General features: G+C 43.6%; 1 protein-coding gene across 2 annotated transcripts; it reads right to left on the minus strand.

Annotated features, from left to right (window-relative positions):
* Positions 1-1,405: 1,405 nt before the first annotated feature.
* On the minus strand, positions 1,406-107,618 carry LOC141166213 (stimulated by retinoic acid gene 6 protein-like). 2 transcript variants are annotated; one of them, XM_073652682.1, is made up of 19 exons: positions 107,466-107,584; positions 90,818-91,260; positions 74,556-74,652; positions 63,342-63,439; positions 63,100-63,239; positions 62,562-62,682; positions 59,224-59,272; positions 58,899-59,021; positions 58,696-58,769; positions 55,869-55,980; positions 54,905-55,025; positions 54,747-54,822; positions 54,431-54,500; positions 45,279-45,327; positions 45,034-45,151; positions 16,715-16,834; positions 13,837-14,000; positions 8,032-8,151; positions 1,406-4,652 (listed from the first exon to the last, which is right to left on the minus strand). In XM_073652682.1, the coding sequence occupies exons 3-19, from the start codon at positions 74,616-74,618 to the stop codon at positions 4,414-4,416; spliced, it is 1,857 nt and encodes a 618-aa protein (XP_073508783.1). In that variant the 5' UTR covers positions 74,619-74,652; positions 90,818-91,260; positions 107,466-107,584; the 3' UTR covers positions 1,406-4,413. The 2 variants fall into 2 exon arrangements, with proteins under 2 accessions (XP_073508783.1, XP_073508782.1); XM_073652681.1 differs by lacking the exon at positions 90,818-91,260 and having other exon boundaries at positions 107,466-107,618.
* Positions 107,619-144,179: the final 36,561 nt, after the last annotated feature.

Raw genomic sequence — 144,179 nt, forward strand, 5'->3', positions numbered from 1 at the left:
GGGGGTACAAAATAGCCTTAACATCCATAATCACCTGTTTCTAAAAATTTTCCAAAGAACCACCTGACTATATGGTGGGGGTGGAAGGGTGAGATTGGGGAGTAAATGTCGACCTCATCCCACCTGAAAAGGGGCTACAATTGCTATATTTACCACTATCATTCTCATTCACTAATTCACATAGTGCAATTAACACCTCTCTTTCTCGATTGTAGAAATTAGGATTGGGACTAAAGCCCAGGGGACCTATAACTGCTGGTATTTCCCCTTCACTGATATTTTATAACACATTTTTTGTCTGTTCACCCATGGAGAAACGTTTATACAGATTCATTTTACAGATCGCTTTATGTAGGTGAATAATTAAGTGTGAAAAGTCAAATTTTGCAGTCAAACAACAGTTGAGTCCCTTAGCCAATAGTTTAACGCATTGTTCGGGAATTAATGATGCGGTTAAATTGATCCTATTACTCTCTTTTAAGTCATTCCTATCATTTGGATCCACCAAGATACTTGTTTGTGCTTCCATCTCCAAGTTCCTCTTATTGTTTCCCTTTTTTCTTCTTCAAGTCTTTTGCATTTTGTAAATGGACACTACGAGGTTGCTGCGGTTGTTGGTTATTAATTTGATAATTTTTATTCAAAAATTGCTCTTCATAATGTTGACTAAAATCAGACCATGAAACATTTGTGCAGTAGTCCATTTTTTTCCCATATAATCTCTTAAAAAGTTTTTGAAAATATTTCTTTTTATTGTTAACTCTCTCTGATTTCCAAGAGAATATGTGGACGAATCAAAATCATTCTTATCTCACACAAATTTGTCTCTCTTGTGTCTTTTAGGCAGGTCCGATTATGCTAATCACACTCTGATTAGAGTCTGATCAGTGTTTGATCAGAGTGTGATTTGTTTTTCTTGGATATGGAGAATTATTTAAAAAAAAAACGTTTCTAAGTGCGGTCCAATTTTTTCCATGGACCCCTTGAGTCGAATGGTACCATCTGATTCTCAGAGGCAAATCGTGCATACTGCGATCTTTTTGTTTGACCAACTTGGTCCGAAGAAAAAATTGGAGATGTGCACAATTAGATAATATTTTCAGTATCTTCTTTTAATTACTTTAATAAAACCTACGGTAGAAATTCTGTTTAAAAAAAATAAATACATTTATATATATACATATTATAGAATAAAAAGACAATACATTTTTTTATATTGGTGAAGACATGGACATTTTTGATACAGGGGTCTCAAATTTATATACCGTATTTATTTATATTTATGAAACAATTTACAATTTATTAACCCATTCCCATGCCAAAACAGAACAGTAAGTACATCAAAGACCACAAGTAGTTAAGAGGAAAAAAAAGTAACTCATGTAAAATAATATAGTAAAACACATTTTTATGGAATGCATTTTTATTAAAAAAGAAGAACATAAACAATTTAACCTTCATTTATTTGCTGTCCTCATAAGTCACAACATGCATCATAAAAATATACACTTATTGTAGGGCAGCAATCAACAATTTAAACAAGAAAGGAAAAAAAACAACATGGCAAGAATAGTATTTTCTTTATAGAATCCCTCTCATGAAAATATGTATCCTCTTAATATATTGCTATCATCATATTATACAGCACTGTGTACTTACAATTGCTCATTTTGCCTTTCTACCCAGGTAATTCTTCTCTTTTCCATTAGGTCTATGACAACACGTGATTAAAAACTGACTAACTGAATCCTTGTAAGCTCTATGTAGAAACAAGAGGTCAGTTTTCCATGTATGAATCATCAGTCACTGCAAAAGTCTATGGCTTTGGGGAGGAGGAAGCAGCTGGGTCAGGAGTTGAAAAGGGGGATGATAAATGCAGGGAAAAGAGTCTGTTTCTACATAGAGCAGAGAAAAGAGAAGAATTAGCTGAGTAGAAAGACAAAATGAACAATTGTAAGCACATAGTGATATATAATATTATGACAATATAATAAGTGGATTAAAACTTTGATAGGAGTGCTTTTTTAACTTGTCCACCCAAAATTTGAATAATAAAAAAATAAATATGGACATACAATATATGTTTCCCCAAATAGTGGTTGCAAAAACTAAGACCCTACTTCGAAAAATAAGACCTAAGACCTAAGACCTCATGTTTCAAAACAGTTCATATTAACCAAAGTAAGTCAACAAATTTTTCTATGCACTGGACAAAGCCACAGGGGTGAAACCCTGGTTCTGGGAAGATACATGAGGTGTGCTGTTCTATATTGGACCTATATAGGACCTAATAATTCAAGCCTTACGGTTTCACATTTTGGTTGGATGCTTGTTTGTCCTATAGAAGTTGCACCAGAAGATTATTCCCCTGGATGTTGTGTATTGTGGAACGTCAATCTACGGTATGGTGGTTTAAATGGAGACATCTATCTTATGAGACGCTTTAACAGACTTTAAAAACACCTGGCTCGGGTCATGAGTGGATACCAAAATTTGTATTATCTTGTGTTATAGGCTGCTAATGACTGAGGTGAACCACCACTACTCTGAAGCAATGAATTTAAACTCTTTTCTCACAAAACTATATATCAATCTTCTCCGCTTCTCCTGCTCTATAATATGATCCAGCATTTACAATGTAACAGTTTCCCTTTATGTACCAACAAAGAGAAGGTTTAATTTTTATCATAATAGGGTATCTATTGACATTTGCCATTATGACATTTTCCTTTGCAGGGCCATTATTTACTGCGGCATGTAAAGGTTTGGACACCCCTGGTCAAAATAACTGTTATTGTGAACAGTTAAGCAAGTTGATGATAAAATGATCTCTAAAAGGCCTAAAGTTAAAGATTACATATTTCATTTGTATTTTAGGCAGAATATTATATATATATATATATATATATATATATATATATAGTCATTTGTTTCATTTTAAAAATTAGAAAAAGGGAATGGATCGGTGCAAAAGTTTGGACAGCTTTATAAAAACTCAGCCTCCTTTAACCCTGTGCTAAAATACAGCAGCCATGGGTTCTTCTAAACAGCTGCTTAGCACTCTGAAAATGAAAATGGTGGAGGCCCACAAATCAGGAAAAGGCTGTAAGAAGATATCAAAGCGTTTTCAAGCTGCCCTTTCCTCAGTTCGAAATGTAATTAAGAAATGGCAGTTAACAAGAACACTGGAAGTCAAGATAAGGTCTGGAAGACCAAGCTAAATTTTAGTGAGAGTTGCCCTTTCCTCAATTCGAAATGTAATTAGGAAATGGCAGTTAACAGGAACACTGGAAGTCAAGATAAGGTCTGGAAGACCAAGCTAAATTTTAGTGAGAGCTGCTCGTAGGATTGCTAGAGAGGCAAATCAGAACCCCCGCTTGACAGTAAAAGACCTTCAAAAAGATTTAGCAGACTCTGGAGTTGTGGTACATTGTTCTACAGTTCAGAGACACCTGCACAAATATGGCCTTCATGGAAGAGTCATCAGAAGAGAACCTCTCCTACGTCCGCAGCATAAAATTCAGTGTCGGAAGTATGCAAAAGAACATCTAAACAAGCATGATGCATTTTGGAAACAAGTCCTGTATACCAATGAGGTTAAAATAGAATTCTTTGGCCACAATGATCAAAGGTATGTGTGGAGAAAAAGGGCACAGAATTTCAGGTAAAGAATATCTCGTCAAGCATGGGGGTGGATCAATCATGCTTTGGGGTTGTGTTGCAGCCAATGGCGTGGTGAGCATTTCACGGGTAGAGGGAAGAATGGATGCTATGAAATTTCAACAAATTCTTGATGCAAACATAACACAATCTGTAAAAAAGCTGAAGTTGAAAAGAGGATGGCTTCTACAAATAGATAATGATCCTAAACACACATCAAAATCCACAATAAACTACCTCAAAAGGCGCAAGCTGAAGGTTTTACAATGGCCCTCACAGTCGCCTGATCTGAACATCATTGAAAATCTGTAGCTAGACCTAAAAATAGCAGTGCATGCAAGATGACCAAGGAATCTCACAGAACTGGAAGAATTTTCCATGGAAGAATAGATAAAAATCCCTCAAGAATTGAAAACTCTTTGCTGGCTACAAAAAGTGTTTACAAGCTGTGATGCTTTCAAAAGGGGGTGCTACTAGGTACTAACCATGCAGGGTGCTTTTTCCATAGGCTCATTTTCCTTTTTGTAATTTTTAAAATGGAAATGTGTCATCTATACCTTTAGGCCTTTTTGAGATCATTTCTTCTTCAACTTGCTTAACAGTTCACAATAACACAGGGGTGCCCAAACTTTTACATGCCACTGTAACAATGTGTATCCTTTTATTTTTTTGGAGTGTGTTCCTGACTGTTAAAACTGTTCCTTTAGGAGTTCTTCTTACACCACTGTTACCATATACAATATGTAAAGGAGCTTAAAGCTGGGCACAGTCTATTGAGATTTCAATGCCATTTTCCATGACAATACAATTCTGATCTGTAGAAGGTAAAACATTTATCAGTAATTGGTGCAAAATATCCTTGTTTAGCAGGTAAGACCTTAAATGGCAGGCACTAGATTTCCTGTATAGTATCAGTGTGGGGTTCTTAATCAGAGTATACGCTAAATGCCATTTTGTCCTTCTTTGCTTGTTCCTGCAGTCCTGGAGCACATCTGAAAGATAAGTGATATGAAATACTTTACTGTTCTTATTAATTACCATGTTGAGAACAAAAGGCTTAAGTTCCTAATCTTAAGGGTGCTTTCCCAAATGCCATATCTGCTGCTAAATTTCTATACCCGAAAATCTGCCATGGTAAATACTGCATTTTTTTATTTACTTGTATTGCAAGGGTGGATTCTCATGCTTTGGATTTTGTCGCAGAAATTTCTGCAAATGAAAATTGGTTCCACTCATCTTATTGGAGTCGTTTCACACAAATTAAACGTTTGCAAAACTTTTCTGAAAATAATCTACATTGAATCCGCTATAGAAAAAACAAAAAAAAAATTGAGCTTGGTTTAAAATGGTATACATGCAGCACATAAATGCATGTTTCACAATGGCCATGAATCAGAAAAACCTACAAGAAGCAAAATGCAAATAAACCCTGCTGTAAATAAATAAAAAGCAAGTGCATTTAAATAAAATAGGGTTCTTAGTAACACTGTTTTTGATCAAAAATAGTATGAAAGTTATCCCACCAGCAACAAGGTGAACCCGTTCGGGATAGAACCTACTCTGTCTAATATTAAAAACCTTACCATGTGTCAAAGTTGACCTCTGTGAGAATAAGGGTTCTTGAAATCTCATTCACAATGCTGCTACTCTACTAGATAGTGGATTTCCACACAAAAATCTGCAGTGGAAAATGTGCTGCATATTTACAATATGGTGACATGCCCGAAAGGAACTATTTTCTGTTTCTGGAAATTACCATACAATGGTCGTGGTATTATGTGTACCTTTCACTTGCAGATTTCTTTAGAGAAATAATAATTCAGAGTAAGAGATTGTGTGTACAATATAGCTGGTATTATATAGGCACTATGAGTGGTATTATTTTATATGTACTACGAGGCCACCATGAAATATAATCCGAGACAGGTAATATGTATAATTGTACACACTTAGGTAGCTATTAAATATATACTGTGGCTGATATTAAATATGCACTGCCATTCATATGTATATGGTATTCTATATACAATACTGCTGATGGTGCTGTATATACACTATTGTTGATGCTATTATGTACAATGTATAAAACTGCTAATGGTGCCATATACTGTATACACTATTATTGGTGGTATTAAATATCATGCCATTTGGATATTACTTTTGACAGTATTATATATTCACTGCATACAATTATTATTAGAGTTGGTGTGAATTGATTCGCATGTCCGAGTCCATCGCACATGACAAAGATGGGTGGCATGATCAATGCGCAGTGTCCTCCTGTCTGACAGAATGGACTGGCCATGTAAAGGTATTGTAGGACTTGTCTTTGAAAGAGCTATATATAAATAGTTTGGGGTGTGAAGTCTTGCTGACAGATTAAATTTAAGCCCCCTGTGTAAGCAATCTAATAATCTATCTGCATCTTTCTGCCATCCCTGGAGTGGAGAACCATACAACCATAAAGGGCCACTACATTCTATTATATATTTAAATAAGTAGCATTTTTATGCTAATTTTCAGCTGCATTTTACAGTACCAGCAAAGTCTATGAGATTTCAGAAATCTCATGCACACATCTTGTTTTTTGTCCTCAGTATTTTGTGTGTTGGATGTTTTTTTTCACAATAGAGCATGTCACTTCTTTCAGTGTTTTTCACCCATTGAAAGCAATGGGTGGTGACAAAACGCTGAAAAAACGCCTAGTGTGAAGGTTTTGCTGTGTTTTTAGTGAAAAAAAAGAAGGTACAGTAGTATGTCAAACTCATTTATTTTTGTCATTTTCCCAAGTTTACCATACTGTCTTGGTCACCTGAGATGGCAGTTTGGATTAGTACAGTACCAGTAAATTAGTGATGCGTAAAAAGTAAACATTGGCTGACCAAAGTGTGAGATTGAACAATACCTGTGGCCAACCAAGGTGTGAAATGGCCGACCAAAGTGAGAAAGTAAACAGTGTCCTACAAACTCTATGCACTGCCAGTGTCTTAGGTAAACTATTCCAGACGAATTCATCTCCCCCCGCTTATATTTGTAATGTGTGATTTTTCATGAACATACTGTATGTCTTGCATTGGTGACCTGTGTTCATGCTTCTGCGGTAGAAGCAAAGCTAAACTTTTGGATTCTGAAAAACGCACCAAAAATCGCCACAAAAAACGAACCAGGCGTTTTTGACGTTGCTTCTTTCCTGCCAAGAGATCAGGTTTTGCTGCAGAAAAAAATGCTGAAAAACGCCTAGTGTGAATATAGCCTTATCAAGGTTTCCCACCCTATATGCAACATCAACCAAAAATAATAAAATCAATCCCTTTAAAGGTTATTTTAGCTTTTTGTGAGGCTCCTATATGTTGCCCAGTTAGTGGAAAGCTGTAAGGCTGTGTGCCCACGATGTGTTTTTTAAGCATTTCCGCAGCGGCAAAAACGCTGCAGAAACGCTTAAAAAACGCATGGTAGAAGGCCTGCCATGTTCCCCAATGATAATCCGCATGTGCTGTGCACATGCTGCGGATATTTCCGCTGCAGATTATCATTGCGGAAAAAAACGCAGCATTACCAATTATTTTGCGGAAGTGCTGCGTTTTCGCCGCCATTGACTTGCATTAGAAAGCGCCAATTCCGCAAGACTGCATCTGTACTTGCATAATTGGCGCGTTCTAATGAGCGGATGGTACCCGGGTGTGGAGGACAGGAGACTCTCCTCCGGACCCGGGTACCATGGAAAACTGTGAAAAAAAGAATAAAATATAAAATAAGGATTATATTCACATTCCGACGGCCCCCGGACTCCTTCCCTGTGCTTGCCGACATATCGCGCAGGACTGAAGGACCTGCGGTGACGTCACAGTCATGTGACGGCAGGTCCTTCAGTACAGAGTACCGCGATCTGCCGGCAGTCAGCACAGGAGCGCAGCAAGACTGCATGGGCCATCGAAGGGTAAGTATAGGTTTATTTTTTATTTTTTGACATTCTCTCGGTCACACTATATAAATCCATGACGGTTGCATGGATTTATATAGTGTGACTGAGTTGTCAAGCACTTTCCAAGTGATGCTAAAATCGCTTGGAAAGAGCTTGACACCCGCATGCGGAAATGCAAGTGAAGAACGCTTCATTTCCACATGTCCCTGGCAGAAAAACGCATGTACAATCCGCATGTTTTTTTTTCTGCCAGGGAGATGCAGAAACGCTCAGGAAAAAATCCTGAACATTTCTGCATCGTGGGCACATAGCCTAAATAACGTTCCCGAGAGGGCTTTTCTTTAGGCTTCTATAGTGAAGCACCTTTAATTACCCAACAGAAACAGTTCCCATGGGGTTTACACATAATGAATTAGTGACACCATTAACAGATTAAAAGGGTATACTACCTGGACCTGTGTGGTGCTTTCTTGATTTGGCATCCTGGGTGAGCATGTGACAGAAGGACAGAATGACGGGGTGAGTATGATACAGGTCTACTTGAAGCATACCAGTCCATGTGTTGTATCCTAGAAAGCAAAAGACAATATGACCACACACAACAAAAGTAAAAAGTATGTATACATACAGTTGTGCTCAAAAGTTTACATACCCTGGCAGAATTTTTGCTTTCTTGGCCTTGTTTCAGAGAATATGAATGATAACAAAAAAACTTTTTCTCCACTCATGGTTATTAGTTAGGTGAAGCCATTTATTGTCAAACTACTGTGCTTTCTGTTTTTAAATCGTAATGACAACCAAAAACATCCAAATGATCCTGATCAAAAGTTCACATACCCTGGTGATTTTTGCCTGATAACATGCTCAGAATTTAGCACAAATGAATTTGAATGGCTGCTAAAGGTAACATCCTCACCTGTGACCTGTTTGCTTGTATTCAGTGTGTGTGCATAAAAGCTGAGTGAGTTCCTGGGATCCAGACAGACTCTCGCATCTTTCTTCCAGCCACTGATGTTTCTGGATTGTGAGTCATGGGAAAAGCAAAAGAATTGTCAACAGATCTATGGGAAAAGGTAGTTGAACTGTATAACACAGGAAAGGGATACAGAAAGATATCCAAGGAATTGATAATGCCAGTCAGCAGCGTTCAAACTGTGATTAACAAATGGAAAATCAGGGGCTCTGTAAAAACCAAACCACACTCAGGTAGACTAACAAAAATTTCGGCCACAACTGCCAAGAAAATTGTTCAGGATGCAAAGAAAAACCCACAAATAACATCAGCTGAAATTCCGGATTCTCTGAAAACTAGCGGTGTGGCTGTTTCAAGATGCATAATCAGGAGGCATTTGAAGAAAAATGGGCTGCATGGTCGAGTCGCCAGAAGAAAGCCATTACTGCTCAAATGCCACAAAGTATCTCGCCTACAATACGCCAAACAGCACAGAGACAAGCCTCAAAACTTCTGGAACAAGGTCATTTGGAGTGTTGAGACGAAAATTTAACTTTTTGGCCACAACCATAAACATTACATTTGGAGAGAGGTCAACAATGATGAAAGGAACACCATTCCTACAGTAAAGCACGGAGGTGGATCGCTGATGTTTTTGGGATGTGTGAGCTACAAAGGCACAGGAAACTTGGTAAAAGTTGAAGGAAAGATGAATGCAGCACGTTATCAGCAAATACTGAAGGCAAATTTGCACTCACCAGCCCGGAAGCTGTGCATTAGATGTACTTGGATGTTCCAACATGATAACGATCCAAAACACAAGGTCAAGTCGACCTGTCATTGGCTACAGCAGAACAAAGTGAAGGTTCTGGAGTGGCCATCTCAGTCTCTTGACCTGAATATCATTGAGCCACTCTGGGGAGATCTCAAGCGCGCAGTTCATGCTAGACAGCCCAGGAATTTACAGGAATTAGAGGCTTTTTGCTAAGAAGAATGGGCAGCTTTACCATCTGAGAAATTAAAGAACCTCATCCACAACTACCACAAAAGACTTCAAGCTGTCATTGATGTTAGAGGGGGCAATACACGGTATTAATAACTGGGGTATGTGAACTTTTGATCAGGGTCATTTGGATGTTTTTGGTTGTCATTAAGATTTAAAAAGAGAAAACACTGTACTTTGACAATAAATGGCTTCACCGAACCAATAACCATGAGTGGAGAAAAAGTTTTTTTGCTATCATTCATATTCTCTGAAACAAGGCCAAGAAAGCAAAAAATTCTGCCGGGTTATGTAAACTTTTGAGCACAACTGTATATATGGTAAGTATCATGGTGAAGAGTACAAAGAAAGGAATTTGGGAAATTTTTTGAGTCATAAAAATGGTTAAGACTTACTCCAGAGGCCTGATTTCACAAGTCAGCATTTCTTGGTACAGTACATGTACCAACAGCAATTTCCAGACCAGCAGCGGGTCTCCTGACTTCAGCCTCTTATACTGTATGCTTATGAGGCTATTAGCTTGGGTCAGGGGACCTGCAGCCGGTCTGGATGTCAGGGAGGGATTTGGTCAACATCACTTTACGCCTCCCAAAACTCCTCGCTACTGTACCCCTGAGTGTGCATGTGCTTTTTGGGGACTTGTTGCTTACCCCTTTCTGGGCCAAAAGTGGGATTACGGAATGGGGACCTTTTACCTGTGCAACAATTCAGTAGAGCTAGAGTCAGTTGTAAAAACTTAAAAACATTTTTACTGTCAAACTTCACATATAGCAGCATTTCTTAGTAAAAAACCATGGTAAATCATGCACATTTCTTCTGCTTCAGGCATAGGCTCATGTTCAGTTACAGACACAAACAGCATATCTTGATGTTATAAGACGCTTCAGAGTAATAGAGTATTTCTTCTACACTTCAAAGATCCCACACTACAGTGCAGTACCTACCCCATGTTCCTCCTTGGCCAGAAAAAGATTCAACTTCGTAATCCAGGACCGGTAGTAGCCTACTCTGTAAAGTGTCCGAGAGCGGTATTCGCAACCGAGCTGCTGTCCGGTTGTGCTCTGGCACTTTACAGACAAGGGGTGTCCCAGTCCTAGTGTGCTGAAGGGTGTGGGATGCATCACATTCACTTGTAGGCCACAGGCCTCCGCAGCCTCCAGGCTTCTGTCCTCAGGAGCAGCCGCACACAATGTATGGGACACCATGTTCCTTCAAGCAGTCAAACTTTTACTATACAGTCCAAGTTCAGCAGGTGGGTACAGGTGGGTAGAGCATAGCAATTCACACTTCCTTTCTCCTTAGAACAGTTCCTCTTCTGTTCTGCCAACCGTTCATTCTGGACTACTCCCAAGCCCGCTGACTCCATCAATCTCAGGGATTCTTTGTTCACTCTGGCAGTGCACCTGGGACCGGCCACCTGTCCCCCATGTAACTCCATGTCCACTGACCTTGTTATGTCGGAAGATCAGGCCCGCCCCATGGTACCTGGCCCGAGCCTTCGGCTCTAGACGCTGTTGAAATGTCCATCAGGGATCTTCATTTGGCCTCCCACTAGCTTGAACATTTGGCCCATGATGCCCCTAACAACCACACCGCACCTGAACTCCCTCTAATCAGGAAGTGCCCCCATTTTATCAGCACTAGTGCCCACCCACTGGGCTAATCCTAACCTTAACCATTTCCTATCTTATACGCTAAACTATTATCCTTATTCTATATTCTATGTTGTCCTAAACTTATCTTTATGCTATATTCACATTATGAATTATGAACACCTTATATACTGTACATCACCATAATACATTACATTAGACACACATTACATTAATATATAAATCTGCACGACGGTATTCACATAGTGCATCTCTTGTCTTCAGGGGCAGGAACAGGGCAATGGCGTACCGCCAATGGCGGCAGGCCATGGCACTGCTATGGGGCCCGTGAGCCGGGGGGCCCACGAAGCAGTGGGGGAACAAGGAGGATAGGTGAGTATTGTATTTATGGGGGGAGGGGATGTTGCGGCGGCGGAGGAGCAGGCACACACAGTAGCGGCTGCTGCAGCTACCATGTGTGCCCGCTGCTAAAGGGAAATGAATATTCCCTCTTCTCCACTCTCATGGGTGTGGAGAAGAATGAATATTCATTCTCTTTAGCAGCGGGCACGGAGGAGCGCTGAGCCGTGGCTCCTGCTGACAGTGCCCACTACTGAACAGAATGCATATTCATTCTTCTCCACGCCCATAGTCCCGGCGTGGAGAGGAGTGAATATGCCGGCAGCTCACATAAGCGTCTGAAAGTGCGTGCTGCTCAGATGCTGACATGAGCTGCTGGCAGACAGGACACAGCGCTGGAGCAGAGGTAAGGCAGGAAGGTGAGTATAAGTGTTTATTTGTTTTATGTGTGCAGTGATTGGGCCATGCATACCAGGATTGGGGGATGAGAGGGTCACACATACCAGGATTGGGAGATGAGGAAGCGCCATGCATACCAGGATTGGGGATGAGGGGTGCCATGCATACCAGGATTGGGGGATGAGGAGGCCATGCATACCAGGATTGGGGGATAAGGGGTACCATGCATACCAGGATTGGGGGATGAGGGGTGCCATGCATACCAGGATTGGGGGATGAGGGGTGCCATGCATACCAGGATTGAGGATGAGGGGTACCATACATACCAGGACTGGGGGATGAGGAGGCCATGCATACCAGGATTGGGGGTGAGGGGTACCATGCATACCAGGATTGGGGGATGAGGGAGGCCACACATACCAGGATAGGGGGATGAGGAGGCCAAGCATACCAGGATTGGGGGATGAGGAGGCCAAGCATACCAGGATTGGGGGATGAGGAGGCCATATGTACCAGGATTGGGGGAATGAAAGGTGCCGTACATAGCAGGATTGGTGATGAGGGAGCCATGCGTACCAGGATGGGGAAATTTACCAGTAGCTTCTGCATTTCCCACCCTAGGCTTATACTTGAGTCAATCTGTTTTCCCAGTTTTTTGTAGTAAAATTAGGGGCCTCGGCTTATTTAAAATATACAGTATTTTAAAATCAGTGAGTACGTGGTGCCCATAATACTGCAGGACTGTGGGGTGCATTATACTATATGTGGGCTACATTTTACCCTATGGGGTGTGTAATATACTGTATGGAGGACTATGGGGAGTGCATTATATTCTATGGAGGACCATGGGAAGTTCATTATGCTATATGGAGGATTATGGGTGGCATATTATACTATATGGAAGGCTATGTGGGGGGCCATTATTCTGTATGAAAGCAATTATACGGTGTGAAGGTTTGTGTGGGGTCCATCATACTGTTTAGAGGGCTGTGTGGGGCCATTATACTGTATATAGGCCCATTATACTGTATGGAGTGCTGTGTGGAAGTTGGGGGGATCATACTGTGTTGGGGTCACCATGCTTTGCCTTGGGAGTTGAGGTGGGGCACAGTAGGGTCATTATACTGTGCATGTGGGGGCTAATGTGGAGGAATGCACCATGGGGGTATCATACAGTGTTTTTGGGGGGCACTTTTATTGACATCATACTTTATGGGGGCAATGAAAGAGGAATCTACGATTTCAGCAGGAAGAAAATTACTATGTAAAGGCTGGTAAATTGTGAGATCTGCTCTTCTGTGACACAGACAAATATTTATTTTTTGCGGGGTGGCCCAATTAGAGCTTCTGCTATGGAGCCCCATGATTTCTATGTACGCCCCTGGAACAGGGCAAGACAGTCCACATCCCTACAATTCCACAATAGCTGCCTACGGGAATCACACCTCCGCCACTGCATTTAATGCCACTGCAGGTACTCACAGTTAGTGAAGAATCCCCTCTATATAAGTCACACAGGTCAAAGTGTGTTGCTGTGATTCCTTTTCTTGTCTCTGTACTCCGGCTGTATAGATGGTAGTAAGCTTCTTCAACACTATTCTGGACTCTCAGTCGCTGCACACTCCCCACTTGTGCCCAACTATTCCACAGCACTTCTTATTTCTCTACAACTAACTAACTAAAACTAGCTTTCTGTACAAAATGCCCCAGTAACTCCTACCCCCCTGGACTGGCACTAGCTGTTTAATCCTGTCACAGCCTAACAACTGTTGCAGAGCATAGTACAGTACACCGAAAATCACATTACTATGTCCCATAACACTGCAGATCCATACAGTACACATTAGAGAAGTCTTCAGAGAGGGTGTTTGGACAACTTCTCCACCTTTACATGGACATCAAGGTCCATGAAATGCAGACGTGTGAAGCCGACCTTACTGTTACTCACCCATATCAGCACCTTCATGCCCTTTTGGGAACAGTGGTTTATCAATCCTTGCCAGCAACCAGCTCCCCAAGAGCACATTAAATAAGACTCTGAGCAAACATGCACCAAAGCCAAGGATAGCCGAGTAGAACATGAAAAAGTAGCTGAAATTCTGAAATCCTCTCCTACAAAGAAAACCAGGAATAGACAGATTATGGTTATTAAAAATAATTTTAACTCTTGTAAAGATTATGCAACAATAATAATGGAGCCTTCTTTGCCCATTAGAATAAAAACACGGTTCTAAACCCAAAGTTATTAAAGCGGTCTCATCTTCTGAACAGGAGTCCACTGCTCTTCTGACTCCCATCTTCCTGCTTACTGGGGTGGGCTCCTGGATGATTGACAGTTTGGAATAGTGGCACAGTCTCACGTTGGCCTCAGATCCTCCAAGCACAACCAGCTTTGCCTCAGTAGCATCGGAGGAGAGCAACTGCACTGAAGCCATCATATCAGTAGCCAACAGTGTGCTTCAGTGATCCGACCAGTGTTTATAAGTTGTATTGGAAAAAGCTTTTAAAGGGAACCTGTCACTTCGGAAAAACGTTTTTTACCTACAGCTATTGAGTTAATCTGCAGGTAAATAGTATCACAATCTTGCCCAGCCGCCTTACTGTAAGTGCGGCTACATGGGGAAAATGCACTTACGCAGCAGGGCAACATTGTAATGCTATTTATATGTAGATTAACCCTATATCTGCACGGAAATAGCATTATCTGAGTTGACTGGTTTCCTTCAAGCCCTGTGTATGTTTGGCCACAGCTGCTAGACTGCAGCAACAGCCACTTTGGAAATAAGCAATTAAAGAGAATCTGTCAGCCGGTTTTTGCTAATATAATCTGATAGTAGCAGGATATAGGGCAAGAAAGCCTGATTCCAGGGAGGTACCGATTACTGGGCTTGGTGTAGTTTTCATAGAATATCTGTTTTATCAGATTTAGCTGTAACATAACCAAAATGAGAATAGATGCCAGACAAAAATAGTATCCCTTATTGATAATGGTAATAAAAACCATTATAAAATATTACCATTATTATATTGTCAAACAAAGAACAATACTTAAAACAAAAGGCGATTAGTTACTGAGTTGAATTATGCCCTAAAGAATGGAAACATGGTGCACAACGTATCGTAATGAAGAGGCTATCATAAATTAAATAAATATATGGATATCAAAAAATACAAATAAAGCAGGCAAAATTCCAATCAATGCGTAGGGCAAAATATGATAGTAAATCACCCATGTAGGTAACAATAAAGGTAAATATGGGGAAAAGAGTAGAAACCCATATATTTAGACCATAGAGTGGTAGGTAATTCAGCAGCTAAAGAAGAAAGACTCTGTCATAGTGAGTGTCACAAAATTAAGCCATTTAAAATGTAATACATATACCCATCTGTGGGAAAGCACAACCGACGCGCGTTTCATCCGGATTCAGTGACTGAATAAAATTACAAATCTTCATATATCACACAGTCTATGTATTATATTCTGCAATAAAATAGCCATTTTAATCTGTTTTTGCATGTACATATGTTCTATGTTAGCTTCTGTATGTCCACGATCTCTTCTTCTTTTAAGTATTCTGCATTGTTTGGTTTTTATTAGCATTTTGATTAAAGGACATCTGTTATTCTTATTTTTGTCTGACTTCTATTCTTGTTTTGGTTATATTTAGTCATTTATACCTTTAGACATACTATCCAGCTGGTTATTGCCCTGTAGGATCACTGACATAGATGTAGCAGAGCTAAGACTCTTGAGCTGTGTATAACCTCGCTCACACCCCTGATTGACAGCTTCTTGTGTGCACTGTGCATTGCAAGCAAGCTGCTGCTCTCAGATTAAATAGCAAAAACCTGCTAATAGATTTCCTTCAACAGTAAAACTGAAAATTCCTCTGTTCTTCAGAATGGAAAGTAATTTTACCCACTAAAGATGATGAGACTTAGGCCATGGCTCCACTATCAGTATTTGGTCAGTATTCAGTCAGTATTTTTTCTCAGGAGTAGGAGACAAAACCAGGAGTGGGTGATAAATGCAAAATTGGTGCACTTGTTTCTATAATACCTTTTCTCTAATTGTTCCTCACCTGATTTTGTCTCCCACTCCTGAGAAAAAATACTGACCTAATACTGACCAAATACTGATAGTGGGGCTGTGGCCTAAGTCTATAATCAGTCTTCAACTGGAGTAAGATTTCTGATATAGGGAACACCACTGCTCATCATGAATTAGATGAGCTGTGGCATTACGCCCCTGTCGCGCCAGCGTCCCATCGCAGCCCATTTTAGTAGAGCTTGGAGAAACTGGCGTGAAAACTCCAAAAGTCACAAAATTTTGGTGCAACTCCGAATTGCGCCAATATTTTGTAACATTTCAAAGCAATTTACACTAGAATTTTGGCAAAATTGCTTTGAGGAATCGAGGGCATTAAGCCAATATATTAAGACTGGTGTTTTGCACACCATTCTTAACACCATTCTTAATGACGTGACCACTAGAATAATGTGCACCCAAATCATTAGGATGCACACACCACTTAGTAAATTAGGTGTACCTTAGAACTGGCGTGCACCTCTGCTAGAAAAAAGTGGAATTAATTTTGATAATTTAGAGGGGCTGACTTAGCAACTCCCTGTCCCACCCATGCTCCACCCATTTTTTCTGGACTGGTATAAAAATGGCAAAAGTTGCACAGTTTTTGCATAACTTTCAGTTGAGCAAAAATGTTGCGACATTTGAAGGTGTTTTACACCAAAAAAAACACCTTCATGAATCGGGGTCATTGAAAGATGTAATAGCATAAACCAAATACATGTAATAAAAAGAATACCTGTTATTAATAGCCAATGGCTTGTTCTTGTCGTTTGGTGAGATTTTATCTTGTAGGAAAAGGAATTGTACTGCCAAGATCTGAGCGACAATCACAGCAATCATGATAACTATTCCCAGCCTACAATATATAAAGTAGTCATAATCATCATTCAACATTAACACTATAATACACACATACACGCCTGAACAGTTACCTAGCAAACTGAATCAAACTAGATTTCTGTTTTTTGAGAAAAAATGGTTTGTATGCACAGTTTTTTTGGAGCAGGTCTATCAAAACACAACAGAAATAATCGCTTAAAAATGCCTGAAAGATTCTTCCTATTCAATCCTATTGTAAAATGACTTTGCTGTTCATATTTTCAGGGTTATAAGGAAACCTGTCTGCTGCCCTGCCTCCCTAAACCACCAACATTTATAGCAACTAGTGATGAGCGAGCATGCTCGCCACTGCTCGGTGCTCGCCCGAGCATCTCAGTACTCGAGATGCTCGGAGCTCGCCGAGTACTTGCGCGATGCTCGGGCGGGAGCTCGGGTCCCCGTCCTGCATGTTTGGCCCTATTTAGAGCACCAATCATGCAGGGATTGTCTGCCACTCACTGTAATGCCACAGCCATGGTGGTTGTGGCATTACAGTGATTGCCCAAATCGATGGGAACAGTGCTCACAGTGAAACATGAAAAGCCGGCAATTCATCAGCGGCATACATCAGTACCGGACAATTTAGAACAGAAAGAATAGAGCATCACACATAGATTAGATAGATAGAAACATGTCAGTTACATATATAATAAGTACAGTGACAGTGTTGGTTACTGTACTTGTCATTTAGTGTTAAAATAAAGGATTTATTTAAAAAAAAAATTGGCGTGGGGTTCCCCGTAATTTTAGTCTCTAGCGGAGGTTAAGCAGACGGCTGGGGCAGATGTTTGAAGCCTGGGAAGGAGGTAATACCCACGGAGCTTCCCAGGCTACTAATATCAGCCCCCAGCTGAATTCCTAGCCTTTACTAGCTATTAAAATGGGGGACCCAAAAAAAAGTGACGTGGGGTCCACCCTATTTTAATAGCTAGCAAAGGCTAGGCAGACAGCTGGGGGCTGATATTAATAGCCCAGGAAGGGTGCCATGAATATTGGCCCCCTCCCAGGCTAGAAACACCAGCCGTCAGTCACCCCAGAAATGGCGCATCCATAGGATGCGCCAATTATGGCACTTAGACTCGCTCTTCCCACTGCCCTGTAGCGGTGGCAGTGGGGTAATAGGGCTGGGGTTGATGTCAGCTTTTAATGCCAGCTGACATCAAGCCCAGGTTAGTAATGGAGAGGCGTCTATAAGACACCCCCATTACTAACCCCATAGTGAAAGTTAAAAAAAGCACCAACACCCAGAATAAAATCCTTTAATTGAAATAAAGACACAATACTTTAATGTTCTAAATTAAACTCTACTTACCGTATCGCCCATTCCAGCTTAAGCCAATGATCTCCTGCAATAAAAGTAAAATAATAAACCAACCTCATCCTTACCTTTCTAATTGCCTGCGCTCCGCAGTGTCTCTGAAGGATGGCATGCTGGATGGCAGCGTTCTGCTACCATCCAGCCTGCCATCTCAATGCCATCCCAGTGTGGGAGAATTCTCCTGCTCAAGCGGTGACGTCTTTTGCCGGCACCGCATGCGCAGGAGAATTCTCCCACGCTGTCAGTGACGTGCATGAGGTGTGTCACAGCCAGACACTGAGGAGCTTCACTGAGGAGCTTCTCAGTGTCTGTAGCATGGCAAGCTGGATGGCAGAGTTCTGCTGCGATCCAGCCTGTCATGTCAATGTAGCAGAGCTGAAGCCGTCCTGGGAACCATAGAAAGGTAAGGATGAGGTTGGTTTATTATTTTACTTCTATTGCAGGAGATCATTGGCTTAAGCTGGAATTGGCGATACGGTAAGTAGAGTTTAATTTAGAACATTAAAGTATTGTGTCTTTATTTCAATTAAAGGATTTTATTCTGGGTGTTGGTGTTTTTTTTAACTTTCACTATGGGGTTAGTAATGGGGGAGTCTTATAGATGCCTCTACATTACTAACCTGGGCTTGATGTCAGCTGGCATTATAAGCTGACATCAACCCCAGCCCTATTACCCCACTACCACCGCTACAGGGCGGTGGGAAGAGCGAGGCTAAGCCATTTCTGGGGCGGCTGACGGCTGGTGTTTCTAGCCTGGGAGGGGGCCAATATTCATGGCACCCTTCCTGGGCTATTAATATCAGCCCCCAGCTGTCTGCCTAGCCTTTGCTAGCTATTAAAATAGGGGGGAACCCATATAATTTTTTTTTGGGTCCCCCATTTTAATAGCTAGTAAAGGCTAGGAATTCAGCTGGGGGCTGATATTAGTAGCCTGGGAAGCTCCGTGGGTATTACCTCCTTCCCAGACTTCAAACATCTGCCCCAGCCGTCTGCTTAACCTCCGCTAGAGACTAAAATTACGGGGAACCCCACGCCAATTTTTTTTTTAATAAATCCTTTATTTTAACACTAAATGACAAGTACAGTAACCAACACTGTCACTGTACTTATTATATATGTGACTGACATGTTTCTATCTATCTAATCTATGTGTGATGCTCTATTCTTTCTGTTCTAAATTGTCAGGTACCGGTGTATGCCGCTGATGAATTGCCGGCTGGCTTTTTTAAAGAGACGGGTGCATGAAAATCGGAGGGCACTAGTGTGTTCTGAGTGCCCTGCTATGTTTTTCATGCACCCTCCTATATACCCTACCTGCCTGTCTGCCTATATATTCTGCCTGCCTGACGTTTAATTGAGCACTGTTCCCATCGATTTGGGCAATTTTTGACCCTCTGCAGACCGCCGGGGGGGACCGCCAGAAAAATGCTTGAGTTTCCCATAGACTTACTTTGGGCTCGTTGCTCAGGTCGAGCACCCAAGTATTCCAATGTGCTTGACCCGAGCTTCGAGCACCCGAGCATTTTAGTGCTTGCTCATCACTAATAGCAACTAGTGATGAGCGAGTTTGTTTTGTTAACCCTTTCGCCGAGTATACTCGGGCGAGCACCGAGTAGTTGCAGCTGCTCGGTGTTATGTTTGAATCACTCCCGTGTGCATGAGTTGTGACTTATTGACAGCTTTGATACATGTGAGGAATGTCTGCTTCTTACACATTCCTCACATGTATCAAAGCTGTCAAACAGTCGCAAATCATGCACACGGGAGTGATTCAAACATATCACCGAGCACGCTATAATTACTCGGTGCTCGCCCGAGTATACTTGGCGAAAGGGTTAACAAAACATACTCGCTCATCACTAGTGATGAGAAAGTATGTTTTGTTAACCCTTTCGCCGAGTATACTCCAGCGAGCACTGAGTATTTATAGCATGCTCGGGCTTTAAGTTTTCGTCACTCCGTGAACATGATTTGCAACTGTTTGACAGATTTAATACATGTGAGGAATGCCTGTTTTTCCGGAGCGATGAAAACTTAAAGCCCGAGCACGCTATAAATACTCGGTGCTCGGCCGAGTATACTCGGGGAAAGGGTTAACAAAACATACTCACTCATCACTAATAGCAACCTTTCCCTGCATTCTAACAAGCCCCTTTTTGTGGCTTAGTGATTGCTGAATTAATACAAAATTAGCTTTGAAGCTTTGCTCGCGATATGCAAATTGATGGTTGACTAGTCGGGGGGGGACCTTGATTTTCCCAAATTAATCCTGCCTCTAATCTTGTAAACTGTGGGTCTGAGAGACATTATTTGCAAGAGCGACATCATGTAGTTATATGGCTGTATAGATGCTTTTACCCCAATAAAATCTTCGACACTAGATTTCTCATGATAGCCACATCCCTACAAAAAAAGTATCATTTTTATTGGTGGACTAGTACATATCCATACTACTACTATTTCCATATGTAAAAAAGGTACTGTTGACAGGTTCCCTTTAACGCCTTCCCAACATAGGATGGCCTCCATCAGATCCCTATTAGTGTTGAGCGAGCACTAAAATGCTCGGGTGCTCGAAGCTCGGGCCGAGCTCACTGTGATACTCGGGTGCTCGACCCGAGCAACGAGCCCAATGTTAGTCTATGGGAGACCCAAACATTTTTGCGGCGGCTCCCCCGGCAGTCTGTAGAAAGCCTAAAAAGTGCCCAAAACGATAGTGACAGTGCTCAAATGAGATGGGGACAGCATGGGGATCGCCGCTGGAAGCATTTCTGACCCCCAGGTCACTGCTGTCAACAACGTGGTCAGAGGTATTAAGCCACTTTTACAGGCTCACAATAAAACGTTCAAAAACGAAAGTGAAAGTGCTTTCCTGTGAAATATGTTAACCCCTTAACGACCATGGGTCTTTCTGTTTTTGTGTTTTCCTTTTTTGCTCCCCTTCTTCCCAGAGCCAGGACTTTTTTAATTTTCGTTCAAAAGGGCCATGTGAGGGCTTATTTTTTGCGGGATGAGTTGTACTTTTAAACAACATCACTGGTTTTACCATATCGTGTGCTGGAAAATGGGAAAAAAATTCCAAGTGCAGTGAAACTGCAAAAAAATGCAATTCCACAGCTGTTTTTTGGGTCCTTTTTTTACCACGTTCACAGATTGCTAAAACTGACCTGCCATCATTATTTTCCAGGTCGTTACGAGTTCACAGACACCAAACATGTATAGGTTCTTTTTTATTTAAGTGGCGAAAAAAAAATCCAAAGCTTGCTTAAAAAAACAAAAAAAATGACGCCATTTTCCGAGACCCTTAGCTTCTCCATTTTTCGGGATCTGGGGCCAGGTGAGGGCTTATTTTTTGCGTGCCGGGCTGACGTTTTTATTGATACCATTTTGGGGTAGATCCGATGTTTTGATCGCCCGTTATTGCATTTTATTGCAAAGTTGTAACGACCAAAAAAACGTAATTCTGGCGTTTAAAATTTTTTTCTCGTTACGCCGTTTACTGATTGCATTAATTCTTCTTTTATATTGATAGATCGGGTGATTCTGAACGCGGCGATACCAAATATGTGTATGTGGTTTTTTTTTTTTATATATATATTTTATTTTGATTGGGGCGAAAGGGGGGTGACTTAAACTTTTATATATTTTTTATTTTTTTTATTTTTTTAAAAACTTTTTTTTTACACTTTCTGCTTGCTTCTATAGTCTCCAGAGGAGACTAGAAGCAGCAGTTGTCTGATTGCTTCTATTGCATACAAGCGATGAGCAGATCGCTTGTATGCAGGAGAAATGCTCACTTGCTATGAGCGCTGACCACTAGGTGGCGCTCATAGCAATTGAGACATGACAACCACAGGCGTCTGCTGCAGACCCTGAGTTGTCATGCCCACCCATTGGTGACCCGCGATCACGTGACGGGGTCACTGATAGGCGGGGCTTAGGACTCCCGGAAGCGCGAGTTAAATGCCACTGTCAGAGATTTAACATGTTAACAGCCGCGGGTGGATTGCGATTCCAATAATCAGCTGACATGTGCTCGCTTCAGTGCGGGCTCACCGCCGGAGCCCCCGCTGAACCGGCCTTCCCGACCTGGTGCGTACTATTACTGACCAGGTCGGAAAGAGGTTAAGGAACATCCTTTCCAGGGTAAAGACTTGTGTATAAGGTAAAATAAATAACCAAAAACAAAAATACTCCTCCACACCTTGGGCTATGTTCACAAGTAGCATTTTTTATGCGTTTTTGCACGTTTGTATTGCTTTCAACCGTGACAAATGCGTTCACCGGGAAATGTCATTTTAACATTTTACAACCTTATCTGGCCATGTGCTGTGTGACACATGCATACAGTGATAAAAAGACATGGGAACAGCATGGGGAAGACCCCTGGAAGCATCTCTGACACCCAGGTCACTGCCTAAAAGTGTGCCCATCAGAAGTGATCCTTGCCGCATCAGAAGATGCAGACTTGCAACTATCCCCGTGCAAGTCCTTGTCCCAGGGCAATGTTCAATTGTACCTCCCCCATTCCTTGCAATGCAAGCGAAAATATGCAGCCAACCACCCACCCACCCGCAGGCTGCAATACCATACTGCTAGCTTTCACTTGAAATGGGGCCTTTTAGTTTGGAGGAGGCCGAAGCTGGCCACTACCTCATGGCCGCTTTGGCAGCGAGTTATCCATACTCTGTCCCCAGCCGCCCGGCGGCCGGGTGTCCACGCTCGGTCCCCAGCCGCCAGGTGGCGGCCAGGTGTCCATACTCGGTCCCCAGCCGCCCTGATTTCTCCTGTCACCTTCCCCCACACTTTTCGTAGCCTGGCCTGCTTTAGGGCAGCATTGGATGAGCCCACCAGAGAACCAGACTCCTCCGGTGGGCCCTGGCTTCTCCATCAGGGGAGTTGAGAGTGCCTAGGTGAGGAGCATGATGATGATGATAGAAGTTAGCATCTGCTTTGTTTTCTTGGAATGCAAGCGCATGTATGTAGTAGCGGCTAGGCCTGAGGTGGTCCGCGTTTTGGCGCATATCCTACCTCCTCCGAGGATTGCTGGATGTTTTCCTGCTACTATCCCAGTTCTATGACTCCCGTTGAAACAAAGTTTCAGGTGATAAATGATGGATGAGGTGGTGGCAAAGGAGAAAGAGCAGGAGGAACAGGGACCATTCACATCAATATCAGGCCAGTCAACCAGATATGTCTTGTAGGATATGTTTCTGTAACAAAAGGAGCGGTTCGGCTACACAGTTATAGGGCATACAGTGAGTGCAATGCCTACCAAAAATTTCGAGCGACTCCAATGCCCCTTGGAAATGACATGGAGGTCAGAGGGCGTTAACTAAACCTTTTTTTCGATTTATAGCAACTGGGTCTCCCGTGCACTGTTGGCCTAAGCAGTGAATGGAAGGCTTTCCAAAAATTATGAGGAACTGCAATGCCCCTTACAAGAGCCATGTGTGGCACCCCAGGGGTCTGGTCACCACAGTAATAGAGATATTACGTCGGAGAGCAAGTGGGAGGTTTCCTGGTCAGGATCCCTTAAACATGCAACATCCTCCTGCCCCAGTCCTGGGAGGGGAGAATTCTGCCCTTATAAACTGGATCTGGGGCGGGGTTGAGTGAGTCAGAGAACAGTCAGAGTCAGAGTGAGAGCAAGGGAAAGTAACAGCAAGGAGCTCTGTAGGAGCTAGGAGCTAAAGACCAGGGGCTGGAAGCTGAGCAGAGCTCGCCCTGGCAGAAGACAATAGGAACCGGACACAGGAGTCCGAAGCTGTGAGGACTTATATATCCAGCAGCAGAAACCAGCCGGCAGGGGATTTCAGGTCCTCTAGCAATAGAAGCCCGGAGGCTCAGTCACAAGCAAGGGACCAGCACCGCCGTCGTGGAGCGGAGGCTAACAGAAGGCCCCAAGTCACCAGCCATACGGGTGAGCGCTACACGGTACACTCAGGGACGTGGGCTACTTCTACCCGCTTACAGCAAAGTAGCCAGGAAGAGTGCAGACAGACGGGGAGGCCTACAACTCCACCTGGCCAGGGGAACTCCTGCTTGCTCACAGACTGACCAGGCCTCTTATGCTAGCCAGTACTCCCGGGAGGGTCTACCTTATAATCATCAGTAAAGACCCTGAACTGCACTGCAAAGACTCTGAGTCGTTCCTGCTGCGCTCGTGCACCATCACCCCCATCATCCACACTCACTGCCCTGAGGCTATACTCCTCCCGAGGGGAGTTATCCCATTCTATGCTGCGCACACAACACCAGCCTCAGCGGTCTGCCTCGCAGCGGTGGTACTCCCTGACCGCAATCCACGGGTGGCGCAGTCGGACAATTAACCTCAAAACCTAAGAAAGACTGCCACTGGTTTGACCAGCCTGAGCCACGGGACCGGGTCACCGCCACGGAGACTACAGACCCCAGAGACCCGGCACCGGGTATCCCACACACGTGTACACACGGCCCAGGGGGCGCGTCACATGCAGTACAGCATATTACAAACATAAGTCCCATTATTGGGGAGTGGGTGTCCCATAGTATTTGCTTATGCTTTCCCAGCAAAAGCTGCCAAAAATTAGGACGGAGCAACTTGCAATGCCCCTTACAAGAGCCATGCAGTACAGCATATTACAAACATAAGTCCCATTATTGGGGAGTGGGTGTCCCATAGTATTTGCTTATGCCTTGCAAGCAAAAGCTGCCAAAAATTAGGACGGAGGAACTTGCAATGCTGGCACCCTGGTGGTATAGTGGTGGTGGAGGCTGAGGATAAGGAGAAGAAGATTAAACAGCCGAAACGAGGAAGCGTATACCCATGTGTGGGTGTGAAGCGGTGCATGTGAATACACCTCCCGAAATAACACAGTGGATTTGACTTTATGTTACTCTGCTGTCATTTGGTGGTGATGAGAAGTCTGGCCCAATCCAGCCCTTGTTCATTTTGATAAGGGTCATCTTGTCAGCATTGTCAGTTGACAGGCGAGTGCGCTTATCAGTTATAATTCCCCCAGCGGCACTAAAAACACGCTCCGATAACACGCTAGCGGCAGGGCAGGCCAGGACCTCCAAGGCGTACAGAGCGAGTTCATTCCAAGTGTCCAGCTTGGATACCCAATAATTAAAAGGCACAGAGGAATCACGGAGGATGCTGGTACGATCGGCAAGGTACTCCCTCACCATCTTTTGAAACTTTCCACTCCTTGTGAGAGTACCCCGCGCCTCAGGGCCTGTAAGCTGGGCGGGTGTCAGAAAACTGTCCCAGAACGTTGACAGTGTTCCCCTGCCTCTGCTGGATTGGAGTTGCATCTCTCTCGCTTGTACGCCTTGGTTGGGCAACGAACTGTGACCTCTGCCGCTAGCGTGTTCAGATGGGAATTTTTTTAAGAGTTCTGCAGCAAGGGCCTTCTGGTATTGCCCCATTTTTGTAGACCTCTCCACCTCAGGAATAAGAGAGTGAAAGTTCTCCTTGTAGCGGGGGTCTACAAGTGTCACCAACCAGTAATGACTGTCACCCAACATTTTGACAACGCGAGGGTCACGGTTAAGGCAGCGTAACATAAAGTCAGCCATGCGTGCCAGACTGGTAACAGGCAAGATTTCCGTGTCCTCACCAAGATGACGACTGACCATGCTCTCCTCCTCCTCCTCCTCTTCCTCCTCCCCCCTGTCCTCAGGCCACCCACGCTGAACCGACGGTATGACACTTGTACAGGTACTACCGTCTACAACGCATGATAGCAGCTCCTGTTCTTCCTCCTCCTCCTCCTCCTCCTCTCCCTCATTGTCCCCCAATGCACGTTGGGATGAGATGAGGCGGGGCTGTGTGTAATCGCCCGCTACGGCTTCTTGATCCATCTCATCATACTCTGGCTGCAATGCCTCCTCTTTAATTCTCTGCAGAGAGCGTTGCAAAAGACAGACAAGTGGGATGCTGACACTAATGATGGCGTCATCGCCACTCACCATCTTGGTGGCCTCCTCAAAGTTTGTCAGGATGGTACATATGTCAGACATCCAGGTCCACTCCTGAGGTCTTATGTGTGAAGTCTGACCTGAATATCGACGGCCTTGTTGCAGCTGGTACTCCACAACTGCTCTCTTCTGCTCACAAATCCTTTGCAACATGTGGAGGGTAGAGTTCCAACGTGTGGGGACATCACACACCAGTCGGTGTGCCGGAAGCTGCAAATGCTGCTGCAACACAGCAAGGGCGGCGGAAGCTGTAGCCGACTTGCGAAAATGAGCTGACAGGCGGCGTACTTTCACGAGCAGATCTGGCAACTCGGGGTACGATTTAAGAAACCGCTGAACCACGAGGTTAAGCACATGAGCCAGGCATGGTACGTGTGTGATCTCACCTCGCCTCAGAGCCGCCACCAGGTTACGGCCATTGTCACACACGACCATGCCGGGATGTAGGTTCAGCGGTCTCAGCCACAGATCTGCCTGCTCTTTCACAGCTGTCCACAACTCACAAGCAGTGTGAGATTTATCACCTAAGCTTATGAGTTTCAGCACAGCCTGTTGCCGCTTGGCGGAGGCAGTACTGCAATGCTTCCAGCTTGTAACTGATGTGGTGATATCTGAGATGGAGGCTGAACATGAGGAGGAGGAGGAGGATGCGCAGGAGCTGTACACTGTGGGGGCAACTCTGACTGACATAGGGCCCGCAATCCTCGGTGTGGGGAGGATGTGTTCCGTCCCAAGGTCCGACTGGGTCCCAGCTTCCACTATGTTTACCCAGTGTGCCGTCAGAGAGATGTACCGTCCCTAGCCACAAGCACTTGTCCACGTGTCCGTTGTCAGGTGGACTCTCCTAGTAACTGCGTTATTGAGGGCATGGCAGATGCTTTGGGACACGTGCTTGTGTAGTGCGGGGATGGCACACCGGGCAAAATAGTGTCGGCTGGGGACCGAGTACCGAGGGACGGCCACCGCCATAAGATTGCGGAAGGATTCCGTCTCCACCAGTCTAAAAGGCAGCATTTCCAATGCAAGCAGTCGTGAAATGTGTGAACGCTTGTGGAGCGTTAGCTGCGAATTTCCGCTTTCGTTCTAAGGTCTGGGATATGGACAATTGAACGCTGCGGTGGGACGTGGACGTGGACGTTGATGCTGTTTCTTGAGAAACTGCCATAACAAGTGAAGACTGAGAGGAGGGGGCATCTTTACATGCAGTATGGACAGGGGATTGCCTTGCACACACAACAGGGGGTTCTATTGCACGCACAACAGTGGAAGAAGCAGTAGTGACACCCGCTGACACTGGTCGTGGACCCTGGGTTTCGCCCCACAAAGTCAGGTGCTTTGCTGCCATGTGCCTGATCATGCTGGTGGTGGTCAGGCTGGTAGTTTTGTCACCCCTGCTGATGCTGGCATGGCAGGTGGAACATATGGCCTTTTTGGGGTTATCAGCAGAGTCTTTAAAAAAAATTCCAGACTCTGGAAGACCTACCGCTTGTACTGGCAACGTCCCTCGTGTTGGTGTTACAGGGAACGGTTGCCTGCCTTCTGTCTGCGGCCACCACACTGCTTCTTCCTGCCTGTTGGGGTACTCTGCCTCCCTCCCCCTGTGTGCTGCTGGCCGCACTCTGCATGTCCTCCTTCCACGTTGGGTCAGTTACTAGATCATCCACCACCTCCTCCTCTTCCACTTGCGCACCACGATCCTCCTCTTCACTTCCTGGCAATTGTGTCTCGTCATCGTCCACCTCTTGTGACAGATTGCCAACGTCGACTTCCTGTGGCCGTGGCTGTTCAATTATTTGGGCATCGCAACATGGGATCTCCTCTTCCACCACTTCAAGCGTATCAGGCGAGGGGCCCAAATATGGAAATGGACCAGTGAACAGCTCTTCAGAGTGTCCAAGTGTGGGATCACTTGCTGTCTGATGACACTCGGCATGGTGGGAGGAAGGAGCATCAGGGTGAGGAGGAGTATGCGGTCGAGACTCACGGCTACTAAGAGTTGACCGTGTGGAAGACAGACCGGAGGTGGTGGTGCCCAGGTAACTGGAAGTATTGTCTGCTATCCAATTAATAACCTGTTCACACTGATCAGTTCTCAATACTGGTGTTGTTCTGTGCTTCCCTAGTAATTCGGTCAAGAAGTTGGAGCGAGAAGATGTGGCTGTTGGCTGTGGCACATTTTCACCTTGGCCACGGCCCCGTCCTCTGCACGAACCATCACCAGAACGTCCACTTCCACGTCCCTTGCCACGCGCCTTGCCCATTGTAAATGAAGTAAAATAGCTTACACTTGCACTATCAATGGAAAAAGGGTAATAAAGAGTAGATTAGAACCGTGGAAGAGGAAAACCACAGTTATTGTTTACTGGGGTATACCACACTTTTTTAAATAGAGATATTTGCAGCTGAACAGTGAGCGACACACTCAAACTGCTTTTTTTTTAGATACCAAAGGCCCAAAACTGGATAGTACAGCGATTTGACCAGTGGAACTGCGAAACCACACTGGGATGTCGGGCCTACACAAGACTATTTTCAACAGATATATTTTTGTGTCACAACAGTCAGGAGACACTACTATTTTTCTTTACGGAAAAAACTACCAAAACCTGAATAATAGAGATTTTTTACCGTGAGATGGCAAAACCACAGTTATTGTTTACTGGGGTATACCACACTTTTTTAAATAGAGATATTTGCGGCTAAACAGTGAGCGACACACTCAAACTGTTTTTTTTAGATACAAATGGCCCAAAAGTGGATAATACAGAGGTTTGAACCGTGAAACTGCAAAGCCACACTTGTATTTCTCGGGCCTACACCAGACTATTTTCAACAGATATATTTGTGTCTGAAAAATCAGGAGACACTATTTATTTTTTACGGCAAAAAATGCCAAAAGCAGGATAATAGAGATGTTTTACCATGGAACAGCAAAACCACAGTTATAATTTACTGGTGTATATCAGACTTTTTTGAATATATATATATATTTGCGGCTGAACAGTGAGCGACACACTCAAACTGTTTTTTTTAGATACAAATGGCCCAAAAGTGGATAATACAGAGGTTTGAACCGTGGAACTGCAAAACCACACTTGTATTTCTCGGGCCTACACCAGACTATTTTCAACAGATATATTTGTGTCTGAACAATCAGGAGACACTATTTATTTTTTCCGGCAAAAAATGCCAAAAGCAGGATAATAGAGATTTTTTACTGTGGAACAGCAAAACCACAGTTATAATTTACTGGTGTATACTAGGCTTTTTAAAATATATATATATTTGCGGCTGAACAGTGAGCGACACACTCAAACTGTTTTTTTTTAGATACAAATGGCCCAAAAGTGGATAATACAGAGGTTTGTACCGTGGAACTGCAAAACCACACTTGTATTTCTCTGGCCTACACCAGACTATTTTCAACAGATATATTTGTGTCTGAAAAATCAGAGGCACACTTTTTTTTTTGGCGGGGGGGGGGGGACACCAAAAGGTTAATAAGATGGGTATTTGTACATTGTGAAGGAGGAAAAAAAAAAAAGAGGATTTAGATTAAAAAAAAAGGATTTTTCCTGGCCCCCAGGACCTGGAGCTAAGTCCAGCAATTTCAGCAACAGGAGCAGCACACAGGACTGTAATGCAGCGTTTGCTGGTATAACCACTGCGTCTCCTATACAGCCTGCCTGCCTGATATACCTGGGATGGATATTAGTCCTGAGAAGGACTGTTTGTTTGATCTGGCAGCCTTTACAGACCCTACACTAACTATTTTACAGGATATATCTCTCCCTAAATCAGCAGCGCTGTCCCTACACTGTCTGATCCGGAGCGACTGTGTCCAAGATGGCGGCGCCCGGTTTTAAATACTCGAGGTGACGCTGTGCGGCCAGCTAATCACTGTAATGCCCACAAACAACATGGCTGTGGCATTACAGTGACTGGCTGGCAATCCCTGCATGTTCATTGGCTCTGTAAAGAGAGCCAAACATGCAGGGCGGAGACCCGAGCTCCCGCCCGAGTAACCCGGAAATGCTCGGTGCTCGCCGAACATCCCGAGTAGCGTGATGCTCGGGCGAGTACCGAGCAGTGTCGAGCATGTTCGCTCAACACTAATCCCTATGTATGGAGTGGACTCAGCACCAAAGTCATCCAGCTATCTCTGATCACTGTTGATTAATCATTAAAATGCCACTGTCATTCAACATGATCAGATGATGCCATTAAGTTGTCATTGAAACGAGGGGCCTGCAATTTTACTACTCCTTAGGACATACGGTATATATTCCATTATATAAAACAAGGGATCAAATGATCACAGGATCAAAGCCCCCAAGGGGACAAAAAAAAGATATATATAAAATTTTGTATCCACTTCCCCCTCCGCCACCCGTTCTTTAAAAATAAAGAAATAATAGTAGGTATATTAGGTATGGCTCTGTCCGTAAAAGTCCAATCTATCAAAATATAGCTCCTGGACTAATCCTCTCTCTAATAATGTAAGCACGCCCCTGTGGATGTGAGCGACATGATTTGCAAGAGTGACTGTCACTGCTGGCTCTTTGCAAATTTCGTGTCTCGCCAAGATCTACGTCACTTCTGCCTCCGTCAGCATGTGCTGTTCACTGATGAAGCCGGGAACATACTCCAAAGCTTCACTGTGAATTCCCAGAGAGCGAGAACAAGGCGCGCATGCGTTATAATTGCAAAGTGACGTCTGTGACTGGCAAATCATATCGCTCACGCCCACATGAATAGAGGAACGATTAGTCCGGGGTAATGCTTGGCCTCCTGACTAGTCAATCACTAATTTGCAATGCATGAGCACATCTTCAAAGTTAATTTTATATAGATTCAGCAATCACTCAGCCACGTGACTGCAGGGGTGTACATAGAAACCATGGGGCCCCATAGCAAAAGTCCTAATTGGGCCCCCCCTTCCCTCTCGTGGAGTAGACGTGGTCACGGCGCACAGGAATAGTCACAAAATGGCATACCTTATAACTTTAAAGATAGGGACAGAGACAAATATTGCAGCACAGCATAATAATGCTTCTTCTTAAGCCCCTTACTGCAATATAATGCCTCTAAAAATGCATCTAAAACACTGCATGATCCCTCATCCAAAAGTGAATTCCCCCGCACGCACAGTATGATGTCCCCTCAGTACATACCACCAAATAGCATGATCCCCCCACACATTGAGACTCCCATATCACCTCATACAGTACAATGGCCACATCAATACAATTCCACCTAACACAGTATGAACGCTCCCACAATGGTCCCCATCACCACAAAGAATGATGACCCTATAAGTACTGAATGAGAACAGAAAGTAAAAATATCACTCACCTAGCCACGGTTTTCTGTTGTGCTGCTCCACTCTGTGCAGCATGTGGACTGAGGCTCTGTGCAGCAGGCTCCATCTTGTGAAGTAATTGTGCCGGCTGTGCTAAGACTCAGATGTACAAGTTGAATGGTAGAGAAAGGATCAGACATATCCCTGTTCCACCATTGTATTCATTTTCAGAACTGGGGTATATAGGGCCCACCAGTGCCTGATTCTCAGACTCCACCGTAGACCTACATGATAACAATGCTCTGGAAGTGTAAAGTAAAGTACACAACGCTTTAATACATGCACGCACGCGCACGGTATGCAGACATGCACGCACGCACACGGTACGCAGACATGCACGCGGTACGCAGACATGCAAGCACGCGGTACGCAGACATGCACACATACAAAACACAGACAAACATATACACAAAAATATACACAGATACATACACATACAGACATACAGTACATACATATTTGAACACAAATTCTTAAAAACACAAATATACATACACAGTCATACACACACTGACATACACAGACATTCGCATCATACATACGCACCCACAGACACATTAGAAATATATTTAATATGGGGTTTGGGGAAGCCTTGCTCACCTGCCCCCGGCCTGTGTCCTGTCCAGCAGCTCCACATGCATGTGGCAGTGCAAGGCTGCTGGAGTGTCACAGACATGACCCTGGACCATCAAGGGGGCCCACTGGCCGTCGGGCCCGGGCCACTTTCCCGGCAACTGTGTACGACCGCCGGAACTGCTTGATTGCCAGCACTTCCCCAGACATGGCCGCGCGCAGTGTGCTGTGCGGCTGTGTCTGGTAGTAATGACGTGATAGTGGCGACACAAACACAATTATAGGCGCAGTGTCGCCCCTGCCTTGTCATTACTAGCAGACACAACCGCACAGCGCACTGCTGCGGCCATGTCAGGTGAAGTGCCAGCGGTCCTGCATAGATGCCGGGGAAGCGGCCCGGGCCACGACAGCGAGTCGACCCCTCTGATGGTCCAGGGTCCCGGCACTTGCCCGGGTGCTGACGCCGGCCCTGCATATGTGAATACATGGATGTACCCACAGATAAATACACATGTATATATATATATATATATATATATATATATATATACACACACTAGCTATTGAGCCCGTTCTACGCCCGGGTGGCGAGCATTTTTATTGGTATATGGTCTCCCATCCTGGTATTTGTGCTGCCCCCATCCTGTTATGTGCTGCCCTCATCTCTATTCTGTTATGCATGGCACCCCTCATCCCTATCCTGGTATGCTTGGCACCCCTCACCCCCAATCCTGGTATGCATGGCACCCCTCACCCCCAATCCTGGTATGCATGGCACCCCTCTCCCCCAATCCTGGTATGCATGGCACCCCTCACCCCCAATCCAGGTATGCATGGCACCCCTCACCCCCAATCCTGTATGCATGGCACCCCTCATCCCCAATCCTGGCATGCATGGCACCCCTCATCCCCAATCCTGGTATCGATGGCACCCCTCATCCCCAATCCTGGTATGCATGGCACCACTCATCCCCAATCCTAGTACGCATGGTACCCCTCATCCCCAATCCTGATATGCATGGCACTCCTCATCCCTATCCTGGTATGTATGGTACCCCTCATCCTGGTATGCATGGCACCCCATCCATTGTCATGGTATGCATGGTACCGCTCATCCCAATTCTGGTATGTATGGCCTCCTCATCCCTCAATCCTGGTATGCATGGCACTCCATCTCTCATCCTAGTATGCATGGCACCCCATCCCTCATCCTGGTATGCATGGCACCCCACATCCCTATTCTAGTATGTATGGTACAACTCATCCTGGTATACATGGCACCCCTCATCCCAATTCTGGTATGTATGGCATCAATCATCCCCCAATCCTGGTATGTATGGCATCCAATCCCTCATCCTGGTATGCATGGCTCACTCATCCCCAATCCTGGTATGTATGGTACCCCTCATCCCCAATGCTGGTATGCATGGCACCCCTCATCCCCCAATCCTGGTATGCATGGCACCCCTCATCCCCAATCCTGTTATGGATGGCACCCCTCATCCCCAATCCTGGTATGCATGGCACCCCTCATCCCCAATCCTGGTATGCATGGCACCCCTCATCCCCAATCCTGGTATGCATTGCACTCCTCATCCCTATCCTGGTATGTATGGTACCCCTCATCCTGGTATGCATGGCACCCCATCCATCATCCTGGTATGCATGGCACCCCATCCCTAATCCTGGTATGCATGGCACCCCACATCCCAATTCTGGTATGTATGGCCTCCTCATCCCTCAATCCTGGTATGCATGGCACTCCATCTCTCATCCTGGTATGCATGGCACCCCTCATCCCAATTCTGGTATGTGTGGCCCCCTCACCCCCCAATCCTGGTATGATGGTACCCCTCACCCCTTAATCCTGGTATGTATGGTACCCCCTCATCCCCCAATCCTGGTATGTGTGGCCCCCTCATCCCCCCCCAATCCTGGTATGTGCAGCCCCCTCACCTCCCAATCCTGGTATGTATGGCACCCCTCATCCCTTTCACGCTGCACACATACAAAAAAAACCAAAACACTTATACTCACTTTTCTTCCGTGCTCTAGCACTGCTGTGTCCTGTTCTGCCGGAGGCCGGGGGAGGAGTGCGGCGCTGGAGTACAAGCGTGCCCATACCGCACTGTCCGATGCCATTTTGCTGAAGACACACTGAAAATGTATCTTCAGTAAAATGGCGCCGGATAGCGCTATACGCATGCGCCGATTCCGACGCCTTCACTCCGCCCCCCGGTCTCCGGCCAGAAGAGAGGTGCCGCGGCAACGCTTCTCCTGGTCAGGTAAGTATGGCGCCGGAGATCGCGGTATGCGTTCAGTGTCTATGCATACCGCGATCTCCGGCGCCATACACATTCCTCTTACCTGTAGCGGCTCCATGCGTTCTTCTGTCTGGAGCCAGACTGCGCAGGCGTGTCGCACTTGTGCAGTCTATAGAGGCTTCAGACAAAGGGACGCTTGTAGCGTTATATTATAGATAGCTATTGAGCCCGTTCTACGCCCGGGTGGCGAGCATTTTTATAGGTATATGGTCTCCCATCCTGGTATTTGTGCTGCCCCAATCCTGGTATTTGTGCTGCCCTCATCTCTATCCTGTTATGCATGGCACCCCTCACCCCCAATCCTGGTATGCATGGCACTCCTCATCCCTATCCTGGTATTCATAGTACCCCATCCCTCATCCCTATCCTGGTATGCATGGTACCCTTCATCCCTATCCTGGTATGCATGGTACCCAATCCCTCATCCTAGTATGCATGGTACCCCTCATCCCTATCCTAGTATACATGGTACCCCTCATCCCTATCCTGGTATGCATGGCCCCTCATCCGAATTCTGGTATGCATGGCACCCCTCATCCCTATCCTGGTATGCATGGCACCCCTCATCCCTATCCTGGTATGCATGGCACCTCTTATCCCTATCCTGGTATGCAGGGCACCCCTCATCCCCAATTCTGGTATGCATGGCACCCTTTAACCCCAATCCTGGTATGCATGGCACCCCTCATCCCCAGTCCTAGTATGCATGGCACCCCTCATCCCCAATCCTGGATCCTGGTATGCATGGCACCCCCCATCCCCAATCCTGGTATGCATGGCATCCCCCATCCCCAATCTTGGTATGCATGGCACCCCTCATTTCAAATCGGGTATACATGGCACCCCTCATCCCAATCCTGGTATGCATGGTACCCCATCTCTCATCCTGGTATTCATAGTACCCCATCCCTCATCCCTATCCTGGTATGCATGGTACCCCTCATCCCTATCCTAGTATACATGGTACCCCTCATCCCTATCCTGGTATGCATGGCCCCTCATCCGAATTCTGGTATGCATGGCACCCCTCATCCCTATCCTGGTATGCATGGCACCTCTTATCCCTATCCTGGTATGCAGGGCACCCCTCATCCCCAATTCTGGTATGCATGGCACCCTTTATCCCCAATCCTGGTATGCATGGCACCCCTCATGCCCAGTCCTAGTATGCATGGCACCCCTCATCCCCAATCCTGGATCCTGGTATGCATGGCACCCCCCATCCCCAATCCTGGTATGCATGGCATCCCCCATCCCCAATCTTGGTATGCATGGCACCCCTCATTTCAAATCGGGTATACATGGCACCCCTCATCCCAATCCTGGTATGCATGGTACCCCATCTCTCATCCTGGTATGCATGGCCCCCTCATCCCAAATTTTATATACATGGCACCCCTCATCCCAATCCTGGTATGTATAGCACCCCCCATCCTCCAAACCTGGTATGTATGTATGGTACCCAATCGCTCATCCTGGTATGCATGACTTTCTCATCCACAATCCTGGTATGTATGGCCCCTTCATCCCTATTCTGGTATGCATGGCACTCCTCATCCCCCAATCCTGGTATGCATGGCACTCCTCATCCCTATCCTGGTATATATGGTACCCCTCATCCTGGTATGCATGGCACCCCATCCCTCATCCTGGCATGCATGGTACCCCGCATCCCTATTCTAGCATGTATGGTACCCCGCATCCAGGTATACATGGCACCCCTCATCCCAATTCTGGTATGTATGGCCTTCTCATCCCTCAATCCTGGTATGCATGGTACCCCATCCCTCATCCTGGTATGCATGGTACCCCTCATTCCTTTTCTGGTATGCATGGTACCCCTCATCCTGGTAGGCATGGCACCACATCACTCATCCTGGTATGCATGGCACCCCACATCCCTATTCTATTATGTATGGTACAACTCATCCTGGTATACATGGCACCCCTTATCCCAATTCTGGTATGTATGGCATCAACCATCCCCCAATCCTGGTATGTATGGCATCCAATCCCTCATCCTGGTATGCATGGATCCCTCATCCCCCAATCCTGGTATGCATGGCACCCCTCATCCCCCAATCCTGGTATGCATGGCACCCCTCATCCCCCAATCCTGGTATGCATGGTACCCCTTATCCCCCAATCCTGGTATGCATGGCCTCCTCATCCCCCAATCCTGGTATGCATGGCACCCAATCTCTCATCCTGGCATGCATGGCTCCCTCATCTCCAATCCTGGTATGCATGGCACCCAATCCCTCATCCTGGTAGGCATGCCACTCCTCATCCCCAATCCTGGTATGCATGGCACCACATATTCCTATTCTGGTAAGCATGGTACCCCTCATCCCTATTCTGGTATGCATGGTACCCCATCCCTCATCCTGGTATGCATGGTACCCCGCATTCCTATCCTGGTATGCATGGTACCCCTCATCCCTATTCTGGTATGCATGGTACCCCTCATCCCAATGCTGGTATGCATGGCACCCCTCATCCCCAATGATGGTATGCATGGCATGCCTCATCCCCCAATCCCGGTATGCATGGCATCCCTCACCCCCCAATCCTGGTATGCATGGTCGCCTCACCCCCAATCCTGGTATGCATGGTCCCCTCACCACCCAATTCTGGTATGCATGCCCCCCCTCATCCCCCAATCCTGGTATGTATGGCACCCCTCACCCCCCAATCCTGGTATGCATGGTATCCCTCATCCCCCAATCCTGGTATGCATGGTATCCTTCATCCCCCAATCCTGGTATGCATGGGCCCCTCACTCCCATCCTGGTATGCATAGTACTCCTCATCCCTATCCTGGTATGCATGGTACCCCACCCCTCATCCCTATCCTGGTATGTATGGTACCCCTCATCCTGGTATGCATGGTACCCCTCATCCCTATCCTGGTATGCATCGCACCCATCCCTCATCCTGGTATGCATGGTACCCCTCATCCCTATCCTGGTATACATTGCACTCCTCATCCCTATCCTGGTATGCATGGTACCCCACCCCTCATCCCTATCCTGGTATGTATGGTACCCCTCATCCTGGTATGCATGGTACCCCTCATCCCTATCCTGGTATGCATGGCACCCAATCCCTCATCCTGGTATGCATGGCACTCCTCATCCCTATCCTGGTAAGCATGGCCCCTCATCCGAATCCTGGTATGCATGGCACCCCTCATCCCTATCCTGGTATGCATGGCACCCCTTATCCCTATCCTGGTATGCATGGCACCTCTCATCCCCAATCCTGGTATGCATGGCACCCCTCATCCCCAATCCTGGTATGCATGGTATGGTATCCTGGTATGTTCTGAACTGTTCAGTCTGTGACTGCTCTATGCCAGCAGAGATCGGTGTCAGTCACAACAGGCAGGGAGTTAAAGTAGTTAGCAACTACCTGCTCGTTAGTTCTTAGGAAATTATTTTAAAAAATTAAATAGTCCTGGATAACTTCCTTAAGTGTTTTTTATCAGCTTCAGGGTTTGAAAATCGTCTAGTGGGAAAAAGAAAGTGCATGTCACTTCTTTGAAGCCACTCCTGATGGAATTTGCTCCAAGCTAGACACTGTGAAATCAGAAGGCAAAAGAAATACCTATTCTAAAATGCTTCAAAAACTCCTCAAAACTGCTTCAGGAAACTCTTCAGGATATGAAAAACTTTTCCAAAAATGCCTCAAAAGGAGCACTTTCCTGTAGCGGTTCCACTTGAAAACCACAAAAATACTCCATGTGCTCATACCCTAACAGGATACTGAGAATCTAAACATTGTATCTCATATCATGAGATATCATTCTCATTCACTAGATGGCACTACACAGTCTTTTCTCACAAATCATACATTATAGTCTCCTTTAACCCCTTCCCGCCACGGCCAACTTAGTTTTTGCACTTTCATTTTTCCCCACCTCCTTCTCAGAGCCATAACTTTTTAATTTTTCCACCAACAAAGCTGTCTGAGTGATGGTTTTATCCAGACAAGTTGTAGTTTTGAATGACACCATTCACTTTACCAAATAATATACTGAAATATGGAAAACAAATTCTAAGATCATTAAAAAAAGGTAAAAAAAAAACCCTGCTATTCTGCCATCGTTTATATTAACCGCTTCCAGACCGCCCACTGTACATAAACGTTGGCGCTGCCTGGGCTCTGTGCAGTGCCGACGTTTATGAACGGTTGGTGGTCCCGCAGCCCTCAGGACCCCCAGGGTCCTGCAAGTGCTTCGGTTGTGGTTCAGAGCGACAGCTCTGACAGGGAACATCATCGGGACCTGATTGGATCAGGTCCCAATGATGTTAACCCTTTGCTATCTTCTATATGCCGCAATCTATAGTGATCGCGGCATATAGAAGATAGTGAGAGGAGAGGGGGTCGTCCACTTACTTCTCCGACGGCCCCCTGATGTCTTTCAGGACCTGCCGTTGTTATGGTAGCCGGCGGTCACATGACCGCCTCCGGATCTGCCATATATGGTGTCCTGCTAGGCTCAGCCTGCAGCTGAAGTCTAGCAGGAGACAGACAGTGTAAAACTGTCAGCACAGAGCTCTCATGCAATGCAATACATGTCTATTGCATTGCATGAGAAGTGATTAGAAAAATAAAAATTAATGTCCCATACAGGGACTAAGTAAAAATGTAAAAAGAAGTCTAAAAAATGTTTTCAAACTGTTAAAAAAAAAAAAATCACAAAATAAATAAAAATAAATAAATAAAATATTAAACCAATAAATCCGTATATTTATGGAAAAACAAAAAAAGTACACATATTTGGTATCGTCACATCCGAAACAACCCGATCTATAAAACTGTTACACTAATTAACTCCTTCTGTGCACACCGTAATAAAATAAATAAAAAACGGAGCAAAAAACTATGCTTTTTCATCATATCGCCAAAAAAAAGGGGAAAACAATGTGATCAAAAAGCAAAATGGAAATAAAAATGGTACCGCTGAAAACGTCATCTTGTTCCGTAAAAAAAAAGCCACCATACAGCTCCATCAGCCGAAAAATAAAAAAGTTATAGCTCTCAGAATAAAGCGATGCAAAAAAAATATTTTTTCTATAAAATTGTTTTATTGTGTAAAAGCGCCAAAACATAAAAAAAATATAAAGTAAGTGTAGTATCGCTGTAAATGTACTGACCCGAAGAATAAGGCTGCCTTATCACTTTTACCACACGCAGAACGGCATAAAAAAAAAACTCAAAAAACAATTCCTGAATTGTTGGTTTTTGTTAATTTTACCTCCCAAAAAATGGAATAGAAAGCGATCAAAAAATGTCACGTACCCAAAAATGGTACCAATAAAAATGTCAACTCGTCTCGCAAAAAACAAGCCATCACATGACTCTGTCGGCCGAAATATGGAAAAATTATAGCTCTCAAAATATGGCAATGCAAAAACTAGATTTTGAAAAAAAAGAGTCTTTTAGTGTGTGACAGCTGTCAGTCATAAAAGCCCGATATAAATCTGCTATCTCTTTAATTGCACTGACCCGAAGAATAAAGTAATCTCATCACTTATACCGCACGAGGAACGGCGTAAAAAAATAAATAAAACCAATTCTTCACCTGCTACTGATTTGTTTATTATGTCTCCCAAAGATCGCCGTAAGGCTCTGCTCACATTTATCTTGCGCTCTGCGCTGAGCACTTACACCAGAGTTTCCGTGTAAATCTCTAAAATACGTGATTCAGACGTAACCCACGGCAGAAGATTCCCTGTAATGAGGCAGATATAGGCCACTGTGGATGCCGTCTGGCCTGTGATCCCACGGTGTCAGTTTTTTTAGGCGTGCATAAAAGTGCGGTTGGCCACAGTTTTGTGCACTTCTGAAAAAAAGGACACCGCTAAACAGAGGCCAGACAGAGTCCAGAGTAACTCTGCTGCCTCATTACAGTGAATGGATCCCGCAGGGGTTTCATCTGAATTACATCACTTGGTCACTTGGAAATTTAGATGGAAACCCCGATTTAAGTGCTCAGCCTAGAGCGCTGGATAAATGTTACGTAAAATGTTCCCAATAAATGCTTCCACTCAGTCCTCAAAAAAAGCTAGTCCCCACTCAGGTCCGTTATCTGTTAAAAATATAAGGGACTTCCAAGTTACTGGTAGCAGAAAGGCTCTGGAAAAGCGAAATGGCCCTTGCCCCCCAGAAGAAAATCAGAAAATTTTGTGCTCTCAAATCCAAATGCCTATTCTCCAATAATTTGTTCTCCAATTGTCAAATAGCGCTCCGTCCCTCCCAGATCTCGCCGTATGGCTAAGCGGTATGGTACAGCCACATATGGGGTATTGCCACGTTTAGAAGAAATTGTGTGACACATTTCGGCACCATTTTTACCCATTGCCCTGTGTGAAAATGTAAAATCTGAGGGTAAAACATTTTTTTGTGGTAAAAATATAATTATGTTTTCTTCACTGCCCAATGGTATAAATTTAAAAATTAAAAAATACTCACTACTTCCCTAGATGAATTCCTTGAGAGGTGTAGTTTACAAAATGGGCTCACTTGTGGGGGTTTCTGCTGCTTCGGCATGTCAGCGACTGTTCAAATGTGACATGGTGTCTGCAACCTATCCCAGCCAACATAGCGCTCCTTTCTCTTCCGAACCCTGCCGTACACCAAAGCAGTGGTTTTCCCCCACATATGGGTTATCGGCATACTCAGGAGAAATTTCACAACAAATTTCATGGTGCAATTTCTCCTGTTATCCTTATGATAATGCAAAATTAGGGGATGAAAAACATTTTTTGTGGGAAAAATGTGAAAATTTTATTTTTACTGCTCAATATTATAAACTTCTGTGAAGCACCTGGGGGTGCAAGGTGCTCACCACACATCTAGATAAGTTCCCTAAGGGGTCTAGTTTCCACAATGGTGTCACTTGTGGGGGGTTTCCACTGTTTAGGCACATTAGGGGCTCCCCAAATGCGACATGGCGTCCTCTAATTATTCAAAAAATTTTACATTCAAAAAGTCTAATGGCGCTCCTTCCCTTCCAAACCCTGCAGTGCGCCCAAACAGTGGTTTTCCCTCACATATGGGGTATCGGCGCGCTCATGAGAAATTGCACTACAAATTGTGTAGTCCATTTTTTCCTGTTACCCTTGTGAAAATAAAAAAATTGGGTCTAAATTAACATTTTTGTGAAAAAAAGTTAAATGTTCATTGTTTTCTTCCACATTCCAAAAATTCCCATGAAACACCTGAAGGGTTAATAAACTTCTTGAATGTGGTTTTGAGCACCTTGAGGGGTGCAGTTTTTAGAATGGTGTCACTTTTGGGTATTTTCTGTCATAAAGGCCCCTCAAAGTCACTTCAAATAAGATGTGGTCCCTAAAAAAATGTTTTTGTAAATTTTGTTGGAAAAATGAGAAATCGCTGGTCAACTTTTAACCCTTATAGCTTCCTAACAAAAAAAGTTTTGGTTCCAAAATTGTGCTAATGTAAAGTAAACATGTGGGAAATGTTATTTATTAACTATTTTGTGTGACATATCTCTCTGATTTAAGTGCATGAAAATTCAAAGTTTGAAAATTGCTAAATTTTCTAAATTTTCACCAAATTTCCGTTTTTTTCACAAACGCAAGTGATATCGAAGAAATTTTACCACTATCATGAAGTACAATATGTCACAAAAAAACAATCTCAGAATCAGGGGAATCCGTTGAAGCGTTCCAGAGTAATTACTTCATAAAGTGACAGTGGTCAGAATTGAAAAAATTGGCCTGGTCACGAAGGCAAAAACAGGCTCTGGCGCGAAGTGGTTAAACTTTGTTTTACAGCGTTCATTGTGCAGTAACATGATTTTCAAGGTCAGTACGATTATGGTGATAGCAAATTTGCATAGTTTTTTAATTTATGGAGTTAAAAAAAATTCTGCAATTTGTTTAAAAAAAAGTATGGATTGTGTTGCCATTCTCTGAGACTCAAAAAGATTTTATTTTTCCACCGATGAAGCTGTGTGAGGGCTTTTTCTTGTGATGAACTGACATTTTGATTAATACCATTCTGAGGTATTATACAAGGTTATACAATCACTTTTTATTGCATTTTTTAGGGAGGTGTGGTGATGAAAACCCGCAATTCCGGAGGTTCAATTTTTTTCTCTCTAGCTTAATTTTAGATTTTGATAGATTGGAATTTTACAGACACAGTCATATGAATTATGCCTAATTTTTTATTTCTTTATTTTTAACCCTTTCACCCCTCCCCCCTCCAGTCTGTTTTCACCTTCCTGACCATGTCAAATTTTACAATTCTGACCACTGTCACTTTATGAAGTAACAACTCTGGAACGCTTCAACGTATCCCAGTGATTCTGAGATTATTTTTTCGTGACACATTGTACATTATGTAAGTGGTAAATTTGGATTGATATGATTTGTGTTTCTGAAAATATTTAGCAATTTTCAAACTTTGAATTTTTATGCCCTTAAACCACGCAAAATAGTTAAGAAATAACATTTACCACATGTGTACTTTATATCAGTGTTATTTTTTAAACATATATTTTTTACTAGGAAGTTGGGTTAAAAATTTACCACAAATGTTTCATTACTCCAACCAAATGTATAAAACCTATTTTTTTGGGACCTTTTATCTATGGGTGTGGTGAGCACCTTGAATCCACAGGTGCTTCACAGAATTTTATAACTGAGCCATGAAAATGAAAAATTACATTTTTTCCACAAAAAATATTGCTTTAGCTCCAAATTCTCATTTTTACAGGAGTAGCAACGAGAAAACAGATGGCCACATTTATTGTGCAATTTCTCCTGAGTATGCCGATATCCCATATGCGGTGAGAAACTATTGATTTGGCACACGGCAGGGCTCTGAAAAGAAGGTACAATGTTTTGGAGCACAGACTTTGATGAAATGTTTCGCCGGTACAATATTGCATTGGCAGAGCCCCTGAGGAACCAAAACAACAGAAACCCTCCACAAGTGACCATATTTTGGAGTTGATTTAGGGGTGTATGGAGATATAGTTTTATTGAGAGTTTTGCAGTATGAGAATTTATAATGTGTTGGCCTATGTAAATTGTGTAGAGTACATCAGGGTGGCATATGTGAGTTGTGTGGAGTACATCAGGGTGGCATATGTAAATTGTGTAGAGTACATCAAGGTGGCATATGTGAGTTGTGTGGAGTACATCAGGGTGGCATATGTGAATTGAGTAGAGTGCATAAGGTTGGCAGGTTGACATATCTGAGTTGTATACAGTACATTAAGTCGTGCAATAAAGTAGAGTAAATCAGAAATAAATTTAGTAATCCATGGATGTGTGGTAATTAACTTTGAAACAGTATTTTATACACAGGTCAGTTTTTTGGGGGCAGGTGTCCTGCCTTATTCCTTTTCTGTAACACACTTTGCACTTTTTTTGCGTCCTCCCTCTCCTTGCAGTTTGAGGGACCACATTGGGGAAATGTTGGCCTGGTACAATACGGGCACCTTCAGTTCCAGAAGTACTGGGGCCCACTACTTCCTGACTTCCAAATATTAAGGCCTTGATCACAACCTCGTGAAACTAAAGGAATGTGTCGGTCTGGCCTGTACATTGTGATAGCATTGCCATCTGTACGATGTGCACGGATAGCCTTTTGTACCACACTTTTGTTTTCCCCTTGGAACTATAAGGCTGGAGGATATGATGAGAGAGATCAACTCCACCAATATTCTTCTAGTACCCCAGGACACAGTTTGTACAAAACGTGACAAAAACAAAAAACTTGCGACTAAAATTGAGCATGGATACTGATAAGTGATGTGCATCATTGATCAGCACTCCGTGGTAGCACAACACACACACTGAAGTGGTGTGACAGGAAACATCAAAAACTAATAGGAAAAAAAAAGTTCTGGTCAGAAATTGAGCATGGTTGCTAATCAGTGACGCACACGGAAAAGGTGCAAGGAAAAAAAATGCTAAACTGCTGCCATCACTGCGTCCAATATCGGATATGGGTTAAAGAGAGGGAGACTTTGATCTTCTAATCAGTTTATAATTTCATCTACATACAGTATATGTCCTTGATGATGGCCATCTTATTTTGGGAAGTTGTCAAAGGGAACCTGTCAACAGCCCCGTTTTACATATGGAAGTAGTAGTAGTGTGGCTGTATATCTGCTAGTTCACTATTAAAAATTATCCTTTTTTTGTTGAAATGTGGCGGTCATGAGAAATCTAGCACAGAAGATTTTTTTAGAGTAAAAGCGTCTACACAGCCATACTTCCATATGCAAAAATGTTTTGCACGTCACAATTTTCCTATTTATATTTTTTAAATATTTAGAAAACCATGTGTCATTTCCTTTACACTTCACAAATACTTGCTACTTTGTGTTGGCATATCACATAAAATCCCAATAAAATACATTTAAATTTGTGGGTGTAACGTGAAAAAGTGTTGAAAACTTCACTGGGAATGAATACTTTTTCATGACACTGTACTATATGACAAAATTAGCTTTATGGGAACCCTGTTTCTGAGAGGTGTCACACTTAATTAAAAATGTAAGCTGATAACATTATCAATATACTCTGTTAGTATTTGACTGTTCACTATAAAGAATCAAAGTAAAATTTCTACAATATTCTTACACTGTATAACCAAAGATTTGAAGAATCATCATTCCTTTTCCTTCTTTGATTGGGATGATAATCCAAAATGTTATTATCAGACTTATCATGAAGAACATGATGTGCAGTAGAAAGTATCCTACAGAAACACAAAGAGATGTGAAATATTGTGATATTGTATATGGTGTGCTAACTAGAAACTGGAAAATTGTTCAATAACTTATATGTTCTATAACCGACAATAAGAGAATTTTTTTTTTACCTACCCCACAGCAAATATGCAATCTGATTTCCAGCATATCGGATACTGGCTGCCTGAAATGTAATCACAGTAAATAGTTTGAAGAAACAAGTTTTGATGCATTTATATGCAAACTTGATCTATTCAAGCACTTCAGTTACATGCTACGCAATGCACTAAAAAGGGTGACAGAGCAAGCTAGTAATATTGGCCGCACCGATATGAACGGGTTCCAGTAACACTCTAAGGCCACGTTCACACGTTCCGTATTTGGTCAGTATTTACATCAGTATTTGTAAGCCAAAATCAGGAGTGGAACAATCAGAGGAAAAGTATAATAGAAACACGTGCACCATGTCTGTATTTATCACCCACTCCTGGTTTTGGCTTACAAATACTGGGGTAAAATACTGACCAAATGCTGAATGTGCAAGGCTTAGTTCACACTATCATATTTTTGGACTGTGTGCCGTCCGTGAAAAAACAGACAGCACTAGGACCAATATTATTCAATGGGGTAGTGCAGATGAGCGATTTTTTCTTCACAAACCAAATCTGCATGTGAAAAAATATCACAGCATACACTAGTTTCTTCTGTGTATTGGAAGAGACTCACCCATTCAAGCATACAGATGTGCAAAAAATTCAGATGCCACCATATAGCATCCATGTTTTTTGCGGATACATTGCAATTCTTGAACATAAACGGTAAATGGTATTGTCAATTATTAATATTAGCTGCTGTGAAAAAACAGATTGCATATGGATTATACAATTTTTTATATGCACATGTGAACTTAGCCTAATGTATATGGAAACGCCAGCCAACTGTTAGGGGAGATATTGATCAGGCATGCTCTATTTTGGACTGCCGATCGCTTTGTTCTCCCGGAGATAAGCCACCGGTAGAGATGTCTGTCGGTGACTGTCTCATAGAGAACACGGGAGTGCTCAGCCAAATAAGTGAATGAGTGCTCCTGTGTATGGGAGATATGGCCAAGATAGCTCTCGGCCAAATAGTCAACCTAAGCATTGTTCGGTTGACAGACATTTAGGGTATGTGCACACGATGCAGAAATGAAGCAGAAAATTTCTGCATCATTTCTGCATCTCCCTGGCAGAAAAAACGCATGCAGATTGTGCATGCGTTTTTCCTGCAGAATACATGCGGATCCACATGCAGATTGACATGCGTTTCCGCATGCAGATTGACAAGCGCTTTCCAGGCGATTTTAGCATCACCTGGAAAGTGCTTGACAACTAGGTCACACTATATAAATCCATGCAAACAGCATGGATTTATATAGTGTGACCCGAGAGAGTGTATATACTTACCTCCGATGGCCCGCGCTGTCCTGCTTTACAAAGTTCCCGGCTGCCGGCAACTTTGAATTGAAAGACCTGCCGACGTCAGCGTCACGTGACCCGTCACATGACTCTGACGTCACCGCAGGTCCTACAACTCACTGCAAGTGCCGGGAACCAAGCGGGAGCGCTGCGCGGGCCGACAGAAGGTAAGAATACATTTATTTTTTATTTTATTCTTTTTTTACAGCTTTTTTAATGGTACCTGGGTGTGGATGAGACTCTCCTCTCCTCCACACCCGGGTACCATCCGCATATTAGAACGCGCCAATAACGCAAGTACAAATGCTGTCTTGCGGAATTGGCGCGTTCTAATGCAAGTCAATGGCGGCGAAATCGCCGCGTTTCCGCAAAATTAATTGACATGCTGCGGATTTTTGACCGCAGCGTTAACGCTGCGGAAAAATCCGCATCATGGGCACAGCTCATGCGGATTTCCATTGGGGAACATTGCTTCCCTTCTACCATGCGTTTTTCATGCGTTTCCGCGGCGTTTACGCAACTGCAAAAACGCCGCGGAAACGCATGAAATACGCATCGTGTGAACTCAGCCTTAATGTGTATGGGGAACTCTAGCTGCTGTGGGTTTAAATAGGGAGTGGTCCTACTCAAGGCTCAAAGCAGAGAGCTGATTATAACAGATAATCAGCACTTTGCAGCAAGACATAGACACTTTGTCTGTGAGGGACCACAAGTCCCAGTCAAACTAATGTAAAACAGGAGTGTGTCTAAATCCTCCAATGCCATTGACCGTGCAAGCACAGCATTCTAAATCCCTATCTATTTTGTGTTGTAATCTAAGCTATTTTCTAATATGATTGCAGTAAGATTTCCCTACGGTTCCCTAACTACACAATCTAACAGCTATTCCTTTTTTTTCCTATTTCCTGTGTGATGACGCTTCGTTTGAGAATCCCAGTGCATGCTGGGATACTCAAACAAAGCACCATCAGAGCAGGGGGCAGGGGCTGCTGTCACTCCTACAGCCCCTGCCCATTCCCCGAAATTAAGTGTCATCAGTGACACTGGTTTCAGGGGCTGTGCTCGTCCCTGCTGTGTCCCTGCTTTGCGATTTTCACAGTGACAGTGTCCGCTATGTTGTCAGCTCAGATCAGTAATAATCAACCGGGAACAGCGCGGTGTCAGAATACCCAGCATGCAGGAGACTAGCGCCGCCCTCGCAAGTGATGTCACTGGTCTCCTGCATGCCGGTGTTATGAACTGCTACAAGCACTAAGGAAAGATAGGAAAACTGTCCCTACAATAGGACTAAGCTGATTCCCTATGATGCAGCGGGGGACCTGTTCCTTGTGAACAGACCCGCCTAAGTCCTCGGCTAGTCTGAACGCAGACCTATAGATATAAGGAAGGGGTCCCTACAAGAACTAAGGACTGGGATATAGATGGACACCTCATAGCAGAAATTGTAGCAGAGCAAAGGCAAACAAACCAAAGTACTAGTGGTCCAAGGGCCAAGCAAACTACTGAGATAGGTACAAGGCACCTGGCTAGCTTAAGAGTAAATGAAACACTGAAGTCCAGCAAGGCCAGAAGGGCGGAGCTGGATTATATAGGCAGAAAGTCATGCGACCAACAAAATAGAAAAAAACTAACAGGAGGGTTCTAACAGTACCCCCTCTTCTATGAGGTTCCTCCAGATCCTCCAGGCCCAGGTCTATCAGGAAACCTCTTGTGAAACGCTCCGACAAGTCTAGGAGCAGAGACATCATCCGCCTTTACCCAGGAGTTATCCTCGGGACCGAAACCTTTCCAAGCGACGAGATACTGCAATCTCCCTCTATGCCATCTAGAATTAAGAATGCGAGAAATTTCATATTCACCGTCTTCCACCACCGGAGGAACAGAGACAGTGGAGTCCGTATCCGAAACATCAGCTTTTTTCAATAAGGAAACATGAAACACTGGATTAATCTTCCAGGAGGTGGGAACCTCCAACCTAACAGCAGATTGGTTAACTACCTGAAGTACCTTAAACGGCCGTACAAACTTCGGGCCCAATTTCTTAGAAGGAATCCTCAACCGCAGATTCTTAGAGGACAACCAAACCATGTCACCAACCGTAAACAAAACCTCTTGACGTTTCCTGTCAAAGTACCTCTTAGATTTTTTGTTAGCCTCTTGAAGGTTACAACGTACATCAGTCCAAACTCTCTCCAAATCACCGGAAAAATTCTCCTCCTCCGGCACAGCCGATACCAATTTGGAAAATGACCCAAACGACGGATGTCTCCCAGTACAACAAAAAAAAGGAGAACACCCAGCAGAAGAGGATGTATGGTTGTTAAGAGCAAATTCAGCAAGTGGCAGAAACTCAGACCACCCCTCCTGATTGTCAGCCACAAAACAACGCAAAAACTGTTCAACATTCTGGTTCTTTCTTTCTGTCTGTCCATTAGACTCATGATGATATCCAGATGAAAATGACAAATGAACTCCCAACCTGTCACAAAAGGCACGCCAAAAATGAGCCACGAACTGAGGTCCCCTATCGGAAACAATGTCGGTAGGAACGCCATGGAGTCTGACAATTTCCTTAACAAAAGCCTTAGCGAGTGTCTTAGCGCAGGGCAGTTTGATGAATGGAACCAAGTGACACATCTTGCTAAAACGGTCCACGACCACCCAGATGACAGTGAAACCCTCAGAGGCAGGAAGGTCAGTAATAAAATCCATAGCAAGATGCGTCCAAGGTGCACTAGGAACCTCCAGAGGGCAAAGCAACCCCGCAGCAGGAGCATGTGAAGACTTAGATCTAGCACACACAGTACATTGACGCACCCACTTAATGACTTCCTTCTGCCACCCAGGCCACCAAAAACTGCGACCTATAAGTCTCTTATATATAGAAAAAGCCTCGGCACTCAAATATTCAAAGCGGTGAAATTTTATTTGCAGTCCATAAGTATAGATTATTTGCAGTCCATAAGCATAAAAAACGTTTCGTTCATAGTGACCTTCATCAGTTAACGTTTGCAGTATATAGTAGGGTTTGGAAAGTTAAATCCTTATGGGATCAGTATGATGCGGACCACCTTTAGAGTGAGGGACTTGTCAGGCTCCACAACGCGGTGTCCACCGCGTTGTGGAGCCTGTCAAGTCCCTCACTCTAAAGGTGGTCCGCATCATACTGATCCCATAAGGATTTAACTTTCCAAACCCTACTATATACTGCAAACGTTAACTGATGAAGGTCACTATGACCGAAACGTTTTTTATGCTTATGGACTGCAAATAATCTATACTTATGGACTGCAAATAAAATTTCACCGCTTTGAATATTTGAGTGCCGAGGCTTTTTCTATATATCAGTGGGTTCGGCCCCTACTTGTGCACCAATATACAGTAGTGCAGCGATTTTTTCACATTATATAAGTCTCTTAATCTCAGAAATTCCTGGATGACCTGCCAACCGAGACTCATGACACTCCACAAACAAATCTCTCCTACAGTTCCTAGGCACAAACAACCTCCCATGGGAAGTGTTAGATGGGGCATCCTCTTGGGCTTTCAGAATCCCATCTTCCAAAACGGAGTCCAATGCTGCTATCACAACACCTTCCCGTAAAATGCTCTCCTCCTCCTCGGTACCAACCATGGGAGAAAAGCTGCGAGATAAAGCATCAGCTTTTACATTCTTGGTACCCGGGATGTAAGTAACAGAAAAATTAAACCGCGGAAAAAAAAGTGCCCACCTAGCCTGACGGGCATTCAAGCGCTTGGCAGCATCAAGATAGATCAGATTCTTATGATCAGTAAAAACCTGAATGGGAAATTTAGCACCTTCCAAGAGATGACGCCGATGTTCAAATGCGAGTTTAATAGCCAGCAATTCCCGATTACCAACATCGTAATTAAGTTCGGTCTCAGAAAATTTTTTTGAAAAAAAAGCACAGGGATGTACTCCATCCTTGTTTTCCTGAGACAAAACAGCACCGACCCCCACCGAAGAGGCATCAACATCGACCAAAAAAGGCTTGGTCTCATCAGGCTGCATAAGGATGGGGGCAGAACTGAACCTCTCCTTGAGATACACAAAAGCTTCAATGGCCTCAGTAGTCCACTGAACCGTATTCGCACCTTTCCTGGTGAGATCGGTCAGCGGCTTAACAATTATAGAAAAATTCTTCATGCATTTTCTGTAATAATTGGCGAAACCCAAAATCTCTGTATCGATTTCAAACCAATAGGCCTAGGCCATTCCTGCACCGCCTGAACCTTCACCGGGTCCATCTCAAAGCCCTCGCTGGAGATAATGTAGCCCAAAAAACTAATTCTCTGCACAGCGAACTCACATTTCTCCAGCTTAGCAAAAAGTGAATTGTCACTTAACAACTGCAATACCTCACGTATGCTCTGCCAATGAGACTCCAGATCCGGCGAATAAATCAAAATGTCATCCAAATACACCACCACATTCTTACCGATCAGCGTTCTTAGGATGTCATTAATAAGGTTCTGAAAAAACGCTGGTGCATTGGTAAGACCAAAAGGCATAACCAGATTCTCAAAATGACCCACCGGAGTGTTAAAAGCAGTTTTCCATTCATCACCTTCCTTCATTCGCAACAAATTGTATGCCCCCCGGAGATCAATTCTAGAGAACCACTTGGCCCCCACTAACTGGTTGAACAAGTCAGGAATTAATGGCAGTGGGTAGGAATTGCGTACGGTAATTTTATTAATTTCGCGAAAGTCCAGACATGGACGTAAACCGCTGTCCTTTTTTTTTTACGACAAAAAATCCAACAGCCACAGGAGACTTAGAAGGTCTAATGTGACCGGCGGCCAAGCTTGTCTGTATGTATTCCTCCAAGGCCTTTCTCTCAGGGATAGTCAGATTAAATAAGCGACTCTTGGGAAGAGTAGCTCCAGGGACAAACTCAATGGTGCAATCATAGTCCCTATGAGGAGGCAAAACTTGCGACTCCTCCTCAGAAAAAACCTTCCAAAAATCCTGAATAGATACAGGTAATTCCCCTCTTTCCATAGCAGCAATGCGACCGTTACAACATTTATCATAACACTTAGGACTCCAATACTTAATTTCATGGGTAGACCAGTCCAGTACAGGATTGTGCAATTTTAACCAAGGTAACCCCAAAACCACTGGAGAAGGCAAATTATTTAATACCGCCAAATCCAAATTCTCTTGGTGAATACCATTAATGGTGAGGGGAAATTCAAAAACCTTGTAATACATTTCAAAGGTGAGCCATCAACAGCAAACACAGATATAGGAGATGACAAAGGTTTGGATTCTAATTTAAGTTTTTCCAAAAATCCCTTATCAATCACATTGAGTGTAGAACCACAATCCACAAATACCCGAAATTCGATCAACTCCTCCTGAAACGAGGTGCTCCCAGAAAGAAATACTCCCTTTGAGTTTAAACAGGCTATCCGGGCGTAACTGACCTTTTTTTTTTCTTTGTTCAAACGAAGCACACAGTTCTTAATAAAGTGGTCAGATTTACTGCAATAAAAACATAATCCCTTAGCAAACCTGCGGTCTTTTTCCTGAGAATGGGGTGACATCGCCCCAATCTCCATCGGTTCTCCACCTTCCGAGCAGACCCTCTGAAAACTAGGAGCTGCCATAGCAGTAGATTTCTCTTCATTAATCCTATCACGCAGTCTCCTGTCCACACGTATAGCTAATTGCATTGCCTCCTGCAAGGTTCCAGGTGTTGGGAAGGCAATCAGCAGATCCTTAACCCTTTCACCTAGACCAGCAAGAAACAGACATTTTAATGCCGAGTCATTCCATTCCACTTCGGCCGACCATCTTCTGAAGTATGTACAATAATTTTCCACATCACCTGATCCCTGCTTCAAACGTCTTAATTCAGTTTCAGCAGATGAGACTCGATCAGGATCGTCATACAACAACCCCGTAGCAGAAAAAAAATCTTCCACTGATCTAAAACACAGATCATTAGGTTGGAGAGAAAAGGCCCATCCCTGTGGTTCTTTGCGCAAAAGTGACATTATAAACCCAATGCGCTGTGATTCATTCCCAGAGGATCTGGGTCTTAAACGAAAATATAATAAACAAGCGTTTTTAAAGGAAAAAAAATCTTGCTGTTTACCATGAAAAAAAATCTGGCAGTCCTACCTTCGGTTCCACAAAATGCGCTCCAGGACAGCTACTCACGTGTTGCTGGAGCTCGGCCACCTCCAAAGACAGGCGATGAGCCAAGACCTGAACCGACACCATGCTGATATCTGGATTTCTTTCCTTAGAGTGTTTTATTTTTGTTTTGGGCTGGACTTACTGTTATGAACTGCTACAAGCACTAAGGAAAGATAGGAAAACTGTCCCTACAATAGGACTAAGCTGATTCCCTACGATGCAGCGGGGGACCTGTTCCTTGTGAACAGACCCGCCTAAGTCCTCGGCTAGTCTGAACGCAGACCTATAGATATAAGGAAGGGGTCCCTACAAGAACTAAGGACTGGGATATAGATGGACACCTCATAGCAGAAATTGTAGCAGAACAAAGACAAACAAACAAAAGTACTAGTGGTCTAAGGACCAAGCAAACTACTGAGATAGGTACAAGGCACCTGGCTAGCTTAAGAGTAAATGAAACACTGAAGTCCAGCAAGGCCTGAAGGTCGGAGCTGGATTATATAGGCAGAAAATCATGTGACCAACAAAATAGAAAAAAACTAACAGGAGGGTTCTAACAGCCGGGTATTCTGACATCGCTCTGTTGCCAGCTGATGACAGTGACAACGTGCAAAGATGGACACAGCAGGGACGAGCACAGACCCTAAAACAAGAATCACTGATGACGCTTTATTTCAGGGAAGGGGCAGGGGCTGCAGCATTGCCCCCTGCTCTGATGACACTTTGTTTGATATTCCCAGTGCATTCTGGGATACTCAACTGAACCGTCGTCACATAGGAAATAAAAAACAGCAGTTTGATAGTGTAGTTAGGGAACGGTAGGAAATTTTGAATACAAGTATGTTAGAAAATATCTTAGATTACTGCACTAAATTGACAGGGATTTAGGATGATATTTAGTTAGACTTCGGACCACTCCTTTAAAGTTCCTAGGAATAGAGTGTATAGGTGTCCCAATACTTTTCTCTTTCTATTGTGTATTGTTTACAATTCTTGTAAAGTTCCTGGCCCTGACATTACTGATTTAAGTCTTTTTTTTACCTACATAGGCATCATTTGGTACTTCAACATACTCAACTATACTCCAGCTTTGCCCCTCCATTGCAATTCTATAGTTGTTTTTAGTTATAAGACCATTTATTCTGAATGATTGCAACATTCTAAGTGTCTTTATGTCCTTTATTTGTAATGTGGTATTTTTTTTTATTGTTGTGCTATAGAATAACAAATTTTATTGTTTGTACTAACGCAGGCCTATTTTGACTTTTGGATATTTGTGACAAGACAATTGTTTTGAATGACACTGAGGCCTCGAAAAAAACATATGCAGAAGCCAAACAGTCATAGACCTCGTCAGCAAGTGCCGCTAACTTTCTGTCTTTCTGTCGGGCCGGCTATTACAAAACTAGATGAATTGCTTCATGGGCAGGCAGAATAAACACATTTTAGCCAGGTGTGCTTGTGCAAACATTGAAACAATACTGCTCCAGAAACATTCTTTCAATGAAACAGTTGTATTAGACCCTTATCTCAACTTTAGTTTTGTTGCGCAAGTCTGGTGAAAAAGTTGGAAACCATCAACGATTAACGCAACAATGTTCTACAGAAGCCCAAGATTGTAATAAATCAGATTACTGACATTAATTACAAAGCATTACCAGGACAACAGCAGGGTGGCCAGTTTTTGGAATCTCTGAGGCACCTTTATAAAGTTTCTTCACTTCTTTTCTAAAACAAAGAATTAGTTTAGTAAACGGTAAAAAAGTGCAGCAGTAATGGAATTTGCAACAACTTTCCCACATAATTATTTTTTAAAGTATAATAGAAACATCTTGGCACACGTTTTTTAAGTGCTAAATAGTCTATATTTATCTTGAATTTTAGCACAGCACCAACAGTAATTATCAAGACATTAGCTTGTTTGCGTTTTATAAACTATAATCATTGGTGGTGAGTACAAGAGATTAATGATACCTGTAGCTTGAGAGCACATGCAAAACATAGATAACACTTGTAAGGACAGAAGGGAAGGTCGAATAAAACCAGCAATCTGTAAAGACACAAACACAAGAACAGTATGACTGCTAATAGTAGCACTTACTGTACTGAGTGACATTTATTTGGTGTCTAACCTTTTAACAATAGTAACATGATTATGGTTTGGTTGGAAAAGGAGAGATTAACTTTTCCCAGTATCCAATTGTCCAGGCCATTCACAGCTTTTGGTGAAATAAATAAATCTACAAGGAAAAACTGAAACAAGCATTAGCTGTAGATAGTAAAACATGGACCCCTGTCAATAGTTCAACTATAAAGTGCCATCTTAAACCTCCCATAGATACAACAGGTTCAGCCAACTAATGTGCATAGGAGCCTCGGACAATTTATTGTCGGGAGAGTTACAGTAAATGGGTTGTCCATTACTCGGTCAACCCCCCTCGGTTACAATATTCCCCCACACAGAACAATAACACCTTATACTCACTTCTGGTGTCATTCTATCACCGTCAGTGCAAAGTCTCCCAGGGCTTTTGTGACGTTATGTGCTTAAGCCAATCAGCACCTTCTAAAGGGACTCTTCTCTCTCACTTCCTTTGGACGTAACTGACAGCCAGAGGCCACCAGAAAGCAGCAGTAGCTCTCACTTTATCCCTATGTCAGATTCATCCAAAGGAAGTGAGAATGAAGAGGCCCATTAGTGCTGTCACTGATTATGTCACGTGAGCCTTGCAGCCAATGTCACGGAAGACCTGCCACCAAAATTGCTGTATTGGATCATGCACTGGATTTGAGTATAAGGTATTTTTATTCTACATGGGGGAATATTATAATTGGCAAGGGGTTGTCCAATTTCATCCATCATGTTTGATTTTAGACTGCCAATCCTTTTGTCCTTCCTGAGATAAGCCACTGTCAGATGTGTCTGGCAGCAGCTCTCGCATAGAGAACAAAGGAGCACTCAACCAAGCAAGCGCTCCTGTGTATGGGAGAGACATCCAAGATAGCTGCCGGCCGAACGATTGGCCAAACTACCATTCAGCCGACAGCCATCAAATGTGTATGAGGGACTTTAGGCTTAATTGGTGTGTAACATACATTATACAAGCAGATCAAACAGAGAACCACTGTCACGATCATCCTGGTGGGAAATTTAAAATGCGTATCCCATGCATAAATCTTCCATCTCTGTGAAGGAGTCTGCTCATTCCTACATAGAAAAGAAAGAAAACCTATGGGAGATCATTAAGAATAAACAAGCAGGGAATCAAAAACATGAGGCTACATTTTATTATGTTCTATTGTAAAGCCAGACATATAAATCAACTGATGCACAGAAAGGGTTATCCAGCTCCTTTAAAGGGGTTGGCCACTATTCATCTATTATAGTTCTAGCACCTGCATGTACATAAACCTAGCATTTCATCAATATACATTATTTAAATATAATAAACCATTTATGTGTCCCATTTTCCCGCAACTCACGCACCCAGGAATGACAAAATGGACAGTGATTCATCTATAAAAGTCGCTATAGGAGGTCTTGTGACCGCATCGTCCATGACGAGATGTGCGTTCACAAGTGGTCACATGATCTCATATACCGGCCCTCCATCTACATCCCACACATGGTCTTTTCTTACAGCATAGGTTCAGCAGAAGCCTGTGCTGGACAAGAAAATCACGTGACCACTTCAGGTTGCTTGAGGGAGTGTTTTCACAACACATTATTACTACAAACTATATAAATTGTACATGTGGTAATAATATGTTGTGAAAGTGTCGCTACCTCACGCCATCAGAGGTAACAAAGCGTGCTTTTTTTTATAATTAACACAATACTGAACAGCTGGGAGGGAGGAGTGGAAGTTGTAAGAAAGAAAATCTTTATTAGTAAGGAACACTGTTACACTATTACTGGCGGTCACATGATCTTCTCACCCAACACATGCTTCTGCTGAGCGTGATAGAATATATGGCACATCTCTCGTGCCAGTGACAGCAGGATAATGTTACCTCTGACAGGGACACTGTCAATCTAATCACAAATGACTAAGAGACATCATTTTTTGATTTTTTTTTTTTCATTTTAACTAACACGTGCACTAAATTATGAAATGGGCTGTTGCTTACTACTTATTTACCATCCGTTTCTATGGCGAAGTCACTTTGACATTACTAGGGCTGTTTTTGTATTGTATAACTCGAACAGGGTTGGATACAGTCCTAGGGGATCTCAGCATGTTACACATGTCTTTTCAGGGCAATTGTAGACTTTGCAGTATTGCAATTTGTAGTGAATTAATTTGCTGAAAATTTGGTGAAAAATTTGTTAAACCTGGGGAATTTGAATTTCAAAAGATTCAATCATGTCTATTTTTCTCCCTTAATAAGGAACAATTTGTATCTAACATATAGTGGTTTTGGCTCCCTCTGGAACAAAACCGTGGGATTATAAGTCATAGGTAAGATTAATATTATCAGCAGAGATGGGGAACCCGAACAGTAAAGTTCGGGATCCATACCGAACACCTAGTGTTCGGACACGGACCCCGAACATGGACTTCCTCAGGAAGTCCATGTTACTGTTCGGGTTTAGCACTCCAAACATTGAGTGTTTCCTGCACTGTCATGTGTGTGACAGCATGGGAAACACAGGCTCTGAATGATGGTAATCTTACTTATGGATCTGTAGCTGCATGAAAAAGTTCTCATGCAGCAGCAGTGCCGTAAGTGAGGTCACTGGTGTTCATCAGCTGATGAACTCCTGTGAACTTTCTCACAGCAGTTCTGCACTACACACTGCCTGTGTCAGTGTGTAGACGGCTGATGTGTTGAGCAGTGACAACAATCTAGTGCGAGGGGGCGCGAGGACACACACCCGCCTCAGAGCTTAAGTAAGTAAAATACTTTCTATCTTAATTATACAATAGCCCATGCATTAGGCTCCATGGCTTTAAGAAGTTCCACAAGGAATATTATATACTGCCAAATGCACTAGACACTTTATTTAGGGTTGACAAGCTCATGTTGCATTTTTGTATAAAATTAATTATTACCTTGCTCATGATATAGTGGTGGAGGACTGTGTTCTAGTTTTGTAGCACCATGTTGCTGTAATCTTTTTTAACTTTTTTTCAATAAAGATGATATGAATTTTCCAAAAAACTCTGGTCTTTTGGGTTCTTCTTAGACCCCGGTTTTGGTGTAGATTATATTTTGGAGTTATGTCATGTGATATACAGTACAGACCAAAAGTTTGGACACTCCTTCTCATTTAAAGATTTTTCTGCATTTTCATGACTATGAAAATTGTACATTCACACTGAAGGCATCAAAACTATGAATTAAACCTGACAGGGCACACCTGTGAAGTGAAAACCATTTCCGGTGACTACCTCTTGAAGCTCATCAAGAGAATGCCAAGAGTGTGCAAAGCAGTCATCAAAGCCAAAGGTGGCTACTTTGAAGAACCTAGAATATAAGACATATTTTCAGTTGTTTCACACTTTTTTGTTAAGTATATAATTCCACATGTGTTAATTCATAGTTTTGATGCCTTCAGTGTGAATGTACAATTTTCAAAGTCATGAAAATACGGAAAAATCTTTAAATGAGAAGGTGTGTCCAAACTTTTGGTCTGTACTGTATATAAAGATACTAATGAGTTTAATATTGTCAATCGTAAGCTGCCTGGTATTGATATGCAGTAGTCTGGTTCATAAAATAAGCCAGACTAGTAAATGCTGTGAACTTGTTCACAAGGACCATTGATCCAAATGAAAAATCACCTGCATGTTATCTCAATGTGGTATGCATTGAGCACATGGACAGCACAAACTAGCAGAATAAACGCTTTTAAATGAGCCCTAAAACTAACTGAGAATATTGGTCAAATTACTAACTTTACTGCAAGCACACTCACGTTTCAGCAGCAGATTTTAAGAGATGTCGGACATAGTTGGTCAAGTGCTGAGGTAACAAAGGTTCCTCTTCCTCCTATGATGATACAATTTACAAACCATATTTTAGTCATAATGACATGGAATGGTACCATATAGCCTGATATAAGAGAAGTCGCGAGGGAGAAGCACTACTACAGGCAAAAGTATATTTCCTTCAAAATACCTTTCTTTCAATCTGTCTGTAAAGAGAGAGAGTTGCCGTTATTAACACTTGTAGAAATCTCCCCATCAGAAACAGGCAGCAGAGTAGAGATGGCACTGGTGTGAAGATGAGTATGACTGAGGCCTGCAGAGGAGATAACGCTTGGTGTTAAATGATGCATTATGAAGTGCAGGCAATAAACCTTAAATGCTATTTCACAGCTCAATGCCTAATGCGATAATAAAATATTCCTTCTGTATAACAGCTTGTTGCTATGGAAAATATTACGGTGGCTACAACTATATATTATAATTTTTTTGTGGCATTAAAAATAGAGAAAACTTACATGAGCTAATCTCTGACATTGAAGCATATCTGCCAGCTGCACGCAAAACCTGCAAAGAATTTTAGTAAAATGCATTAGTTTTCGGTTTCTTTTTCATAGTAAGAATGATAGATCCACATAATAAACTAGTCACAAATTTTGGCAGGACTTAAAAAGGTTCTTGCATATTCAAAACTTATCACCTATCCACTTGTCACCTATCGCTGGTGGTCTCACAGCTGAATCCCCCAATGGCAGTCCCTTAGAGTATGACATTGGTTTATGCCTCCGAAAACCCTCATCCCAGGATAAGACAAACTGATCCTTATTCAGTCCTCCTTTGTTTCACTTGGGTGAAAGTAGCAGGGTAAGGCTAAGTGCCCACGAAGCAGAAATGCTCCGGATTTTTTCTTTATCTCCCTGGCAGGAAAAATGCATGCGGAATTTACATGCGTTTTTCCTGCCAGGTAGAAGGGTTTGTGAAGCGTTTTTGCATGCATTTCCGCATGCGGGTTGTAAAGCGCTTTTCCAAGTGATTTTAGCATCACTTGGAAAAGTGCTTGACAACTTGGTCACACTATATAAATCCATGCAACCAATGTAAGAGGGTATATAGAGATATGTGTGTTGGTGATGACTGTGAGTGAAGGCCATACCTGTAACGATGAAATCTGACCACTAAATTATATTAAGTGTTAACAAAACAATACTTGAATAATTTTAGGAATGCTGCGATGCAAATAATAGACTAACTGTGCAGTGAAAATGCAATTTTGCTGCTTGAGTTATAAAATACTTTCATTGCATCATTGCTCTGCCACTCAAGCTGAGGAAGTTTGTTTGGTGGAGAGGGGTTGGGTTGCCAGGGAGACGGAGCTGGGACGTGACGCGTGTGGTCTGGGAGCTCCTGGTGGATGAGAAAAAAAGGAAGGTCCAGAGTAGGCGAACCTGGTTCCCCCTTGGAGTGCAGCGGTTTCGTGCTCCTGTGATTGGTGACGTCTGGGACAATAATCCTCTATTTCTGTTCGGTGAAGAGCGCGGGGAAGTGCAACAGTGGGATAACATTGAAAAGAGCCGGCCATCTTGTGAAGTTTGACACGGCGCCCGCGTAGGATAAAGCACCCTATGTTTTAAACAAGGATGAGGTACCTCATGTTCTTCTTCTTATTTTAAATTCTCCCTGACCGCTCCAATGAGTTAGTTAGGGTCAGGTAGGTGTTGAGACCAATCTAAATGACTAGTCTCTATGGGATGGTGTCAGTGAGGCACGAACTGTGTTCATCTTGTCAACGACTGTTGATAGCGCGGTGCGAAGTTCAGAAAGGCCACAGTTCGTGGTGAAGCTCCCAAGGCACCCACCTGTCTGGATTGAATTTCCCGCAGAGCATGCTAATCAAATGAATTTGCTATCATCTGTGTTCTTGTAAATGGGAATTGAATATAGTTGTTTATTTTATATGTTATTTTTGTTAGGTGAACTTGGGCTGTAATACGCCTAGCTGTACAGCTGAGTTTGGTCATATTGGGATCCCAGAAAGTTTATTGATTGGGAATAGTATTAAGATTGTGAACCAGGAGAAAAGACACATATTACGGCTTCCCCTTAGGAACTAGCCCTGTTTAAGTCCGGACACATTTAGCGGAGAGGGGTGGCATTATTGGCCCAAGGGAAGACATCCCCTTACTGGGACCAGGGATATGTGGCTGTTCTCCTGGTAAGAAAAATAAAACACAATTCTTTTGTACGAGTTGTTGGATTAAAAATTTTACTGTTTATTTTATTCACTTTTCTTCCCCATACAAACAGGGGAGAGTTTTGTTACAATAAATTTTGTTATTGTTTTACCACCATTTTTCTTTTGAAGCTCATCAGTCCTGGCATCAATGTATCAAAACGGAATCTTACCTTTTGCACTGGCATGGCTTTATATAGTGTGACCAAGTTACGATGCTGCAAATGCAGCATCAATAGTAACAAAAAAAAAAAAAAATGGTGAAAATAAAAAAAAAATTATACTCACCTTCCGATGGTCCCCGGTCTCCTTCTCCGGTGTCTTTGACGGCTCGCGGTCGTGTGACCTGTCACATAACTAAATGATGTCATGGAAGGTCCCTTTACACCATCACGAGCCGCCGAAGACACCGGACACACCGTACAGGAGACCTGGGGCCATCAGAAGGTGAGTATAATGTTTTTTTAATTTTAATTCTTTTTTAACTACAGGTACTAAGGTACCCGGGTCTGGAGGAGAGTCTCCTCTTCTCCAGATCTGGGTACCATCCGCGCATTGAATCGCTTAATATCCGCATGTGCACATGTAGTCATGTGGATATTATGCGATTCAGTGCAAGTAAATAGCAGCAATTACGCCGCGTTTCGCAAAATTAATGGAAATTTCCGCAGCATGTGCACAGCACATGCGGATTATCATTGGGGACCATTGCGACCTTCTACCAAGCGTTTTTTAAGTGTTTCTGGGGTGGAATTGCAGCTGCAGAAACACTTAAAAAACGCATAGTGGGCACGCAGCCTTACTCCTCCATTGACACTCCTCAACCTTGTTTTATTCCATTTTTGGATAATGCACTAAAGCGGACCTTGTCTTTTTAAAGGGAACCTGTCAGCAGGATTTCACACCCTAAAACTATATGTAGCTCTTTCATAGACATATACAGCAATACCTTTACATAGCCAGTCCATTCTTCTCTTACAGAGAAATCAGTGTTTCATTGAATATGTAAAAGTAGATCTGAAGCCACTGTCACTGCAGCTCTATTCCTTGCCCACCACTGCCCCCTCCTCCTGTTTGACTGACAATACCTTTGCTTGAAGTCACACAACATTGAAGCTGTCAGTCAAGCTGGGGGAGGCGGTGCTGGGCGGGGAGTAGATTTTGAGTGACAGAGGCTTCAGATCTACAGCTTCATATCAAATGAAACACTGATTTCTCAGTAATGGAGAAACAGACTGGCCATATAAAGGTATTGCTGGACTAGTCTTTGAATGAGCTACATGCTCATATAAACAGTTTTGGGGGGTTGGTGAATTCCTGCTCACCAATTCCCTTTAAACAACACTCCAAGGTGACACACACCTCAAAGTTTTTTTAAGTTGTGGTGAATTTGTTTCCACCAAAGGTAAATGTCTCACTATGTCAACTTCATAGCTCTCACAAAGACAGTAGTGTATAATTAGCTAGTTAGAACATTTGATACAAGACTTTGTTCTGCAACTAGTAAGTTTTCATTTATTTGCATGAACTTTGAAGTCTTGTTTTGTTTTCATTCAATCAACTGACAACAGTCTTTGTACTGGTGCAAATATAAGCAGTGTTCATAGAGACCTTGTTATCACTTACCAGCAAAGAGAGTAGCAGAATCCTAAGGTTGATCCTATTAGTCTGTGGTCTGTTGATAAGCAGGCAAAGAAAGGATAATAATCCATCCCAACCTCCAGCGCAGATAGAAGATAGACTAGAGCTGCACACAAAGACATCAGTAGAAAATAGGTCATGCACTGCACTTTAGAGACACTATATTAGAAGATCCTGACTATTCTATTATAGAGACTAGTCATCCATACATTTTTTATGCATTGATTTAGTCATTTGTGTGGTGGTTAGACATAGATGTACAAAGTTGGCTAAATACCTAAGTTCCTTCTAAGCCAGGAGCAGACAAAACATTGGTGCAACCTGTTCAGCCACCACACGGGGGGAGGGGGTGGGGGGCGAGGCAAGGGACCCACCACCTCCAAAGCAGGTGGAATTCTGCATTATGATGAGCAATTGGATTGCAAAGTACCCATATACTGTTCTTGCACAGGGGCCCTCTTCTGTCTTTATTCACCCCTGTCTAAGCCATAATATACCCAAGGGCATGAAGAAATACACCTACCTTTGGCCCAGGTTGGTGCAACAAAGTCAAAGTAATTTGAATATTCATTGAAGAACAAGAGAAAAACTGTTGTAGCTGTGGCTCCACATGCGGCCCCGTAAGACCATCTGTTTGAGTAACTGCTTATGAAATTCACAGGCCTAGAATAGAGAGCACATCTATGTGACATCCGCCTATAATACTGCAGAACGGACAATGAGTAACAGTACAGTATGGCCAGCAGAAGGGTAAACTAGACTTACACAACAATGCCAAATCTCTTGCCCAGTGGTATTGCTCCTATAGCTTTTTTATGTTTTGCTCGTAGTTGCAGATAGGACAATATAATTGTGATTAGAACCTAAAAAGAACAAAAATCTTATGTGTTTTTTTAGATTAACATATGTTTGCACTTAGATATGTTTAACAAGGCTTCAGAATAATACACTGGATCATTTATTTATACTTTCAATAAACAAATTAGGGTGATTAGTACAGAATATTATAATTTGCATTCTATAAATTAAAAGTTGTATATGGTGTATGATCATTGGTTAAGATTATTCCATTTTACTGTAAGATTTACCAGTAATTGTTTTGCATTCTTGGAAGGTGAGTAAAAAATTTGAATGCCACGTTAATGTGAAAGTAACTGGTCATGTGGCCGTCAAATAAAGGGTATGGCCACCTCATAAGCAGGACTGTCAATTTACTATGTTGGCTTGTTTAAGTAGTGCATAATATGGGGACCAGTCTGTTCTATTGGGGCAAATAACACAAAAATATTGACTGATAGTGTGGCGCCCCTGCGGGTTCAGTCTCCATAAGGGGTACTGCATCTCACCTAGAGGTGTGGTAACCCACTCTCAGGTAAGGAGGGAGTACTGCCCGGGACCCACCCACCTGCATCCAACACTACACCACTCCAGACCAGCAGGCGGGGCAAGATGCACGTGTACAATGCTGAGCCCTTTCCCTGGGTGGAAGGGGGAGAACCAAGAGAGGGGGAACCATGTAGTGGGTGTGGGTGGAGGAAGTAGTTCAGGGGAGCACCGTCAGTAGGAGTATAAATAAAAAGGGAACCATCTAGAAGCAGACTTGTACAGAGGAGAGAGAGTTGTAAGCAGGAGCTCAGAAGGAGCTCTGCTCAGGAGGAGTGGAGAAAGGAGTCAGGCCTAGTCTGAGAGGCACAGGAAGAGTGAGAGAGGACGGGAGCAGAGAGAAGGCTCCAGAGAGACAGAGGGGATCCCAGGGGCACGGGAAGTGCAGGAAGCCACTCGTGCGCCCAAATCTACACGGACGTGGAGGGATCAGGCCGCAGAGGGGACCAGCCCCTAAACTAGTGGAGAACAACCAGGCTCAGCTAGGCAACCGGAGGCTACTGTACTTGCAAGGTGCAGCTACCCAAAACCACAATTACATCGCCGAAAAGGTGGCCGCATAGGGTCCAGGGGACTGCACGTCGCCCGACAAGATCCGAGGCTACAGGCTTGGGACACTGATTGTGAGGCGCAGGGCAGGAGGGTGAGAGCTAGCACAGGAAGACGACCGAGGAAGGAACAATGAACGGGGTCCCGTTTAAGTACTCCTGAGATACTTGAGAGATTGCTGAACCCCTTCCATGGTGAACGCAGGAGGACGTGGGTGGTTATAATCTGGTAGTTGTAACCAGGAGCAGCGTGATAACTGTGAGCAAAACCTTGAAGACTGCACCCCACTGTGTCTGTGAATAATTGCTGCGCCACCAGCCCTGCACTACACCGCACCAGCAACATCTACCTCATAAAATCACTATTTCCTACCCTGGAGTTAAGCTCTGCCTGTGGAGAACTGAACCAACTCTACTGCGTCACCATCAGCTCTAGAGGATCTACACCGCAGCGGCGGCCCCATATAGCCGCATACCTGTCACTGTCACAGAATACTGGAGGTAGGGGGCCTAAGCTGACCCTAAGCTGGGGCCCTGACTAATCCCTCAACCTGGAGGTACTGTTAAAGGTACAGAGGTCCAGGCCGCCAGCGTAACCCCTACCTCCTGAGGATCCCTGCACCTCAGTAATCTAGTCCTGAGAAGGACCCCGATCACAACAATTGGGAACCAGAAATAATATGCCCACACACAGTATTTAGACGAACGAGACAGTACAAGGGAAAAACCAAAACCACCTTGCATACAACTTCTACACAACTACAACAGAGGGAACACCAACGGGAAAGGAGATAAATGATAAAGCGAGGAAAGGGAAAAAACACTTCCAAATACACTTATCTCAGCAACTCCAAACACCACGATCCGCTCTGTAAGTCTGAATGAAAAGCTTTCACCGACACCTCCCAAACAGACCTGCAGGAATATGAAGGAGTCTCACTAAAGAAGCATTGATTGCAGCTGGGCGAGGCTGGACCTCAGCTAGCCCAGAGAGAGAGAGAATTAACTCCTTCACTGCCGAAAAAACACAAAGCACCAACAAGTCAGCTGCGAGAAGTCAGGCTGTGTACTCGTGACGATCTTCGTGGCAACACAACCGTGACAGTACCCCCCCTTCTACGAGGGGCCTCCGGACCCTCAGGGCCAGGTTTATTCGGGTGAGTCGTGTGGAAGGCCCGAACTAATCGGTCTGCGTTAATATCCGACGCAGGAACCCACATCCTCTCCTCAGGACCATACCCCTTCCAATGAACCAAGTACTGAAGGGACCGGCGATTAAAGCGTGAATCAATGACCCTCGATACCTGGAACTCCAAGTTACCATTGACAACCACAGGAGGGGGAGGTAAAAGTGACGGTACCACCGGCGCCACATACCTCTTAAGCAATGATCTGTGAAACACGTTGTGAATTTTAAACGTAGGGGGGAGGTCAAGACGGAATGCCACCAGATTAATAATAGAACTGATTCTGTACGGCCCGATGAACCTGGGACCCAGTTTCCAGGAGGGAACCTTAAGTTTAATATTCCTGGTAGACAACCATACCTGATCGTTCACACTTAGGTCCGGACCAGACACTCTCCTCCTATCAGCCATACGTTTGTATCGGTTCCCCATAGTATTCAGATTCTTCAGCACCCCTCTCCATACTGAAGCGAGAGATGAGGAAAATCGTTCCTCCTCCGGAACCCCCGAAGAGCCCCCCCTACTGAAAGTACAAAACTGGGGGTGAAAACCATATGCCCCAAAAAACGGGGACTTACCAGTGGACTCGCTCCGCCTATTATTGAGAGCAAACTCTGCCAGAGGTAGGAAAGAAGCCCAGTCCTCCTGGTTCTCTGACACAAAACACCGAAGATATGTCTCCAAGCTCTGGTTCATACGTTCCGTCTGACCATTGGTCTGAGGATGAAAAGCCGACGAGAATGACAAATGCATCCCCCGCCGTGCACAAAACGCCTTCCAGAACTTGGACACAAACTGAGACCCCCGATCAGACACCACCTCGGAGGGTACCCCGTGAAGCCTCACAATCTCCCCAATGAACACCTGCGCAAGAGTTTTAGCATTAGGGAGAGCCGGAAGAGCGATAAAATGTGCCATCTTGCTGAACCTGTCCACTACAACGAGTATGACCGTTTTACCCGAAGACGGAGGGAGGTCCGTAATAAAGTCCATAGACAGATGAGTCCAAGGACGCTCCGGGATCTTCAAAGGTAAAAGGGCCCCAGACGGACGGGTATGTGAGGTCTTAGAGCGCGCACAAACCCCACAGGACGCGACAAAAGTTACCACCTCTTTATGTAAGTTAGGCCACCAAAACCGACGCGAGAGGAGATCCACAGTTGCTTTACTCCCCGGGTGTCCTGCAAAAACTGAGTTATGGTGTGCCTCGATCACCTTTTGTCGCAACTGATCTGGAACGAACAGTCTCCCCGGAGGTCCAACAGGGGCGTCCCCCTGAGCCTCCAATATCTCCTCCTCCAGCTCAGAGCATACTGCCGAAACCACCACCCCCTCCTGAAGAATAGGAATCGGGTCGTCCGTATTCCCGGCCCCAGGGAAACTACGAGATAAGGCATCCGCCTTTACATTTTTAGACCCAGGACGATATGTAACGACGAAATTAAACCTGGTAAAAAACAATGACCACCTAGCTTGTCTGGGATTCAGACGTTTAGCGGACTCCAGATATAGCAGGTTCTTGTGATCGGTGATGACGGTGACCGGATGAACTGCCCCCTCCAAAAAATGGCGCCACTCCTCAAAAGCTAACTTAATGGCCAAGAGTTCCCTATTGCCGACATCGTAATTCCTCTCAGCGGACGACAATTTTTTAGAGAAAAAGGCGCACGGATGCCACTTACCAGGGGACGAACCCTGTGACAATACTGCTCCCACCCCTACCTCGGAAGCGTCTACCTCTACAAAGAATGGCTGAGACGCATCAGGTTGAATGAGTATGGGTGCCGAGGCAAAACATTTTTTCAAGGAGGAGAATGCTTGACAAGCCTTGTCAGACCACCTAGAAAAATCCGTCCCCTTTTTAGTCATGTCTGTGAGAGGCTTAACCATGGACGAGAAATTACGAATGAACTTCCGGTAATAGTTAGCAAACCCCAGGAAACGTTGTAGTGCCTTAAGATTCTCCGGCCGATCCCACTCAAGAACTGCCCGCACTTTCCCAGGGTCCATACGAAAACCGGACGCTGAAACCAGGAAGCCTAAAAACTGGAGTTCCTGTACGGCGAACACACACTTTTCCCACTTGGCATACAGTTTATTATCCCGCAAGATCTGTAACACCTGTCTAACGTGCTCCTGATGAGACACCAGATCCGGCGAGTAAATTAAGATATCATCCAGATATATGACAACAAACTGTCCCACCAGGTGGCGAAAAATATCATTAACAAAGTGTTGAAACACCGCCGGGGCATTAGTCAGACCGAATGGCATGACAAGGTTCTCATAATGCCCCTCCGGAGTGTTAAAAGCCGTCTTCCACTCATCCCCCTCCTTCATCCTAATCAGATTGTACGCCCCCCTGAGATCCAACTTAGAGAACCATTTGGCGCCCACGATCTGATTAAAGAGATCGGGAATAAGTGGGAGCGGATACGGATCTCGGACCGTAATCCGATTAAGTTCACGGAAATCCAGGCAAGGGCGTAGGCCTCCATCTTTCTTCTTAACAAAGAAGAACCCCGCGGCCACCGGTGAAGATGAAGGTCTAATATGCCCCTTAGCCAGACTTTCAGAAATATAATCCTTCATGGCCTGCCTCTCAGGACCAGAAAGGTTATACAACCTAGCTTTAGGTAACTTGGCCTCAGGGAGCAGTTTTACAGAACAGTCATACTCGCGATGAGGAGGTAGTTCCTGACACCCATTCTCCGAGAATACATCCTCAAAGTCCGCCAGAAATGGAGGTAAGACCCAAGGAGTAACCGCACCGATGACCGTGTTCATGCAGTTTTTATTACAGAATTTACTCCATTGGCTTATCTCTCTGGTTTGCCAATTAATAACCGGGTTATGCTTAGCTAACCAAGGAAGGCCCAACACTATAGGAGTGGGAAGACCCTCCAACACGTAGCAAGACAACAGTTCTTTATGTATTGCCCCCACTTGAAGTTTTACGCCATGCACAGCTTGCAAAAAACTTCCCTGACCGAGAGGCCTGGCATCGATCGAGAATATGGGGATGGGTTTAGCCAACTCACTCAATCGCATACCTTGAACCCGGGCAAACCGAGCATCAACCAGATTAGCCCCGGCCCCACTATCCAGAAGAACAGATATCCTCTCAGTTCTCGCACCCACCACCACCTCCGCCGGTACGAGAAACTGAGACGAACCTAGGGACGAAATACCTACTCCCAGATTGCCGTCCACCACACAACCTGGGATCAACAGTTTTTTCGACGACTCTTTACTCTGCAAGGGACGGGATGGACACCCCCCAATAAAATGTCCCTTTTTCCCGCAGAGGAAACACCTTCCTGTCTTATGGCGCTCCACCGGTCCCCTTCCCCGAAATGATGTCCCTCCTAATTGCATAGGCTCCTCCGGACTGACCAGGGGAACCACCATATGAGGGGACCTTGAAGGAGGTGGAGACATTACAGGGGGTAGAGTTATCCCGCACCTCTCCCGAAGCCGTCTGTCAACGCGAATGGCAAGGGCCATAGCGGCTTCCAGTGACGCGGGAGAGTCATACTGTGCCAACACATCCTGTAATTTGTCGGATAAACCATGACAAAACTGGCTCCTAAGAGCCGGGTCATTCCACTGGGTGTCCGTGGCCCACCTACGGAACTCCGAACAGAATTCCTCCGCCGGACGATCTCCCTGCTGAATCCTACGTAACTTAGACTCAGCAAGGGAGATCCGATCTGGGTCATCATATACGAGTCCCAGAGCAGCAAAAAACCTATCCACTGACTGGAGAACCGGGGAGCTTGGGGGAAGAGAGAACGCCCAAGATTGTGGGTCCCCTTGTAGGAGCGAGATGACAATTCCCACCCTTTGTTCTTCGCTGCCCGATAACCGAGGCCGCAGCCGAAAGTACAATTTGCATGCCTCCCGGAAAACAAAAAACTTGTCCCGCCCCCCAGTGAACCTGTCAGGGAGAGCTACTTTAGGTTCTGGTCCGGCTTGCTCCAGAGGATGCAAAACCTTGGACCTAACGTCCGCCAGCCCCATGGACAAACTCTGCAACTGCCGAGCTAGACCGGCTACTGGATCCATGGTAGCTGGAGAAAAACTAAGTTGGTCGGTGAAAATGTCACTGTCACAGAATACTGGAGGTAGGGGGCCTAAGCTGACCCTAAGCTGGGGCCCTGACTAATCCCTCAACCTGGAGGTACTGTTAAAGGTACAGAGGTCCAGGCCGCCAGCGTAACCCCTACCTCCTGAGGATCCCTGCACCTCAGTAATCTAGTCCTGAGAAGGACCCCGATCACAACAATTGGGAACCAGAAATAATATGCCCACACACAGTATTTAGACGAACGAGACAGTACAAGGGAAAAACCAAAACCACCTTGCATACAACTTCTACACAACTACAACAGAGGGAACACCAACGGGAAAGGAGATAAATGATAAAGCGAGGAAAGGGAAAAAACACTTCCAAATACACTTATCTCAGCAACTCCAAACACCACGATCCGCTCTGTGAGTCTGAATGAAAAGCTTTCACCGACACCTCCCAAACAGACCTGCAGGAATATGAAGGAGTCTCACTAAAGAAGCATTGATTGCAGCTGGGCGAGGCTGGACCTCAGCTAGCCCAGAGAGAGAGAGAATTAACTCCTTCACTGCCGAAAAAACACAAAGCACCAACAAGTCAGCTGCGAGAAGTCAGGCTGTGTACTCGTGACGATCTTCGTGGCAACACACCCGTGACAATACCACAGGTGGCGTCACAAACTTTATCTCTATAAAAACTTTATTCCCCTTTTATTATTCCCCTTTAATTGACTGCCCTGGGTCACGGACCGGGTCACTGCCACCGTGACTACCCCGATACAGCACCGGCCCGGCTACCGAGTACCCCACGGCCCAGGGGGCGCATCAATAACAGCTTTTAAAGAAAAGTTATAAGCCCTCTATTTCAGTAAGAGAATTAATACAGACGACTCTGAACTCTCATAACTGTTATTTGATGGCTGCTATTAGTTAATCACCAGAATACTTTTTTGTTGTTTAGTCTAAAAGGACAAGGAACTTCCACCATGCTGGGCCGCAGATTAGTCTCAATTCCATATTGTTGCACGCCAGATGGAAGAGTTGCCGGAAAGTATATTTAATATGACACAGGCATGACCAGTGCCAGTGTAGAAGGTTGTCTCATAAATAGTGCTACATCTGCTTGCAGCAGAACTTCTCAACTCGTAATGCAGAAAAGAGAGGCTCTACACAACTCGATTGAAACACAAAAGCATAAATATGATGACATCTGATTTAACGACATATTTCTATCATAATAAATGAAGGCATACATCAAGCATATGATATCGTCTTAAGTCTGGAATCTCACTCATCAATTAAACAAAGGGGGAAGTAGATCTTTTTAAAGTTTTTGCCTGCACAGAAAAGTCGGCCATACACATTAGATCAGGGATGTCAAACTCAAACACACAGTGGGCCAAAATTAAAAACTTGGACAAAGTTGTGTGCCAATAAGTATACAGTATAATGGGCCCCACAAAGTCCTCCATACAGAATAATGAGCCCCACATAGTCCTCCATACAGTATTATGGGCACCACATAGTCCTCCAGAATAATGGCCCCATATAGGGGTGGTGGTTCTGGTGTCACAGGCCAAATAAAACCACCCAGCGGGCAGATGTGGCCCATGAGCTAGAGTTTGATATGCATTCATTAGATGGTTGTCGAGTGAACCAAGCTTCATTCAATCATTGGACTGACAGGCATCTCTTCCAATTCTCCCATACACAAGAGCGCTCACTCGTCCTCCCATGTTCTCTATGAAAAAAATCAGCTATAGACATGCCTGCAATGGCTTATTTCTGATTTAACAAAGTGATTGGCAGTCCAAATTCAGATATGCCCAATCGACATATCCATCAACAATCAGTTATCCAGGGCCTCTTACACATTAGAATATCGGCCAAACTTGACGATATTGGCCGACGTTAGTCGAATATGTATGGGGACCATAACTCTCCCGACCACCAGCTGTACAGGTAAGGCTGAGTTCACATATAGCCTTACTATCTGGCTCGACAATCCTTATGCTGTGGATTGTTGAGGGTCTTTGATGTAGAAAGTAAAAAAAAAATCAATCATAACATTACGATTTCCTAAACAATATACATTTATTAGTAATTTAACCCCTTTCCGACGTGGTCAGTAATAGTACGTACCACGTCGGAAAGGACAGTTCAGCGGGGGCTCTGGCGGTGAGCCCGCACTGAAACGGGCACATGTCAGCTGATTCTTACAGCTGACTTGTGTCCGCAACAGCCGCGGGTGGAATCGTGATCCACCTGTGGCTGTTAACCAGTTAAATGCCGCTATCTCTGACAGCGGCATTTAACAGCGTGGCATTAGCCCCGCCCATCGGTGACCCCGTCACGTGATCGCGGGTCACCGATGTGTGGGCATGACAACCCGGGGTCTGCAGCAGACCCCTGTGGTTGTCATGTCTCGCTTGCTATGAGAACCACCCAGTGGTTGGCGCTCATAGCAAGTGAGCATTTCTACTACATAGAGGCGATCTGCTCATCACCTCTATGTAGCAGTGGCGATCAGACAGTTGCTGCTTCTAGTCTCCTATGGAGACTATAGAAGCAAGCAAAAAGGTGAAAAAAATGTTTTTAAAATTATTAAAAAAAATAAAAAAATGTAAAAGTTTAAATCACCCCCCTTTTGTCCCATTCAAAATAAAATAATAAAAAATAAACCCCACATACACATATTTGGTATTGCCGCGTTCAGAATTGCCCGATCTATCAATATAAAAAAATAATTAATCCGATCGGTAAATGGCGTAACGAGAAAAAAATTCCAAACGCCAGAATTACGTTTTTTGGTCGCAGCAACATTGCAATAAAATGCAATAACGGGCGATCAAAACATCGGATCTACTCCAAAATGGTATCAATAAAAATGTCAGCCCGTCACGCAAAAAATAAGCCATTATCTGGCTCCAAATCCAGAAAAATGGCGCCATTTTTTTTTTTTTTAGCAAACTTTGGAATTTTTTTTCGCCACTTAAATAAAAAAGAACCTATACATGTTTGGTGTCTAAGAGCTCATAATGACCTGGAGAATAATAATGGAAGGTCAGTTTTAGCAACAAAAAAAAACAACTGTGAAATTGCTTTTTTTTTTGCAATTTCATCGCACTTGGAATTTTTTTCCCATTTTCCAGCACACGATATGGTAAAACCAGTGATGGCGTTTAAAAGTACAACTCGTCCTGCAAAAAATAAGCCCTTACATGGCCATATGGACCAAAAAATAAAAAAAGTTCTGGCTCTGGAAAGAAGGGGAGCAAAAAACAAAAACGGAAAATGCTCCAGTCATTAAGGGGTTAAATCTTTCCAGTTCCATTTTGTATACAGATATTGTTATACAGAGATAAAATACTGATTGTCTGTGATCACCAAAATGCTTAGTGATGATTCCCATCTGAATGCCCTGTGCTAAGCAGATATAATTTTAAGATGATCCATAGCCTGACCCCTTCATGAGATTATCCCCGTCATGAGATTTTTTTTCTTTTTGCAGCCTTGCTTTTTTCTCCCCCCGTTCCAAGAGGCTTAACATTTTGTGTTGTCCGTTGACAAAGCTGTATGAGGGATTGTTTTTTGCGGGATGAGTTGGAGTATTAAATCACACCATTAATTTTACCATATAATGTACTAAAAAATGCAAAACAAAAAATTACGAATGGAGAGAAATTGTGAAAAAAATGCAATTCTGTCAATGTTTCTAATAATAATAATAGTAATATGATTCTCCACGTCACTTTGATTGCAGCAATAACAAATTTGTAGTTTTATTTTTATTTATGGTTAAAAAAAAATTCAGAACTTTCTTCTCTATGACCAATTTCACACATTCAGTATTTGAGACTTTTACCTCAGTATTTGTAAGCCAAAACCAGAAGTGGAACAATCAGAGGAGAAGTATAATAGAAACACGTCACCACTTCTGTATTTATCACCCACTCCTGGTTTTGGCTTACAAATACTGATGTAAAAACTGGCCAAATACTGAACGTGTGATTGCGGCCTTAGAATGTGGTTTATCTGTCCATTTTTTTTAAACCTATAATTTTTTTATGTTTCTATCAATGGAACTGTGTGAGGGCTGTTTTTTAATGCACTGAGCTGATGTTTTTACTGACTCTATTTTGTCATACATATGACGTTTTTATCACTTTTTATTGTATTTTTGGTGCAGAACTATAGTTTTAAAAAACCCATTCTGGCATTTTCTTTTTTTCGCATTTCAATGTTTAATGTAAGGTTTAAATAATTATATATTTACATTTTGATAGATCAGACATTTACCGACGGATATGTTTTCTTTCTTTTTTTCTTGGACCTGAACCTGCAATAATTTGATTGTTCATACTGTATACGAGAATACCACAGTATTGCAGTTAATAGTTAAATTGATGTCTTCCTATGTAACCCAACCAGTGACTGGGCTTCATAGGAGGACCAACATTGTAATAATGGGGGACTTCAGAAGGCCCCCCCTCTGTTGTAAACCCATCAGCTCCCCACAATCACGTTGTTGGGGTGCAGTGGGAGATAGTGCAAGAGGGCAATGGCAATCGTGCTATTTAAATGCCACTGTCATTGATTGGAGATTATGGTGGTCATTGTTTTTACGGTCAAATGCCGTCTGTGTTACACAGCCCCATCTGCTCATTATGGAACTCCAAACATGTGCAACCTGATTGTGAGATACAGTTAAGTCTCGGTGCACCAAGGAATTGAAAAAACTGGAATGCGGCTGAGTATGTGGCACACAATGGTTTGTTACAATGACTTACCGCAGGGATAAGAGAAAAATGGACAAAGAGATCCATTCGAATAGATTTGAAACAGATGCCCATGATTTGACTGTTGGTGTCATTGGAGGTGGTGAATCTTAAAGATAAAAAAAAACAGCACATATTAACAGTAATCATTTATAATATTGCATAATAATGTTCAATCATGTATTAGTAGCAATATTGTTTTAGATTCATAATCTAGAAATAGAAAAAAATGCCTAATTATCTACTTGTTGATTACCTTAAAGAAGCACTCCCATCAAAGTTTTTATCCTATTAATTTATTGCAATCATCATATTATATAGCACTATGTACTTAGAATTGCTCATTTTGCCTTTCTACCAAGTTAATTATTTTCATTTCTCTGCTTTATGTATAAATCTTTCCCCTCTTCAAATCCTGACCCAGCTACTCATCCTCCACCCTGCCAGGGACTTTTGCAGTGACTTATGACTCATACAGGGAAAATTGACCTCCTGTTTGTACATAGAGCTTAGAAGGATTCTGCTAGTCAGGTTTTAATTACGTGATGTCATAAACCTAATGAAAAATAGAATAATTAAAGGGGTTTTCCCATGAACAAGAAGTTAATTTTAATCAATAGATTTTGGAATAATAATAATTTCCACAATTGGATGTGTTTAAATAAAATATTCCTGTGCTGAGATAATCTTATAAATGAGCATGAGATCACAGCTGATTTTTTTTTTGTTTGGTAAAACATTTCTATGCCTGCTTTTAAACAATGTTTTACTCTAAAGAAAGAATAATTTGCAAACCCATGCTGTAATTTCTGTATACTCTTTTGCCCCCCCCCCCCCCCCTGCCCAGGAGCTGTGGTATGATCAGACCATGTACCTGCACAGTGAGACAGAGACATTACACAGTACACAGCAGGGCACATTTATAAGATTGACTCAGCACAGAAACATTTTATTTAAACACATCCCATTGTGGAAATTATTATTATTCAAGGATCTATTGTGTAAAATGAACTTTTGTTTGTGGGAAAACCCCTTTAACTGCATAGAAAGGTAAAATGAGTGAAACTCATATTATATAGAGTCCTTACAGAGTGATCTAATTTCAAGTGTTTATTTCTGTTAATGTTGATGATTATGGCTTACAGCCAATGAAGACACAAAAATCATTATCTCAGTAAATTAGAATAATTAACAAAAAACACCTTCAAAGGCTTCCAAAGCATTTAAAAAGGTCCCTTAGTCTGGTTCAGTAGGCTCCACAATCATGGGGAAGACTGCTGACTTGACAGATGTCCAGAAGACAGTCATTGACACACTCCACAAGGAGGGTAAGTCACAAAAGGTCATTGCTAAAGAAGCTGGCTGTTCACAGAGTGCTGTATCCAAGCATATTAATGGAAAGTTGAGTGAAAGGAAACAGATTGGTAGAAAAAGGTGCACAAGCAACCGTGATGACCGCAGCCTTGAAAGGATTGCTAAGAAAAGGCCATTCAAAAATTTGGGGGAGATTCACAAGGAGTGGACTGCTGCTGGAGTCATTGCTTCAAGAGCCACCACACACAGATGTATCCAGGACATGGGCTACAAGTGTCGCATTCCTTGTGTCAAGCCACTCATGACCAATAGACAACGCCAAAAGCGTCTTACCTGGGCCAAGGAGAAAAAGACCTGGACTGTTGCTCAGTAGTCAAAGGTGTTGTTTTCAGATGAAATTAAATTTTGCATTTCATTTGGAAATCAAGGTCCTAGAGTCTGGAGGAAGAGTGGAGAGGCACACAATCCAAGCTGCTTGAGGTCTAGTGTGAAGTTTCCACAATCAGTGATGGTTTGGGGAGCCATGTCATCTGCTGGTGTAGGCCACTGTGTTTTATCAATACCAAAGTCAGCTCAACCGTCTACCAGGAAATTTTAGAGCACTTCATGCTTCCCTCTGCCGATAAGCTTTTTGGAGATGGAAATTTCATTCTCCAGCATCACTTGGCACCTGTCCACACTGCCAAAAGTACCAATACCTGGTGTAAGGTGGCTGTCGGACAGGTCGTGGACGGGAAGTACGTGTCCCTGAAGTGCCAGGCTTCGGTGATGTAGGACCCGGAGAAGCAGGCTCCAGCACACATAGTGCGGAGAGGAATTTAATGGGCTCGGATTACAGGGCCGGGTTTTACGAGCAGCTGAAAGAGCTGGGGGGGGGGGGGGACAGCTGCTCACTTACCTCCAGTCCAGATCTTGGAAGGCTGATTTAAGACCTGTCTCGGTCTGTCTGTGTATGTTGGGCAAGGTGAGCAGACCTTGCATGTGCTGCTCAGACTCTGCTGGAGGCAGAGGAAGGCACTTTGTTTGAATGGCTGAGGCCGTGCTGCATGGACTTGTTATTTGGAGCTTTGTTCTGTTATTCCTTTTTATGCCAGGAAAAGGCTGTTACTTTTGTTTAAATAAACCACCAGTTTGTTTGAACCCGCGGACTGCATCACTGTGTGAACCTGTGCCTACCTCCAACGCGGCCCAGTGAGTACAAATCCCTACAATTGGTGCTAGAAGCACAGGCACAGATCCCAAGCGGCATTGTGACTGCTACAAGAAGACATATATGTCCTGGGTGAAGTCGGCCGTAAGCCAGCAAGTGTCGCCAGACAAAATGGATGACCTGCTTAAACATCTATTGCAGGCACAGCAGGCGCAACAAGCGCAGCACCAGCATCAACTTCAGCAACAGCAGGTACAGCAGGCGCAGTTCCAGCAGTAGTACCTGCAGAGCCAGCAGAGCATGCAGCAGAGCCAGCAGCAGAGCCAGCAGAGCATGCAGCAGCAGCATCGGGAGCAGCTGCAGCATCAATGGGAGCAGCAGCAACGGGAGCAGCAGCAGGAAACAACTAAATTTCTGATGCAGCAGATCCAACAGCAGCAAAGACAAATGGAAATCCTGGCAGAGCACATCTGTGGCAGGACAACCGCCACATCCTCAGATCCAGGTGATGACTCACACGTCAGGAAGACGGTAAGAAGACCATTACAAAAGATGACCCCGAGTGATGACGTTGAGGCGTTCCTGACAGTCTTTGAGAGGGTGGCAGAGCGGGAGAAATTGCCTCCAGAGCAGTGGGCGGAGGTACTGGCGCCATATTTGACAGGCGAGCCGCAGAATGCCTATTATGACTTGGCCTTGCAGGACGCAAAAGAGTACGTTAAGTTGAAAACTGAGATTTTGGCATGCTTGTGAGTAACTCTGACTGTCAGGGCGCAACGGGTGCACCACTGGGCCTATTGCAGTGACAAACCTCCCCGGTCCCAGATGTTCGACCTCCTACACCTGGTCCAAAAATAGTTGCAACCTGAATCTCTCTCCCCAGCAGAGATGGTGGAGAAGGTCGTTATAGACAGGTTTATCCAATCTCTTCTGAAGTTGGTGCAATCCTGGGTAGCCCAGGGAGATCCCCATAATGCCGATGACTTGGTGGGGTTGGTGGAAAGATACCAGGCGGTTGAGAGTTCATTGGGTAAACAAGGGGTCGTAGCCTCTCAATATGGGGTTTTCAAAAGGCGGCGGACACCCAAAAGAAGGGAGCTAAAGCCACACCTGGGGGGCATCCTAGAGTTCAGGAGGGGTTTGAGTTGCTGCCCAAGGTCCCATCCCATAATATAGTGTGTTGGAGATGTCATACCCCTTGCCATATTGCCGCCCGGTGTCCCATAAACTCTGAGCCAATGGACTGCAACATGGGCCGGCGTTGCTCCTATTTTGCCTACGCCGCCTGCAGCGCAGTTCCTCAACATGGCGAGGGCCCTCAGGCATGCTCAGTGTCAGTAAGCAGGGTACAAGTCTCTGGACTATTGGACTCAGGAAGTTTGGTGACCCTGATAAGGGCCACACTCCCTCATCGACTGGTTCCTGGGAAGGTGGTGGGTGTCCGGTGTATCCATGGGGACACTAAGAACTATGCTGTGGCCCAGGTGAATGTAAACATGGACTGTGGCACCACATCTCATGAAGAGTGGCGGTCGTTAAGGACCTATTGCATCCCATAATATTTGGACGTGACTTTGCATTATTCTGGGAAATGTGGGGGAAAGCAGGGACACCTGGTTGCTCGGACGACAGCCAGATCGCCCCTAAAGAAACTTACCCGCAGAACATGGTAGATGAGTTTCCCATGTGTGTGTTTGTGGGTGATGAGGCAACATCCCCTGAGGCCAGTATCCATGAGCTGGAGGTGTCCGAGGGAAACTTTGGAACTGCCCAACTCAGGGATTTAACTCTGAAAGGGGCCTTTAAAAATGTTACTGTGTTAAATGAGGTGCCTCAGGAACCGGGGGCTGACACTCGGTTCCCTCATTTTGCTGTGAATGGGGATTTGCTGTACAGAGTAACAAAGCCAAGGGGTGAGGTAATAGAACAGTTGCTGCTGCCAGGGCCCTATAGACGCAGGGTGTTAGACATGGCTCATTCTCTTGTGTTGGGTGGTCACCTGGGTGCAGACAAGACTCAGGAACGGATCCTCCAGAGATTCTACGGGCCAGGTTGCTATAGAGAAATAAAAAGTTATTGTCGTTCCTACCCCACATGCCAGATAACCTCCCCAGTGGCCCACTTCCGCAGTCCCCTAGTGCCCAAACCCGTCATCGAGGTTCCATTCGAACGCACAGCAATGGATCTAGTGGGGCCTCTGGTCAAGTCCGCCTGAGGGCATCAGTATATCCTGGTGGTATTAGATTATGCTACATGGTATCCGGAGGCCGTACCACTACAAAACTCCTCCGCTAGGTGTATAAGCCCGGGAGTTAGTCCACATATTTTCAAGAACGGGGTTGCTTAAGGAGATCCTAACAGACCAAAGACCTCCATTTATGTAGAAGATAATGAGGGAATTGTGAAAGACCTTGCAGATTGCACAACTGAGAACCTCCGTGTACCATCCCCGGATGGAATGGTCGAGAGGTTTAACAAAACCTTGAAAGCAATGTTAGGAAAGCAGTGGAAAAGGATGGCCGAGACTGGGACTGTCTGCTTCCCTATCTGTTGTTCGCCATCAGGGAAGTTCCCCAAGCTTCCACAGGTTTCTCCCCGTTTGAACCACTCAAGGCACAAGAGTCACAGTCCAGGGTGTATAATAGGTCGGCCAGGGTGAGACCGTTCAACACAGGAAATCGAGTGCTTGTGCTAGTGCCCACAGTGGAGAGCAAGTTCATGGCCAAGTGGCAGGGCCCCTATGAGGTGGTAGAGAAAGTGGGGGAAGTCAACTATAAAATCCACCAACCGGGGAAGAGGAAGCCCTACCAAATTTACCATGTTAACTTGATTAAGCCATGGCAAGATAGAGAGCCCATGGAAGCTCCCTGTTTAGTGGCTGAGACTGACGCCGATGTGAAAGAGGTCAAGGTGGCAGAGTCACTGTCACGTGCCCGAAAGCAACAGTGCAAAGAGTTGCTGCAGCAAAATAATAACCTGTTTTCGGAGTTGCAAGGACTCACTCAGGCCATCGAGCATGAGGTACTCACAGAGCCTCATGTTCGTGTAGAGGTGATCTCAAAAGAAGTGAAGTGGATTCTTAACCTGGGAGTCATTGAAGAGTCCAGAACTGGATGGTCCAGTCCTATAGTCTTAGTGCTGAAACCAGATGGGGAATGGCGGTTTTGCAACGACTATAGGAAGATGAACGAGGTCTCGAAGTTCGACGCCTACCCAATGCCTAGGGTAGATGAGTTTATCGAAAGGCTAGGACCTGCTCGGTACATCACCACTCTGTCCAAAGAGGCCAAGGAGAAGACAGCCTTCTCTACGCCAGACGGATGTTATCAATATGTCAGGATGCCATTTGGGTTGCAGGGAGCTCCGGCCACCTTCCAGAGAGCCATGACCTGGATCTAAGCACCCCACAAAAAGTATGCAGCGGCCTACCTAGATGACATTGTCATATTCAGCCAGGACTGGAAAGTCATCTGGACAAAGTTCAAGCCATACTTGATGCCCTAAGGAAGGCAGGCTTTACTATCAACCCGAAGAAATGTGCCATGGAGATGGAGGAAGCCAAGTACCTAGGGTACGTGGTTGGTAGAGGGGAAATAAAACCACAAATAAATAAGGTCGAGGCGATCTTGAACTGCCTACAGCCCCTCTCGAAGAAGCAGGTCAGGGCGTTTCTAGGCATTGTGGGCTATTATCGAAGATTTGTCCCTAACTTTGACCTGATAGCAGCCCCGCTGACGGATCTTCTGAAAGGGACGAAGTCAGCTATGGCCAAGTGGTCCCCAGAAGCAGAAGCGGCCTTCCAGGACTTGAAACTGGTCCTCTGTAAACAGCCAGTCTTGGTGGCGCCCAACTTCTCCAAAGAGTTTGTGGTCCAGACGGATGCATTGGATGTCGGGCTTGGAGCAGTCTTGTCCCAGGAGATTAACGGAGAAGAACACCCTCTAATATACCTTAGTCGGAAGCTCTCCACTTGTGACAAGAACTACTCCATTGTAGAAAAAAAATGTTTGGCCATTAAGTGGGTGTTAGACACTCTGAGGTATTACCTGTTAGGTAGAAGGTTCAGGTTAGTGTCAGAGCATGCCCCACTGAGGTGGATGCGAGAAAAGAAGGGGAACAATGCCAGAGTGACTAGGTGCTTCCTGGCTCTACAAGATTTTAGTTTCCGTGTAGAGCATAGGCCTGGGAAACAACATGGGAATGCTGATGCCTTGTCAAGGGTTTATTGTATGGTGACAGAAGGTGCCAAGCCCCATGGCTTTGGGCAGTGGGGGGGGATGTAAGGTGGCTGCCGGACAGGTCGTGGACGGGAGGTATGTGTCCCCGAAGTGCCAGGCTTTGGTGATGAAGGACCCGGAGAAGCAGGCTTCAGCACACATAGTGCTGAAAGGAATTTAATGGGCTCGGATTACAGGGCCGGGTTTTACGAGCAGCTGAAAGAGCTGGGGGGGAACAGCTGCTCACTTACCTCCAGTCCAGGTCTTGGAAGGCTGATTTAAGACAGTTGCACCTGTCTCAGTCTGTCTGTGTGTGTTGGGCAAGGTGAGCAGACCTTGCATGTGCTGCTCAGACTCTGCTGGAGGCAGAGGAAGGCACTTTGTTTAAACAGCTGAGGCCATGCTGCATGGGCTTGTTATTTTGAGCGTTGTTCTGTTATTCCTTTTTATGCCAGGAAAAGGCTGTTACTTTTGTTTCCTCACTGGTGTATGGACACTAAATAAACCACCAGTTTGTATGAATCCGCGGACTGCATCACTGTGTGAACCTGTGCCTACCTCCAACGCGGCCCAGTGAGTACAAATCCCTACATTGGTTTGAAAACAACAGTATCACTGTGCTTGATTGGCCAGAAAATTCGCCTGACCTTAACCCCATAGAGAATCTATGAGGTATTGTCAATAGGAAGATGAGATACACCAGACCCAACAATGCAGATGAGCTGAAGGCTGCTATCAAACCAACCTTGGCTTCCATAGCACCTCAACAGTGCCACAGGCTGATCGCCTCCATGCTACGCCATTGATGCAATAATTGATGCAAAAGGAGCCCTGACCAAGTATTGAGTGTATTTACTGAACATACATTTCAGTAGGCCAACATTTCGGATTTTAAAAACTGTTTTCAAGCTGTTGTTATAAAGTATTCTAATTTACTGAGATTATGACTTTGGTGATTTCATTGGCAGTAAGCTATAATCATCAACATTAACAGAATTAAACACTTGAAATAGATCACTCTGTTTGTAATGACTATATAAAATATATGAGTTTCACTTTTTGTATTGAAGAACTGAAATAAATTAACTTTTTGATGATATTCTAATTTTGTGAGAACCTGTATATTATATGATTGCATTATATGATTATATGATTGCAATATACATATATTATTTTCTGTAACAGTATTGTTTTGTCCTCTTTGTAAAATCTATTGTATGTCTTTTATAAACACTGCCCCCCTTTGGATCAAATATAAAATTTAATAATTCTGCTCCTTTTGTTCTGCAACCGCATCTCGAAGCCATACACTACCTACTAGGCCTCCAGTCAGCCTGTTAAAACGACTGGTGGTTGCAGCGAGTAGTCTGGGGTTTTTGTGGATTTAGCAGTGATCGTACAGGGGTATATACATATATTCCATGTGCTGGAATCTAGAGGTGTATATACCATACGCTCACTGTTAGTTTTCCGATAACCATCCTATTAGTGCGAACAGCCGGCGGCCTCCTCCGTTGATCATCGGCCAGTCATGTAATTGTCCGGACGATAAGAGGCAGCAGAAAGCTGTTTGACACAAAGATGATAGTGGGTGGTTCTGTGTGGCCTTCCAGGGCTATGATATTGTGATTATTCTTGACAATTTAGTTAACTGTACTTACAGGGATGGAAAAAATTGAATGATTGCCCCAAGCTCCCTCAACAATGTGTCTGCATAAAGAACACCCTTATTAGAGAAACAACTGATTTTGGGGACCTTTCCTTGGCTGTATTAACTTGTGGAAAGAATTTACTAGCTAGAACAGAAAGGATTGAGCCACTAACAATTCGGCTGGATAAGTGGTCAGTTGACACAGTGATGGATGGCACCAATACCAACATGAGCATGACAGTGACAAGATTCACCTAGTGAACTGTAGCTGTAAGGGTGGAGATGAAGATCTAATTGGGAGATATTTTTGGACATTTTATATTGAAGCAGGGGTAGACATACCACCGATGCAGATGCACCGGGGCCCGGAGGTGGAGGGGGGCCCTTATAGGCGGCTAATAATGAGGGCAATGTGGCCCATTTCAAGGCTCCCAGGGGCCCATGGCCAGATTGCCCTCATCATGTGCGGTGTGCAGGGAGCGATCCCTGCAGTTTCGCTGCCTACAGGAGAAAATGGCAGTGGAGCAGCAGGATCCCGTCCTCTGCTTCCTGCCTCACTTTTTGTCTGAAACAGGCGCGCGGCTTCATGACGTCAGCATGCAGCGCGTATGTGTCAGAGAGAAAGTTGCCGTGAGAGAATGGGCAGAGAGGTGAGTGTCATGGTGGGTTTTTTTTGTTTGTTTTTTACCAATACACCGCGTGCAGAATTATTAGGCAAATGCATTTTTTGATCACTTCAATACTTTTCATACATGTTGTCCTACTCCAAGCTGCATAGGCTTGAGAGCCAACTACCAATTAAGTAAATCTGGTGATGTGCATCTCTGTAATGAGGAGGGGTGTTGTCTAGTGACATCAACACCCTATATAAGGTGTGCTTAATTATTAGGCAACTTCCTTTCCTTTGGCAAAATGGGTCATAAGAGAGATTTGACAGGCTCTGAAAAGTCCAAAATTGTGAGATGTCTTGCCAAGGGATGCAGCAGTCATGAAATTTCCAAACTTTTGAAGCGTGATCACTGAACAATCAAGCGTTTCATGGCAAATAGCCAACAGGGTCGCAAGAAGTGTGTTGGCCAAAAAAGGCGCAAAATAACTGCCCATGAATTGAGTAAAATCAAGCGTGAAGCTGCCAAGATGCCATTCGCCACCAGTTTTGCCATATATCAGAGCTGCAACGTTGCTGGAGTATCAAAAAGCACAAGGTGTGCGATACTCAGGGACATGGCCAAGGTAAGGAAGGCTGAAAAACGACCACCTTTGAACAAGAAACATAAGATAAAACGTCAAGAATGGGCCAAGAAATATCTTAAGATTGATTTTTCAAAGGTTTTATGGACTGATGAAATGAGAGTGGCTCTTGATGGGCCAGATGGATGGGCCAGAGGCTGGATCAAAAGAGGGAAGAGAGCTCCACTCCGACTCAGACGCCAGCAAGGTGGAGGTGGGGTATTGGTATGGGCTGGTATCATCAAAGATGAACTTGTGGGACCTTTTCGGGTTGAGGATGGAGTGAAGTTCAACTCCCAGACCTACTGCCAGTTTCTGGAAGACAACTTCTTCAAGCAGTGGTACAGGAAAAAGTCGGTATCGTTCAAGAAAAACATGATTTTCATGCAGGACAATACTCCATCACATGCATCCAACTAATCCACAGCGTGGCTGGCCAGTAAAGGTCTAAAAGAAGAAAAAATAATGACATGGCCCCCTTGTTCACCTGACCTGAACCCCAGAGAGAACCTGTGGTCCATCATAAAATGTGAGATCTACAGGGAGGGAAAACAGTACACCTCTCGGAACAGTGTCTGGGAGGCTGTGGTGGCTGCTGCATACAATGTTGATCGAAAACAGATCAAGCAACTGACAGAATCTATGGATGGAAGGCTGTTGAGTGTCATCACAAAGAAAGGTGGCTATACTGATCACTAATTTTTTTGGTTTTTGTTTTTGCATGTCAGAAATGTTTATTTCTAAATTTTGTGCACTGATATTGGTTTACCTGGTGAAAATAAACAAGTGAGATGGGATTATATTTGGTTTTTATTAAGTTGCCTAATAATTCTGCACAGTAATAGTTACCTGCACAAACAGATATCCTCCTAAGATAACCAAATCTAAAAAAACCTCACTCCAACTTCCAAAAATATTAAGCTTGGATATTTATGAGTCTCTTGGGTTGATTGAGAACATATTTGTTGATCAATAATAAAAATAATCCTCTAAAATACAACTTGCCTAATAATTCTGCACACAGTGTACACCAGGGAGATCAATGATGGAGGTGGAGGAGAACAATGATGGGGGTGGTGGGGGAGAACAATGATGGAGTTGGTGGGTGAGAACAATGATGGGGTGGTGGGGGAGAACAATGATGAAGGTGGGGGAAAGCAATGATGGAAGTGGTGGGGAAGAACAATGATGGAGCTGGTGGGGGAGAAAAATAATGGGGGTGGTGGGGAGAACAATGATGGGTGTTGGGGGGAGAACAATGATGGGTTGGTGGGGGAGAAACCATTGGTGGAGGTGGGGGACAACAATGATGGGGTGGTGGAGGAGAACAATGATGGGGTGAGGGAAAGGACAATGAGGGGGGTGGGGAGAGGACAATGAGGGATGTGGTAGAGAGGACAATGATGGGGGAGGGTGAGAGGACAATTAGGGGGTGTGGGATTGGGATGAGAGTAAGGGGAACTTATAATGGGCTTACAAACAGGGGTAGGGGAAGGATAGGGTTAGCTATGGATGTAAAATTAATTGGGTGGTGGAGGAGGGTGTTAAGTCCTTGATAGCATCCTCTGTGATCTCACAATTCATTATGACATTATCAGAGACTTAAAATTTATTGGGGAGTGGGAGAGGAGGCGGTAAGGTGCATAGGACACTTTATAATTAATTGAAAGGTGGGAGAAGACACTATCAGGGACTTGTAATGAATTGGGAGGTGACAGAGGATGTTAAGTAACTGATAATGTCGTCTCCCGTCCTTGAATTCATTATGATGCTATCAAGGACTTATAATGAATGGGGGAGGGACACACAGGACAAGGACTAAGGCTATGTGCACACGTTCAGGATTTGCAGGAGAAAATTCTGCTGCATGTCCTAATGTGTTGGCAGGAAGAACTCTGTGTAAAATACATTTTTTGAAACATTTTTTACATGCTTTTGTTGCGTATTTTCCTCCACTCATTAGTATGGTTGAACTATGCTGCAAGAATTGACATTATGCAGATTTTAATCTGCTGCAAATCTGAAAGGAAAAAATAAGCAATGTGTGCATTAGACTTAAGGGATCTCATTCACTTTGCTTGTACTGTAAAACCTTGCATATTTTCTGTGTGCACATAGCCTTAAAGTTAATTGGGGAGAGTCACAGAGATTGAATAATTTATATTATTGGGCGGCGAAGATTATAATTAATGGGGGGAACAGTACTGCTTATAACTTTATATTTTGATTGATACATGCCTAATAGTATATTAATGGAGGGGTACATATCTGTATTTAGGGGTGCAGTGCGGGGGAGACACATGTATCTATACAATATAAGTGTCCTTGTTATTTTCAGGGCTGCAGTGATGACCGTGACAAGACGAGTCGTGGCTGGGAGATGTCGACATGAAGATCTGATCAGATGGAGAAGAAACAGCAGACTCTTATCAGACGAGACGTCGGTGGTAAGTTCCTGGATGTAAATATTACTCTGTATCTGTACTGTATGACTTGTAGTGATAATGTTATCTGTAAAATCTCTTAGACCACATTCTCACATTTGAATGAAATGTCCGTGTGCTGTGAGTTTTATAGATCCATTCACACATCCGTGAAAATCAAGGATTTGAGAATGAGATCTGTGAGGGTTAGAGATTGTCCCGTTCTGATCCAATTTTGAGGATCAGAATAGGACATGTTGAATGTGTCTGTAAAAGCCAGCAGCACACCGACACTGCACATGGATGCAGGAATGTAGCCTTATTATGTATAGCGCTGTCCCTTAGCATATAGTGTACTCACTTACTGTATTATGTATAGCACAGTCAATTAGTATATTGTGTACTCACTTATTATGTATAGCACCGTCCTTAGTTACATAGTTTCCTCTTTTATTAAGTATAACACTGTCCCTTTTTATGTACCATCCTCTCTAGTTATATATGGTGCCGTCCTTATTATATAGCTTTCTCTGCTGTTATGTACAGTTCTGTCCCTTTCATAGTGTATTTTTGTTATTTTTTATTCACAGCGCCCTCTTGTATTACATAGTTCTCCGTTGACAGATATAAAATGACTGCAATGGACTAGCCGGTGATCAGAAGACCTTTCCACAATTGTTTTTGCACAGCCTCTCTAAGGACATGTGTACAGTGTTTCCTGTGATTTTGCAGCACTCACAGTCCCAGAGGACAAGGCGCTGACAATTTTCTTGCCAGTTAGAATTTTCAGTTCTTAACTCCTACATGCTGTGGACAAAACATCATTCTTAGCTTCCGTCTGTAAGGGTGGTGGACTGTAGTATTGCATTCCTACCCCTGAAGACAACAATCACATTGTGTGTGTATCATGTCATGCAAATTGTGAATTGTGTTGTAATGTACAGTTTGTAGTAGTATTATAAGTAACGTACAGTGTAGGATGTGATAATGTATAGTATAGGATAGGTAGTGTAAGATGTAGATAGTTGACTGTAGGATAGATATTTACATTAGGGTAAGATAGACTTAATGTTTGGGACTAGCCCACTGAGGTAGGGGTTAGTGTTAGGTAAAGTGACGGAGTTCCTGTTAGTTGTCAGAGTTTGGAGAGTGAAGCTGCATAGAAGGCATTATTATAAAGAGAGGTGACTGACAAGACATTGTGGTCTTCTGCAGAGGTGTCCATGTATAGGACACCAAGTCACAAACCCCGTGGTTTGTAACGCAGAAGTACGACGAACTACTGGGGGTCCCGAGTGCGAGGGTTCCAGGGTGCCAGTAGTGGAAGAAATAGGACGCGGAACCAAAGAGCAAGTAAGGAGACTTGCTGATCAGGACTGTAGCGTTAAAGCTGGGTTGTGGAGGAGTAGAACGAAACAGTGTGCTTCACTAGCCGTGGAGTAGAACTGCAAGGATATTGAAAGTGAAAAATGCTTTATACTGTAATGGAAACATCCATAAGACTTTGTACCCACTATCCCACTATAACCTTTATCAAGTTACCCCCCAGTAAAGAGATTGTGTTGGAACAGAAGTCTCCCTTATGGAACTGTAAAACACACGGTCGTGGCCAACGCACACCACCAGCTACATGCAGTCTGCATCGGCGTGATGCCCATATAGTACAAGTCTATGCAACCTTCCAGGACCCACACTTTCATGTAGCGCACCTGGGAGTAAAATTAGATGTGTGCCTCGCCCGAAGCAACCACGGCGTGCTACACCTCTACTTTTAACTTTGCTAACTTTTATTTACTCCCCTTTTCTAGGTCTTGCCCAGCACTTTATGATTCTCCTCCATGTCATTAGTGTGAACACCACAAAGTCAGATAATGTACAGAGTTACACCCTTTACAAACATAAAAGTCAAAGTCAGATAAATTACAATGCAATACTCATTTTCATCTTTTAATCTTAAACAGGCGGGACCACCGCTTTTAACTATGCCAGTGCCACTTTTACTCCACCTAAGCCATAGTAATTGAACTTCCAGTTGCATCATCCAAATCAATTTCAAGTACTTATGGCTTTACGCCTTCCTCTTCCTTACTGCAATCACCTATCTTTAGCAGTTGACCAAGATTCAACCAGTCTACCAAGTCTTTGGCAGATCATTGGTTGTAATCAGCAATAGTTTCACTGCCTCTTATAACGCTGCGTAGGTGGAAGAAGGTAGAATGACAGTGTTTCTTTCAGAGACAATTGATAATGTGATGCTAGTAAGTATGAATGTGCTTGAAAGAAATAAGGAGGTACTCAGCTGAAAAAGCTGACCAAGAGTACTAGAGTTAATATCACAATTAAGCTCTTCTTGTCTTATGTGTATGTTTTCAGTTCTTCTACCATTCCATAATAGAATCTCCAGACACTTCTCTGTCCTAAAGGGCAAGTGTGTTCTACATCATATTTAAAAGGGCACACTATCTCTCGCGCAAACGCCCTTTAGACCCAACAGTCACCATTTTTGGTTCTCTGATTCATTATTGATGCTTCAAGTCTTTTAGATACTAGATGAGTCTTCTGATACCTTTAATTGTTGGAGACAAGCACACTTTTTCAAAAGCATTTAACACAAACATAAAAATTTAATTTTTGCATGTTGTACATATTTTATTTTTTTACAAACAGCTGACAATGGTTTAAAATAACAAAATGAATATGACTCCCTTAAATCAATCCCCTGCTGCTCCCATGTAGATTCTCCTCTTCTCCACCAATGATGTGATGTGCAAACACATGACCACTGCAGGCAATCAATGGCTGGCTGTATTAGGTCAACATAACTAAGAGTCCACCTCTGTGGTCAGTGATTGACTCCAGCAGTCACATGTTGTGTGAAGACGTCATACCAGGAACCAAGTGAACCAGTTTGCCAACACATTTTTTTACATTTTTTTATGGAAACATTTTTTAAGGACACATTGCAAAAATCATAAAGTGTGTCTACAACTCAGAATACTGATTTGTAGACATTAATAGCATTTATTGCTACCTGTAAAATTTTAATAAATACAATTACAATAATCAGCTTCTTTAGTGACAAAAAAATCAGACAAAATGTTACATTGGAAGAAAGTGCTATTGTTTTGAGAATTGTCCAAGAATTTATGGACGTTTTGCAAACTCTTAAGGTGCACAGAGAACAGGAGGAGATTAGGGAAGTGTCAGCAAGGTAAGGTGTTACTCCTTCTGTTATTGTAGACCAGTGATCACGGATGACAAAAAAAAATTATGGGGTTGGACGAGGAAGCAACAGACTAATGCAGTTAACTTTTGCACAGAAGAACTAAAACCAACATATATGTTACTCAACTGTCCTTACTCCATTGCCGATCAATACATCTTCCTTTCTGGTCAACTAGTTCTGTCTACTCTAATGTGCTTTGGTTACCATGATAACCTAGCACTCTCCTCTGATCCCACAACCCTACGCCTCCTTAGGCCAAATCAAGCGGCTGCATGATATTTTTATTCCTTACATCCATGGTCTTACAGAAATTCCAGGTAGATGGTCACAATGCAATGTTCCCAGTCCACAAGATCCCATCCTGGGGCAAATAGTCCACTGCCCTCATACCAGGCAATACCCACTGTCTCCCAACTTTTGGTTAGCCCACAGCTTTTGGTATCTCCCCCCCAGTATAGTCTGCATTCATAGTCCATGCTCCATACCACGACCGTAGCACATGTATCCTGACTCCAGCTGGCAACAACAATCCTTAAGATAGTTCCTCACATCCAGATGATAGATACCACGACCGTAGCATGTGTATCAAGCTCTAGCCAGCAACCAATCTCCATAGGCCATCCATAGAGGGGCACCAGGACCTCACCAACAGATCGTCGCCCCTCGGCATCACTGCACCAACTTCTCACTAAACATGTGGCTTATTATTCCCCCCCCCCCCCCGGGATCAGCCCCCTGGATGGGCAGAAGTGTTCACACCCTCCCGCTTACACATTGGCTTTTATCTCAAAGAATGAAGAATGTTCCAGAAGCCTGTCTGTAGGGTTTTGGGATGAACCCTGCAGAGAAGAACAAATACACACATGCCCTTTCCAGATGCAGGACAGAAATGCTAATGAAGGCCATATGTATACTTGAGATCCAGCCAGCATGTCTTCCTCTGCTTACTGTCACTGAACGGAAACATTGATTTTTGAAGCTGAACACTTTCCAGGTGAAATTAGTGCACTTAAACTGACAAGCAAGCAAATCTCTAATAAACGCAACAAAAAGATCGACATACCAATGCTCCTTGCTGGAAAAAGTCCGTGGCCAGCTCCTCACACTCCTCCCCCACTTTTTCAGCAAGTACATGGATGTAAGATGTTGAACCTTCATGAGAACGAAACTTTGTATCATCCAATTTCCTCAAAGCATATTCCATGTCTTTCTTGCGAATAAACTCCACAATCCCCATTCCATCCATGTGTACATCAGCATAGCAGATATCTGCAGCTTCTCTCGTGATCTTTCAGATCCTGCCAAGGCTGTCTCAAGGTGGTGTACTGCATATTCATCTCCGTTGTTCCATGTGCCATCCAGCATATCCAGTTCCACTGTTCCATGATGTACCACCCACTGTCTGGCCGATCCACTGTATCAATATCTCTGGTCCATGCTACTCAGTCTGACCTGTGGCTTAGAGAATCCACTTCATTAGGTAAGCCATAACAATATGTTTCTTCCCTAGGATGATCCAAAGGATTGTAAGCTATGGCACCACAAAAGCAAATTTCATTAAAATAACTTCTATTTAATATTGTTAATTATTATATAAAAGTCCATCAATTAATGTGCATCCTGAAAAACTCAAGTCAGACTTACATGTTTGAAATATTATATGGATTCTTACATCTAAGCTGCCTCTACAGAAAACCTTCATATCAGATTTCATAGGACAGTGCACTGATTTCTTAATTTACTTATTGTGATATGTGATTTACTTCTTGTTCTGTACAGACCATGAAAAGAAAGGAAGCTGTTATAGCATGGAAGTAACTATTGAAGTTTGCAATTCACTAGAGGCAAATCTGGGAAAGTTCTACTTTCGCCAACCCCACTCCAAAAAATGATGATTTTGATGTAAAATTTAATACTGGGATATCAGATTGCCAGTCTTTAGTAGTGACATCTATGGATAATTATTGAATACTCTGGCAAACACATCAGCACAGTAGGCATTTTCATCTTCTACTCGTACTTTAAAGGTAACCTGTCATATTGCAAATGGTACCTGATCTGCAGTCAGGATGCTATAGAACAAGAGTTGCTGATCAGGTTAATATACATTTTTGTTGGAAAAGATTTAGTATGACTTGCATTTTAATGATTGAAATCCCTGGTGTTTGTATGCATGTGTCCAGTGGGTGGTCCTATTCTGAGATTGACAGTCTTCCCTGCATTAAATGTATGCAGACATAGCTATCAATGGGTATCAATGGTAGGACACCCATCGCAATCATATACAAACACCAGGGATTTAAATTAATAAAATAAGTTACACTGAATCTTTTGCAACAAATCTCTATATCATTCTGCTCAGCTTTTCCTTCTTTGGACCATGCTGTCCACAGATCAGACTGCAGGTACAATGTGACAGGTTTCCTTTAATTATGGCCCACAGAGGCGTACAATGGAAAGCCACCATTGTCCTACAAATTGCACTGAGAATATCTTGTGATGGGCTTTAATGCAGGATATTGGCAGTAAAGAGGGTAATTAACTTTACATAAAACTTTATGCTGGAGGAAAAGGAGTGGTTTTACACTAAAGGCACCCTCATGACGCAGTGACTGCTTTTATGGCTTTTCTCATGGACAAAATGTTGTTTATCTTCTTGGCAATCTAGTTAACTGTTTTAATGCTGTGGAGAATAAAGAAGCAGCAAAAGTCATCCTTTTTTCTTTCTTTATTTTTTAATTAAGGTTATCAAACAGGTTTTACAAAAGTAAAAAAAGGGAAGAACTTTAGAAATAATTGTACCACCTACAGGAAAAGGGTCTGGAAAGAGAAAAACAGATTGGCTTTGTTCAGAAGATTATTGAACTAGATGATAAATGACACTGTATTCATACTTTAAATTTTGAGCCTAAGGCTGGGTCCATATGGCAGGGGCTGGCTGGCAAATTTTAGCTTGAGTGGCTATCACAAAGCAGTGGTCCTTGAGTTGTGGCAGTACTTCTTTAGCCTGCATATATCTGCCCACTGCATTAAACTGCAAAGGTAACAGACTCTAAAAATAATGGTGGCTGGTACATACACTGTGTGCAGAATTATTAGGCAAATGAGTATTTTGATCACATGATACTTTTTATACATGTTGTCCTACTCCAAGCTGCATAGGCTTGAGAGCCAACTACCAATTAAGTAAATCTGGTGATGTGCATCTCTGTAATGAGGAGGGGTGTTGACTAATGACATCAACACCCTATATAAGGTGTGCTTAATTATTAGGCAACTTCCTTTCCTTTGGCAAAATGGGTCAGAAGAGAGATTTGACGGGCTCTAAAAAGTCCAAAATTGTGAGGTGTCTTGCAGAGGGATGCGGCAGTCTTGAAATTTCCAAACTTTTGAAGCGTGATCACCGAACAATCAAGCGTTTTATGGCAAATATCCAACAGGGTCGCAAGAAGCGTGTTGGCCAAAAAAGGCGCAAAATAACTGCCCATGAATTGAGGAAAATCAAGCGTGAAGCTGCCAAGATGCCATTCGCCACCAGTTTTGCCATATTTCAGAGCTGCAACGTTACTGGAGTATAAAAAAGCACAAGGTGTGCGATACTCAGGGACATGGCCAAGGTAAGGAAGGCTGAAAAACGACCACCTTTGAACAAGAAACATAAGATAAAACGTCAAGAATGGGCCAAGAAATATCTTAAGACTGATTTTTCAAAGATTTTATGGACTGATGAAATGAGAGTGACTCTTGATGGGCCAGATGGATGGGCCAGAGGCTGGATCAGTAAAGGGCAGAGAGCTCCATTCCGACTCAGACGCCAGCAAGGTGGAGGTGGGGTACTGTATGGGCTGGTATCATCAAAGATGAACTTGTGGGACCTTTTCGGGTTGAGGATGGAGTGAAGCTCAACTCCCAGACCTACTACCAGTTTCTGGAAGACAACTTCTTCAAGCAGTGGTACAGGAAGAAGTCGGTATCGTTCAAGAAAAACATGATTTTCATGCAGGACAATGCTCCATTACATGCATCCAACTACTCCACAGCATGGCTGGCCAGTAAAGGTCTAAAAGAAGAAAAAATAATGACATGGCCCCCTTGTTCACCTGATCTGAACCCCAGAGAGAACCTGTGGTCCATCATAAAATGTGAGATCTACAGGGAGGGAAAACAGTACACCTCTCGGAACAGTGCCTGGGAGTCTGTGGTGGCTGCTGCACACAATGTTGATCGAAAACAGATCAAGCAACTGACAGAATCTATGGATGGAAGGCTGTTGAGTGTCATCATAAAGAAAGGTGGCTATATTGATCACTAATTTTTTTGTTTTTGCTTTTGCATGTCAGAAATGTTTATTTCTAAATTTTGTGCACTGATATTGGTTTACCTGGTGAAAATAAACAAGTGAGATGGGATTATATTTGGTTTTTATTAAGTTGCCTAATAATTCTGCACAGTAATAGTTACCTGCACAAACAGATATCCTCCTAAGATAGCCAAATCTAAAAAAAAAAAACACTCCAACTTCCAAAAATATTAAGCTTGGATATTTATGAGTCTTTTGGGTTGATTGAAAACTGATTTGTTGATCAATAATAAAAATAATCCTCTAAAATACAACTTGCCTAATAATTCTGCACACAGTGCAGATACAGTTATATGAAAAAGTTTGGGCACCCCTATTAATCTTAAGCTTAATGTTTTATAAAAATTGGTGTTTTTGCAACAGCTATTTCAGTTTGATATATGTAATAACTGTTGGACACAGTAATGTTTCTGCCTTGAAATGAGGTTTATTGTACTAACCGAAAATGTGCAATCTGCATTCAAACAAAATTTGACAGGTGCATAAGTATGGGCACCCTTATAATTTTCTTGTTTTAAATACTCCTACCTACTTTTTACTGACTTACTAAAGCACTTTTTTTGGTTTTGTAACCTCATTGAGCTTTGAACTTCATAGCCAGGTATATGCAATCATGAGAAAAGCTACTTAAAGTGGCCACTTGCAAGTTGTTCTCCTGTTTGAATCTCCTCTGAAGAGTGGCATCATGGGCTCCTCAAAACAACTGTCAAATGATCTGAAAACAAAGATTATTCAACATAGTTGCTCAGGGGAAGGATACAAAAAGCTGTCTCAGAGATTTAACCTGTCAGTTTCCACTGTGAGGAACATATTAAGGAAATGGAAGAACACAGGGACAGTTCTTGTTAAGGCCAGAAGTGGCAGGCCAAGAAAAACATCAGAAAGGCAGAGAAGAAAAATGGTGAGATCAGTCAAGGACAATCCTCAGACCACCTCCAGAGAGCTGCAGCATCAACTTGCTGCAGATGATGTCACTGTGCATCGGTCAACTATACAACGCACTTTGCACAAGGAGAAGCTGTATGGGAGAGTGATGCGAAAGAAGCCATTTCTGCAAGCACGCCACAAACAGAGTCGGCTGAGGTATGCAAAAGCACATTTGGAGAAGCCAATTTCTTTTTGGAAGAAGGTCCTGTGGACTGATGAAACCAAGATTGAGTTGTTTGGTCATACAAAAAAGCGTTATGTATGGCGGCAAAAAAACACAGCATTCCAAGAAAAACACTTGCTACCCACAGTAAAATTTGGTGGAGGTTCCATCATGCTTTGGGGCTGTGTGGCCAATGCCGGCACCGGGAATCTTGTTAAAGTTGAGGGACGCATGGATTCCACTCAGTATCAGCAGATTCTTGACAATAATGTTCAAGAATCAGTGACAAAGTTGAAGTTACGCAGGGGATGGATCTTTCAGCAAGACAATGATCCAAAACACCGCTCCAAATCTACTCAGGCATTCATGCAGAGGAACAATTACAATGTTCTGGAATGGCCATCCCAGTCCCCAGACCTGAATATCATTGAACATCTGTGGGATCATTTGAAGAGGGCTGTCCATGCTCGGCGACCATCAAACTTAACTGAACTGGAATTGTTTTGTAAAGAGGAATGGTCAAAAATACCTTCATCCAGGATCCAGGAAATCATTAAAAGCTACAGGAAGCGACTAGAGGCTGTTATTTTTGCAAAAGGAGGATCTACTAAATATTAATGTCACTTTTCTGGTGAGGTGCCCATACTTATGCACCTGTCAAATTTTGTTTGAATGCAGATTGCATATTTTCTGTTAGTACAATAAACCTCATTTCAAGGCAGAAACATTACTGTGTCCAACAGTTATTACATATATCAAACTGAAATAGCTGTTGCAAAAACACCAATTTTTATAAAGCATTAAGCTTCAGATTAATAGGGGTGCCCAAACTTTTTCATATAACTGTATAGTAACAGAACAGACCTTACAACATAGATATGGAAGCAGGACCAAACTTACTAGCTACATAGATACAGGAACAGAACCAAGCTCACTACATAGATATGGGTACAGAACCCAGCTTACTACACAGATATAGGAACTGAATCAACTGCATATTTCACCTTAAAAACTAACAAGGTTTCTATCCCAAATAAAATAAAAAGGGGAAAAAAAGAAACATTTTTTTACAAAAAAGAACAGGTAAGAATGGGAACAGAACTCCCAATCTAGGTATATTCCAAGCATTATACAACCCCTGGCAAAAATTATGGAATCACCGGGCTCGGAGGATGTTCATTCAGTTGTTTAATGTTGTTGAAAAAAAAGCAGATCACAGACATGGCACAAAACTAAAGTCATTTCAAATGGCAACTTTAGGGCTTTAAGAAACACTAAAAGAAATCAAGATAAAAAAAATGTGGTACTCAGTAAGGGTAATTTTTTGCAGACCAAGCAGAGGGAAAAAAATATGGAATCACTCAATTCTGAGGAAAAAAATATGGAATCACCCTGTAAATTTTCATTTTCAAAACTAACACCTGCATCAAATGAGATCTGCTCGTTAGTCTGCATCTAAAAAGGAGTGGTCACATCACCAATGAAAAATCATGATGAGCCACATCTCCCTTCAGAAACTATATCTGTCACCAGAGTGGTGTATAGCCATCAAAGGCAAGCATACAAAGGGTTAAAGGTGTACACAAAGGTGAATATCTCACCAGATTAGAGAAATTTCTCTCAGTATTTCCACAATACAATTGTTCGACCTCTAGAGAACACATAGGAATGACACATTGTATATCCCATAAATAAGGTAAAACATACATAGAGAGACTCTTTTGTCATTTAAGTATATACTGTAGTGTCATGTCTGCCAAATTTTATTCCACTTTAAAGATGGCGTCACTGACCTGTTACACATCTTCTATTGATCATAATGCTCTACCCTCACACAAAATGGCGTGAGAAGATAACTATAGTAAACAGCGTAGATCTGACTTCCATGAAAGCCTTTATTGGATTGGCCCTTTGCCCAATCATGTGATAGACACGCACACCAGTGTCTTGAAGACGACCGGAATGGTGCTAAACTGTGTTATAGGAAGAGGGATTTTCCATGGGGCGGGTCCCATAATTATTATTATAATGTATGCACACACCTGTTAGTTATTCAATTCACATGTTTATGTACTTTATGATCCATTATATTGATTTGAAATGTATTTATATATAAATTATGTTTTATTATCACTGTCTCTATCACATTACTTCTTTATGGAATGTCCACTATGTACTTTATGCTTTATTAATGGCAATATTGATTAATCACTGTTTATGAGATGATGTCTGTGATATACTATTTAAAGCCACTCATTTGCACCTCATGACTGCTTGCAAAATGTTCCAGGAGGAACTGAAACATTGCTGTTGGAGGTGTACTAATAAAGGCACCTTATTTTTTTTCCACTTTTTGGAGGAGTGCCTACTGACAAGCGCATGAAAAATCGTCCTAGTTTCATCCTGAAAAAGAAGACGTTTTTGTTACTAATTTTCATCAGAACGGTGATGACGTCAGTAATGCTCTTGCTTCATAGGTCACTCCTGGTCAGGCTGTCCTTTTTGTGACCCGGCGAGAGTGATGATGTCAGTAACATTACTGTCGTGATCACCGCTCTCGCCGGATCTCGCGGAGAGTAGCCTGACCGGGAGTGACCTATAAAGCTTCGTTCTCAGAATGAGCCTCCATAGGTTTTACTACAGAATTGGTGGACACCGTGGGATCACCATGGATTACATCGGAGCTGTGGGGTTTTTATGGATTTAATAAACTGATGAACGAAGGACTGTGTCTTGTCATTGATTCTCTTTTTTTATGTCTTTCAGGTTGCCATTTGTGGACTATGTCGAAATCCTTGGACTATTTTGGATCTTCATGGTTTGTTTGTTTTTTATTACTAAATTGGTGAACCAGTGAGTTGGGAGTTGTTGTTTTTTTTAAATAAAATATTTTTGTATGTGTTTTTTTTTCTTTTAACTTAATGGGTTAGTAATGGGGATGTCGGATATACGCCTCTCCATTATTAAAACCCAGGTTGCTTTGATAGCAGCCTTCAGCTCGTCTGCATTGTTGGGTCTGGTGTCTCTCATCTTCCTTTTGACAATACCTCATAGATTCTCTATGGGGTTAAGGTCAAGCGAGTTTGCTGGCCATTCAAACACAGTGATACTGTGGTTTGTAAACCAGGTATTGGTGCTTTTGGCAGTGTGGATAGGTGTCAAGTCCTGCTGGAGAATGAAATTTCCATCTCCAAAAAGCTTATCGCCAGAGGGAAGCATGAAGTGCTCTAAAATTTCCTAGTAGACGGCTGCGCTGACTGTGGTCTTGATAAAACACAGTGGACCTACACCAGCGGATGACATGGCTCCCCAAACCATCACTGATTGTGGAAACTTCACACTAGACCTCAAGCATCTTGGATTGTGTGCCTCTCCACTCTTCCTCCAGACTCTAGGACCTTGATTTCCAAATGAAATGCAAAATTTACTTTGCATTTACTTAGTGTCAATGACTGCCGTCTGGACATCTGTCAAGTTAGCAGTCTTCCCCAATAAAATATATATATATATACAGTACAGACCAAACGTTTGGACACAGCTTCTCATTTACAGATTTTTCTGTATTTTCATGTCTATGAAAATTGTACATTCACACTGAAGGCATCAAAACTATGAATTAACACATGTGGAATTATATACTTAACAAAAAAGTGTGAAACAACTGAAAATATGTCATATCCTAGGTTCTTCAAAGTAGCCACCTTTTGCTTTGATGACTGCTTTGCACACTCTTGGCATTCTCTTGATGAGCTTCAAGAGGTAGACACCAGAAATGGTCTTCCAACAATCTCGAAGGAGTTCCCAGAGATGCTTAGCACTTGTTGGCCCTTTTGCCTTCACTCTGCGGTCCAGCTCACCCCAAACCATCTCGATTGGGTTCAGTTCTGGTAACTGTGGAGGCCAGGTCATCTGGCGTAGCACCCCATCACTCTCCTTCTTGGTCAAATAGCCCTTACACAGCCTGGAGGTGTGTTTGGGGTCATTGTCCTGTTGAAAAATAAATGATGGTCCAACTAAACGCAAACCGGATGGAATAGCATGCCGCTGCAAGATGCTGTGGTAGCCATGCTGGTTTAGTATGCCTTCAATTTTGAATAAATCCCCAACAGTGTCACCAGCAAAGCACCCCCACACCATCACACCTCCTCCTCCATGCTTCACGGTGGGAACCAGGCATGTAGAGTCCATCCGTTCACCTTTTCTGCATCGCACAAAGACACGGTGGTTGGAACCAAAGATCTCAAATTTGGACTCATCAGATCAAAGCACAGATTTCCACTGGTCTAATGTCCATTCCTTGTGTTCTTTAGCCCAAACAAGTCTCTTCTGCTTGTTGCCTGTCCTTAGCAGTGGTTTCCTAGCAGCTATTTTACCATGAAGGCCTGCTGCACAAACTCTCCTCTTAACAGTTGTTGAAGAGATGTGTCTGCTGCTAGAACTCTGAGCTGCTGTTAACCTGCGATTTCTGAGGCTGGTGACTCTGATAAACTTATCCTCAGAAGCAGAGGTGACTCTTGGTCTTCCTTTCCTGGGGCGGTCCTCATGTGAGCCAGTTTCTTTCTATCGCTTGATGGTTTTTGCAACTGCACTTGGGGACACTTTCAAAGTTTGCCCAATTTTTCGCACTGACTGACCTTCATTTCTTAAAATAATGATGGCCACTCGTTTTTCTTTACTTAGCTGTTTTTTTCTTGCCATAATACAAATTCTAACAGTCTATTCAGTAGGACTATCAGCTGTGTATCCACCTGACTTCTGCACAACACAACTGATGGTCCCAACCCCATTTAATAAGGCAAGAAATCCCACTTATTAAACCTGACAGGGCACACCTGTGAAGTGAAAACCATTTCCGGTGACTACCTCTTGAAGCTCATCAAGAGAATGCCAAGAGTGTGCAAAGCATTCATCAAAGCAAAAGGTGGCTACTTTGAAGAACCTAGAATATAAGACATAATTTCAGTTGTTTCACACTTTTTTGTTAAGTATATAATTCCACATGTGTTAATTCATAGTTTTGATGCCTTCAGTGTGAATGTACAATTTTCATAGTCATGAAAATACAGAAAAATCTTTAAATGAGAAGGTGTGTCCAAACTTTTGGTCTGTACTGTATATATATATATATATATATATATATATATATATATATATATATATATATATATATATATATATATATACAGGGTGGTCCAAAAGTAGGTGGCCAGAAAATAATTACATTTATTTTGATTTATATCTAAAATTATATTTACTAACACAAGCATAACATTGACAATTAAATTTTATTTTGAACAATAATACAAAAGCCCTTAAATTTTATCAATGCAGGTGCTCAAACTGTTTTCCATTACAATTTGCAGAGCTTTGAAGTCAGCCTCTTATGCTTCGACAAACTTTTTTGCACGAGTCTCTTTGGGTATTAATTTCTTGAAATGGTTTTCAGCTATAAACTTTGTCCTTGAATACTCCCCAAAAGAATCTGATTGGTTTCTAAGGGCAACTGAGCCAGTTTCACTTTACACCATGTTTGATAAATCTCCCCCTTCATGACCCTATTACACTTTCTGTCCACCTACTTTTGGACAACCCTGTATATATATATATATATATATATATATATATATATATATATATATATATATAAAATATAGTGCACTCCCCATAGTCTTTATAAAATATAGTGCACCCCACATGGTCCTCCATACAATATATTGCACCCTCTATGGTCCTGCTTATAATATGATGGACACCTCATGGTCCTCCATACAATATAATGCGCCCCCCATGATCCTCCATAAAGTATAATGTACCCCCATGGTCCTCCATACAGTATAATGCACCCCCATTGTCCTCCATCCAGTATAATGCACCCCCTGGTCCTCCACACAATATAATGTACCCCCCCATGATCCTCCATACAGTATAATGCACCTCCATGGTCATCCATACAGTAAAATCCACCCCCATGGTCCTCCATACAATATAATGCACCCACCTTGATCCTCAAGACAGTACAATGCACCCCCATGGTCCTTCACACAATATAATGGACCCCCACAGTCCTCAATACGGTAGTATGCACCCCCACGGTCCTCCATACAGTATAATGCACCCCCATAGACCTCCATATAGTATAATGCAACCCCATGGTCCTCCACACAATATAATGCGTCCCCATGCTCCTCCGCACAATATAATGCACCCCCCCCATACTGTATTATGGCCACCGGTCACTGATTTAAAAAAATAAACACAGTACTCACCTCTCCTAGTTCCACCCAATGCTCCAGTCTCCTCAGCGTGCGGTGTTAAGTGCTGAGCATCTCAGAGCAGTGGGCGCCCTGTAATGACGTCATCGCGCTGGCTGCTCTGACACGTCAGACGTCGAGGAAGAATGATGGGGGTGGAAGCGTCTGCTGATGCTCCCTCCTCCATCATCACTGCTCGCACTGGGCCCCCCTTCCGGCCGTCAGCCCGTGCAATGATTATGGAGGAGGGAGCATCAGCAGACGCTTCCACCCCCATCATTTTGTGCAGTCGGGCGGCCGGGTGCTAACGGGCAGAGGCGGGGTTCGTTGAGGTGGGGGCCCGCTGCGGGCCCCATAGCAGTGGCGTGGACTGCCGCCATTGGCGGTATGCCAGTGGACATACACCATCCAAACAGTTCACAGAGTCCTAAAAGTCTTGGCGATCATCAATGTTTTCTGGAAAAACTGAGACGAGCCTGTTCTTTTTGCTCAGCAGTGGTTTTCGTCTTGGAACTCTGCCATGCATGCCATTTTTGCCCAGTCTCTTTCTTATGGAGGAGTCATGAACACTGACCTTAACTGAGGCAAGTGAGGCCTGCAGTTGTTTGGATGTTGTTCTGGGGTATTTAGTGACCTCTTGGATGAGTTGTCGCTGCGCTCTTGGGGTAATTTTGGTCGGCTGGCCAATCTTGGGAAGGTTCACCACTGTTCCATGTTTTCACCATCTTTATACCTTAATATTAAAGGCCTTCATTTAAAAACTACTTTTTGGGTTTACCTGGGGTATCTTTGTCTAATGTGTTAATTTGTTTTGTGATCTGAAACATTTAAGTGTGACAAATATGCAAAAGAATAAAAAATCATGAAGGGGGCAAACACTTTTTCATACCACTGTGCATATTTGAAGTCATATACACAAAAATACATAGAAAAAGACAAATATAGAAAGTAAGCCCGCATGGGTAGGGTCATCTCCCCTCTGTAACTGTCTGTCACCATTAGTTTGATTGTAATTTCTTTTTGTATTTTGCATGTAACCCCTTCTCATGTACAGCACCATGGAATCAATGGTGCTCTAAAAATTAATAAGAAGAAATATATACATACATATAAATACACAATCATGTACAGTCATGACCGAAAGTGTTGGCACCCTTGAAATTGTTCCAGAAAATGAAATATTTCTCCCAGAAAATTATTGACATGTTTTGTTATACACATGTTTATTTCCTTTATATGTATTGGAACAACAACAAAAAAAGAGAAAAAAGGCAAATTGGACATAATTTCACACAAAAATGGGTCATATTAAATTGTTGGCACCCTCAACTTAATATTTGGTTGCACACTCTTTAGAATAAATAACTGCAATTAATCGCTTCCTATAACCATCAACAAGCTCCTTACACCTCTCAACTGGAATTTTGGACCATTCTTCTTTTGCAAACTGCTAAAGGTCTCTCATATTTGAAGGGTGTCTTCTCGCAACAGCAATTTTAAGATCTCTCCACAGGTGTTCAATGAGATTTAGATCCGGACTCATTGGTGACCACTTTAGAACTTTACAGCGCTTTGTTTCCATTCATTTCTGGGTGCTGCTTGAAGTATGTTTGGGGTCATTGTCTTGCTGGAACACCCATGACCTAGGATGCAAACACAGCTTTCTGACACTGGGCACTACACTGCAACCCAAAATCCCTTGGAAATCTTCAGATTTCATGATGCCTTCCACACAGTCAAGGCCTCCACCATATTTTACTGTAGGTACTATGTTATTTTCTTTGTAGGCCTCCTTCCATTTCCAGCAAACAGTAGAATGATGTGTTTTACCAAAAAAGCTCTATCTTGGTCTGTCCAAAAGACACTTTCCCAGAAGAATTTTGACTTACATACATTTTGTCAAACTGCAGTCTAGCTTTTTTATGTCTCTGTGTCAGAAGTGGGGTTCTCCTGGGTCTCCTGCCATAGCGTTTCACTTCATTCAAATGTTGACGTATAGTTTGCACTGACGCTGATGCACCCTCAGCCTGCAGGACGGCTTGAATTTTTTTGTGACTTGATTGGGTCTGCTTATCCACCATCTGGACCATCCTGCATTGTAGACTTTCATCAATGTTTCTCTGCTGTCCACGTCCAGGGAGATTAGCTACTGTGCCATGGGTTGTAAACTTCTTGATTATGTTGCACACCATGGACAAAGGAACATCAAGATCTTTGGACTTGTAACCTTGAGATTGTTGATATTTTTAAACAATTTTGGTTCTCAAATGCTTAGACAGTTCTCTTCTCCTTCTGTTATCCATGCTTAGTGTGGCACACAGAGACACACAATGCAAAGATTAAGTCAACTTCTCTCCTTTTTATCTGGTTTCAGGTGTGATTTTCATTTTGCCAACACTTGTTACTTGCCACAGGTGAGTGTGAATGAGCATCACATGCTTGAAACAAACTTGTTTACCCTCAATTTTGGAAATGTGTCAATAATTTTGTCTTTCGCTTTTTTGGGGTTTTGTGTGAAATGATTTCCAATTTGCCTTTTTTTCTCTGTTTTTTGTGTTGTTCCAATACACGCAAAGGAAATAAACATGTGTATAATAAATATGTGTAATTGCAATAATTTTCTTGGAGAAGTACTTCATTTTCTGGAACAATTTCAAGTGTGGCAATATTTCCGGTCATGACTAAGCACACACACAGACATACGCACATATTAGGGGTGTTTACAGATTGTGAAAGCTGACTTCAGAGCGCTTACCTTTCCCCAGCTTGTCTCCTTTCTGGCCCCCATGCTTGATTGAAGCTTCTCTCCAGGGGAAAGCTTGGAGTGCCAAGGCACTGTGTGGAGTCACTTTAGCAGACATGGCCACGCACAGCATACTGCATGGCCTTGTTTGTTAACTGTGATGCGGCCAGGCTGACACACTAACACATTAAGTGGATAACTAGAGTTTGACAGGCCCTGGTGCAAAATTTAGACCTGGGGCCGAACCTGCATGTTGGTCAGATGTTTGTGCCCTTGTAGCGTTCAAGATCTTATAAAGACATACACGTTTCCCCCCCATGTAGTATTGTCCTCCCATCCTGGTATAACGTCCACCATCCAGTAATAATGTCCCCCATTTTGAGTCCCTTCCTAGTATAATGTCCTCGATTTGTTGCTCTGCTCCCACGATGTGCGGCTTCTTCACCTATAGCCGGCGCAGAGGCCAGCAACTGACTTTGCCCTTCCAGCCACAGGCGATACATGGCATCACTGTAGTGAGCCAGCGGGTCTCTGCAGCACACCATATTTTAGCTGAACGTTCACATTCACCTGAAATAGGCGTTGGTGTCGGTGGCCCCTCCTCCAGCATGGGTGCAGTGCCAACCCAGCTAATGAAGCAACAACTACTGGGGGAGAGGATGGGGGGGCGTATGCCCCTCTGCCCGGCCTGCCCCACCCACACGGCAACATGTGGCACGTCAGTTAAATTGCAGCAACACATTGCATCATTGTCTGTTACGATTTCCTATGGTGTCATGTTGTGACCCGAGTCGCAAATGTTTCCAAATGTATTGGACTTTTTGTCGCTGGTAGAAAGATGCAAGTGACACATTTGCCATAGATTTCAATGCAAGTCGAATGTGACATGCAACTCGAGTGCAACTTGTTCGCAAGGTGGCTTTTTCAGTTACAGCAAAATCAGAGCGCTAATAGTCCATGACAACAAGTCGCAGACAAGTTGCATAAATTATTTTCTGAGAATTGCTATTGCGTGACGCATCACTGTGCATTCCTAGTCTTAGACTCAATTAAAATCAAGGGGATGTCAAGGAAAGGGAAAGTATTAAAACCAGATCAGAATAGCGTACTTATCTAACCAAATCCTTGCCAATTTTGTGCCAACTTTGCTTGTCTTTCTGTTGTAGATATGATATCCTGACACAGAGACCTGTGACCCCTACAACTAATTACTATTCACAGCCTAGTGACCATGGGAGCTGCTAAAGCCAGTGATTGACTATTGCTGTCATATGTCCTTCTATGTCTCCTGTCAATGGACATCATGGTCAAAGCACCAGAGATTGAGACAGTGGACCGAACATAAGTATGCATTTTTAATTAACGATTTTTTTTTCATACACTTTTCGGAGCTGTTTTAAAAAAAATAATCCATTGATAATTTCAAAGTGTCTTGCTGAAAAAGGATCAAATCTTGTGTGATTAATGAAAAGTAATACATCATAGACAAGAGCACCAACTTGTAATGCACAAGAAGGGCACCACTGCTGCAAATATAATAAAAAGTGCATCATTAGGAAACAAATGACCCTTTAGCAATGCCAGGGATGCCCGCTTCACTACTTGTTGACCGTAATCTGAATTCTAGCAATAGATATCAGTCATTTTGCAGAACTTCTGAACAAATAAGTATCGACTGAGTGGCACAAGACAACATAAAGAAATCGAGATACTCTTTTCCAATAAAAGGAAGGGCATTTTTGCACCAAAGTGAGCCTCATTAGCCCTGGGATACAGTGCTGTAGTTATACCCATGACAGAGTAAAATCTGGGTGAGAAATGTTGCTTGATAATGATCATCTTCACTAATAATGTTTTATATGGGATAATTGTCCTCTATTAGGCTTACTGGCTAGCTATAAAGGATCTAACCATGAAAAAGTAATTTCATATCTATAGGTGTAAATTATATTATGTTTATATATAGACATGTATATATATATATATATATATATATATATATATATATATATATATACACACACACAGGTGCATCTCACACAATTAGAATATTAAGTTAATTTATTTCAGTTCTTCAATCCAAAAAGTGAAACTCATATATTACAGACAGAGTGATCTATTTCAAGTGTTTATTTCTGGTAATGTTGATGATTATGGCTTACAGCCAATGAAAACACAAAAGTCATTATCTCAGTAAATTAAAATAATTAACAAAAAACACCTGCAAAGTCTTCCTAAGCATTTAAAAAGGTCCCTTAGTCTGTTTCAGTAGGCTCCACAATCATGGTGAAGACTGCTAACTTGACAGATGTCCAGAAGGCAGTCATTGACACACAAACTCGCCTGACCTTGGGCTTCCATAACACCTCAGCAGTGCCACAGGCTGATCACCTCCATGCCACGTCGCATTGATGCAGTAATTGATGCAAAAGGAGCCCCGACCAAGCATTGAGTGCATTTACTGAAATACATTTCAGTAGGCCAACATTTCGGATTTTAAAAACATTTTTCAAGCTGTTGTTATAAAGTATTCTAATTTACTGAGATAATGACTTTTGTGTTTTCATTGGCTGTAAGCCATAATCATCAACATTAACAGAAATAAACATTTGAAATAGATAACTCTTGTTTGTAATGACTCTATATAATATGAGTTTCACTTTTTGTATTGAAGAACTGAAATAAATTAACTTTTTGATGATATTCTAATTTAGTGAGATGCACCTGTGTATATATATATATATATATATATATATATATGTATGTATATGTATATATATATACATACATACATATACTACTACACACTACTACTACACATACTTTATAGATATATATATAAAGTTTCTTATGCATTAACTTTTAGAGGATTGCCAAATAAAGTTGTAGAAAAAAAAAGTACAAGAGAATATGGGAAATGTAACACACACCACTGAGTTGTGTCATCAGACACGAGAACAGATGTTAATACAGTTAGTCCTTTACAATACACAATACACCAAGATGGATGTCATTATCTTCAGCATCTACAAATGTAGCAACAATTGTTAACATATCATCTTGTTTATTGGTAAATGCAGGACACATTAAATGGAGTAAGGAGTTAGCAAGAAACTCCAGCTCATAGATGACATTCAAGACACACTCCTGCGGGTCTCTAAACTTCTAATTAAACCAGTCCAAATATTACATGGAACCATTATTTATTTGTAATATCTAAAGTTTCCATTACACAACAGTATAGATCAATCATCATTCTCTACTCACACTTCATAGGTAGGAACAGACTCCATGGGCTCCTTTTGACTGCTGCTGTAGTAATGGGTCATAAGGTGTGACTGCAATGTGCTTCCAGCCAGGTGAAAAGTAAAAGACTGGGAATGTGTTATCAGCCGGAAACTGATGAAAACATTACCAGTAGGATTTGTTAAAATGTGGCCACACTAGTTGACATTTATTATGTATGTCGTATATGTGCTTTGTGTATACATAATCTAAAATCAATAACAGAAGAATAAATTGTAAGATTTTACACATGCTCATTGTGTAATAACAAACTACAAATAAAACAAAACGATGTTTGTTTAAAAGCTGAACATTCCGCCTTTGTAAGAACTTATTCACACATTGTGTTCTTACTGCATTTTTTGTACGTTTTTAGGGTAGAAAAATGCAGCCTTTTACAGTAGTAGCAAAATGAATGAGATTTCTAAAAAAATTGTAAAATCTCTTTTTTTGACTTGCCTTTTTTTTATTGTAAAACGCAGCATGATAATTTTTCATGGTTTTAATGGAGTTATTCCCCAGCAGCAAATTAAAAAAAAAGCATAGCAAATGCATCAAAATGCACATTTACATGCATTATTGTGGCTGCATTTTACAGCAATATGTGTTATTCCTGCGGGGAAAAAAAATGTAGCGAAAGAAACTGAACATACCCTAAAACAAATGAAATCATTTTTATTTTTAATCGTCGGCATATTTAAGTAGAAGAGAAATCATGGAATTATACACCAAGGTTAAGGAATATTATCAAATTAAAATTTTAATATGCATTTCTAAAACAAGTTCTGTCACAAGTGTAAAAATGTCAATTAGTCTTCAGTTGAAAGGGGTATGTTACAGACCTTAACCAAATATTAGATATTAGATTGGCTAAGCTAAAAAGAAAAAAAAATACATGGCCCTAACAGAAGAAGATGTCGACAGAAACAATTGAAAGGATTATAAAACTCCTTCTTGATACAAATCCAACATGGGGTGAGACAGATGAGGGTTGTTCCCAGTCACCGGTTTGTAAAATTTGGGGCAAGTATAAAGAAAATGAGAAAGTTATGAAAAAAAAACACATGGGTACACCTTGAAAATAGCACAAAACAAAATAAAAATAAATGGGAGCAACAGGAGTCAATGTTTGCATCAGAATGAAATAGGATTTACATAATACAGAAGCCCAATGAAAACCAGCACTATAAGAGAAGAAAGCAAGGTGAAACTCAACTCAAAAGAAGAAATTGTGTGGCTGAAAGTGAAAATTAGTGATGATGAATCATGAATCTGCATTAGCCAAGGAGATGATGCAGGAACTTTTGTCTGGTGCCATTCTAATTAAACATATAAATCTGGATCACTTAGGAAAACAATAAAATAAAACAAATGGCGCTTCCTGGTGTGGTACCACTGAAACGGACCAAAGAAAGAGGGTACATTATATGTTTGGCTGCAAGGCATCTCTATCAGAAAGGAAAATTTTAACATGTCCAAGTCAGCCATGTCAGTTAAAGAAAAAGAGTTTGCTAGAGTTAAATAATGATTAGGATCTATACTAAAATATCTAATGTTTATGACAATATTAAATTTACCCATCCACTTTTCGTTCAAAAGCTGTATATAGTGTATGGGTTAACGCTCTCGGGTAGCCGCTAGGCCACAAGGTTTATATATCACACACGGCATAGTGTTTATTTCCACTGGCTGTACAGTACTGATAACAAAACCATAAACATAACATCCCTAGCCTTGTCCAGGCGTTAACTAAACAAAATAGACCCTGGCTACTCAGACACAGCTCAGCTAGTTCCAGCCCGATCAAACAAAACGGCTATTGCTCATAGCAACCAGTGATACTTGCAGTTTGGTGCATACGGCTAGTGCAGTCTCTCCTCAGATATTCTGGCTGGTCTCTCTCAAGCTCCAACACAACCCACTCTGCTCAGCTTCCCCAGCTGACTGACTAGTGAACACATGGCCTGGTTCTAATCATAGTGTTAGAACCCTCCTGTTTGTTTTTTCCATCTTGTGTTTTGCAGTCACGTGACCATCTGCCTTTATATTCCAGCTCCGCCCTCCTGGCTGTGCTGGACTTCAGTGTTGTTTGACTGTCTTTCTAGCCAGGTGCTTCGGTGCCTATCTCTGTCAGTTCGCTTGGTCCTTCTGGGACCTCTACTACCTTTTTGTCTGTTTGTCTTTTTGTGTTCTGCAACAACTTCTCTGTTTAGGATGTGTCCCATTTTTTGTTCCAGTCCTTAGTTCTTTTAGGGACCCCTCCCCTTATGCTATAGGTCTTCGTTCAGACTAGCCGAGGGCTAAGGCGGGTCTGTTCACTAGGAACAGGCAGCCCGCTACATCGTAGGGATTCAGCTTAGTCTTACTGTAGGGAGAGCTTTCCCCTATCTTTCCTTAGCACATGTTGCAGATCATAACACATAGCTATCCAGGTAAACCTAATCATGACCTGTAGTGCTAGAATTCAACCCTAGCCTACCTGGCTTTCCTACTATTGCAATAAATAGTTGTCACGGAAGGTGTGGGAAAGACTGGTGCAAGACAAAGGGAAGAGAGAAAGGGAGCCCAGACACTCTTGAAAGAGGGAAGTGGAGACCTCCTAGGTTAATCTGATATCACCCTGTCTCTACTAACGTCCCTATATTGGTTCTTCACCAATCGCCGCACGCGAACCTCACCCTGTCTTTCCCTGGCATTAAGCCCTGACTAGGGAAGGAAGGGGATGAGTGCTAGTCGATCCCCACTGACAGCTGAGGACAACAATGGGGGAACAGACAAGGAAGATAGCTTAGCTTTTAGTCGACTTCAGAGAGATGAACACCCTTCCTCACAGCTCCAGAGAGGAAGAGGTAATGCACTTGCTCTGAGCCTTCACAAGGAGTAAATGTGAGTATCGCGTCACCTCCCTCTGGCACACAGCAGGTATTTATACACCCAGGCCAGGGTTCTTAATTAGCCAGAGGAAGGTAGCCGCTGGGTCCTAGAGAGACAACTTCTAAGAAGCTGTCTGTAATGCCAAATGAAGAGATCTCCAACAACCAATTGCAGGGTTACTGTCTGTCACTTCCAACACACCCGTGACTATAGTTTACCTGTTATCCTATTATGCTTCATGTACACATGCGCATTACAGTCAGGATTTGTAAGTCAAAACCCGGAGTGAGACAATCAAAAAGCAACTATAATGAGATTTTACCTTGTTTTGATTTTTGGTCTTTTTATGCTTTTCTGTTACAAACACTGCTGCAAAATACTGACCAAAATAAGTGTGAGTGAGGACTCAAATTGTAGCTATCATGATCCTAGTATTACAGTCTATAATAACTGGATGTTCTTCAATATATATACATAGTTTGTTCTTTCCCCCTCAGCTATACTAATTTGACCTTCTGTTGTTATTGATTGGGGAAGAGATGGAGGAGGGCCAGGAAATGGAATTATAGATTATCTTTGAAGAAGGCATGCTAAACTGTAATAGTCTTTAATAATATTACTATTATATACCAGTATATTAATTTTAGAACACAGGGAGGACAGGCGTTATGCAGATATCAAGAAAGTTTTAATAAATTCAGTAACAAATACACATACATTACAAGAGTAACACTAAAAATTAGGAAGTACAGCGACAGCAGGCAGTGAAGAAAGGCCCGCAGCCAGAAGACACATATCCTAAAACTTAGAGGCTACCAAAAAGTGCAGTGCAGGTAGGTACCTACTGGCATGTATAAATCAGATAAGAAGGGTATAAATATCACAGACGAGTGTCCAGGAATAAGTTACAAGATTAGGACCTTACCAGCGGATATAAGACAATGTTTACTGGAGGAAGCGGGCTAAGACAGCCTCAACGCGCGTTTCGCGAAATATGGTTTTGATTTATCAAGAGGCGATTCATTTTGAATAAGTATATTGACAGAAGGCTAAAAACTTAACATTTTTTTTCTTTGTTCCCTAAATCAGTAGTACATGTCAATACCAGAGAAAATGTTTGAAATATAAACCATTTGGACCTATCTAGGCTTACACAAGATCGATCTTCCTTTAGAGTGTTCATCCATCACGTCGCCACGGCTCGAGACCAAGCCAAAGGCTGTTAAATAATAACACTGGTATACCATGATTTTGGTGCCAACGATGTCTGAACAGTTTTATATTACGTTTATGGTGCTGATTAAGAATATGACTTTGGTTTTGCCAGATTGGCTCTAGTTTCTGAGATATTTAATTAATTGAAATACAAAATAATTCTATAGGATAGTTCATTACCCAAGGCACTGTTAAAGAGTCAAAAGACCAAAACCTATTGCATTTGTTATCAAACACAAGTCACATTGGGGGAATGCATTATTTTCATGGATGAATTATCTAAAAAAATAGAGATAATTCAGGAAAAGTAAAGGGAATTTTTAATTCAGCATCCTCAAAATACTCTAAATCCATTTAAAAAAAACATTGCCACCTGAAAAAAAATGTTTTTTTTGTAGACCTGTGTAATTATTTCATAAAAGGTTCACAAACTACCCTTGTCCTCCCCAAAATGCAACAACAGTAAGGCCTTACTCCTGTCTTCCATACGTAATTTTTGTAAAATAGAAGACGTACTCATTGTAGTCTGTGGGGTTATTTACATGTCCGGGTTTTTTTTGTAGACAGTATGTCCATCCAAAAATCAGTTTAAGTTTATGGGCCCTTGAAAATCAAGCACAGCACACGGAGGGCATACAGTCTGTGATTAACATTGCAGTGGATAGCAGAAACTTTGTAATTTATTTATCCATACATGAAAAACACTGATGAAACACTGATGGTAAACACTGAACAAACACTGCTGAAAAACTTTGATCCAAAACATTAATGACATTCACACCGTATTTCATCGTATGTGAAAAACAAAGGGCATCTGTTTGTGGGAGATATTATCACTAGATGAAGTCTTACAAGTAGTGTTGAGCGATACCTTCCGATATCAGGAAATATCGTATCGGATTGGATCGGACCGATACCCAAAAAGTATCGGATATCGCCGATTCCGATACCGGAAACCAATGCAAGTCAATGGGACACAAATATCGGAATGAAAATAAACCCTTTCTTTCCTTGTAGGTTAATTCTACATGAAGGAAAACAACTAAGAATAATGTAGAATGTATTACACGAAAAGCCGGCAATTCATCAGCGGCATACACCGGTACCCGACAATTTACAACAGAAAGAATAGAGCTTCACACATAGATTAGATAGATAGAAACATGTCAGTCACATATATAAGAAGTACAGTGACAGTGTTGCTTACTGTACTTGTCATTTAGTGTAAAGGATTTATAAAAAAAAATAATAGTGTTTTCATGCACCGTCTCTTTAAAAAAACCGGCCGGCAATTCAGCAGCGGTACCCGACAATTTAGAATAGAAGGAATAGAGAATCACACATAGATTAGATAGATAGAAACATGTCAGTCACATATATATGAAGTACAGTGACAGTGTTGATTACTGTACTTGTCATTTAGTGTTAAAATAAAGGATTTATTTAAAAAAAAATTGGCGTGGGGTTCCCCGTAATTTTAGGCTCTAGCGGAGGTTAAGCAGACGGCTGGGGCAGATGTTTGAAGCCTGGGAAGGGGGTAATACCCACGGAGCTTCCCAGGCTACTAACATCAGCCCCCAGCTGAATACCTAGCCTTTACTAGCTATTAAAATGGGGGACCCAAAAAGAAATGACGTGGGGTCCCCCCTAATTTAATAGCTAGCAAAGGCTAGGCAGACAGCTGGGGGCTGACATTAATAGCCCAGGAAGGGTGCCATGAATATTGGCCCCCTCCCAGGCTAGAAACACCAGCCGTCAGCCGCCCCAGAAATGGCACATCCATTGGATGCGCCAATTCTGGCACTTAGCCTCGCTCTTCCCACTGCCCTGTAGCGGTGGCAGTGGGGTAATAGGGCTGGGGTTGATGTCAGCTTATAATGCCAGCTGACATCAAGCCCTGGTTAGTAATGGAGAGGCGTCTATAAGACACCCCCATTACTAACCGCATAGTCAAAGTTAAAAAAAAACACAAACACCCAGAATAAAGTCCTTTAATTGAAATAAACACACAATTCTTTATTGTTCTAAATTAAACCATACTTACCATCACACCCATTCCAGCTGAAGCCAACGATCTCCTGCAATAAAAGAAAAATAATAAAGCAACATCATCCTTACCTTTCCATGGTTCCCACGACAGCTTCAGCTCTGCTACATCGAGATGACAGGCTGGACCGCAGCAGAAAGCTGCCATCCAGCCAGTCATCCCGCAGACACTGAGAAGCGCAGGCTTGCTTGCGCTCCTCAGTGTCTCTCTGTGATGGCATCCAGATGAGCCGACAATGAACTCGGCTCACCTCATGCACGTCACTGACAGCGTGGGAAAATTCTCACGCTGAAGCGCTGAGTGCAGGAGAATTTTCCCACGCTGTCAGTGACGTGCATGAGGTGAGCCGAGTTCATTGGACATGACCTCGGCTCATCTTTATGCCGTCACAGCCAGACAATGAGGAGCGCAAGCATGCCTGCGCTTCTCAGTGTCTGCGGGATGACAGGCTGGATGGCAGCGTTCTGCTGCGGTCCAGCCTGTCATCTCGATGTAGCAGAGCTGAAGCTGTCGTGGGAACCATGGAAAAGTAAGGATGATGTTGCTTTATTATTTTTCTTTTATTGCAGGAGATCGTTGGCTTCAGCTGGAATGGGCGTGATGGTAAGTATGGTTTAATTTAGAACAATAAAGAATTGTGTGTTTATTTCAATTAAAGGACTTTTTTCTGGGTGTTGTGTTTTTTTTTAAATACTTTACTAGAAATTCATGGTGGTCATGTCTAATATTGGCGTGACCCTATGAATTTTGGGCTTAGGGCCAGCTGATAATGCCAAGCTGGCCCTAACCCCTTTATTACCCAGTGAGCCACCGCACCAGGGCCCTGGATGAGTTGCGTACAGCGCCAGAAGATGGCGCTTCTATGAACGCGCCATTTTCCAGGGTGGCTGCGGACTGCAATTTGCAGCGGGGGTGGCCCAGAAAGCTTGGGCCTCCCAGCGCTGCGGATTCCAGCCCCCAGCTGCCTAGTTGTACCGGGCTGGACACAAAAACAGGCGAAGCCCCACGTCAATTTTTTTTTAATTATTTCATGAAATAATTTAAAAAAAAGAGATCCCCTATATAGTTGTGTCCGGCCAGGTACAAATAGGCAGCTGGTGGTTGGGGGCAGCCCGTTCCTGCCTGCTGTACCCGGCTGGACACAAATATAGTGCGAAGCCCCACTTCAATTTTTTTTTAATTATTTCATGAAATAATTAAAAAAAAGGGCTTCCCTATATTGTTGTGTCCGGCCAGGTACAAATAGGCAGCTGGGGGTTGGGGGCAGCCCGTTCCTGGATGCTGTACCTGGCTGGCATACAAAAATATGGCAAAGCCCACGTCAAAATTTTTGGGAAAAATTAATTAAAAAATAAATAATAATTTAGGGACTGCATCTTTTTTAACCCCTCAAGTGTCATTTAGTGTTAAAATAAAGGATTTATTAAAAATAAAATTAGCGTGGGATCCCCCATAATTTTAGTCTCTAGCGGAGGTTAAGCAGACGGCTGGGGCAGATGTTTGAAGCCTGGGAAGGGGGTAATACCCACGGAGCTTCCCAGGCTACTAATATCAGCCCCCAGCTGAATACCTAGCCTTTACTAGCTATTAAAATGGGAAACCCCCCAAAAAAATGACGTGGGGTCCCCCCTATTTTAATAGCTAGCAAAGGCTAGGCAGACAGCTGGGGGCTGATATTAATAGCCCAGGAAGGGTGCCATGAATATTGACCCCCTCCCAGGCTAGAAACACCAGCCGTCAGCCGCCCCAGAAATGGCGCATCCATAGGATGCGCCAATTCTGGCACTTAGCCTCGCTCTTCCACACTGCCCTGGTGCGGTGGCAGGGGGTAATAGTGGTGGGGTTCATGTCAGCGCCAGCTGCCATGAAGCCCAGGTTAGCAATGATGGGCGTCTATAAGACACCCCCATTACTAACCTACAAAGTGTTAAAAATAAAAAACACACTACACCCAGAAAAAAATAATTTATTTGAAATAAAACACACCATTTTATTTAATTCTTAGTTTACTAAAAAAAAATAGTTACCTGTCCACGTTCCTGCGCTGATCTCCCATGCACAGCTGTCACATCTGGAGATGTGACAGCTGTCATTGCTGCTGTAAGCTCACGCTGCTGGGAACACGTCCGCTCTCGGCAGCGGGAGCCCCTGACTGAGGTCACCGGAGTGCATTCAGTCAGCGCAGCTCCGGAGACCTCCTTTACGGCACTGCTGTACCGTGGGAATTTCTCACGATACAGCAGGGCCGTAAAGCAGCTAACCGGAGCAGCGCTGCCTGAACTCCGGCGAACCCGCTTATGCAATGACGGGGCAACTTTACGGCCCCGTCATTCTAGCGGCAGCAGCGGTTCAGAGCGGTCACATTCTATGTGGCTGCTCTAAACTGGAGATCTTCGTGGGACACTCGTGGACTACTACGGAGGGGTAAGGATAAGGTTGTGGTTTATTATTTTATATTTTATTACAGGAGATCGATGGCTTCGGGGAATTAGGTGTCTAGGTGAGTATAGGTGTAGTTTTTTATTTTTTACTTTATTTTAGGTGGCGATCGGCGGGGACAGGTAATGTATAAACTAATTTATTTTAGGTAACCACTGGCCACCAATGACATGTGTTTAAAATTTATTGGGGACACAGTAGGGCAATTTAAATAGCAGGATCAGGCTGATGGGAACTACTGCTCCCATCGAGCTGATCCTGCTGGCACGAGTGGACGGGAGACAGATATAGGCCGATGGGAGTAGTAGTGTCACATCAGCCTATGTCTGCCTGCACGCACACACCCGCAGACATCGCACAGACACCGCGCACACCCGCAGACATCGCACAGACACCGCGCACACCCGCAGACATCGCACAGACACCGCACACACCCGCACACATCGCACAGACACCCACACACACCAATCATGATGGGTCTGATCGTCTGGGAGGTGAGGCTGACCTGTGCGGCCGTGGGAAAGTTCATGTGAGTTCATGCAATGCAGTCAAGCATGAACTCACATGAACCCTCCGAGGGCACCGCGGCTACTTCAAATGAACAGCTGATCGGCATCACCTGATACCTCAGCTGTTCATTTGAAATAACCGGCGGGAAAGCGCAGCACAGAACGGGAAAGCCGGCGGTGAAGTCTTTTCACTGCCGGCTTCCCCGCCCGGGTCCTTCGCTCCCCGCTCCTTGGTGCTGTGCTCCCCGCCCGGTCCTAACTTACAATCGGGATGGGAGGTGGCGAGGGGAGCGGAGGATCGGGGTGGGAGGCTGCGGGGAAGCAGTATGGGGCTGTGTGATTGTTTAAAAGCCGGCGGCTTTTTACCGCCCGCCGGCTTTTAAACAATCAGGAGAATTCTCTCACGCTGGGATGGCATTCTGATGACAGGCTGGATCGCAGCTGAGCGCTGCCATCCAGCTTGTCATCCTTCAGAGACACTGCAGAGCGCAGGCATTATGGGAACTTCCGATTCCGGTATTCGATATTGTAAAAGTATCGGAATTAAGTATCGGAATTCCGATACCGCGAATATCGGCCGATACCCGATATTTCAGTATCAGAATGCTCAACACTACTTACAAGATGAAGAGCCCACCCTTGTGTGACACAGTGAGTATGAGACATTTGGACTTTTAAATCTTTTAAATCTTTTCTACAGGAAAAGCATATCATCTCACTTAGATGGTCAAACTGTTTTCAACTCAATCCGATTAAAAATGTATGGTGGAAATTAAAATAGTCCATGACAAGACCCGAAGAACATAGTTTGCTATTAGCGAAATTCCCTGGAATGATCCATTAGAAGGTCCTTCACGCTATCAGTTTCTGTTTGCTACTCAGTTTGTACAATGTTATCACCTGTGTGCAGAATGAACTGGTACTCATAACTTTACAAATCAGCACTGTGCACATTTCTGTGTTTATTCTTCTATTGTGGGGAGAAAACACTGCACTGGCTCCTGTCTGACTAATCTAATGATGTTAAACTACCTTTTCACAAAGTCAACACATGATTGATAAATTCAGAAAAAATGACAACAGCAACATGTTCCTAATAGCAGTAAATGGTATGTTCACCAAAGGCAAATATGGCATTCATGTTTACATAGTGGGACGCACTACTCACACACTTCCTACAATTACTACCTAGGGGGGTGATCATTTCTAAAACATGTTACGATGTTACGACTAGTGTTGAGCCACCCCCGTAGTGTTCGAGTTCGGTTCGGTTCGTCGAACACCCGTGTGTTCGCCGAACTGTTCGTCGAACTGTTCGTCGAACACCTTCGAACACCGTTAAAACCAATGGCAGGCAAACAAAAACACATAGAAACACATAGAAAACACCTTCAAAGGTGTCCAAAAGCTGACAAACTGCTCAGAAGACATAACTAACACATGGAAAAGTGACAAGTACATATAGTCATGCGAAAATAAAAGAGGTGGAGGAGTAAAAGGAGGGGGAGACACAGATATAGGCATGTCATGCCCTTCTAAAATCCAAAAAGTGAGAAGCCGACACGGCCAGTCCGCACCTGCCCGTGCCACCTCCGTGTCGCCGGGTTTGTGCCAGAGCCGCGGTGAACCCTGACGGCCAGCCCCCCTCTCCCAATACTGGTGCCTGTCCGCTGGTGGGTCGAGCGAGCCCCCCTGTGGTGGAGGCAGCTCTAAGCTTTTTAATTTAAATTGTCTCTCTAATTTGAATGAATACACTTTAAATCCATTTACAAGGATCTATTGGAGGGCAAGTCTCATGCCAGCAGCCGCGGTAATTCCAGCTCCAGTAGCGTCCACTAAAGCTGCTGCAGTTAAAAAGCTTTTATAAGGATCGAGCTCGGCTGTCCACCGCAAGGCATCCTACTGCCAGTCCCAGCCCCTATACCTTGGGGTGCCTCCTGATGCTCTTCACTAAGTATCCCATGGTCCCGAAGCATTTCCTTTGAAAAAATTAAGTGTCTAAACTACAGGTGGTGCAGCTTGCTTAACAGCCGGGATAATCCGCTCACTAGCAGACACTGCTACTAGGCACAAAGTATTTCCTGGGCTAGATGCAGTTAAAAATTTGTAATTAGATACTCTCGTTGGATGCTGAGAAAGCATTCCATAGAGTCTCCTGGCACGCCATATATGATTCTCTTAAAAAGCTTGGGGTAGGGGTCTAGGGGACCCTTTTATAGCCAAAATCACGGCCCTGTATCGCAATACGTCACCTAGGCTGAAGATAAATGGAACTGTAGCACCCTGAGGGCTCGGTTGCTACAGACGTATTGCACCTCACCCAGAGGTATGATATCTCACTCTCAGGTAAGGATGGAGTGTGGATCAGGACCCGACACCTGCATGCATTACACCACATTGCCGTGGGGCAGGGCGACCAATATGCCCCTGAGATGGGCACGACAGTCCCTGTCCCTGGCTGGAGTGGGGGGAGGGAACACTGAGGAAGGGGAACCCTGTAGTGCAGGAGCAGGGAGGAAGCAGTTCCTGGGTGCATTGAGAAGGGAGTATAAAAGGTGGGCACCATCTTAGTTCAGTGCAGAGAAGTCTGAGCAGAAGTGGCAGGGAGCAGGGGCTCTGCATGAGCTCTGCTCTGGAGGCGGGCCTAGTAACAGAGGCCCAGGCCTGGAAGAGGGAAAAGGAAGGAAGAGGAGCGGAGAAGGCTCCAGGAACGAGGAATGAAGGGATCCCAGGGGTGCGGACGGGCGAGTCGCCACCGCACGCCCGAATCCACCTGCGTGGAGGGGTCAGGCCAAAGGGGGAGACCGGTCCCCGAACTAGTGGAGGCAGGAAACGACCCTCAGCTAGAAACCGGAGGCTCTGACATTTTATGTGGCGCAGCCCCTCGCTACACCCGCTAGGAAGGCACCACATAGGGTCAGGGAAACCGGCGCCAAGTTTACCAAGAGGAGGCCCGAGGCAGCCGGACAGAAGTGTTGGTAAGAAAGGCCAGACAAAGGACACACAAAGGGGGTCCTGTGAAGTGCTCCAAAGTTATCTGGGAGTTGTCTGAGCCCCTCACCTGGTGAGCACAGTACGACGTGGGCAGCCGTTACCTGCAGACGTGGTCTGGATAATAAGAACTGTGAGTAAAGGCCCTGAACTGCATCACTGACTCCGTGTCGTTACTGCTGCTGCCCTGCACCATCACCCCCATCCTCCGCATACACTGCCCTGAGGCTATACTCCTCCCGTGGGGAGTTATGCTATGCTCTGCTGCACCCACAACACCAGCCTCAGTGGTCTGCCCTGTAGCGGCGGTTCACTCTGACCGCAATCCACGGGTGGCGTAGTCGGACATTTAAACATGAAAACCACATAAATAGTTCCGCCACTGGTTTGACCGCCCTGAGCCACGGAACCGGGTCGCCGCCACGAAGACTACAACCACCAGCATCCACCAAAAAGGGTCCGGCTCCGGGTGTCCCAAGGCCCAGGGGGTGCGTCAGAACATTTTCATCACCTTTCACAATCACCAATGGGACAAGGCAGTGATGTCCTCTGTCCCCTCTCTTATACATCCTAGTGACGGAGCACCTGCTCTCATCAATTCGCCATAACCCCAATATTAGGTGGATTGAGGTGGGAGGCACCGAGTACAAGTGCTCTCTATTTGCTGATGATGTCCTAGTATATATCACTCAATCACATATATCCATCCATGCTGTTATGGCTGAAATAGATCACTTTGTTACATGGTAAAATTTTAAAATCAATGCAGCGAAGTCTGAGGCCCTCGATGTCTCCCTCCCCAAATCCATATAGGATTCCATCCAGTCCAACTTTCCCTTTGCCTGGCCCTCACAGGGTATCAAATACTTAGGAATTCCTATTCATAGAGACCTCTCCCATCTATGTTATCTTAATTTTGGGCCCTTTATTGAACAACTCCATACAGACCACGGTTGGCAAGTTAGAACTGTAAGATTCACTACGTGAACCACTGGTGTTTTGTGGAAAAGCACATGTACACTGCGTTCCAAATTATTATACAAAAAGTGTTTAGGAGTGATAAGGGAAGAATTTGTTTGTTTGTCAGTTAAACTCATTGATGGTGATGTGTGTCAGGGCTCTTTATATCACTGTAAGCAATTGCAGACACCTGTGCTAATTAGTTTGGCAGGTGTGTCCAATGAAAGGCAAGACTACTTAAGAAGGCTCTCTCACATTATTAAGCAGCCTACATTTTCTGCCAAAATGGGAAAGAAAAAGGATGTGTCGGCTGCCGAGAAGCAACAAATTGTGGAGTGTTTAGGTCAAGGCATGACTACAATCAACATTGTGCGGTGATCAGGATGAAGTGTCTTGGCAATCAAGAAGTATGTAGCTGATTCACAGTACACACGTGTGCGTGCTGATAAGGGCAAATTGAGGACTCTTTCCTACAGGCAATTACGTCAGGTTGAAAGAGCAGCGGCAAAAAAGCCTTGTCATAGCAGCAGACAAGTTTTTGAAGCTGCTTGTGCCTCCAACGTCCCCCGAACAACAAGATGCAGGGTCCTTCAGAGGTTTGCAGCTGTGCATGCGCCATCCTGTCGACCTCCTCTATCCACTTCACACAAGCAGAAACGGCTCCAGTGGGCCAAACATTACATGAAGACTGATTTCAAAACTGTTTTGTTCACGGATGAGTGCCGTGCAGCGCTCGATGGTCCAGATGGATGGAGTGGAGGATGGCTGGTTGATGGACACCCCACGCAAACACGGCTACAGCGCCAACAAGGAGGAGGTGGAGTAATGTTTTGGGCTGGAATCATGGGGAGAGAGATTGTCGGCCCCTTTAGGATCCCTGAAGGCGCTAAAGATGAACTCCATAATGTATGTGGATTTTCTCAAACAGCACTTCCTGCCATGGTTCAAGAAGAAGAACCGTGTATTTCACAGCAAGATCATTTTTCTGCATGATAATGCACCATCTCATGCTGCACATAAAACATCTGCATCTCTGGCTGATATGGGCATAAAAGGGGACAAACTTATGGTGTGACCCCCATGCTCCCCTGACCTCTACCCCATTCAGAACCTTTGGAGCATCATTAAAAGGAGTGTCTATGATGGCGGGAGGCAGTTCACATCTAAGCAACAGCTCTGGGAGGGTATTCTGTCCTCATGCAAAACAATTGAAGCAGAAACCATCCAAAACCTGACAAATTCAATGGACGAGAGAGTTCAGAAGCTCCTTTCGAACAAGGGGTCCTATGTGAAAATGTAACATCACCTAGAATAAAGTTTTGAGTTGAAAACTGTTTGATTTCAGTTTCTAACAACCTGCTAATGCTTATAATTTCAAAAATGACCATTTTTTTGGTCTTTATTAAAATGAAAAGGTTGATCGAAAAGTTTGGGGGATCTAAGAGTGTGGCAACCCAGTAGTCATGATTACTTCGAATTCTGACAATATGAGGGTCATGCTGCAGGTAGTGCAGCAAGAAGGCACTTATGTGCCTTGCGCATCTCGGAGCCCCAAAATTATTTTCCGGGCTAGATGCAGCTAAAAATTATTTTTAATTTTAAATCTGGTGAAGCTTTAGTATAGATGGCCTAATAGGATCAGTGCTGCACACTGCTACAAAGCCCAAATTATTTTCCAGTCAAGATACAGATAAACATGATTAGTAATTTGAAAGCTTAAAACGGTTGGTAGGGTGATTTTAACCAATCATCAAGCTTTTACTCTCCCCAGGATGACACAGGGGTAGAAAAGTCGTTTCGGATCCATGATTTGTTCATCTTTATGAACGTGAGTCTGTCTACATTATCAGTGGAGAGCCGCGTGCGCTTATCTGTCAGCACACCACCAGCAGCGCTGAACACACGTTCAGACAGAACGCTGGCTGCGGGGCATGACAAGATCTCCAAGGCGTAAGTGGCTAGCTCCGGCCATTTATCCAGATTGGAAGCCCAAAAAGAGCAAGGGTCCAGTGACACAGTCGTGGCTTCAATGTTTACTTGGAGATACTCCTGTACCATCGTCTCTAGGCGTTGACTATGTGTCAGACTTCTTGTCTCCTGTGGCCTTGCAAAGGATGGGCTAAAAAAGTGGTGAAATGATTCCGCAAAATTGATGTTACCAGCAGATACTGTGGTTCTGTTACGGTTTGAGTGCTGAACACTTGACGGTCCCACGGTTGGCAAGTTGGAACTGTGAGATTCACTACGTGCACCACTGGTATTTTGTGGAAAAGCACATGTAAGATTCTGCAACAGTCTCTGCTGATACTCCTGCATGCGTGCATCCCTTTCTATGGCAGGAATAATTTCTGCAAATTTACTTTTGTACCGGGGATCTAACAGTGTGGCAACCCAGTAGTCAGGATTATTTCTAATTCTCACAATTCGAGGGTCATGTTGCAGGTAGTGCAGCAAGAAGGCACTCATGTGTGTTGCGCATCCAGGAGCACCAAGTCCCTGTTGCGTTGGTGGCGAGGTAACAATCATGCTTCCTTCCTCTGTCCTCTCCCCCCAACCTCGCACAACAGAAATGTGATCAAGGTCTCCCTCATCTGATGAGTCTTCCATCAGTTCGTTCTCCACTTCTTCCTGGGCTCCTGCACCTTCCTCACTAGTTTGGCTGCTACCATGCGCCCTGGTAAAACCATCTCCCCCACCCTCACATGCCTGCCGCCTTGGTGCTGCCGACCGTCTGGACCTTGCAGATGTTAGCCCTTCCGCATACAACTCCTCCTCCTCTACTTCCTCCACCTCCTCTTGTGCCACCACCTGACTCCGAATTCTGTTTAACATGTGCTCCAGCATGTAAATCACCGGAATAGTCATGCTGATAATGGCATCGTCAGCACTAAACATCTTCGTCGCCATTTCAAAACTGTGCAGAAGGGTGCATAGGTCCCTGATCTGAGACCACTCCTCCAGCGTGATTTGCCCCACCTCTGAATCTCGTTGGCCCAGGCTATACGTCAGAACGTATTGCACCAGGGCTTGTCGGTGCTGCCACAGTCGCTGCAACATGTGCAGAGTTGAATTCCACCGGGTAGGCACATCGCATTTTAGCCGGTGAAGTGGCAGGCCCAACGACTTCTGTAGAGATGTAAGTCGCTGAGCTGCGGGATGCGAACGGCGGAAGTGAGCACACAGCGACCGTGCCCTCTGCAGAAGGCCATCTAGTCTGGGATAGTGGGCTAAAAATTGCTGGACAACCAGGTTCAACACGTGAGCCATACAAGGCACGTGTGTGACATTGCCCCGGCGAAGGGCCGCACCCAGGTTTGCAGCATTGTCGCACACGGCCTTCCCTGGTTTCAGGTCCAGTGGAGACAACCATTCATGAAATTGGTTCTCCAGAGCTGACCACAACTCCTCAGCTGTGTGACTCACATTTCCCAGACATTTCAATGTAAAAACCGCCTGATGACGTTGAGCCCTACTGCCAGCATAGTAAGGAGGTGTGCAGGATCCCTTCTGCGCAGTTAGAAAGCTTGTGGCATGACCAGACAGGCTTTGGGTGCAGGTGGAAGACCGAGAGGAGGTTGAGGAGGCAGAAGCAGTGGAGGAACTTTGACATAAAGAGGATTGACGCACAACTCGTGGGGACGGCAAGACTTGGACAGCAGCCCCTTGTCCTGCTGTCACCATAGTTACCCAGTGCCCAGTCAGCGACATGTAACGCCCCTGTCCATGCCTACTCGTCCAAGTGTCTGTGGTGAAATGCACCCTGTCACACACAGAGTTTCTCAAAGAAGCGGTGATGTTGTGTGCGACATGCTGGTGGAGCGCAGGCACACCTTTCTTTGAGAAGTAGTGCCGACTGGGCATCTGGTACTGGGGCACTGCGACGGACATAAGGTCTCGAAAATCCTCTGTGTCCACCAGGCGGAAAGGCAGCATTTCTGTAGCCAAGAGCTTGCAGATGGTGAAATTCAACCTCTTAGCTTTCTCATGGCTAGGAGGAAATGGTCTTTTACTTGTCCACATCTGAGGGACCGAGGGCTGGCTATTGTGCTTAGACGGGGTTGATAAGGGTGTCCCCGGCAAACTGCCGGTCTGTGAGGAAGATGCAGGCGGACATGTTAGGTTGCCTTGATCCAAAGGTGGTGCTATCGATGTCGGACAGCGCTCAACACCAGCTGGTGTTACCACCTCCAAAGAAAATGATGACCTGCCAATCACGCTGGCTGTTGCGGGTAAAGAGGTGGCAGGTCTGCGCCCCAAAACAGGTGTGACTGCTGTCCCCCCAGTCACAGAGGATGAAGAGGCCGCGGATGCACAAGATATGGCAGACGGTGATTGGCCCGGCCGGCTAGGCCGCATTGTAGCACACTGAGCTTCCCACTGCAACTTATGCTTCATGTCCATGTGCCGGTTCATGCATGAAGTACTCAAACTATGTATTTTTTGGCCTCTACTTAGCTTTTGCTGACAAATGTTACAGATAACACGAGTTGGGTCATCTTTATCGATCTGAAAAAATGCCCAGGCTATGCAAGGCTTAGCACCCATGCGACCTGAAGAGCCACCACGACTTTTGGTGAGAGGCAGAGTTGTGTTTGAGGATGCAGTTGTTGACGTGCTTCCAGTACTACGTCTCTGTCCAGGAAGGCGCAACCTGACCTCGTCGTCACTAGCATCTTCCTCCACCTCCTCTGCTGACCTCATCTCTTGGCTGACTGTGGGTTGACAGTAAGTGGGATCTCCGACCTCATCATCATCACCCTGTGCGTTATCACACCCGTCGTCCTCAGAGCCAACCTGTTCCTGCCCTGACAAAAAACTAAAGTTGTCGCTCCAATCAGGTATTTGAGTCTTATCATCGTCTTCCTCATTGTCTCCACCAACAGGAGTTACAGTTTGGGAATGAGGGTCTACATTATGGTCAGAACCTTCTGCGTCTGGTCCTGGATCCGACTCATAAAGATTCTGGGCATCAGTGCAGATCATTTCCTCGTCTGGATTCACAGAAGCGCTGGAGTCGACCTCTGATTCCCAGGCTATAGTATGAGTAAACAGCTCTACAGACTCAACCATCTGTTCTACCTCATACTCAGACGGGCAGCTGGAGATTTGGGAGCTGTGAGGAAGCAAGTGCGATTTGGGTGACACCTTTGAGGACTGGAGTATTTGTGATGTTGAAGTTGATGTGGAGGAGAGCCCACTTAAAGGAGCACTTGATATCCGTTGAAGCACCTGCTGTTTTTGTGCCTCATCTGGAATTTGTAGCGATTGGCGTGGCCGTAAGAAAGGGATCTTATCACATTGTCCGCTAAAAGAAGTAGACATTTTAGTTTGGCTGGAAGATGGTCTTTCTTCTGCAGATGTTACTGTTGCTTTAACACCTACCCCACGGACACAACCTTTTTTCCCCTTACCAACACGCCTATTCCCCTTTCCACCAGCAGCAGGCCTTTTTCCACTCATTTTGGTGGTTAACTAATTCACAACTCTGGAGTTGTTTGCACAAAAAAACAATGGATGGTAACCGAGCAGAGCTGAGTGGCCAAACTGTGGTATTAGGCCAAAACTATTGGCTGGGTTAGATGCAGAAAAAAATTATTTTGAATTTGCAACCTGATGGAGGTCAGTATAGATCAGGGGTGGGCAATTAATTTTCCCAAGGGGCCACATGAGAAACTGGCACTGCTTTTGAGGGCCGAACCAGTCGGCTGAACTTAAAGGGGTGGTCCGAAACCAAAGGTGAATTTCATACTAAACATTTATCTAAATAATGTAATTTTCTAATCTCCTTTTTTTATATACTTCAATTGAAAATTCCCTAATATACCCTCTCCAGTCTGACTTCCAGTCTTTTTTTTTTAACCTCCAATGGCATTTTGTTTGGAATACTCACACAGGACGTCATAAGGTGGTAGAAGCTGTGGTCACTTCCGCAGCTTCTGCCCCCTCCATGAAATGAAGTGGCATCAATTATGTCTGTTTCAGAGGTTGGGCTAGTCCCTGCTCTACTGATAATGCATCGGTTATAAATTATGACCTATGGACAGTATGAGCTCCCGGCACTATATTCCTTTGAATGAACAGTGACAGTGCACTCCCTTGCTGGCTCTAAAGAGAAGTGATGAGCCAGCAAGAGAGTGCGCTGTCAGTGGAAATTGTAAGGACACCACGCAGCAAGCAGGGACTAACCCAGACTCCGAAACAGAGGTCACTGATGGTGCTTCGTTTAAATGTGAGGAAAGCAGCGTCAGTGATCGCATCCTTTCCCCCTTGATGACGTCCCATGTGAGTATCCCAAAATGCACTGGAATTCTCAACAAAACATCATTGGATGAGAAAAAACAAACAAGAAGTTAGAGTAGAGAGGAAACGGTAGGGAATTTTTAATTAAACTGTACTAGATAAGTGATTCGATTGAATTAAATAGACATTTAGTATGAAATTTACCTTCTGTTTTAGGCCGCCCCTTTAATTCTGCTCAATATTAATTTTATCGCTTTATAAAAAGAAGGTGATTATATGATTACGTTTACACGAGCGATGTCATGATTGTCATCCAGAAAGGCAGACTATTTTTATCATCTGTATTGTGATCCATTTTTATATATCAGAAGTGAATAAAATGTACAAAAACAAATACAGTTTCGTATGATTGTAATCGAAATGTATCTGTAAAAATCAGATGCCATACAGATGATTAATATGTGATTCAATTTTTTTTTTGCAAACTCTGACTTCAATAAGTGAGTGTTATCCGATACACAGAAGAAACTGGTGTGTGCTGTGATCTTTTTCACACGGATATTTGGTCTGTGTTAGGCCACGGCCCCACTATCAGTATTCAGTCAGTATTTTTTCTCAGGAGTGGGTGATAAATGCAGAACTGGTGACTTGTTTCTATTATATCTTCTATTATTCTCTGATTGTTCCTCACCTGGTTTTGGCTCCCACTCCTGAGAAAAAATACTGACCAAATACTGATAGTGGGGCCATGGACTTAAACTGTAATCTGAATAGCTCAATTGCAAAGCATTGCTACTAGTCCTGTCCGTGTGAAGTCAGGTTTATTTTATTTTTTTCACGAAAAGCACTAGGACCGAAAATACAGTTGTGTGAACACACCCTGATAATACTTGCTACAATAAAGTTTATCATAGCAAGCATTGGCAATTGATCAATCAATACATAAATTGGGAGCATGTGGAAAAAAAAAGTTGTTTGCCCACCCCTGTTCCACATGCATAGATCCACATCACATGTGGGGCAGGAGGTAACAGGCAGGTGGGGGGGATCTTTATTAAAGTCTATGGCTGTGATAAGTCACAGATCACAGCAGGGAGCATTGTGAGGAGCTTAACACTTACCTCACCTGCACAGGACATAGAACACAGTGCAATAACTCAAAAGCTCAGTGTAAAGGGTGAGGTAAGGGTTAACCCTCACTCAAAGGTGGAGAGGCAGCAGAGTATGTGGGGTGCAGTTTGGGGAGCACATAGAATATCCCAGGTGAGGAGGGGCACTTCACTGTTGGAGTCATTCACTAGGAATACAAATGTTCTCTCCGATCAGTCTGAGCTGCCAGGGGAAGACTCAGTAAGCTGCAGATAATTAGCTGCTCTCACTGAGTGTAAACTGCGGTCTGAGAAAGGAGGCAGTGCTGTGCTGTGAACTGATCAGCACAGTAGACACAATGGCAGCTCCTAGCTGTTATTTTACACCATGGGGCTCAACTTAGATGTCACTTGCCCACTATGTGCAGCAGATGGGTGTAGTAGTCCAAGTTTCCCTCTTCTTGAACACTCCTGACCTGAAGACATTACAGTAGCTCTGCTCTGCATACAAGGAACTGAGCATCCCCACATCCACCAATGAGAAGATGGCATCCACAGGGGGGCGGAGCTACAATCAGAATGCTGAGTCTGAGTAAGATAATAGCTCAGGCTTTCTCCTGCGTCTGGCTGACTGTGTCAGCGGGCCACACAGAAGCGGTCAAAGGGCCGGATGTGGCCCGCGGGCCACAGTTTGCCCAGGTCTGGTATAGATGGACTAATACAAATAGTCCCACACACAGCTAGAAGCCCAAATATTTTTTTCAGAGGTACTGTAGATGCAGATAAAAATTATTTTTAATTTGCAACCTGATGGAGGTCAGTATAGATGGACTAATAGACCAAGTCCCACACACTGCTAGAAGGCCAAATATTTTTTCAGAGCTAGATGCAGAAAAAAATTATATTCAATTTGCAACCTGATGGAGGTCAGTATAGATGGACTAATAGAACAAGTCCCACACACTGCTAGAAGCCCAAATATTTTTTCAGAGCTAGATGCAGAAAAAAATTATATTCAATTTGCAACCTGATGGAGGTCAGTATAGATGGACTAATAGACCAAGTCCCACACACTGCTAGAAGCCCAAATATTTTTTCAGAGCTAGATGCAGAAAAAAATTATATTCAATTTGCAACCTGATGGAGGTCAGTATAGATGGACTAATAGAACAAGTCCCACACACCGCTAGAAGCCCAACTATTTTTTCAGAGCTAGATGCAGAAAAAAATTATATTCAATTTGCAACCTGATGGAGGTCAGTATAGATGGACTAATAGACCAAGTCCCACACACCGCTAGAAGCCCAAATATTTTTTCAGAGCTAGATGCAGAAAAAAAATAGTTTTAATTTGCAACCTGATGGAGGTCAGTATAGATGGACTAATAGACCAAGTCCCACACACTGCTAGAAGGCCAAATATTTTTTCAGAGCTAGATGCAGAAAAAAATTATTTTTAATTTGCAACCTGATGGAGGTCAGTATAGATGGACTAATAGACCAAGTCCCACACACCGCTAGAAGCCCAAATATTTTTTCAGAGCTAGATGCAGAAAAAAATTATTTTTAATTTGCAACCTGATGGAGGTCAGTATAGATGGACTAATAGACCAAGTCCCACACACTGCTAGAAGCCCAAATATTTTTTCAGAGCTAGATGCAGAAAAAAATTATTTTTAATTTGCAACCTGATGGAGATCAGTATAGATGGACTAATAGACCAAGTCCCACACACCGCTAGAAGTCCAACTATTTTTTCAGAGCTAGATGCAGAAAAAAATTATTTTTAATTTGCAACCTGATGGAGGTCAGTATAGATGGACTAATAGACCAAGTCCCACACACCGCTAGAAGCCCAAATATTTTTTCAGAGCTAGATGCAGAAAAAAATTATTTTTAATTTGCAACCTGATGGAGGTCAGTATAGATGGACTAATAGACCAAGTCCCACACACTGCTAGAAGCCCAAATATTTTTTCAGAGCTAGATGCAGAAAAAAATTATTTTTAATTTGCAACCTGATGGAGATCAGTATAGATGGACTAATAGACCAAGTCCCACACACCGCTAGAAGTCCAACTATTTTTTCAGAGCTAGATGCAGAAAAAAATTATTTTTAATTTGCAACCTGATGGAGGTCAGTATAGATGGACTAATAGACCAAGTCCCACACACTGCTAGAAGCCCAAATATTTTTTCAGAGCTAGATGCAGAAAAAATTTATTTTTAATTTGCAACCTGATGGAGGTCAGTATAGATGGACTAATAGACCAAGTCCCACACACCGCTAGAAGCCCAACTATTTTTTCAGAGCTAGATGCAGAAAAAAATTATATTCAATTTGCAACCTGATGGAGGTCAGTATAGATGGACTAATAGACCAAGTCCCACACACTGCTAGAAGCCCAAATATTTTTTCAGAGCTAGATGCAGAAAAAAATTATATTCAGTTTGCAACCTGATGGAGGTCAGTATAGATGGACTAATAGAACAAGACCCACACACAGCTAGAAGCCCAAATATTTTTTCAGAGCTAGATGCAGAAAAAAATTATATTTAGTTTGCAACCTGATGGAGGTCAGTATAGATGGACTAATAGAATGATGCTATGCCCAAAAGATTTTACTTCACTAGGTGCAGTAAAAAAATTGGTATTCTATACACAGGTGTTATATCTTGCAACACAGATAGGCTACTCCACTGACTAACACACTCTGCAATAGGCCAAAAAGGATTAGCTTTGCTAGATTCAGCCAAATGCTGTGAAAAAAACTTGCACAGCACTGGCACAGACCTGCCTGGCAAAAACTGATAGGAACTGATGTAACCTAGTCCTGAAAAGGACTCCAATTACAATTAGTCTTTACTCCCACAATCTATCTATTTAAGAGCACAGACCTGCCTGATAAAAGTCGTAGGAAATGCTGTAACCTAGTCCTTAAAACTACTGCAATCACAACTATTCCCTACTCCCAAGCTATCTGTATATTTGTGCGAAAATTGGCTTGAAATTAACAAGGTATAGCGCACACAGCAACAGCGGTGCCGTCTAACACGCAGCTGCAGCAGTGAGAAAATGGTGGCGACGGGGAAAATGGCTTGGTCTTATAGGGCAAGGACATGTGACATACACTGCCAATGACACATGCCCTTGCTTGTGTGAAAAAAAGCACTTCGCTCCGTGTGTGCGCTGCTGATAGGCTGACAGATTGCACCTCCCCACTGCAAATGCGGGAAAGAGAAAAAAAAATGGAGATCTTCATTGTTCCTGCAGAGATCCATCCCCTGCCCCTCCCCCCACCCCGCTGTACACTCAAACTGCGTATTAACATTAATTTTCATCATTACTGAGAAAAAATCCAGTTATGATTTTGGTGCACGAACAGTTATCGAACATAACCTCGAACAGCCGAATTTTTCTCAAATTGTTCGTGTTCGCCGACCGGCTCGAACACCGCCCAAAACAGCTCGAATTTGAGATTGGCGAACAGTTCGAGTAGAACAACGCTCATCTCTAGTTACGACCGGAAGCATTTTTTTGCTCACATGTACTTATTGCATGAATTCATTCACCTGGTTTCTGCTAAAAGACTATATGCAGTCAGCAGTTCCTCTGTGGGGTTGAATTGCATATTTACAGATTTAAAGAAAGACTAAACATAGAAGCAAATAGTAAAAGTAAACAGGGGGTAATCTTGTCCCCCACTGTGTTTCTGCCTAACAAAGCTTCAGAACATTCTGAAAATAACAATCATGAAGAAATTGTGCAGGGAACACTGGGGTGAGCGGCTGATGGACAATGACATAGCCAAGGAGGTGGCTGTATGGACGATTATGTGGGGCTTATTATTCTGTATGGAGTACTATGTGGGGCCCATTATTCTGTATGGAGGAATATGTGGGGCCCATTATTCTGTATGGAGGATTATGTGGGGCTTATTATTCTGTATGGAGGACTATGTGGGGCCCATTATTCTGTACGGAGGACTATGTGGGGCTTATTATTATGTATGGAGGACTATGTGGGGCCCATTATACTGTATGGAGGACTATGTGGGGCTCATTATTCTGTATGGAGGACTATGTGGGGTCATTATTCTGTATAGAGGACTATGTGGGGCCATTATTCTGTATGGAGGACTATGTGGGGCTATTATTCTGTATGGAGGACTATGTGGGGTCATTATTCTGTATAGAGGACTATGTGGGGCCATTATTATGTATGGAGGACTATGTGGGGCCCATTATTCAGTATGGAGGACTATGTGGGACCATTATTCTGTATGAAGCACTATGTGGGGCCATTATTCTGTATGGAGGACTATGTGAGGCCCATTATTCTGTATGGAGGACTATGTGGGGCCATTATTCTGTACGGAGGACTATACTTCCTGACAGAAGTTATGTCGCTTATCCATGTTATGTAAATAAAATCTTAGAACCTGACGCTAAATTCATCCATTGGTTTTATAAATTACTCTTTTGAAAGCTGAAACCCTCCCAAGTTTTGTTTAGGTTAAGAAAATAAATTGGCATCAATGCTGAAATATTGATCATTTAATGAACACAGAATGGTCACATTTTGGCAAGACAAAAGTTTTGTCGCCCACATAAAGTAATGTGATATTCAAACAAATAATTATCTTAAAATACAAATATATGTTACATAACATTGGTGAATGAAGTTGTGGTGCTATTAGAGTCATATTTAATATTTTGTGTTACTTCCATGAGCTTGAAGGACTGCAACCATGTGGTTCAACAATGATTCATACAATTTATTAATGATGTAATCAGGAATAGCAAAGAATGCAGTCTTACATGCCTCCCAGAGTTCATCTAGAGTCTTTGGTTTTGTCTTCCAAGCTTCCTCTTTCATCCTACCCCAAACATGCTCAATGACGTTCACGTCTGGTGACTGGGCTGGCCAGTCTTTGAGCACCTTGATCTTTTTTGCTTGGAGGAACTTTGTTGTAGAGATGGATGTATGAGATGGAGCACCATCCTGCTGCAGAATTTGACCCCTTTTATGATTTGGAATGGAAGAGGTAGCTAATACTTCTTGATATTTTAGGCTATTGATATTGCCTTCCACCTTGCAAATGTTTCGCACACCTCCATACTGAATGTAACCCCAGACCATGATCTTTCCACCTCCAAATTTAACTGTTTTCTGGGTGTATTTTGGATCCATACAGGCTCCAGTAGGTCTCCTGCAGTATTTGCGATGGCTGTGGTGTAATTCTACTGAAGATTCATCAGAGAAATCCACCTCCTGACACTTTTCCAGCGTCCATCTGTTTAGCAGGCTGTGGGACTTTGCAAATGCTACACGTTTTTTTATTTGCCTTTTGTTTAGTGCTGGCTTCTGGGCACTGATTCGAGACAGAATCCTACAAACTGTTCTAGTTGACACAGGGACTTGAGGTGACCAGGACTGTTGGAGCTCTGCTGCAGTGGAAGAGGGGCTTGCTTTGGATTTTCTAACCAACAAACGTTCCTCCTGAGCAGTTGTCTTGCGGGGTCTGCCGGACCTGAGCTTGTCAAACATCTCCAGTCTCTTCAAATCTTTTTTTAATTCTTTGTACTTGACGCTGAGACACATTAAAGGTGCCAGCCACCTCTGCAGTGGATCTGGTCTTCAGCCTCTTGATAATTAAGGCTTTGGTCGCAGGGTGGAATTTTGGCATGTTGCCAGAGCTCAGGTTGCAGTTCAAGTGAAGGTCTGGGGTGCTGGGTTTCTTTTTATACACACCCACTAATTAACCGATCATTTACTGAGCACTGGTGAGGATGTAAACTAGGATTGGGTGCATTATATGACCAGGTGACAAAACTTTTGTCTTGCCAAAATCTGACTATTCTGTGTTCATTAAATGATCAATATTTCAGCATTGATGACAATTATTATGTATGGAGGACTATGTGGGGCCCATTATACGGTATACTGGTTGGCCCATGACTTTGTCCAACTTTTTCATTTTGGCCCTCTGTGTATTTGAGTTTGACATCCCTGGCCTAAAGCAATAGCAGAGCAAAATCTGTAAGAACCAGACAGGAACCAACATGACCAGAACCCAGGGAAAAAAAAGATACCCAAAGGCAACTGATCCTGGAAAGGTAAAACAAAGCAGGGTGTAATCTGTGTCCCCCAATGTATCCATCGAGAAATTTATTTTACGGTAAATACACAAAATACAAAAATCCAATTTTCTCGTTAATAGCATGTGAAGACACTGGGATGTCCTAGAGCTGTACCAGAGGCCAGGCAGTACCAAAAACTGACGTTGCAGCCAGTGGTTCACAGCATTTTACTACTCCAGCTAGAATTGGCAGAGGAAGAGATGAAGAATTTGAAGAACTTGAGGAAATTACAAAACCAAGGTCCAATTTGCAGCATGGCCGACCTGAGGGATGGAAGATGGATGCCCATATTAGAATTCTACTCCTAAAACTGTAGAATTTCACATTTGCAGACCACAACTCCGACCCACTGGGGGTTCAAAATTAGAGGGATCGATAGAATTCATGGTGGGGATGGGACACCAAAAAAGCTTTGGCTCAGCTTGAGCTGAAATGGATTGTCAACTTGGGAACTAAGTCCCCAAACGGCCTGAATGAGAAACTTAGTGTTACGGATCCGGGTGGTGGAATCTCTGTGCTGTGGTGCAAGGAGGGACCAGAGGGGCGTAACTAGGTATCAACTCGGACCGACCAAGGCCAAACGGCGGCTCAATCGACTCCGTGACCAGGGAAGGACCGAGCAGAGGGACCAGGTGCTACTCTGGGGACCGACCTTGTATGAGAGCAGGTGACTCCCACGGGTCAGAAGGCAGGGACTGACCGGTACAGCAGATGAGCACGGCAGGCTGGGTGATCCGGGCAGACGGACTGGTTGGCACGGCAGGTACCAAGCAGGAGCGTCCAGGTAGGCGTGCTGGTGGGCACGGCTGGTAACAGGCAGGTGCTTCTAGGTAAGCGGGCTCGCAGGCACGGCAGGTAACAGGCAGGAGCCTCCAGGTAGGCTGGCTGGTAGGCACGGCAGGCAACAGGCAGGTGCTTCCAGGTAAGCAGGCGGACAGAGCCCATAGACAGACTGGTGGACTGGACTGTAGACAGATTGTCGGGCTGGAGAGTAGACAAGCAGGCAGACTGGACTAGTAGTCAGGCTGGCGGACTGGACTTGTAGTCAGGCTGGCGGGCTGGACTTGTAGTCAGGCTGGAGGGCTGGACTTGTAGTCAGGCTGGCGGGCTGGACTTGTGGTCAGGCTAGCAGTGGGACTTGAGGGCTGAAGCAGAGTATCACACACAAAGCTACCACCTTGCACGGGCACCTCCATACTGGAGGAGGTGCCTTTTATAGGGGAAGTCCTCCGGCCATTGGCCGGGGACTTTTTAGGACTGCGCGCGCGGCCCCTTTAAGAGGGAGGGAGCGTGCGCGCGCCCTAAGCACAGAGCCTGGGAAGCTGCGTGCACCAGCAGCAGCTGCAGGGAGGCCAGAAGACACCGGAGCAGGACTGCGGCGGTAAGGGGGATGGCGTCTCTGCCGGGCAGGAGGCAGAGACGCCGATGCTACACTTAGTTCCTCGCCTTTCCTGTGATCTCTGCATTTTTAACACTGTTTTTAATTCTCCCTATTTTCTTATTATAGTTAAGAAATTATGCATACCTTTCCAGTCTTTTTCATTGGATATCGGAGTCACTCACCCTTATAATGAGAATGCCTATCTGTTATCATACGCCACGTGATGATGACACATTCCCAGACAGGATGGTGCCACCCTTCAACCTGAAAGACAAGAAGACATTAATATAAGACTTCTGGACTCTTTTGGATCCCAATTTGGTTTAGGTGCACAGTGCCCCAAATGGACTTATTGTTGAACACATATTGGTGATCTTATTTCACACCTATAAGTATACTAAAAATTTAATCTGTTTGGTATTGATATCTTTATGGGGCTTGCTTCAAGGTGTGGGAGGATGGTAACATGCCAAATTTGTTGTTTTTTTCTGATGTACAATCTTCGTTTTTGTTGAGGTCCACTGTATAGAGATACGATAGGTGTTGGGGGGCATCTGTGCCCTTGATACCTTTAGTAGGTTTGACGTCCCCAATTAGATTTTTTTTTTATATTTTGTTAATTTTCCCTATGTGATATTGGAGCATTTTATATATATTATTCTAGCCAGCAAAAATTATGTGCTGCTTTCGGGGACATGGGTGGACTTACTCCTGTGTGCTTCGGGATTGCACGATGTCATCTGTGTGTGGGGGTGTGGTTGCATGGGTCTGAGTGGATCAGATTCGTGGATCATATTCGTGGGTGACACAGACGGGACTCCGGAAAAATGGCGCCGGCATGCGCACTAGACCGGTGGATCCGTGCATCTGTGAAGGCCTCCGTCATTTCCGCCAAGCGGAGATGACGTCTAAAGGGGATTTCCCCTGGCGCATGCCGGAATGGAGTGCCGAATCACAATGCATTTGGAACACCGGGACGGCGCAGACATGCGCTGCGTTCATTGGCGCAGACAGTACTGGGACATGTAGAAATAGGAGTGTACTTTATCCCTCACACACTCCCCTTGAGAAAGCTATCAGAGTGCGCATCGGGGTGTTTGCCTGGTGGTGGTCCAGGTACAGTACCGCTTAAGATGGGTACGCATCATACCATATGATCGTCTGCTTTATACTGATGCCTTCATTCACAGTGGGATGTTGATTTAACATAAACATTACTATTGCATTTCCTTTTCCCTGCAGTTCTTTGGAGAGAATTATATACACTCTGTGTTGACCCTGGGATACATTGCCCCTTACTCAAATGATGTGTATGACTATTTGAGCGCATACATATTCATTGGAATTCAACTTTAATTTTACAGGTTAATTGTATGTGCTCTTTCTATTAGTTCGTGAAACATCAGGAACTGAGGGGCAATTTTTCCCTTTTGGCTCATCTGTTTATTGTGGACATTTGTCACATTTTCATCTATGTGACTCATATAATAGCTGTACTTTATCCTGGACCACTCCATTCATGGTTTCTTGAATCTCCTTTTTCACCCTTTTTTGTGTGGTTATACTGTGATACTACATCTTTGTATTTTAAATATCTTTAATACAGAATGTTGTTTTATTTGATTTGCAAGTGGTTCTTTGGATTTTAAGTGCAAGTATAAGTTATATACTCGTATATGTATACCCACTGCATAGTGTTGTTTATGTTACTGATGGGGAGATTGGACTATAGAAATCTCCAGCCAATATGAACTATTTATGCTTTTTGAATATTTGCTTATATATCAAGCTATAATTGGCAGAGGACAAGAATAATTTGAAGAACTTGAAGAAAGTACAAAACCAAGGCCCAAGTGGCAGCATGGCCGACCTGAGGGATGGAAGATGGATGCCCATATTTGAATTCTACCCCTAAAACTGTAGAATTTCACATTTGCAGACCAAACCATCAAAAAAAAAAGTATTGGAGGCCAGCAGAACTGTGTGGCCTGCAATGAATCGACAAAGATGAATCAGAACACTGGAGGGCTACCAAGCAATAGGAATATCCTACAGCCCTCAACAAAGCAGATAGTACAGTATACACGCCTGAAAATATGAAGGCACCAAAGACAATGTTCTCAGATGTGAACAGAACAAATACCCTTGGAAAAAAGGAAATCAGAATATGCAATTGCCCTGTCCTGATTGAGAATAAAAATGATGGGGAATCTGCAGGAATTTGCAACAAACAGTTCAAGATCCTGTGAATAATGGTAACGGTCACCAGCAAGTTAACTGCCAAGAAAGAAGTCTGAAAAAACTGCAGAGCAGCTGGTAGGGATAATTCCTGCACAAACAGAACAAGATGAGTTGCCCAGATTCCAAAAATACTGAAAAATCAACAAGAAATGGTACAAAATGAGTACAAATCAATATAAATTTTATTAAGCTAGTAACATACAATAAATAAAATGATAAGTGAATTAAAATAGGGGAACACAAGAGGGCGGCAAAACACAGCAGGAGGAATGAGGTAGATAATAAATATATAAAATTATTTAATATATAGCAATGATATTGGGGTTAAAGTGATAAATAGGAGCCAGGGTGGGTGGCAATATGATAAATATGATAGGGTGGAAGTGAAAAAAACTGATGTCAGACAGTTCATATACAGTGAATAAATAAATAAAACAAGTGTTCAATAAAGTGAAACCACATAATGGAGGCAATTGTATAATAACACCTTAACCATAGCTTCCTCCTTGAAACATCCCTTGCGGCGTGCTTGCATGGCTTACCACCTCCCACCATGCAAGACCGCAATCTTACCTATCAGGCCAGGCTGCACATTTTGCTCCAGTCCCTGCTGTTTGTATGTCTCTTGTCTGCTGGCTTAGGGTGGCGGCGCTGTTGCTTCCTGATTCTTAAAGCTACAGTGTGTGCAGTCCTAATGCGTCCCCAGCCTATTGCTGTGAGTCACTGGATACTTAAACCCCCTCCACCCAGTAGGAGGTGCCTGAGCAACACTTTCCATCTGTGTGTTCCTTGCAACTGAGTTGCCAGATCCTGTCCTGTATCTAGTCTGTTTCTGCCACCCTGGGGGCTGTATACCCAGGCCTGTTACCTGTACCTGTGACTTCTAGTCAGTTTCCGCCACCCTGGTGGCTGAGTTCCCAGGCTCTTTCCTGTATCTTGTTCCTGGTTCAGATCCTGTCTGAACAGTGTCCTAGTCCATTACCTGTTTGTCTCTATGTCTGTACCTTCCCCTTTTCCTGCAGTATCTGAACCTGCACCTAACACTTCTGTTTGTGAGTTTTGTGTCCACTCGCTACTTCATTGCAAGTACCTTGTGTGTATCTGGTTCTGCTCGTTCTGTTTCCCTGCCTCCGTATCTAACTCCTGTGTTCCAGCTATCTTCTTGTGTTTTCCAGTCTGTTCCATGTGAACAGAGCCCTGTCCTGTCTACCGCACCTGCGGGTTTTGCTCTGCTTTGCTTGTCTACCGCATCTGCGGGTTTTGCTCTGCTCTGCTTGTCTACTGCATCTGCGGGTTTTGCTCTGCTCTGCTTGTCTACCGCATCTGCGGGTTTGGCTCTGCTTGTCTACCGCATCTGCGGGTTTTGCTCTGCTCTGCTTGTCTACCGCATCTGCGGGTTTTGCTCTGTTTGTCTACTGCACCTGCGGGTTTTGCTCTGCTCTGCTTGTCTACTGCACCTGCGGCCCTATTCCTGTATCCTAGTCTGTACTGGTTCCTGTCTTGCCTGTGTTTCTATCTGCCAGTACCTAACTGTCTGCATATCAGCTGTGCTTGCCAGTACCCACCTGTCTGCATACCAGCCGTGCCTGCCAGTACCTACCTGTCTGCATACCAGCCGTGTCTGCCAGTATCCACCTGTCTGTATGCCAGCCTAACCTGCCTGTTCCTGCATTCCCCGGTGTGGGTCAACAGCTGTGACCGGAGGCCTGACCTGGAGTAGCACCTGGTCCCTCTGCTCGATTCCTCCCTGGTTCACGGAGTCGATTGAGCCGCCGTGCGACCTTGGTCGGACCGGGTTGATGCTTAGTCACGCCCCTCCAGGCACTCCTCGGTTCATGGTCCAGTGGGATCACTAATCACGCTCACGCCAGTCTGCCCGGGCGTGTGCGTAACACTCCTGTTGGAATGGTGCCAGCCCCAATGCGCGTTTTGGCACAATCGTCAGGGGGTGGCATTAGACCAGAGGAGAGTGCCTTTTAAACTCCTTAGAGACAAGAGGAGAGATCTTGTCAATGAGTTACCACTGCTGATAGCGGCGCAGGCAGTGGACAACGTCAGAGGCAATACATCATGCTCTACGTCATCGGGGGAGGGACAAGTCACATGAGGGGAGTTCCAGTCTCCTCAAAGAGGAGAGTGGGGAAAACCCACCACGTGAGTTGGGCCACATCCGAGCAGGGATGCAGCATCGGGAGCGAGCCACCGATGGAGACCAGCGCATGTGCACAAGCAGGGGGAGGACAGGAGAGAAAATATGAAAGGCTCAAAGGAGGGAAAGGAAAATGATATCAATAGCAGGCTAATAGCAGGAGCAGGCTAATCGGGAGAATACCAATGGATACATATGGAACAAATGTATATGTATATACATACATACACACACGACAGGCATAATCAATTCGGATGCATATCCAACACAAAAGCATAACTATATACATACATAAACCAAAGCCATACATATACATGAGATACCATATGAGGAAGTTGCATGATTTGTGTAGTTGAAAAAGTGTTAAAGGTGATAACAACATATAATGAAATGTGGTAAAAAAGCGCAGTAAATACATATATACACTACCGTTCAAAAGTTTGGGGTCATTTAGAAATTTCATTATTTTTGAAAGAAAAGCACATTTTTTCTATGAAGCTAACATTATATGAATCAGAAATACACTCTATACATTGTTAATGTGGTAAATGACTATTCTAGCTGCAAACATCTTGTTTTTATTGCAAAATCTACATAGGTGTATAGAGGCCCATTTCCAACAACGACCACTCCAGTGTTTTAATGGTACATTGTGTTTGCTAACTGTGTAAGAAGGCTAATGGATGTTTAGAAAACCATAGAAAACCCTTGCACAAGTATGTTAGCCCAGCTGAAAACGGTTTGGCTGATTTGAGAAGCTATAAAATTTACCTTCCTTTGAGCTAGTTGAGAATCTGGAGCATTACATTTGTTTGTTCTATGAAACTCTCAAAATGGCCAGAAAAAAAGAACTTTCATGTGAAACTCGACAGTCTATTCTTGTTCTTAGAAATGAAGGTTATTCCATGCGAGAAATTGCCAAGAAACTGAAGATTTCCTACAACGATATGTACTACTCCCTTCAGAGGAGAGCACAAACAGGCTCTAACCAGAGTAGAAAGAGAAATGGGAGGTCCCGCTGCACAACTGAGCACCAAGACAAGTACATTAGAGTCTCTAGTTTGAGAAATCGACGCCTCACAGCTCCTCAACTGGCAGCTTCATTAAATAGTACACGCAAAACGCCAGTGTCAACGTCTACAGTGAAGAGGCGACTCTGGGATGCTGGCCTTCAGGGCAAAGTGCCAAAGAAAAAGCCATATCTGAGACTGGCTAATAAAAGGAAAAGATTAATGTAGGCAAAAGAACACAGACATTGGACAGAGGAAGACTGGAAAAAGTTTTATGGACAGACAAATCAAAGTTTGAGGTGTTTGAATCACACAGAAGAACATTTGTGAGACGCAGAACAACTGAAAAGATGCTGGAAGCATGCCTGACGCCATCTGTCAAGCATGGTGGAGGTAATGTGATGGTCTGGGGTTGCTTTGGTGCTGGTAAAGTGGGAGATTTGTACAAGGTAAATGGGATTTTGAATAAGGAAGGCTATCACTCCATTTTGCAACGCCATGCCATACCTTGTGGACAGAGCTTGATTGGAGCCAATTTCATCCTACAACAGGACAATGACCCAAAGCACACCTCCAAATTATGCATGAACTATTTAGGGAAGAAGCAGGCAGCTGGTATTCTATCTGTAATGGAGTGGCCAGTGCAGTCACCAGATCTCAACCCCATTGAGCTGTTGTAGGAGCAGCTTGACCGTATGGTACGTAAAAAGTGCCCATCAAGCCAATCCAACTTGTAGGAGGGGCTTCAGGAAGCATGGGATGAAGTTTCTCAAGATTACCTCAGCAAATTAACAGCTAGAATGCCAAAGGTCAGCAATGCTGTAATTGCTGCAAAGGGAGCATTCTTTGACGAAAGCAAAGTCTGAAGGAGAAATGTATTCTTTCAAATAAAAATCATTGTTTCTAACCTTGTCAATGTCTGGACTATATTTTCTAATCATTTTGCAACTCATTTGATAAATAAAAGTATGAGTTTTCATGGAAAACACAAAATTGTCTGGGTGACCCCAAACTTTTGAACGGTAGTGTATGTGTTGGCAGGGGATTAATCTCTGTACTAATCAGCTGTTTAACGGTGAATATATACTGCTCAAAAAATAAAGGGAACACTAAAATACCACATCCTAAATATCACTGAATTAAATATTCTAGTTGAAAATCTATTCATTACATACCGGAATGCGTTGAGAACAATAAAACATAAAAATGATCAATGTAAATCAAAATTAATATCCCATGGAGGTCTGGATTTGGAATGATACTCAAAATCAAAGTGGAAAATCAAATTACAGGCTGATCCAACTTCAGTGGAAATGCCTCAAGACCTAGAAATGCCTGTATGACCTCCCTACAACTCCTGGGCATGCTCCTGATGAGGCGGGTGCATGGTCTCCTGAGGATCTCCTCCCAGACCTGGATTAAAGCATCAGTCAACTCCTGGGCCGTCTGTGGTGCAACGTGACGTTGGTGGATGGAACGAGACATGATGTTCTCGATTGGATTCAGATCTGGGGAACAGGCAGGCCTTCCAAAGCATCAATGCCTTCATCATGCAGGAACTGCTGACAAACTTCAGTCACATGAGGCCTAGCATTATCATGCATCAGAAAGAACCCAGTGCCCACGGCACCTGCATATGGTCTCACAATGGGTCTGAGGATCTCATCCCGGTATCTAATGGCAGTTAGGGTACCTCTGGCTAGCACATGGAGGGCTGGGCGGCCCTCCAAAGAAATGCTTCCCCACACCACTACTGACCCACTGCCAAACCGGTCATGCTGTAGGATGTTGCAGGCAGCAGAATGTTCTCCACGTTGTCTTCAGACTCTGTCACATCTGTCACATCTGAAGAGCATAGCATGCCAATGTCGAATCTGCTAATCTTGGGTGTTCTCTGGCAAATGCCAATTGTCCTGCAAGGTTTTGGGCTGTAACCACTTGTACACATTGGGCCCACATACCACTCTCATGGAGTCTGTTTCTGACAGTTTGAGAAGACACATGGATGTTAGTGGCCAGCTGGAGGTCATTTTTCAGGGCTCTGGCACTGCTCCTCCTGTTCCTCCTTGCACAAAAGGAGGAGGTAGCAGTCTTTATGTTGGGTTGTTACCGTCCTATGGCCCCCTCCACGTTTCCTGGTGTACTGGCCTGTCTCCTGGTATCTGCTCCATGCTCTGGACATTGTGCTGACAGACACAGCTACCCTTCTTGCCACAGCTGGCATTGATGTGCCATCCTGAATGAGCTGCACTACCTGAGCTTCTTCTGTGGGTTGTACTGTAGACACCATCTCATGCTACTGTACATCTATGGATGAGAGCAATAACAAAATGCAAAAATGTGACCAAAACTAGAGCCAAAAAGGCTGAGAACAGAGAAATGGTCTGGGGTCACCACGTGCAGAACCACTCCTTTATAGGGGGTGTCTTGCTAATTGCCTATCCTTTATACCTGTTGTCTGTTCCATTTGCACAACAGCAGGTGAAATTGATTCACAATCAGTGTAGCTTCATAACTGGAATGGTTGATTTGACAGAAGTGTGATTGACTTGGAGTTACATTGTGTTGTTTAAGTGTTTCCTTTATTTTTTGAGCAGTGTATATTTATTCAGGAGCAAAGATAACACAGCTTACAACTGATATTTCTTATAGTTTAGTCCTTTAGCATCTCTTCTGTCAGCTTGCAAAGTGAAATAAAAATGTGCTCCAGCTACACACACCGTGAACAGGAACTTCCAGGTTTTTTTTCTTATTCAGAATCAAGTTGATTTTTGCACTTTGGTTTAGAAGAAAGATTCCATCTTCTCTTTGGACCTGGATTTTTAGATAATATTTCACATTTCCAAGGTCTTTAGTTTCAAAATGCTGATTCAGAATTTTAGTCATCTTTCCAATTTCTGTTTTTTCTTGATGAACTATAATCACATCGTCCATATATAAAAGAATATACATCCACTTTCCATCTGTATATTTACTGTATAAACGCAGATCTGCTTGACCTCTTTTAAATCCTTCTTCCGATAAGATTTTGTTCATTTTGGTGTTTCATGCTCTTGCCGATTGCTTAAGACCATAGACAGATTTCTGTAGATTGCAACCGAGATTCTCTTCACCCTCTTTGATGTAACCCTCAGGTTGAGTCATGTACTTGTCCTCTTCAAAGTCACCATTTAAAAAGGCAGTTTTGATGTCCAAATGTCTGACAAACTTCTTTTGTACAGCAGCTGTAGCCATTAAAGTCTTGAATGTGGTCTGCTTAGCAACTAGAGAAAATGTGACATGATAATCTTCACCACATTTCTGAGAATATCCTTTTGCACCTAATCTTGCTTTACAGGGGTATACCCATCTCCAAGATCCTATCCCAATATGTAGTAGGTGTAATAATAATAGTATTAGCAAATATCTC

The sequence above is a fragment of the Phyllobates terribilis genome, unplaced genomic scaffold (assembly GCF_046119375.1).
Source record: "Phyllobates terribilis strain yellow unplaced genomic scaffold, ASM4611937v1 Scaffold_11__3_contigs__length_659146591, whole genome shotgun sequence".
Classification (NCBI taxonomy): domain Eukaryota; kingdom Metazoa; phylum Chordata; class Amphibia; order Anura; family Dendrobatidae; genus Phyllobates; species Phyllobates terribilis.

Excerpts from the sequence above, each read along its gene's own strand:
- LOC141166213 (XM_073652681.1), bottom strand. The coding sequence starts at position 107,527 with ATGACCCATTACTACAGCAGCAGTCAAAAGGAGCCCATGGAGTCTGTT. Across the intron at positions 59,273-62,561 it reads TTCTGCTACTCTCTTTGCTG|GTTTTGCGTGCAGCTGGCAG; the intron begins GTAAGTGATAAC and ends AATTCTTTGCAG. Across the intron at positions 54,501-54,746 it reads CATGTGCTCTCAAGCTACAG|AAAAGAAGTGAAGAAACTTT; the intron begins GTATCATTAATC and ends TCTTTGTTTTAG.